Below are 144,179 nucleotides of genomic sequence, written 5' to 3'. Positions count from 1 at the left end.
TTCACAAAATCACAAGAGAACTGTGCGAACGAGGTTCCGTCTGTTTCACCTCAATTCAATATTTTTTCACCAGTACAATTCAATCTTACTTTTCAACAACATAACAGGGTTTTGACCTGTACATAGGCGAGTCTATATTAGTTAAGCATTGTGACTGTTTCCGAAGTTTGATACATTGAGTTACCAATGTTAAACATCTTCAAGCACCTCAATTAAGTAGAGTTAAGGTGAGCATTCAGTTAAAATCAATTCTCCCCTCCTTTTAAATGGATTTACACACAGGTGTAGTAACAGTCTATGAACTTACTTGGCATTGGCTATACACTGTAGCTTGACTAGAGTGTCTCCCCTTTTGATGGTTGTATGTGTTGGTGGTATGACTATGGTTGGTGCAATGACAGTTGGTGAAGAGCCTTCAAGAGAGTAAATAATCATTACACAATTTTTCAGTTGAATGATGAATTATTATAATTTGTAAAATGAGGATAGTAGACAGAATTGTTTTTCAGTATCACTGCTTCAGCTCCATCAGTTTGGATATCATTTCCCTTCAGGAAACACTTTGGTGTGCTCTGGGCAATGGTTAGGGTACCAGACTCTCTAGTAGAGGATGGTGAGTTCAAGACCCAGTATTAAAGTCCAGAGCAGTGGACTCACTGTCCAAGGACAGTGAGTCCAAGACTCTAACACGGTGTTGTGCCCTTGAGCAAGGCACTTTACTCTCCATTTCTCCATTTGGTAATGGGTAGTGGGTATCTCATCCTGCAATTGGGCTTTTGCCAGTTGGACAATGGATTGAATAAAAGAGGTCATAAATACAGCCTCAAAATACATCTACACTACATTTTTTCTTCCCTTCATCAAAAATAATGTCCCCATGGCCACACAGGCCACACTTGGCAATTTTACAAATTAACAAAATCTCAGGGTTCATCATTTTATAAACTGATGACAGAGGCCCCTCAGGAAAACCTGTTTTTTATCAAGAACAATTGGGCCCAGCATTCTACAGGTACACCAATTTGCTCCATCTCTGGCCTTAGAACTAGACTTTCTTACCTATACCAGTAACCCTCAGGGTAATAATGGAGCTGTCTTTGAAGACTCCACTGTTTGGATTGAAGGCTCGGCAGGAATACTGTCCACCGGCAATTCCTGTGGCTGCCAGGATGACCAGCCTATCATCGAATGTCTGGATCTTGTCCAATCCAAGGGATATAGGGTAGCCGTCTTTCTGCCAGGTGATGTCAGGCTTAGGAAAACTCTCTGAAACAGAAAGACAAAATTGGTGTCATTTAAACCTGTTCACCCCCTAATGCTCTAATACACAGGTCCATAATCACCATTGGTGATGCTGGGTTTGGGCCAAACCATTGTGGGGAAGGGGTAAACCACCAGGAATGAAAGGAATGGCATGGCTGAGAGAAAGGAACTAGAAGTATTACCAACTCCTAATATACCAAACTTTCATTGACATGAAAAAGTACATTAAAGCTTGTGTTTCTTTCTTCAATGAGCTTAAGTCCAACCTCATGCATTCTGCAATTGACACTGAAATCAGTTCAGACTTTGAAATATACATCATGTGTATCTTAGCATTCTAGTGGGAAGAATATGAGATTCAAAAATATCATGCATTATGCATTATTCACATGGACTGGAATGTCATAAACCTTGCCTAGAGTAAAGGTTAGAAGTAGATATGGCTGTGTTTTTGAAACAGACAATGTTTATTATTTTGAGGAAACCAGTTGGAATGGAGTTACAAACCACAGTCACATGAAGATTGAACTACAGTTAGGCTAACGTCTGCACAGTGGCAAAAAAAGTCACATAAAACATGGACATTTCCAGTTTCACTGGGAGACTCACGCCCACTCAATTTTTTTTTTAACATCCCAGAGTGATTACATCGTATGATCCCGGTGACTTGAAGGGGCTACTGGTCAGCGCTCTGGCTTGAGTTTAGAAACGGGATATTGGTCTACTGGAAAAGTGGAACTATCAGGAGTTAAAAAGGATGCAAAACCTCATAAAGGAAATGAGCTCACCAATGGGAGGGCAGGTCAGAACTACAGCATTGCCTTCTTCAACTGTGGCCTCCGATGCCTGTCCTTGAAAATCTTCTATGTCTGAAAGAGAAACAAAAAATTAGTAAGGTATTTTTTGAGGAGGCAAACATTATACTCAAGAAAAAAACTCCCAAGTTTATATTATTTACACTACTCTTGGGTTGACTTCATTCCAGAGCCTGGGAAATTCATTGAGGCATGGAAGGTCTGGTCTACAGGCTTTTTATTCTACCAATTTAATTTCTGACTGAGGAGTTGGCCCGAGGCAACCACGCTCAGAACAAGTATTGCACTCCCTTCTCTTCATGCCAATTTGACCTGCTTTCCCTCTTTGCATATGCAATTGAGCAAAAAACTACAACAAACAGAGAGCCCCTTGGGGGTATTAGTGTAGTAGACATGTACTTTGTGATGGCTTTTTTCTCATACAACCGGTGAACTACACCATCTCATCTACATCTGGTCTGGGGAAAAAAGTGTTATGAATATCTCTGATTGTATGTATGAATAACATACTTGTAAGTTTCAAAATAACCTTTGACCAGATGATATTTACACTTTTATCTCGTAACTTTCCTGGAGGAGAATTGTCTTTGTTGAGGTAACTACAATTCATGAATTCTTTTGCCTGAAAGCATTTCCATTACAAGGGGTATATCTTGATTCCACCAAAACTTAAAGGAAGAAATCAAACTGCCAGGTGCAATCAATAACAAATACAGGTGGCTTTTACTGATATTCTAATGGGGTAATTCAATCACTATAATACATATGTATGTTGGCTGTTAAATTCAAAGTACATGATTTCATTATTTGTGAGATTTGTCTAGGAGTTTTTCTGAATAATATATACATGTACAGACTCACTGCCAGATGTGCAAACAGGAATAAATTTACTTGATGAAACAAAGTTACAAAACAGTAAAGTCTGCCCTGACAATTTCGATGAACCTAGTAGTTTGGAAGGAGTTGAAGCAGCAATTACAAATCAAATATATTATACCATTTAACAAAACAGTCCTGGCTTTAATACATTCATTGAGATGGGCTCTGTTTCACAGATGTTGCCATCAAATTCACCATTTATCATCAGTTTCTGCCACAACAAACACTTTGTTGGAAGTAAACACATTCAGGGTGCTCCGGGCATTTCAGATCACTCAGATTCACCCCTGTCTCACTACTACTGATAGATGTTTATTTACACAGGACGTGCTAGGGCACGGCTACCTTGTAAAGTGGGACCCCAAGAGGTGAGCACTCATGAACAAAACAACTGACAAAAATAATATATACACACAGATGCCAATACAACAAAGCTTTCTGTGCTGGGACTGTCAGCTGGCCTCTATATTCAACACTCATTTCTGACATGCTGGGGTCTCAACACCAATGATCACAGACCACAGGATGTTGGCTTATGTCAGAATGACATATATCTTCGATGGCTAAAGGAAGAGAAAACAAGTTTGTTGGCCTATAAATAGCTTCCTGGATGCCTTAAACTGGCACTACCTGACTACATGAACAAGGCCGCAAACAGTTGTCCGGTGAAAGTATGGGCTTGTAGTGCGTGAAGGAATTCAGATTATAAAGCAACAGGTAACACACAATGACCGGAAACACTCGTGTTCCACTGGTGAAACAACACACAAGAAAATACAATGTGATGATGTCACTAAGGTGTGGGCGAAAAGAATGTAGATACTATATCATTTAAAATACTTGTTGCATATCTTTTAAGAAGGACAAAATTTTGCCAACATATATCATATTTTGTACATTTTCCTTTTCCCAATCAACAACTTGTGTTATTTTGAATGAACCCTTGAATAACATCCCATTATTTTGATGTAAAATTCATGACTGTTAACTTCTATGATAATTTGGGGGTTTCCGTTCACAAAAGTAATTATATCCAGTCACTTTTGTTCGTTTCATAAACATACATGCTTTAACTCTTACAGCCTGCGTCGTGTTGGTAGATATGTGATGGAAAGGAATTTCACCGCTGCGTAGACATGGTGAATTATGTTGCCTTAGGGAACATTTTGGTGCATTTTTATGACATTGAAAATGATCACAGAGTTCGCAAATAAAAATGTTATGAGCGAAGTTCCAATCACACTTGTGAGCAGTAAAAAGAGGAAATGATAATCAAACCATACAACAGATGGGGCAAACAGTTAAGGAAGAACTGTGGCCTGACATGGTTTAGAATATTAAGTCCAGTGGCATTTTGAAATAAATATTTGGGACTCCTGCCCTCTTTATTAACATGTCAACAGGTTAAAGGGATATTTTTTGAAACGATCTGTTCTAAATTTCAAATAATTTGTGACAAGCTGGTATAAAGTATACTTAACTTGTACATTCCCATAACCCCTACCTCTCCATATTTTAGAACATTCAGAGCTTTCTAATGCACATACAGTTCACAGTTAAACTATAAGCATTGGACACGAATGAAAAGTATGAACACTATCGGCAGATGCTTTGGATAAAAGTTCACTGGCAACAGTAAACCAATCACAACAGAATCCAAACTGTTGATATCGCACACAGGGTTTATAAGCATGTTATGACTGGTGAAAGCTAAATAATTAAAGCCATCTTTCACAAATTCTACACTTCATGAGACCAGTCTGTCATCTTTTCTTCTATACGTTCAAACAAAGGCGTGACAAAGGACATTTGTGAATCACACTTTCATGAATATTTTATCATGCAATTTTTCAGACCCAGAGTATGAATCACCGGGGAATATATTGCACCATCTTGCATTTATTACAAGCTTGGAAATGGGATCATTGTCAGATAGTAGCAATTTGAGTCACAACAGAGATCCTGCACTCGTAATCTCACTTATCGTCTCAATGAATAACTAACTATTCAATCAAAAGTCTACACCTGAAATACTTTTCCCACCATGGAAGCCAGAGAGTACATTTGTTTGATATTATTTATGACTTTCTATAGGTCATTACTTGCATCCCTGAGAATAACATTGTTCCTTTGTTCTGTCTGAACCCAGCTGATCAAAGACTATTGTGGAGTCATCCACTTCCAGACAGAGCAGCTATTTACACACAATAGCAAATTGTTACATCTTACGTAACCTTCCTTTTACTTACATGCTACACGTATCTCGGCCGCTTTGCTGAGAACGGATCCCGCCTCGTTCTGCACCACGCACTGATAGTCTCCCGCATCCGACCTCTGAATATCGTCAATCCGGTGGAAGCCCGTCGGCGCCAATTCCGTGATGAAGACATCGTCCTTCTTCCATCTGTACTCCAGGGGCAAGGAGCCGTAGGCGCTGCATGACAAAGTTTCCCTGTTGTCCTCCAAAAGGATGTTGTCCCTAGGATGGGTCACTATGTGCGGCGCTCTCGTAGCTGAACAGGGATAGGATGAAAAAAGATGAAACTCAAATTCATTTCAAAGTACATCTGAATATAGCTGTGTTTAATTTGAGACATTAAATTACAATTAGTACATAAATATGTGCAACATGCAATGGTTGAATGTTGAATGTCAAAGCCAATGTTTGCATTACACTGAATATCATTGCCAGTGGAAAATAAAACTCAAACCAATGCAACCCAGACTGATTACTGTTATTAATTCCAATGTTACACATGCATACAAGTGAGTTCCCATGGTACCACCTGCAGATGATATTTGGTGATTCTGAACCTGTCATAATTGACAGGATCCACTTCTTTGATATTAAATAGCTGCCAGTAATACTGAAGTTCTGAGATGACAAAGTTTCAATACTCTGATGCTGTATTTTGCTAATTTTTTTGTTTCATACAGAAAGTAATTTACATCACTCTGGTTAAAGAAACACGTGGCATATTCAAAGCAAAAGCACTCTCAAGTTCTGACTGAACAGTGATGGCAGATTTTCCCAAGAAAAAACAGCAAAATTTTGGCAATATTCACTTGTTGTTACCCTTGTAGTTATAAGCAAAATGAATGTTGCAAAGCCATTCTTTTTGTTTCAAAAAGCAGAATAATATTGGCGATTTCTCACGTGAAACAAAAACAATCAAATTAACAGATAAGGACTTTGTCCCCTCTGATAAATTATTGTTAGGAGGTCATACATGCACTTGGTTCTCTTTTGTAGCTTCTTTTGCACTGCGTAGTTAGGGCAGGAGCATTTGTTTTTGAAAACATAAACAGATATCTCAGTTGGAGATTTACTGTTATATTCATTCAGCCAGTCACTGAGACATCCACAGAATTGCTTTGAGTGATGTTAGAATTTTGAAAGAAAGCAATTACGGCAAAGTCAGTATTTTACACTTTTAAAAAGCATGTGTTGAGAGTAACTGAACTGAAACACTGATCAGACCGGTGACTATTCTTAAACCGCATTCTACAATGAAAGAATTGACCTTGACATTATATAGTTAATGCATTACTGTTTAAAAATTGGGACAGCTTTTTTAGAAAAACAACTTGCTTTTGAAAAACTTGTGTTCGTCAACACACTTGTTAGAAGCAAAATTTGCATTTCCCCGACCCACTGCACTCCAAAGAAAGGACAGAAAATTTGACCATTGTGAAATTGCGAAAAAAGACTGTTGTGAGTGATCGTACTTTACAAAACAAAAGATTTAAATTTCATGTAAGTTCAATAGCCATGCAGTGTTTGTCTCCCTCTTTATAGCTTAGTGAGCATTACTGTGTCAGCTTTTCAGGCGTTATTTTATCCATTAATTATTATTTGCAGCAAGGTAGCTGTAGTTGCAAATTACACATAATTTATGGTTTCACCAAAGATTCAACAGAAATTTTATGAAAAAAAAATATCATTATGCATATTACTATTAATAGCGATTAGCGGCAGATGAGTCAGGGGAATGAAATACGCAACGCCTTTCGATGAAACTTGATGAACGATGGCTTTTTTGTCTTTGTTTTATGGATGGGTCATTAGTCACGGTGAATTTACAAGATGACAAACAGATGACAACACAGGGAGTGGTTCCTCTAAAAATAGACAGAAAGATGAGATGGGATGGCAACAGTTTATATGGACAAGCACGGCATGAAATTCACACTGATTTTCTTTTCCGGTCATTTTTTTTATTTTCATCCTAGCATGATTTGAAGAATGGATTCAAATGAGGGGGATGATATTGGATGGGGAGGTAGAAAGACTCTGGCTGGTACAGTTTCATTTTGGGGGGAAGGGTTGGGGAGGGTGGGGAGAAAGGGATGTAACTTGTCATACCACATGACACCATGATGCAATCTGAGACGCGTTTATCATTTTTCAAGACTAGTCAATTTCTCTGTCTCATCTATTTTTGGACCAAACAAGGACATACAACAGTATCTCAAATGATTTAGTATGAAATTTGGAACTATAAGATTCAGAACAAAAAAAACTTTACAATCACTATCATTAAGTTTTCATTCAAACTTTGACACAAACAATAGTTTTACAATCAGCAATGACTATTCTATAATGTGCCAGAGGCCACGGTTTGAACAAAGAAAACGTTTGTATATAATGACTTTGCATTTTCAGAATTCCAAATTAAGTTATATGATATGACAGAGTGTAGTACATAGTCATCATCATAATATAATCCATGGTCAAATTCCAACATCCAAGCATTTTCTTTCCTTGGGGTATCACTTGCTTTTGCTCTGTTTATATTTGATAAATCATATTTTCATGAGATGGCAGTGAAATGTCCAAACAGTTATGTGGTAAAATTTATGACATAATGCCGGTAATCAGATGATAAAAATTTGATTGCTTCACAGTATATCATGATATGAGAGTGGATCACTGTCAAGGGTTAGGGAATGGTCAGTCTGGGGTTAGTCCGTCAATGTGGGGTGCTTTTGAAAGAAACTTGATATTTTTTTTATATCTTACCATCGTACCATCCTGCCAACAACACATCGACAACAACACACAATTTGGGTCACATTTTTAGGAGACAGACGAGGGATGGAGAGAGAGAGAAAAAAAAGCGAAAAGAAAAAATGCTAAATACATCAAACATTAAAATAACAGATTATATGCAGCTGCAAAGAAAACATGAAGATCATACGCTGGTAAATATCAGATTATGCATCACATTTTTGAAAACATCGTGAGAAAGATGGTTAAACTCTAATTCCGCTGCGCAATGTTGTTCAAAAATAATTAATTGCATTAGTTCAAAAGATGCAGTTGTGTTATTGATGGCACTGCCCGCACAAAGAAATTATAGGCTATAGCAAAATCTATGTTCATTCCGTTTGACCCTTTGAACGCTGTAATTTTTCCCACCAAAATTTAAACGCAACATTTTGCCAATATTTATGAACTTTTGTGAAATTTTTTTGATAATTTTGGACCAAATGAACATCAAATTCCATAGGCTACATTTTTTATCAAATTTTGGCAAAAACTTAAAAAATTTTGACCAGGGTGTATTTTATAAAGGTGACCAAAATTAACTTTAGCTCTCACAGGGTTAATAACTTTCTGAATTCCTGGTCCCATGTCACATTCCCCCATTGATAACAATAGGGTATCAGGGCAAAACACTACAGTGATTTGACGTAAAGTGCTCCCCTGCGCATAAACAGAGTAGCTTTTAATGTATGTTGGTAATCCCTGAAAAGCAAGAATGTTATTCCTCAATTGATGTTTTATTTGAATGTTTTGACCGCTATATGTTCTTGATTAGCCCAATCTAAGAGTCTCTTTACACTGAAAAGTTGAGCGAAACTGAACAGGACAAGAAACAAATCCATATATCAGTGGATGGTGTGGTTAACTTTAAACAAAGTACACACCATGCTTCAAACCCTAAGGACTGTCACAATCTTGAAAGGCTGAAACCCAAGAAGTATTTCAGAAATGTTTATCTCCGAAGGGGTAGAATCCGTATTCTGCAATCATGACCTCTTGATTTGAAACTGTGTCTCATGCAGTATGGATCGGTATGCTTGTAATTAAAAATCTGTCAAGTGTCTAGACTTGGATTGTCTTATCTCTGATCTTAGACTGACATAAATACAAGAATTGTAATATTTCGCTGTGTGAAGGATCAATATATACATGTTTTTTTCTCTTGTGAAAGATGTTGATGCTGAGCATGCCACTGAGATATATTATATATTCAGGTCTTGTGGTACCCTAGATCAGTATCAAAGGAAAGCTAAAGGTCTCCATGTCTAATCCATTGGTATTGTCCCTTTTATTTATTACATAAAAGCACTTACGATTCAATTGTGAATGGGACAATAAGAGTGGCGTATCAAATGGGCAGAGAGAAAAATTGGTGGGCTGAAACCTTGTCTGCTAGATATGCAAACAGAGGCACGTACAATGAACTAAATTCACATATCATATATTATTACAAACTTTCACAAAACCGCACTGATTTCAACGGTATACATTGGACATATCTACAAACAAATCAGGAAACACAGTTCTTTGGAACAGCACAGGATATGGTCAATAATATGGCAAATACTGAATTAGCAGATTCTCCAAACAAAGACTTGTTTACCACTCAAACCCATGCAGTTTTATATCGATTTGAATTAATCGTGATTTTAACAAAGTAAGGACCTTTAGATGTGACCAGAGGTTTATCATATGATGCCAAAAATCTATTCTGTCTTGACATTCTTTCATGACATTCAAAAATGGATATCTTGAGCAGAGTACAAAGTCTGATGGCAGCCTCCATAGCACTGTGTGCATCTTGGACAACAGGAACAGATGATCACAGCTATCAACACCCAGCAGTGTGTGCTGAAACAGTTTCTGATTTGTAAATATTTACAATCAAGATAAACAGCCATTAACCCACACAGTTATGTTCAATACCAAATCAAATATGGCTATCTCCAATCTCTGTTAATGATAACATGATGTGCTTGTTCATGCCACACAGTTATCACCCATAAAAAACTAAAGTTCACCTGAGGCCGGAATTCTGCTGTTTTCAGTTTACAGTTTTGGGATGTCAACAAAATGTCTACTGACATTTACAGTAACACACAGTCACTCGCTTTAAGTTCTCGGCGACACTTGATATCCATGTATACAGTATTCTGACATAGTTTTGCTTTTTCACACAGTGGGAGTAACAAGAAATTAAACAAGCAACTACCATGAAGTGTCATGTCACCTCTACCAATGTAAAAACTGCCCTTGAATTATAAATCGAGGCCCATCAGTCATCCCAGCAATGTCATGTTAAACAGCATGATATAACACTCAGCTCTCTAATAATCTTTGATATTCAATAATAAAACATCACAAATATTTCTCATCCTTCACTTTAATAAACCTGTTCTGATTGAAGGCCGCAGCTATGCATTGAACTATTAATATTGTATAAAACAGGAGGTTGATCAGTAGCTAGCTGACTTACAGAGCACCACTTCAGTCTTTGAAGTCAAGCGGTCCCTCAGAAGGTAGAAATCTGTGGAGAATAAAATGTTGCCACTGATGCAAAAACCAGGCACTGCACTGAGAGTTGTGCTTCTCAATCATCACATGTACATGAAATATCTGCAACCCAGACACAGACGCAGATGACATTTTATCTTCTACACATGCTACACTGCAGATACAATGGACCGTGCAATTCTACCCCAGTGCTGCCTGACTACAATGAACAAACACAGAAACCGAACTCAGCCATGAATGGGTTGAAGGACACTGTAGACATTGATGATGGATAGGGCCTGTGAAAAAAAAACCCTCTCTTTGCCCTCACAATGCCCCCAGTTTGGGGTTAGCAAAACATTTCATCACTGTGCCAGTCATAATGAAGTTGTCCAGATTGAAAGGGGCCTGGAATTCACTTGTAAACCACACATGCTATTGTTCGTTTGATCTGTCATGCATATTATATAAAACCAAAGTGGAGGGATATCAATGTATTCAATAAACTTTCTTCTACAAATATGTTACAATGATGTAACAAACCCAGATATATAGTAAAACGTCAAATTCATTGATGAGTACCGTTATGGGGTGACTGGGGTTGTCAATCTCTGCATAAGAAGAATTGAGAGACTGCAATTTTAATTAATTGGATGGCCTGATGAATTCAAACGAGACCCAGAATTGAGAACTGATTAAAACAATCTATGACTAGCATATTCAAACAGACGAAAGACATCAATTGAATACTGATTAATCATTAAAACTATTATGCACGTGTGCAAATGACAATCATGAATTATGGGTCACGCTAAGTGTTAGCCATGTAAATAAACAGCTATTAAATTTATTGACATGGTTCTCTGGTCAAGGCAGCCATGCATTTTGATTTGACTGTATTCTGTGTACACTGTTCTGTCTGTGGTGGGTGCATGTGTGTATCTGTGCTTGGACTGCAATTAGGCTGACATCAGTGTGTGATGCCATGGTGCCACACATACATTACGACTTTGTGACAGGAATCGCTGGCTGGGAAACCTGCCTGTGACAGACAAAGCTGTAGTTTTAACTTCAAAGCAAAGCTCCCTGTGATACGCACAGTGTGAAATACCAAGGGTATAAATACATGTAGCCTGCCATTCATAGTCTATCTCCCGGACAATTCTCAAAACAAAGACTTAGCCCCGCACAAAAAGTGGAAGATATTCCATCTAAAATCAAGTGATATCTGAATAACTGATCTCATTTGGAAAGTATGGAAGTCATCTTAATCTTTCACATTGAAGAGCATCATATCAAAGTAGCACATAATCAGAGTTGCGGGCTGGTCACTCTACTCTGATGATACCGGATCATCATTAGCCTTGAACAGAATTGATTTACGATTGAGAGAAATTTGTAAAATATTCATAACTGACACAGCGCTCATTAACAATGTACAAAGTCACATATTTTGTTAGCCTGGAACTGGAAATCAGGACTTTAAATCTTCAGAGAAATGATTGTCTACAGGTCGAAATAAAATAAACTCAGAACATTCCTTACTCCTACAGACATTCCAGGATTTGGTTTATGAAAGGAAACATAACATTCCCAGCTCACAAATTAAATTCTAAATGTCCGTAGAAAAACTATAAACAGCATCTTTTGAATACTTCAATCTCCTTATGAAACTTTCACTAAAAACATGGGAAACCTTCTTCAACCTTTTTGATACCAGTGATATTGTAGATGTATATTCAACACAAAGCCAGACACCCAAATCACTCTACTTTGAGTAAATGGAGATATATCTGTATATGTCTGAGATGAAAAGGAAAGCTTTCTCCGCTGTTAAAGCCATTTTGATTCACATTCTTTGAAGACGCAACAATTTGATATGACTGGAATTTTTTGAGTTGACACATGAAGTCAAACACACTTCATAATATCAGCATTTTTCAAGCCACTGTGACTTGACAGTTCCTCATTGAAATTGCGCTTCAAAGATTCGCTGAAATTCTATTTTTGAAACATGTTTGGCATTATTTTAATTACTGTAATAACATTTCAACAGGCATTGTGTTGGGGTATGTAGGCATGACACGAGTTTGAAACTGTTGTAAAATTTTATAACTTGAAGACGGACGCATCTGAAAGTGTGACCGATGCCATTTTGTATTGTAGAGACCTGAAATTACTGTCAATGTGACCCTATGAGGTCATGGAACAAGAAAGGGGAATCTGCCTACATCACACTAAAACCAGAAGCCAACCCAAACAGGAGGCAACCCAGATTTCTTAACCCTGTTCATCCCTGTTTTAAAGTAACTAGGTCCAGAAACAATATCAAAAATACACTGGAACATACTAAAGTCTGCTGGTGAGAGGCTAAATAAATACAACTAGCCAAGAATCTAGGACACAGACATGATAAACCACTTGTGTGATAAACACTGAGCAACCGCCACTACAGCTGTCATCATAAAGATGACAGAGAGGGCACTCACTTGTCTTATGAAGCTATAAAGAGATCTGTTTTTTCCTGGTGAAAATCAGGGCTTGAACACGCCTGACTTCATCATGGCTATTGTGTATACTGCTAGTACCTATCATGTTCTTTATAGTCTTTTCCAATCAGGGGCTCAGCATGGCCATGGGCCACACACTGGACCCTTGGTCACCTCCAGCTTCCCCACAGAAACCTGACCCTCGAAAGGTAGCCACTCCAAACATTGTCCGGCTTCCATGTTTGGGAACCCTAGAGTATCATTCGATGTCAGCCGAGTGTGATAATAGCTTTGTAAATGCTGTGGCAAATAACATATATGCAACATCATCAAATATTAATTCAGTTGTTTTATGATCTACTTCAACATGAATAACACTTGACAAACTGTATGAGTTTAACTGTAAAATCACCTCTTCCACATGATTTACTAGCCGCTATATAATCCATGAAATCTACTGGTAGAAAAATGTTGACAGGTACTGTGCATTCTCGGTTGACAATTAATGACACAGCAGGCACGGTAACACTCAAGGTGACTGTGACCTCTTCATTCAAGATTTCAGACAAATGAGTTATAATTGAATTTATTGTCACAGAACATTGAGCAAATTTACATGTCTTACGGAAGTCAGGCTGACATTTCTTTATATACTTTTCCTTTCTCATACTTTTGAATATGTTTACAACACTGAAGTTTGACTTTATTGCACATATGATAAACTGTTCTGTATAATCATTAACATTAAACAATTTTAATGCGAGCATATGCCATACTGATCAATATCTTGTGATATGGTTTCAGGTCCAGACATGAAACAAAACTTGTCAAGAATAACAATCATGGATTGTGGGTATATATTTGCATGTACAGTTAGTTGAAAAATCATGAATACTGGACAAAAGTGGCGTGCATTTGGTATTGGTTTGAAACTGACTGAAATGCAGACCAAAATAAATGATAGATGCATCGACAGATATGCTCCCTCTCATAGAGCTCAAAGAATTAGCATACAGGAAAATATCTCCATTCTACTGTTCTATTCAGGTTCCTTTCTCCCGCGACTTGTGTAGTATAAAATTTTCAGCAAATTTCTGACTGGTAAGGATGGGCGTAAATGGAAGGCTGTGCAGTTACTAAGTACATGTACATGTTGATATTGAATAATTTTTTATGTAAGCTGAAAATAAATGTTCTACTAAAATTGCTCTGGTTGCTTTTAACTGACCAGAGTTTTTCTGGGTATACTGAAGACAACTGTACAGCTTTCCTTGAAGTGTTGGCCAAACAGCAAATCTTTCATCCCCCTTGGGGCAGTCATAATCTTTCAGATTGTGGCTATACACAGCTATTGCATTCGTCCCAGCACATATTTATAATAGCCTAACTCACAGCTTGTAGTGTCTATCTATAAACCTGCTTTAACAAATACTGAGAAGACCTGGACAAAACTGGTTTTGAGCCAAGCACACCCATCACGACAAAGGGTCTTTCTGCAAGTTTATTGTGTACTTACGGTTTCAAAGTTTCTAATTCCTGCAAAGATGAAAAGACATGTGTTTGCCTGCTTCTGTTCTTTGCTGGGGTGACACAGATTTCAAACACTGAAGTAGACCGCATTATTTACAGAGTGAGTGCAGAATTAAGACCAGGTAGAACAACGGTCATGCCATGTTTTGTGATTAATTTTGATGAACACAACCAGCAAGATTTAGACTTTCGATACATGCCTTCTCTGTGCATTTTAGTGGACTTTCAGAACCATATTAGAAAATGGAGGGGTGAAAGGGTCAGCTGCCAGGTCACCATGTCAAATAAAGTATTACTCGAGAGAAGGTTCTCAAGACAATATATGCTGCTCCTGCTTTGACACACTCTGTGTCATCCAACCTTGGTAAAATCCTATTGTATATTCTGGCACAGTAAAACTTCTGTATGGGATAATAGGGGTGAAAGGTTATGCACAGGAGTGTTCAAAATTTCCTTTTCCTGTTCTTTATTCTGATCATCTTGAATGCATTGTTCCTATCTCATGATATCATCATTTCCTTGTTCATCATGCCGTACCAATGTCACTCACTGTGTGTAATGACCTTACCTGAGAAGGGATCTCTGTAAATAATCAATCGGTTTTATTTTCTTTCATAATATACTGTTAATTATAGGAAGTTCACTTTGCTGTTTCGCCTAGCTGCCATAATAAACGATATTTAATCTTTTTAACTCTTTCTTACTCAGTTTGTTTGAAGGACAAAAACTTGGGTAGGTAAGTTTTCATGCATCAATGTATTTTTTACCAGAGGAATATAGCAAACAGCTTGTCAAGATATCGAAGTACACAGAAGATTTACATCATGATCTCTTTGATGACAAGTTTGCACAGTAGAAATGATTAACTTTTCTCAAATTCTCCTCACAACACTACACAGTGAGAATTGCAGAATGTGTTTGCAGTGTGTCTCGTCCTGGACCAAACCCTGATTGAAAACAGCCACCAACACTCCACACCGAGACAATGCTATCTGCAGTGACCATGGTAAGAGATGGGGCTAGACATCCAATATGACTGCATGGGAAGTAAGCGGCTGATAAATTCTAGCCCTTATCACAGAAAGACTTGCTACAGTTGAGATAATGAAAAAATGTGGAACAATTTACAGGATGGATGACTTATCTAAGTGATTATACAGCTAGTTTTTCTATTTTGAGAGTCAAAAACCTATGAAAAAATTTCTGCATTTTTTTGCTCACTTCATGAATGACCTAATGTCAGACAATGACAAGAAACACAGCTGAGCATTGTGTTGCCATGGAAAAGTGATTAATAAGAGTTACGGAACCTTCTGTCCTACGCTATACACAAATGCACGTAACGGTCGAATCATTCCAAATAACTTCAATGCTATTCTTGAACAGGTGTCCGCTCTTCTGATGGGGACAAACAAGTTTCTGTCTGCCTCCTAAACCAGCAATGGTATGTCCTCAGATAGCATTATGGAGTTAGAGCACAGCATTTGTATGAGGGGTAATGCGATAGGGTTTTTATAAAGCCATTTTGCAGTCTGCTATATCAATCACATTCTTTGCATTCTTCTACAGGAACACACGAGAGGAATCTTGAGACGGCCGTTGTAATTATCAAATTTTTCCCCCTCTGCTACAAAGACCATCAATCATGGTATTCTGATGAGACTGGGTCGGATAACGTGATAGCTCTGTTGTTATGAATCACTGTGAAATTTTCCAGCCGTCGGAAAAGGCGAATGTGAGAACTGCAGGAGCAATATCTGGAAGACACATTACACACTCAACGGATAAGCTATTGTAAACAATGACGACAAAATCTTCTTTTTATATATCTGATACAGCTAAACCTGGTGATCCAAGATAAGACTGACACAAATACAAGAGCCTTTTCAGTCATTCTTTTCCTTCAATAAACTTGTCTACTGTGTACATTTTTCAATTGAAACTGTTGAATTTTCACAAAATCATGGAGACCCGACATAAGCATTCTATTGTTTGGCTGTGGACATGAGAATTTATTGATTTCTGTCGGTATGCACTGAGCATGCATTGATGGGATGGTGACCCCCTTTAAAGAATGGACTCCCTTGGAATGTCAAGACTCACGCCCGGGACATAAGTCAGCGACAGTTATTCAATACATGGTAATGAACTCATAGACTAAACAAGCGTTTACTTTCACTATCCTGGTCAATTTTTATCATTATTTTATGAAATATCATTAATTTGCAGTGTTTTTTGCTGGTTTGTCTCTGATACACTCCTGCGATGAACTGCACATGCTTAAATATCTTGTCCACTGTTTAAACATCTATAATTGATCAGTAATAAAATTTATGAGGAAACATTACATGATAAAGCAAGGAATTTGAAAAACTCGATAGAATACTAATTTAAACTCAATCAAATAGAGTACTAGTACTGGTATATCCAAACAAACAGGATGCATTATGAGAAATCACTTGGGCATTCACTTAGCTTTCAGGGTAATTTTGTTAAATTGTTTTCTTGTTTCAATGAGAACAGAAGACCGTTAATTTGTCACACAATTTAATAAAATAAATTGCATAATACTTGGTTGGCTTTCTTCACTTGTCCTCACTTCTGCAACATTTTGATTTTTCATCTAACTTCAATGTTGTCCGTACACATGTTATAAGGTTTGATGTGTAGAGAAGATAGAAAAGTCAATGGTTTTTGTTGAGGATGATTCATGTAAATTTTACAGCGGTTTCCTGGTCATGTCATCATGGGTCTGTCTCCTTCGTGTATCAATGTATAGACTTCAGCTATATTGTTTTGACCTTCCAATACGGTAAGCAGCAGGTATTCAGTTGTGAGCTGTATGCAGAGCATTCACAAATCTTCCGGTGTTTCACTTAGGTGACACATTTTTACAATGCGTTCATCATCTATGAAATGCTCACACAATTAGCATATGACCTATTCAACCGTGCAGCTGTGACCTATTCCATTGACAATGATTTTCTAATTCACTACCTCTCCCCCCTCCCCACCAAAAAAAAAATTAGCAGGAAAATTGAACACTTGAAACGAAACAAAGGTGGAACAGGAAGACCTCATTTGACAACCATGCATAGCTTTCTACTTCATCAAGCTCTCTTTTCAGAGAGGGGATTAAATCGTGGGAAAAGAGAAATGGTTAATTACAATACCTATTGTGCTGGTAGGCTGTAGTATGTATATATGCCAATCCTGGATGGGAAAATCCTGGCTAATCTGTGCATTGAAATATCACTAAGACTTGCCAACGCTACAGACTGGGGTAGGTATTTTAAAATTTACTGTAAACAACTATGGATGAAAAATCTGTCTTCCACAAAGCAACTTGTTTGTAACATTTCACCCAAACAAAATTAATCATCATGTAATTATGTGTTGGTATAAGGTCTGTCTGGGAGTAAAGAAACACTGCAGTCAGATTATAACTCAATTTTGGCAGACAGTGGGATGACCGTGGCTAACAAATTTCCACTTTCTCCATCTAAGTTATGGTTCGATGCAGACGCTGAGTCAAAGCGTTTCCTCTTATCGTCACAGTACCATGCTGGAACTGACCACAATGAGAACTGTTCTCAATTATACTTTACCAAGGTCCTTCTTTGTGTTGATAATACATCACCTTTTTCAACCGAGGTCATTTCCACTGACACATTCAGCCATGGCCTTGTTGTCTTTTCATCAAAAAACCACTATCTCACTCTCCCTATGTCTTCCATGTGACCTACAAAATACAAACTGTATCCAAAGACTGCAAAAGAAACCCACAAGGACTCCGTAGGGTCACCGTTTCTTCCTTGTTTATTTCAAAGTTTCTCAAAGACAAGCCTGCAGAAGAGCACCACTCATGAAAAGCACTGGGATTGTATATTTAAACTGAGCCGGCAAGTTGAGTACGTTTGAAGAGGCTACTGCTGCGATGCCATAAATTTGAAATACAAAACCTTCAAACTATCACTGCTATAGAATTTCATTTGCTATGATATTGGGGCACCGGACGTTCCTCTGCCACTGAACCAGCCTTGGCTATCACAGTTATTTTTTGTACTGTGGAGTGCCTCAGCTGGCTACTGTCAACTTGTAAAGGTCATTCCACCACAGACAATAAACAATTACACCCACTGTTATTTTTGTTTGAAAATTAATTTTTCCTGTACTTGTGAAGTTCAATTACTCAATCTTGGACCACTGACTGCATTCACAGACACATGATTTACCATTCCCATGGAAGTCGTCTACCCATTGTCATTATTAATCATCAAAATTGACCAGATGTTTAAACAAGTCTCATACCTATATTCTCATATTCTATTTTTTGTCTGTCAATGTCATTTTGTGTGATTTTAATCTGATAAAATATTTTTGTTTCGTTTTTCATGATTTATTTCCATGTATCATGCCGATGTCTGCTGCATTACCCCTTTTCCTGCCAGACAGTAATAACTGTATCACTTCCCCATCAGCCAAGTCAGTGAAAAGCGGTATTGAGCCAAAACATGACGTATTTTCACCCACTTGGCTTGGTATGTTATAGCATCTTTTGTCCAAAAAAAATCAACTTTACAGTATTATGTTTTCAACAGCCTTCAAATGTACAGTATTATGTTAAAATACATCTTATGGAATACGTTGTGTTTCATTAATTTTAACCATCTTGACCTGGTGGTGAAATGTGGACTTGGCAGGAAAAGGGTTAACTTGCTGATGGCCAAATAAATTTAAAAGTATGTCCATCTATCTATCTATCTATCTATCTATAATATATATACACACATTGTGTGTGTGTTTGTGTGTGTGTGTGTATGCATATGTATTTATATTTTAGATGTGGGCATACACCTTCTTTTGTTGTATGTTTTTGTTGTGCTCACATTTCTTAACGTTTTAGTTTCGATGAGACACAAAATGTGAATCATGATTCTGAGTGTTAATATAGTACAAAATGATTGGGGAAGCACTGTACGTTAATTACTAGGTGTCTGTGCATCATACTTTGTAACAGTGTAATGATATCAAACTGCAAATTACAATAACAATCATGTGCAAGAGTCACAACATAATCCTTATTTTATCGACCTGAATTTGTTGAACGTCTGCATTCTGTCAATGATATTACAAAAAGTACTACTTTTATTAACTAAGTCAGACAAAAAAATCCACATATATTTATATGTTAAAAATAAGGAATATTTAGGGCACTGATGTGCACTGAACAAATCAAACTGATTTTGAGAAAATCACACCTAGTCATTGTAACTGTATCCCTGAAGCTATGCTAGACACTTAAACAGAGTATCTCAATCCAAAGCCAATATCAAAGTTATTCTGTGATTGATAATTGACCACCAGCAAGCACAAAGTCAGGGGCAAGGTTTCAGAATGAGTCATTATTTTCACTTAGATCTGTAGATATGCGACGCTACAAAATTGATATGTATTTTCAGAGTGGAAGAGACTTTAGTAAATTTGATTTTGATTCATTTAAATTGGTCTGGTTTGATGGCGATGAGTACACAAAAGACTACGCTTTTCATAAATTTTGCTGAATAGAATATTTCAATTTTTTATAACTTTTATATCAATGTTCCTTTTTTAAGCTGGTTCCTGCAACTTGATTGAACCACCGATGATTGAACTATGCCATATCACGTCACACACACAGAGACCATGCTTCTTTAGAAGATCCTGAATACGCTCACATCAAATTACACCTTTTTTCATAAACTTCCCACCACCAGTCCTTGGTAATTGTCTATTCAATTATGTCAACTAACTGTCAACACTATGCAAACCATCAGTCTATTTTTCTTACCAAAAGACGTAACATACACCCCACTGGTAAAGTGTATGCATTTGCTGGCTGTAGAGAATCATAAACGCATTCATTAACTTGAGAAAATATGCTGTTTAGTGGTCTTGGTCAGAGGTTAGGTCTTCAAAACAGGACAACTGGGGAGCCATATGGTGAGTTTTAATATGTATAAAAATATTTTGCCAAAGCATTGGGAGCCATGAATAAACTGAGGGGAGCATTTGGTCAGTGATGGGCGTTGCCCTGACAACCACAGGAAACTAACATCTGGGGAATGACCACCGAGAGACCCTGGAGAGAATTCATATGACTTTGTTCAATCCCTGGTATCTTTGATCCGGTAGTGTAATACAGAGACTGTTTCTCTCGCATCAATGCACATGACATGAATTCTTGAACATGTGAAGTTCTGGTTCATGCTGAGCTGTCTACAAGGATTCATGGACTGGTCATCAAAGTCTTAACACTCAGATAAACACAGATACACACGCAGTCTTGTAAACGATTTGACCAGATATCTTGGCTTACCTTCCAAATCACATTGAAGGTAAAATGCAATTTGAAATTGAAAATGTCATTCCATTTTTTCTCCCCTGGGAATACAGTTCAGTTACCACAATGAATTTTGTTGAAGTATGATCACTATTCAATGAATGTGCAAATCAAACCTATCCTCAGCAAGTTCAATTTGATTGGATTACTTAACATATCAAAAGTGCAAATATGGCCGTATATTTTTGAAAAGCCAATTAAATTACATCTATTTTTGGTATTCTGGTTCAACTAAATTTGTTCATACCTTTGGAGATGTCATGAACACTGCAAAGACATTTAACAAAAGTCAGCCTCGACTTTAAAAAAGGATTTATCTTTTACCAATACTACATTCACGGTATACATGTAAAATGGCTGACAAAAACTGGGATTAAATATACACTTTTTCACTATAAAGTCAACTGACTAAGACTGATCTACAAAACACCTGTGGCATCCGGAATCCAACACAATGATGTCACGCCAAATGGAATGCAACATCTGTATATATTGCCCAAGTTGTGTTACCTTCTGATCCAAGATATCTGATATTATAGATTAGAGGAAGAGAATTTGTATCAAGATCTACAAAACCTACCACTAAGTTGACTGTGAAAACAAAAATACTGTACAGCAATATATTTCTAATACAACCTTCTGGTATAAAAAATCATGCATGAAAATTCAAACACATAATTTTTTACGAAAATACACAACACAACACTCTTTTGCAACAAACAATGCTATAGACATTTTCATTCGGCCTGATAATAAAACATGACTGGCTTTGAAAACCCCTAATCCAGCCTTTATACTATTACGCATGTATACGGGCTCATCAACGTGGTCGTTGACCCCATCCTCCTCAAGTCCAGGTCAATCATCGGAAATGGACTGGCGTTATCGTATGGGCTGGCCATCAGATCGAACAAACTGCCACTCTGGTCAAAATCATTTGTGAAAACATAAATACCTGATCGCTGATATCAGAGAGCAAACAGTATCAGGTAACTAAAACATGCTATGAGTGTAAAGCTCTTTCACAAATAGAAACGTTGCAACTCTTAAAATGCAATGCAATAATTTGTAATTCGGTGAGAACAATGGCATCTATTGAATGACTTCCTATACATTTTTTATCTGCAATTAATATCCGTCCACATCGAATTACCTATTAAATCGCTAATCTGGAGGCAGAATGGTGGTAATCTGTCAGAAATTTCAAGTCGGTTGTGTTGGTAGGGGTGTTGTCAAATTTTCCAAAAACAAACACATGTAAGAAGTTGTTTCAACACTCCTGCAAAGTCAACGATACTATGGTAATTGTAGTTGATTCGGACATTCGAACGCCTCCTTTGATGAACTAACTGATTACAGCTGTTTTACTATAATGTGACCAGGTGATTGATTTGTTGGTTTGTAACATTTATCAACCGAGAAAAACAAAACCCTTAGAGGGACGGGCCTGATTACTAGCTGATTGCGGGGTAGCCGACTATTTCTCCGTCAAATTTGATTTTGTCGAAGACGAACAAAAGAGTCGACGCAACAGTGATATACGGCAATCAAGAGGCTTCAGCTGACCTCTCTCTGCCCGAACATGTTTGCTCTCCGATAACTGCGCAAGCACAGGAAAACTCGGGCTTGACAGCTCCAGTATATTGACGGCGTTGACGTCCGTCTCTCAACGAAAACAATACAAATGTACGAAACAAGTAGAATTCATGGTCGGTAAACTTTCATTTGAAAATATGGAACCCATGAACCAAGAGGTATTGCAAAAGTGATTAAGTCATAGTTAACGGGATTTTATACAGCTCACATGCACAGGCGTACGGAATGTTTCCTAGATCGTCGTCGGATGGGAAGTGACGGACACTGCATGCACCGTGAGGCCGAAGGCCGAACCTCAATGAGGTTCGGCCTTCGGCCTCACGGTGCATGCAGTGTCCGTCACTTCCCATCCGACGACGATCTAGGAAACATTCCGTACGCCTGTGCTCACATGTCGTTATTTGTAACACTTTTACTCAACGGTTTGTGAGTCAGGCTTAGGAAGTGATAACGTATGTCTGTTGAGTGAGAGGATGCGATATTGAGGCGCATGTGTATAATTTTCGAGGGCGAATCAGTTCATCCCTTTCCGTTTCTTACCTGCAGCTGCACCATGCACTGTCATCCAGAACGTGCTGAATACAAGAACGATCACATACGAACATAATGTTGTCTCATGCACAATACCGCTGGTCGCCATTTTTATGGAAACAAAATAGCAAACACACGCTTTTCTGTGTTCTCCCTTTCTAAAATGCGGAGGGCTGGCGTGGAAAAAAAACGCAAAGAGTCTTGAAAAGTATGCAGTCGATATTTCAGAGCAGGCTCATATTTTTCTCCAAATCGCTTCCTGCAGTAAATTATCCCTGTCGTCCGCTCATCCACGATCAAAACATCTCACTGTCCAGGCCCTCACAGCTGACGATAACACTCCGACTCGCGTGCCGCTTCAGTAAACAAGGAGTTCGTTCTGACAAATTTTCAAACCAGGAGGTTAAATATTAACTCGCAGACGATAGTGTCACTTAACCACACGTTACAAGATCTCCACAGTTCTCGGCGTCCGGTAGCGATGGCAAAAATTTGAACAGAAACCGAGTTCCAGTGAGAGTTTCTCAGATCTCCAGTGGTACTGACTCACTATTACACTCGGAAACGGGGAGTGGGGCTGAACAGATCACATGACCGAAATTGGGAGTATATGATTGGTTAGCGTATTTAAAGCTTGCCACCGACGCTTTCAAATTACGATAGCTTTCACTATCGAGCGACATAATCAACACACGTACACGCCGCTCCCACAGGTTCCGGTGGAGGAGAACTAGCCGACGGTAACAAAATACGACTGGCACCGATCAAGGGTGGCTATACAAGTCAATTTTTTTTCAGAGAAAAGATGAAAGTAACCATTTATTATGTTACGATCCGTGCGGCCACTACTGCACTATCTTGTCGCCTCATGTCATTATGCAGTTCTCGAGCCAACAACTTTCCCATGTGATGTAGGGTAGTGGGAACAGGTGCTAGGTGCCCTCCACCCCTCCTCACACATTCATCAGAAAATCGTGGGCTACAGAACTGCAAATATCATCCCAGCAATTTGAACAGATAGTACAGAGACGCCATACTGTATTTATTTGCAATGTAAATGCATGTTACGTGTAAATGAATGAATAAATATAGCAGTATTTACAGTCAGGTATTAAAAGTTAACAATAAAATATAAAAGAAAACACTTTAGCAGCTGTAGTAGAGTCTAGGAGGAAATATAGAAAATGTTTGCAATAGTTTTGTTGTTGGGGGGGGGGGTGTCGACAGAATCTTCTGTCTTCGTCCCTAAAATTGTGAATGACAGCCCATAGCCTGTTTCGATTTGACCATATTGTATAGAGCACACGCAAAGTTATCTATTCAACCTGACCAAATATTATACGAACAATGTAAAATATAAATCAAAGTAAAAATACACGATGAAGTAGGCCTAGTTGCCGTTGATGAAAATAGAAAACATTCAATATGGCATTCTCACCCGCATTCTCAGCAGGGCATAGCTAAAACAACATGTTAGCCTTGATTAGCACATATGAACATTTCTATAAACGTATAAATGACTCATCCACAATACAATGATCTATAATACTTCTGCCTCGCACCGTTCTATGAGGCAGCTGGAAGTTTCAGTAAATCGGCTCCAAAACAGCAGACAGTAGGCCGCAGGAAATTTAACTTGATTGTCTCTTCACTGCATTTGTTGTTGCACAATCCACCAACAAAAACGAGGCTGTGGTCATTGCATTATCTAAACATTCATGACAGATACAGATAGAATTAAAATTAGCAAATAAATGGTATAAACATATAAAAAATCAATCACAATATACAAAATTACGTAAAGATTGTCATTAAAATAATCATTTCAAGTAGATGCAAGAACTTTCCTTACGGAACTTTTCATTACGGAAAGCTTTGAAGCTTTGGGGTAGAATAAGGATGACGGTTGATATTGCTTCATTAGGCCTACCCTCGGACAAGCCAGTGCATGTCGACTGCGCGCAAGTGCACATCTACAAATTTAAAAGTCATTTAGTAACCCTTTCACCACCATGGCTTTACCCAAACACATTGTTATCAATGGTGATCTTGGACCTGTTTACAGGGAACTGGGGGTGAACAGGTTAAGGGGGAGTCCACCCATACCTGTTATCAATGAACGCGCCTCGTATATTGAATTTGTTCGGGAGATTACAATCATTCTCGATCATTTGTTCGATCATAGACCCTCGAGAAAAACTTTCTCGAGGGTCTATGGTTCGATGTACCTGATTAACGGCAGTATTTGAAATTGAAAACTAGAGTTAGAATAAGACTTGCCGAATTCATGAGTGTGTAGTTTTCTCTTATAATAAATGAACACAGCGAAGTGAAAGTGTATTGTAATTCCGTCCAATGTATTTAGGGGATAAGTACCATTTTTACGCTGCCCATACATAAAAGACTGTGTCTGTTTTTCCTTCTTACTCAAACTTTTCGTCTATCATATTTTCGAAAAAAAAATTGTGGAAGTGTACGTCGCACATTTTGGTGGAAGCATCACATCTTTCTGACGAAGAATGTTGAAAGAAATAGACGCATATTCAATATTTTACAGGGTATACTTGCTGTTAATGTTTTACAAGCTTACGAGTCGCTCAATGCAAAGGCAAAACAAAAATGCAATTATAAAACACATGTTTATATTTCAGGCCTACTCATTAAGGTGGCTTTCTATTTACCGTGTTCTCGGTTAATTCTTAGCGGCTAGTACGACCATGCAATGCTTTGTCAGCTACTGTATTGGAAGATACAACCGCAGTTTCTTAAGGCGCAACAAATTAGAAAACAAAGTATTTGACTCATTAAGTGCTAGGTGGCGCACATCTCTCCGTATACGCATATCGCATGGATGTAGATATTGGTTGAGGTAACGGATGCGCCACGAGCTCATTTTACGGTTATCACAATTGCACTATTTACATAAATGTTGATTTCACTGTTTTTCAGAACATTCCTTTATACATTTTCGTTTGCTTTATGTTGACATGACCCTTCTGTATTAGTTGTGAATAAATTTAACTTTCTTTTCAAAGAAAGATGCAGTAACGAGAAACATATGAAAATTGTTTAATAACATTTAGTAAAAGTACGTTAAGATATTTCATTGACAATTTCAAAATAGTAATTGAATCACCATTAAAATCGCATATTCTGAGACACTTTGGGTAAGCAAGTTATGACGAAGTGAAAGGGTTATTCTCTGAGATAAGTTAGCATGTAAATTTCTTTTGTTATTTCCATTTGGTCGGGGAAAAAAATCAATGGGCTTTTGTTTCATAAAAAAGGTGAAACTAGGTCTCTCCACTTTCATTACATTATTCTGTATGCTTAGGACACAATCTCTTGAAAAATTTACAAAAATGCTTTCTCCTTCCCCAATCAAGCATATTTTCCGCACCATTTAAAATGGGAATTGAGAAGAATGGTATCCTACTTTTCAGAATTTCAAAAACTTGTCTATGAATTTGTCTTCACATGGGAGACACTTTTGACATCACTGAGAAATCTCCAATGGTACAAATCATAGTGAATCATGGGATATCTCCAGTACTGCAGGCATGTGATGTGACGAACTTTACGCAATTTATAGCGGATCTCTATTACATGTATCACTTTTGAAATGCGAGTTGGCCCTGAAGCCCTGACAGTGGATGTTATATGTAAACTTGAAGACGGGTTTCTGTTAGGATGTTTACGAGTTGTGTTATTGCACAACCTCCTAATTCAACTATATAAATAAATTTCAAACAAAACAAGGCGAACATTGTTTGATTCGCAAGGGCAAATAAACTTACCTTCATTTGGTACGACTTTGAACAAGCGCACTTTTCACCGTTGCAGTACAACATACCTACCTATCTACTTGTTACAGAAACTTGGGAATTTCCGGGGCATACAATGGCTCGCTTGGGCTATCTATGTTATAAAACCAAGACCAACAATACACCATTGCAATGTAATTTTGGTATACATTTCCCAAAAAACAAAACCAAAAAAATATATCGAAGTCATAAGCGCAAAGCTAGACTTATCCAAAAATTGAAGTATTCTGAATCGGGGAAAGCGGGTAGTACTGTTTGTTAGAGAGAAAATAAAGACACAAATAAAAACTGATACCTGTACTGATGGAATAAAGGGTTAACATAAGTTTGCAATAATTAAAGCAGGTAAAAGGTTAAGAGCAGGGAAACCATATATCAAAACTGAATAAGAATAAAGGATAAACCTTTCCGTACCCAGAATCATCGAATCAGTGTGTATTCTGCGAAACGCCCTCTAGCGATAGATCTTAAATAATTATTGGAGAATCAGAGTGGCGCCTTGGGTGATGGAATTAATAGACAGTAGCACTGTAGATGCCGGAACTTCTCTCTACATATATATATATATATATATATATATATATATATATATATATATATATATATATATATATAAAACAAAAGCATCAAGTTACTCTAGCATAGGCTTTATCTTTGTATATCAAAAAAGCTGCACATTATCAATGCTGACAAATCTACGCTCTGAGTTGATTTCAAAATGTCGCCACCAAAATGAATATTATCTATCAAATTTTAGCACCACCTACAAATAGAGTGGCACGTCACGATCATATATATGAGACTGTTGAGCTAAGAATATTTTCACTTCTTCTGTCTGAAGATTGCAGGATGCATGAAACTTAAGTAACAGATATCATTACTTTGTACTTGAAGTAATTTGTGTTGTGAGAGAGAGAGAGAGAGAGAGAGAGAGAGAGAGCTGCATATTTTTTTTCTTCTAATTTTACTCCTCTTACTAATGGAGGGAAGTGGTGTTTATTATAAAGGACATTTCCGTACTGCATATCTGGTACTATAACATTTTCAAATAAGCTTATTTGAATTTTTTGTCAATGCCTTTTTAAGTTTTTCTTTCCCCTTGAAAACAGTTTTTGCTGAGTTCAGAAAAAGGGACACGGACGTATTTTCCGGGAGCTGAGTAGATGTAGGCTAGGGGGTCTGTAAGGTCACACACTTTACACGTCACCTAGAACCAAACCCGGAAGAGCGCAGTACATACGGTGCAGTGCAGTGTAGTGTTCGTGCTGTGACCGTGTTAGCGCACTGGCTTGTGAATGCTGAAGAAAGCTCAGGCAAAGTACAGTACCGTCAGGTCGATTTGTTAATTTTCAACGCCTTCCATGGTTCGGTACTTTTACTACTTGCTTGAAACTGGTAGGAAATGTTCTCATAGTTGTGTCATGTGATTCACTGAGGACAAGCCATTAACGAAACTCTGAAACTTTCGTGCAGCGGGAGTCGTGAATAGACTTGACGGAAATATCGGGCAGGCCTGAAATCCGGGTTAAAGTTCGGACGTCTGTCGGGATTTGACCCGAATTGACGCTGCTGTGTGGACTACCTTCGTCAACTTTGGCTGAATTTGTAAAGTTCCAAAGATGTTTTCGTGGTTCAGCTCATCAGGTAAGACGAGCTCGATTGTTTGTTATTGCATGTCCTGATATCTTATAAAGTAACCAGCTGCTTGTTATGTGTCGGTATTCCACCGCAGCTTCAAGGGTAGTGTTGTGTACTTCGGAACACCGTACCTGCACCGGACCTCGAACGACCTTTGGGAAATTCTTGTTCGTCCGCCTATCGTCTTCACAGATCAATACCAGTTGTATTGTTACCCTTTCTCTAATAATCAGATAACACTATCTTGTTTCTCGGACCACGGTCCCTCCACAAAATTCTTCCAGAAAACGGACCGTTTTGTGGAGGGACCGTGTTTTGTGGAGGGGCCGTGCTCGTCCGTTCAGAAATGTGCATAGTGTCGGTGCCCTCCTGGTGGTTCAAAGAATTCAGCTCGCGTAAGTTCCAGGCTTCATATAAAACCAAAAATATCGAGAGGTCGCAAATGTGCCTGTAGAGATTTCTACCTTCAAGTGGCAATTGGTCTTCACACACATTCTACGAGTCCTTTCCAATTTGCGAATGAAACTAAAAATATTGAAAAGAAACAGAACTTTGAGACTGCATTTAATACAACTGAATGTACGAATTTGAATTTTCAAAGCAGTGTTGGAAAGTCAATTTCTCGTTTTTTCCGAAAATGTCCCACATATAATAGTCACCACTGGTACCAGAGTCAAAACTATCTCATAGCATTGCCATTGGATTTCTATAAAGCAATAGAATGTATATAGGACCATGGAGGTAGCTCCATGATAGGACTACTTTCAAAATAACCACTTGTACTTACTCAGCGACTGAAATCTATAAATATGAAAGTTCCGTTGGACTTTGCCCCATAAAATTCCTGTAGCATATTTTTCACTGTTTGTTCAAATATAGTCCACAGGAGTGATAGAGCTTGAAGTTTAATTTGCGCTGTTGCAATCGTCAGTGTATAAAATGCTTTCAAAACACTATAAAACACACAACCATAAAACTCTAATATGAAGCCATTCTTGGAGATTTGTGGAGTGGCTGTGATTTTACCGAGTACAAACTCCACTGGTAATAAAATAACACCTTTAACTCATTGCAAATTATATTATAGCTTTGTCAATACCAGTGAAATTTGTGATGTCATCCCCCCATTACTACTGAAAACGTATCAGATTATCCAGTATTGTGGCCCCAGATGTTTTCTACACCTACTAATTCATTGGCTTTGCCAACAATATAAAATAATATAATGTACCCCCTCCTGGCCCATTATGGACAAAAGAAAACTATGCACCACATAATGTACAAAGCGATTAAATAATGGAGTGCAAAGTTTAGTTGAGTCTATTATGGGTCAGGAGGGGGGTATACTTGTATTTATGTTTATTACAATAACCCTTCTCCTGTAGAAGGATCAACTCTATGAGCAAAACAAAATCCTAACAAATTTAAAAACAATTGTAATTTAAAATTGTATTTATTCAGAAAATGCATGTATTGTACATATCAAAAACAATGTTAAAGCTGCAGCATGGACTGTAAAAGACGTCCTGCTATCTATAGCCTTAGTCATGAACACTGCATAAATAGAATACCAATGAACTAGGAACCGTTCTGATCTGAAGGAAGAATTTTATTCTTTCTGGTTTTAAAGATCGACGGTAAAAACAGTTAAAGTGCTCATTCTTACAGTTATAGTGTACCAATGAATGCAGTGTAAGTTAAGCTGTATCTGACAGTATGGTGTTTCTAATCCCAGCTTTATTTTCAGCTGTTTCCTTTATGTCTTCCACCTATCTTTTGTACCACATCGTACAATGGTCTTGCACAAAAAGTGACTTGTACAGCTCTTGAGACCAGTGAGTTTGCCAACATTCCCACTTTGAATTGTAAATATCTACATTAACATTTACAAACATTATTATAAATTTATACACATCGTCAATTTGAAAATTTTAAAAACCTGCTTGTAAACATATGTTATATAATTCAGCAGCAGATAAGTACACTTTTTTTTTCAAATTTGATAGGTGGAGCTTAAAAGAATTTACATGTAAAAGCTTTCTACCACAGTACATGTGACCGACACATGGACTATGACATATACAAGTTTTCACCACATAATTCCCACTCAATGCACACTGTAAAATGTCGTATGCCAAAGTACTTATCACAGAAATTCCAAAATTAAATTAACCAAATTACAGCTACCTTTCTGAACCTGTAAAAGGAAAAATAAAATTCAAATATGGATGGCCATGTTGTAAAGTAGAAGAAGAAAACCTTTATTAATTTAGGGACCGTCGCAGAAGTTCAAAAAGCGAAAATTTATTCGTTTAGGGGGGGAGGGGGTTTGACTTCCATTCAATTAGTGAACTTCACTTTCGCACTTTTATTTTGTGATCACAAGTTTTCGTGTGTTTATTTTAAATTAAAGAAAAACTGCACACTCGTGCCAACAAATTTGTAACTGTTTCCATCTCGTTTGTGCCCCAAACACAATTTACCGATAGGAACATTGTATCCTAAACATTTCATTCATCAAATTATACAAAGACAAAAAGTATCATTTTTTTTAAATGTGCTATTTATAAGCGTCTGCTCTAACCACTAGATGTCTTTATTCCACTTGTTATGCACTGGTCTAGTCGTTTTAATATGATTGAACATGCCTGGGCCCCCTTGTCAATTTTTTTCGCTTATTTACCGCCCCTACCAAGTACAAATTGCGTGTTCACAAAGACAAAAAACAGCACAAGAGATGCAAAAAGGGAAAGTAAAATAAAATGAAACTTTTATGCGGTAAATGCCCTGTTAGTACTCAAATCTGATCGTTACTTTAATTGTAATGTGGCAAGGGGAATACGTCTTTAGTAGCTATAGCAAAATGCAACATTGTACTCTCAGGCAGACATGAACATTTCGCACTTTTGAAGTTTCGTTTAGGGGAGGGGGAGGGGGTTTTGATCTAAACGAAGAAATTTCGTTTCTTGAACTTCTGCGACAATCTGAGACGGTCCCTTATTATTTCACCATCAAAATTTGATTGATACAGCTTTTTTTCAATGATGAAGTTTGATCATTTAAGATTGGAAATTGTGATCAAACGATGAAATCAGTTGGTATATCACAGCACTTCCAAGAGTGCTGCCGTTTGAACTTATTTGTTTCATTGTTGCTTTAAAAGAGCTATTGGGCTACTTTGTCTTACTTAAAACATCGTATTCCACTCTGAAAGGTGTTGATGCTACCAGAAAGGTAAAACCATGGCAACTTATGCAGCAAGATGGCGCTATCCATAAAGTTTGCAAAACAAACCATCAGGTGGTAAGATTTAAAGCCAACTTCAGAAATAAAAAAATAATCATTATGTACTTTGTTTCTAGTTCGTATTGCAGTTGCTGCGGATCCGTAGCCCTACCACTCCCTTTGCTGGTTGTGTTGGGGGAGTGGTAGGGCTACGGATCTGCAGCAAGTATTGCAGTTGCTTGTGTACTAGGTTATGGCAGAATGCACCCTGGGAACAGTGGCATTCTTGTTGCCCTGATGCAGTAATTACCCTAATGTTCTACAAAATGACAACTCTTTGAGCCATATATTTACAGGACAAGCGGATACATGTATTTTTCTACTTTTTCAATTTACAGAATTGGGTCAACTTGATTATGTCATATGGCATCATGTTGTATTCATGCACCGGATGATGACCTTACTCCACATCAATCTCAATTTTTTACATTGATCTGTGATATGCATGTTCAGATATGTGGTCGTGAATGTGATATGCATGTTCAGACATGTGGTCGTAAATATATCTATGTTAGGGCAATACGCACATTGAAAGTGAAAGACTGAATTTTTTGGCTTAAACTTTCAACCATTCTCTTTCAATGTCAAGAATAAAAATCAGGGGGTCAATGTGGAAATTTGGTACTAGAGAAACAAAGTACATGTACCTGATACGACACAATGAAATTCAAAATGGCTGCCATCGTTGTGTTTGCCTTTGGGGAAAAATAAAATTTTCGATTTTCAAAAAACTAACATGGTAATGAGCTTCAAAATGAACCCCTACAAGTGGTGGACCAGAAAAGTATTATAAAAAATTCTGAGTCCAAATATCTGTCCCCAAGGTGCAGTCTACCTTAAACCTTTTGTTCTTTTCTTTTACTGTGGATTTGTGAAACTTATAACCACCGATTTTGTATAATTGAATAAAGACAAGTTGCTGTTTTGGAACTAAATTACTATAGTATAAACTTGAAAGTTTCTGCGCATATCACATTCATATGTATTCAGCTGTAAACAGTCCCTGAAAACCATGCTCTTTCAAAGTACAGGAAAAAAAGGCTCTTTTTATATGGTAAAATCGTCCTTGTGTAATTGTTATATGAAACACTTTGGAAAATAACAATAACAAAAAATTCTACATCTTTACATATGCGAAAATCTACTCAGCTGTTCATTTCAGAGGAATGCAAAATGGAAGGAATATAGTTAGCTAACCACTGATTTCATTCTTGTTGTTGACAGTGACATTTGACACATGGAAATAGTACAAGCCAATCTACATGGTTAGACTGTTGCATATAACAAACCGTGCAGTTTGAAATTGGCATTTCCCTTTGTTTGTAAAAGAAAGTAGCAATTTGGTGTTTCTTAAACCTACGAGAAAGGTGTTAAGGCGTGGGTCGTCATGATAATGTGACCTGTCCAACACATGAAGTATATGCAATATATACATTCAAACAAAATTGCAGTTTGTTGATCTGTCACACTGGTAAACAGAAAGTTAGGGTCAAGAGAGCACACCTCAGGGTCCCAGTTTTTACTTCCTTGTTGACATGAAGGTTGTTTCACAAACAGTCTCCGTGACATACACAACCCCTCTCATCACCGCAATAGTGGTTCCACCCTATTGTAGTTAACAGTCGGGCTGAATCCATAAACCCAGTTTGGGTTAGACCCATGTACCAGGAAACAGGATCAAAAAAATTATAGCCATGAGAATCCCTCCCACATGAAAGACATTGAAAATTTTGACATCATTGGGTGAAACACTGTACACTGACACTGTGAAAGTATACACTATGAAATGTCATGCTTCCATAATGTGATTATCCGAATATGTCACAGATTTCACTTTCCCTTTCCATAAATTTCAATACCAGCATGTTTCAAGATGGCAAGCTCTCTAACATACAGTATTGCTGATCTTCATATACAGTTGGCAATGACCACATCGAATTTAGTTTGAAATTATGCCCAATGTCAGTGACTGCAGTCCATTTGCTCTGTCCTCCCATCACAGTCTCTCAATGGATGTTCGTTTTTCAAAAAAGATTTAAAAAATTCCATCTCATTGTTTTTAATTTAAATTTGTAAGCTTTTGTGAGCATAATTAAAAAAAATTAATGTCTTTACGAATCTTATAATAGCATATAACTACTGTATAAAAGCATTCGCCATACTTTGTTTCATAAACAGTTTTGTAAAGTGTATGCAAAATGACTTCTGTTTGTATTAACAGCTGTATTTTTGTTTATGGACATTTTTTGTCATGCAGGCAAAAATGCAAAAACTGCATCGGTTGAAGATGACCAAATACCTCTGACGAGCCAAGTGGGTGGTGACAGCGAAGATGAAGAAATTTTCAACGGCTCAACACCATCTATCACCCTACGGTTGCACCACGACGATGACCAAGAAAATGGCGTAACACGAGACGGAAGAGTCCGGACCAAAGTTGTTACTCACAGGATGTCCTGGAAACAAAAATTCTGTTTCTGCGGCGTCATTGGAATTGCCATCGGAGTTGTTTTCCTCATATACTTGGGGCTTCCGTGCCCTGACTGCAGACGGTCATGGAGCACTGAATTTCCAAGATTTAGTAAGTCTCAGGTTTCACGTTTTCTCACCATACAATATGGACGTCAGTTAACTCATTTTAGCAAACCATGGCGACAGAAACTTAAAACTGTAAACAAATAGAATTGTTATGAAGATAAATAACAATGTTTTGTAGTAAGGGTTGAGAAAATAAATAAATGGTTCTGCTGATGTGCAGCATGCTCGGAAGGTTATATCTGATTGGTTGATTGTCACTATTCACAGCAACTTAGGGAGTCTTTTTTATTTTTTTATTATAATGGTAAGATTCAGCCACCCAATTGGATATCAGCTTCCGAGACGCTGCACATCAGCCCAAATGGTTTGGGAACTCTGGTACCATTTCTGTTGTCCTCAAATATAATTGTTTTGATATTCTAGGGCTTGGGAGAACTCCGGGCAAAATGACTAAGTAACTCCGGTAAAATTTACCATGGTTTTGGCCTTAACAAACAACACTGAATAATATGTTGTAAGAAATGAGAGACGGTTTTGAAGACTTGATACCTGCTAGTACCAAATAGAACTACACACTTTTCAGAACTGCATGCATAGATCAATTTTGACCTTCAGTCAAATCATTTAAAAGACTCGCAACCTTCTTTGTGTTTCTTGTTTCATTACTGTTTCATAAGAGACAGAAAGGAAATCCTCACGACACAGAACACACTAGGCATGTTTCGATTTGAGGTTTGATTTAGATACAATGCCGGATTTACTGCTGAATTCAACTGTCCATTGTAAATGAATTCATGTAAAAAATTGAATAAAGAAATGTGTCCTTGTGTAAATCACTCAGCTGCTAGGGCATTGTATCAGGCATTTAAATACTGGTTGCACCAAATATATAAATGTGTGGATTAAAAGCCGGGGGTTTTTTCAAACAATTGTCGCAGCTATCTAAGTTTCAGTTCAAACACACGGTGGAAAAATTCACTTTCACATCCTTTCATACACAGTCAGAGAATGAGACCCCAATTGTTTGTGTGTTCTCAAACTTTGAATCTTTTTTTCCTGTAATCTTGCATGATATTCCAGGTAAAATTTCTGTTATTCTTGAAAAAATTAGCTGCTTGCTGTAAGAAAGCCTGTGTTGTACTGTGTTTGAGTAGGAAAGTTTTTTTCAGGTCGGATGACATGTGTGAAATGTTAATTGTCTCCGTCCATGTAGACGGTGCAAGAATTCATGATGTAGCGTGAGAGTGGTTTTTACATATTTTTTCTGTCGGGAGTGTTGTTACAGCCATGCAGATTGTTCCATTGAGTTGATCCCCTTTTGACATCAGCTCGACAACAATGCTATGCATCGGCAGTTGAAGGTCGCATCAGAGCCTGCAGTGCACTACAGGAAAGTCTCCAACTGAAATAGTCAAATATCCAGGATGTATAGAACATTCGCTGGCTCAGGCAATTAGCATATAAACCCTCATAGAAACACCGCCCTCGGTATACAGCAACAATAACCCAAGGTGGTATTTAATAAGTAAATGTGATGAAAAAAGCCTGCATACTTGAAGTCTGTCAATATTTTTTCACAGACATATACCAGTACATGTCCGGTTTTGCTTTTCAAAGCTAGGAAGCCGGTGGATGTTGCCATGGTTACCAACTCAATTTTTTTGTAATTTGCCCTTTCACGTCAATTAATTACAATATATAAGAAACAGAAGTGAAAAAAAATTTGCATGGTTCCTTGCCATAAAATAGCAAAGACGTTGCATATCCTTTTATAATCAATTTTCAAGAAGAGCCACCAAATTGCAGCACTACCAACAGACTTTAAACTTAAAAAATTAGTCGCTCAAAATATATCTTTCTTATATTTATAGTTGGGTACATTTAAGGAAATGTCAGTGTTCTGATATATGATAATTATTATCGTGATAAGGCTATTAGCATAATTTGGATTGTTTGCTGATTTAGGACTTTACTACCACCTTGGGTTATTGTTGCTGTATACCGAGGGTAGTGTTTCTGTGAGGGTTTATATGCTAATTGCCTGAGCCAGCGACTTTAAGCTTTAAACTACAGCACTTTTTTCAACTATAGTGTAGGGAGGTACCAGTCAATTTACCTGTACATGGCACCACAATATGGCAAGTTGCCACTTTTGTTACACCCCGAGGTCACCATTTATGATTACCATATAACCACTGTTTCCTTTTTATATACAATTATGAATTTCAAAAAACCGTAATAAGTTATGTTGGCCAGAATCTTGTGAACCTCAGAAGAGGCAATATTAGGAATACACAATTGAATTCTGAATAATAATCTGAATTTGAGTATTAATTGTGACCCACAGAATGAAAAGAATATTGCTCCATGAATAAATCTTACATATGTGAAATCCTAAGCCTTAGCCATACACCAATGGTTAAGATGTTTATAGGCTAGTATGAGTTGAAGTACTTTTCACATTGAAAACGATGGAAGAGGTGTGATATTAGATTGATGTGACCAGGCTGGCAAAACCAATAGATGGAGGTGCATTTCGAGATTTGAACATTGGATTTTAAGGAAACAAATATCTTGAATAACAGACCCATGTTCTGTTGGCAATAAATTCATATCATTTTGTAAAAATCTGTCAAAACTTTTATTTCAAAGTGTGCCACTGATCCCTTAGTACCAACGTAATACGGCTTAACACAAGGTATATGAAAATTACCCATGCAAGTATAAAATGTAGACATTAAAGATAGAGCGTAAAATATGAAAAAAAATTCTATGTTTACATTAGTTGTTAAGGTAAGTAAATGGTTTCTTTGAAACAAATAGTTGCTATGTAAAGGGAAGAATTTGACATTGACCATGCACTGATCAAGGTGAATAGTAGATTATAGAATATTTGGTCAGGTCAAGGTCTGTGCTGTGGAATGCCATGGGTATATTTGGTCGTTCTTTGGTGAAAGCATAGGGTCTATGGTGAAAGAAGGAATGAATTGGTCTTCGTGCACCTTGTGAGGCATTGTAGATTTTACTCTGAAATCCTGTACTTTCAACCTTCGGGAAAGGATTATAGTCATGGGTAGTGATGCTGGCAAGACCAAAATGTAGTGGACTTAAAGTGAGCCGCTTTGCAACGTAACATTGTCCTAGGGGGCATATTTTGATCTGCTTCATGTGAAAGGCACATTCAGAAAGGGGAATATTTCTGATGAGATACTCATATTGATTCCTGTATTTGTATGTGAGGTTAGGTTACATTACAGATCTTTGTATTTTATTGAATTTTAAATCTGTGTGTATAAGTTTCTCTTGATGTATAAATCTCAGTAAAAATATGCCCCTCCCTCCCCCACATTCCCCCACTTCTTTATGGAAGAATTCACCTCCCATATTGTTTTATAGCAAGACAAAAGTGCTCCAAAAAAGAACGTTTAACAACACACAAATACAACCCAAAACCATACACTTACATTCAAATTTTAAGTATTTTACAAATATTTCCACTGTATGCTATGAATGTTACAAAATCAGTCGTATGATTGTCTGATAATTGTCTGTGCTTGCATTTGGCATTCAGTGCAGTCTGAATCCATGCTTACATGAAAACGCTAATTTTAAAGTATATAACAAATTATCAACATACATTTGCTTAAACCTTACAGATCCATAAAATTATTTCTATAGAATAATTTACACATCCGTTTTCAATTATGACACAGGGTGTTGGGTTGCCTGCTAAAGTCTACTGTAACAGTTGAACAATATATTTAAGATTCCAGGACAAGTAAAGTGACCAGTTCTTGGTCAGTTTTCAAAATTCTCTGAAAAAGTTCCTTGAATAGGGTTGCCTTGATACACCAAATCAAAAATTCACAGTTTTTCATAGTTTTTCCAATCTCTTAGTTTTTCTGCATGCTCAGTGATCAAACAAATCTAGGTTTCTTGTCACCATAGGGCTCCCAAAAGAGCGATACACAGAAAAAATGTTTTCCAGTTCACAATATTTAAATGCAGACATGAAAAAACACAATAGGAATGTTTGAATAAAGGAGTTATTGTGACATACAGTAAGATGACAACAATCAGAACTATTGAACTGTGCGATATATGTATGTGATTGACATTTGGTCAGTGACATTAGTTTCTGCCACGCGTAGTGCACTTTTAAATTTTTTTTCATTCATTATTTTTTTACCAAGTGAAAACAAAAAATGGCAGACCATTACGCAGCTAGTCTTAAATCAATGCATGCAAAGATGAGGAACAAACTGTTTTCTGCTTTAGCCTTAGGGTTGCTACACTACCGACTAGCCTGCAAAATACCCTGTTATGCATTTCAGTAACAATTTGAGAACCATATGTTTATAGGTTACCAATATTCCATTTTTTCAGATATCCTTAATACTGTTGATTAAAATATAACACAAGGCTATATCGTTTTCATAAAAACTGCTAAAAATTACTTGACTTTGTAAAAGAATTAGATATTTATGTGTCAATATTTGTTCTTACATCTGTAAAAGTAACACCTCAGAATGCTTTGTACAATGAATTTTCTGCGTTTATGTGGTTAAATTTGTTCATCAAACCATAATACAAGTACTGTTTTCATAAAATGTGCTAAAGTTAATGCCACTACATTTCAAAAAATTAATAAGACTTGTGAATGATAATATTTGTCCATAAATTTTAAGTCAAATATCCTGACTAAGAATGCCTTTGCAGACGACATATTTTTCGATATCAAATACATTGTAGAACTGACCCATGTTGCATTTAATTTCATTGATATTTTTCCTGCCAAAAAATACATACAACTGTATACTTACATACTACACAGATGTATGCAATGTGCTGGTTTTGCCAACTGATCAATACAGCTTATATGTTGCAATGTTGAAAAAAAAAAACACAGTTCTTTGCAGCTAACCTAAATAAAGGAAACTTATTTTAGTCAAATACCACTGACAGGTGAAATCCAGTCAAGTATTGTAATTTAGAACTGCCCTTCTACTGAAGGACAGATATAAATACTGAGGTTGACTTGCGCCAGCATATCCCTTATATTATTCAACGATTTTTACAATGTTATTTTTTTTTTCATTTCAGTCACAGAGAGTGCAGTCAGGTTGTACGATGTGAACGAAGACGGTATTATTGATATGATTTTTGGAGCCGATGTAGAAGGCACACAGTTGTCACCAGAACGAATGGCAGCACTATGCAAGGAGTTCAGTAAGTCTCTAGCAGTCTATAATGTCTTGTACTTGCGTGGCGTAGCAAAGCATGTCACAAACATGGAAAAGCGTGTCACAAACATACAGCTATAATGGAGAGTTGATCAGACAGTGACCTGTTGATTTTTTTCAGATCTGGATCCTCCGTGCGGAGGAAGAGTGATGATTTTGGATGGTAGGAATGGAGAGCTAATGAAAACCATTGTCACCCCGCATGAGATTTTCGAGCTGAACTGCGGAAATGTGGATTTGAATGGCGATGGTTTAAAAGAATGCCTGGCAACTGGAAGAATAGGCGGAATGTCTGCCATCGATCTTAAGGAAGGTACGTCTGGAAATTTGAAATTTTCCATTGTGGAAGTTGAATTAAGAAGAACTCACATGAAAGAGAAACTACAGGAAACTTTCAAGTAACCATATTAGAAGTAGTAGCATGCAAACTACAGACAAGAGGAGCTTTGGTTCCAGATATAGCAACATTTTGTTTCTGCTAACAGAAATTTTTGACAAGTTTTGTCATTGTAGATCAATCCTTTGACGTATAATTTTTATAGTTCATTCAGAACACCAATTGTATCAAAGAACCGTTTTCACAAACGTAAGTTCTGAAAGTCTCGTCAAAATTTTCGAACAAATATTTTGTTTGCACATTTAATGATAAAACTCTGACAACGCAAGTCAGCCCCATTGTCCACAATCCGGAATGACCAGTGACTTTTATTGGTCAGATCAGTAAAGGTCATATTCCACTGATTCAACAGACTGGCAAAGTGTTTATTCAGGACAATCAAGTATTAAAACCTATGGTAACACTGAATTTACCACAATAGTACCCCCTTGGACCACCAAATATGAAACAAATTAACCACCCCCCCCCCCCCCCCCCCCCCCCGACAGATTATACCAAATATTTGTATAAAGTATATTTAAAATGATTACAATGCAATACTTACTCAAATACGAGCTACACTGATAATGGTAATTATTCAGGTATATTTATAGGACAGGTCTGGCTCAAAATTGTTGTGAATTTTCAATTGAACGAAAAGTAGGAGACGTGATGAAAAATAGTACAGTGTAGCTGCAGTGCTGCCTGCTATTATTAAAATGAGGACAGATGAAACAGGTGTTGATGAAATCAGGGTAGATTTAATGAAATGTGTCATACAGTACTAAGTAAGCCAATGGCAAGAGCCCTCTATGAGGCCAGTGATTTTCATAATTTTATTATGCAACATCAGTCATACGGTTATGACTGCTTTTCACGTATGACCTCTGGCAGCCCTCCCCCCTCGAACAAATTAACTAAACTACAATAATATAGAAAAGTGAATGCTTTAAGTGTCCCTATGGTTTTAACTCCATATCTGGAGGTACAGTAGGTAGCAAAATATGAATATCATACTGGTAATGTTTTCTGTCCTGCCAGGCAACTGCATCCAAGTCAAAAATTTGAAATGACCAAGCAGTCAATTTCCACATGTATCATGAACTCTGCCTGATTCTTTCTTATCAACCCCCAACGATTTGTTTCATTTATTGACAGGTCGTGTACTGTGGCAGATAGAGGAGAGTAACATTGATAAACATTGTGTTTCATTTATTGACAGGTGGTGTACTATGGCAGATAGAGGAGAGTAACATTGATAAACATTTTGTTTCATTTATTGACAGGTCGTGTACTATGGCAGATAGAGGAGAGTAACATTGATAAACATTTTGTTTCATTTATTGACAGGTCATGTACTATGGCAGATAGAGGAGAGTAACATTGATGAACAATTTGTTTCATTTATTGACAGGTCGTGTACTGTGGCAGATAGAGGAGAGTAACATTGATAAACATTTTGTTTCATTTATTGGCAGGTCTTGTACTGAGGTAGATAGAGGAGAGTAACATTGATGAACATTTTGTTTCATTTGTTGACAGGTCATGTACTGAGGTAGATAGAGGAGAGTAACATTGATGAACATTTTGTTTCATTTATTGACAGGTCATGTACTGTGGCAGATTGAGGAGAGTAACATTGATAAACATTTTGTTTCATTTGTTGACAGGTCATGTACTGAGGTAGATAGAGGAGAGTAACATTGATGAACATTTTGTTTCATTTATTGACAGGTCTTGTACTATGGCAGATAGAGGAGAGTAACATTGATAAACATTTTGTTTCATTTATTGGCAGGTCTTGTACTATGGCAGATAGAGGAGAGTAACATTGATAAACATTTTGTTTCATTTATTGGCAGGTCTTGTACTATGGCAGATAGAGGAGAGTAACATTGATAAACATTTTGTTTCATTTATTGGCAGGTCTTGTACTATGGCAGATAGAGGAGAGTAACATTGATAAACATTTTGTTTCATTTATTGGCAGGTCTTGTACTATGGCAGATAGAGGAGAGTAACATTGATAAACATTTTGTTTCATTTATTGACTGGTTGCATACTATGGCAGATAGATGAGAGTACCATTGATAAACATTTTGTTTCATTTATTGACAGGTCGTGTACTATGGCAGATAGAGAAGAGTAACATTGATGAACATTTCAATATTTATCAGCCACAAGACGTCCCAGATTTGAATTTTGATGGAGTGCCTGATTTTGTAATCACTCACGGCGGTGATGTCAGATTCGATTCCAAGGTAACCTTTTACAAGATTTCCATGAAGAATAAGAAAAGCTCTGGGAAGCTGTCTTGTTTTGATTAACATATGTTAATTTGTGTATCTGTTTATGAAATGGCATTCAAACAACCATGAGAATATATTGTTTTTAACGTTTAAAATATTTCAATACCAATAATATTGTAATAAGAGAAGTCAGAACACTGTCTTGTACGTGCTGATAAGTACACCTGGTAATTCAAGTTTATTGGCTGCTGTATGTATCTGTTGATAATACACATTCAAGAAAAACTATATAGCAAAAATTTGTCAGGTAAAAACACAATCATTCCTTAAGTAAGAACAACAAATTTCTACCTTTTATACTTCAAAAATGATGTAAATGTATTTCTATTCCTTTGATATGTTAAACACACATTTCATGTTCTACTCAAAATTATATTGTTCCTGGTCACATAAATTTACCAAACCCGAATACGATCAATGAAAAAACTTTCATATCAATTAATTCTGCATAGGAACGCAATCGGCCTGCGGGACGCATAATGTTGATATCAGGTCATGATGGCAAGTCTTTGGGCACACACTTAGAAATGCCAGATGGACGTGAGACATACAGCTCACCTGTGTTGTACAAGCGACCGGATGGCGCCATCTATATTTTCTTTGGAAGTGGCGGGGAAACCATCAAAGGTAATGTGTGCGCTCATAAACCCGAGTAAGCTATAATTTCTTGTTTTCACCAATTCTAATCATATCCTAAATTTGCATTGTTTAAATTATCTGCTGTAATATTGGCCATTTTGTCTTTAGGGTGTTGAGAAGTCAATAGCACATTAAATGTTACCAGCCTGTTTAACCCTTTTAGCGCTGTAATTTTCTCCCGCCAAAATTTTAGTGCAAAATTTTACCAATCTTTATGAATTTTTCTGTAACTTTTTGATAATTTTGGACCGAATGGACATCACATTACATTTGCTACAGTTCTTTCTCAAAATTTTGGCAAAACTCTAAGCAAAATTGACTTGGGTTTATTTTATAAAGGGGACAAAAATAGACTTTGGCGCTCAAAGGGTTATTAGTGCGCGCTTACAGATTGAAGGACTTAAAACTTTCACTCAAACTTTCCATAAGGAAACTTTAAATCATTCCCATTCAAAATCAAGAATAACAATCAGGGGTCATCATAGAAAATTTGGTTCCAGAGAAACAAATTACCCCATATTCATCAACTCTTGTGATTTAAATGGCTGCCATCTCTGTGCTAAAGCTATGAGGGGAAATTAGATTTTCAATTTTCAAAACAATAAGCCGGTGAAAACTTACTCCATGAGCTTCATGAGCCCCATCAAGTGGTGGACCAACAAAGTACTGTAAAAGTTTGAGGGATCAGATATCTGTCCCTGAGGTGTATTCTACCAATACCTTGAAGGTCAGACTCTCACTAGGGAGTGGTCAAAATTGAGTTACATTGTTGATCAGAAGCTTTTTTTTAAAAAGAAAATCAAATACAAGGAAGAAACAATTATACAATATACATACGGATACAAAAGGGAGGTGAAAGTCGTAACATTTAGATTTTCAACTGTGATATACCAGTAAGTATCGACAGTTGCAAACATGTAATAGGAAAATATTCTGTTTCTCTGGAGGCTCTCAGTTCACTGTATATGAAGTAAACAGAAGTGATATGATCAAACACCTGTAGAGTTCAATCACAGTCCCTCCAACTGGAGGGACTGTGCTAGCAGATTGTAAAAAAAGGTACACTTTGATTGTACTAATGAGCTCAGTTCTTGAACCACTGGTCAGTCCTTGTGGTTTTCAAATTATGTAACTGGACCTGTACACCAGGAATAGGTGTGAAGGGGTACAGTTCAGTATGTGTATACGTTCCTACATGTTGGTCACAATTAAGGACTGGTCAGTTTCTTCGGCCTGGGGGGGGCGGTGGATTCATGGGGGGGGGGGGTCACCCTGTTTTTGACTTTGGTGATAGGGGGGGTCACCATGTTTTTGAAATGCCCAATAGGGGGGGTCAGTGTGTTTTTGAATTTCGACACAGGCTCATCATTGCCTAAAATGCATCGTGTCAGCCACAAATTTCATCCAGTTGCATTTTTCGGCGCGCCCTTCGGGCACGTAACTTTAATAATCAGACATATTTTTCAGCACGCCCAACTTTAACATATCAGGCATACATATATCAGAGATATATGTATGTTCAATATTTTTCAGCGTGCTCTTCAAGCGCATTACTTTAATATATCAGACATTTTTCAGCACACCCTTCCTGTGCATTACTTTAATATACAAGACATATATATCAGAGATATCAGGATGTTTCATATTTTTCTCCGCGCCCTTCGGGCGCCATACTTTAATAAATCAGAGATATATGCCAGAGATATCTTGATGTTTGCTAAGTGAAAGTGTACTATTATGAAATTTGCATTTCATATGAAAAGCATGACAAATTCCTGATACTTTTCTGTTCTCTCTATGAGAATTCAGTATGAGAAAGCAACATGCACAAATATCAATGTTACAAGAAAAGGTCATCTCAGACTCTGCACACATCAGATTTGGCTAAAATGCCTCTCTATTGTTCCTCAGGAGATTTAATTGGATGGCTGGCAAGTCTTAACACCCATCAAAATTTTTGATTTACTGCTTTTTCCTGTTTGATATTAATGATTGACATCATTTCTGTACTACAGTTCAGGACATCTGGTTAAGCATAGAAAGTGTGAAATACATTCACAGCTCATTCAAAATGTACTGTATTCAAACTTTAAGATTGACACTTTGTAATTCCCATCTTACAACTGACATGCTAACAATTTCATTAAAAGACAGAATGACTTAAAATATAAATGTATGTAAAATATAACACACACATATATATATATATATATATATATATATATATATATATATAATATATATATATATATATATATATATATATATATATATATATATTACAGTATTATATTATAACATTTACAGTTGTCGCGTGGCGGGGGGGGGGGGGGGTCACCCTGTTTTCGAAATTTGGAATAGGGGGGGTCACCCTGTTTCAAAATTTGGAATAGGGGGGGTCAGCCACTTTTTGACGTCGGCAAAAAAATAATCCACCGCCCCCCCCCAGGCCGAAGAAACTGACCAGTCCCAATTAACGGCTTCTGTACCTTTTCACTTGTAGGATCTTTGTGGGCCATCTCTCTCCTAGACTTGTACATCCACACTGTCAAGCAGAAGGAAGGCGCCAGAGCCCCCTCACTGCCTGGAATATACACTAACCCATGGGGAAAGCATAAGAAGGATAAAAATGGATTCATTGAGATTTTCAGGTATTTGGCATGTTGAGTTGGATTTCATAAATATGTTTTGTTGGGGTACAGAAAGGGGAATTGAATGGTGTGTCTTCCACGGGTACTGATTTGACAGTGGTCTTGTGAAAGATAAGTTCATTTCATGAACACAACGCTTCTAAAAACATCTTGTATGTAGCAGATGGCAACCATCTGTAATAAACAATAAAAGCAACATGAAGTCCATTGTAAGGATATTTCACCAGACTTTCTTTGCTCCTGCCAGTCTGGTGCACCCGTCAAACAGTGTTTGCCCAAAAGGTTTTGTTGGTAACACTGTCATCAAACTCAATTCACAGAAAATCAAGTAATACACACCAAGTCCAATAACCTATTAGTGTGTCTATATAGCTATGTCTTTGGTCATTTGTTAAATGCTCATCAGTAAGCATACTAAAAAAAAACCAGTTACTGATTGCACATTTTGCTGACTTTCAAAACTCAAGAAGTGTGAAGAAATCAGGCTCTTGAAAACATCACTGAGATATATGACCTCAGTGGTTGTATGCACCAGTATTGCCCTTGGTGGCATTTGTATGACCATACAACTGCTGTTTAAGGTAGTGACTAAGGTTCGTTGACACATATTTTCAATCAAAAGTTTCACATAAAAAACGGGGTCTCACACCCAACATGTGGTACATTTTCTGTTAGGTCTATATTTGAAGAACGTAAAAATTATGTTTAGTTGTCAAAACATGCATTCGTATGTTTGTTTAAGTCAAAAACGTGTGATTTTGAGTTTTTTCACTTAAAAAAGTATGAGTAAGAATTGGTAGCACCTGTGAGTGATCTGTTAACGGCACTAGACAGCTGGATATACTGGGGGAAAAAACGTGTTTTGGATTTTTGAAATTCGCTTTTGTATCCGCACAGTGAGCCTTCGAAGTGTGAACTGTCGGATTTTCGCATAAATTATCGTCTGTTGTTCACGTTTGTCAAGTTATCGTCACTTCAGGGGGCTTTATCAAAAATCTAAAACAGGGTTTTTCAGGTCTAATCATGAAGTGTTAGCTTGCGAAGAATTGGGGAAATCCGCCCACGCGTCGCCGACTTACACTCATTTGAAGGTGAGCATACATAGCAACAATCGGCATTGAGAAAATCGACGATTTATGTAAATGTCCCATTTTTCACACAAACTCGCTGAAAAAGTCAGATTTTTGGGCGTTTAAAAAAAATTCATTCGACCTGGGTCTAGGTTAAATATTGGGCATCAGATTGGAGAATTTCTGACAAGTCCTGAACACTAGTTCGCCTAAAAATGATGAAAATTGTGCGTAGAAATATGAGGCTGGTCAGCGTAAGCGGTGGGTACTATTTACACGATAAACACTAGAAAGATCATTCAGGGCATAATCTGTTTGTCAAATACGTATCTAGCTTATTATTACATTAACTGTACACTGTTTGGTAACAGTTAGAGTCTGGTTACAAGACTAGAAAAGTTTAAAAAAATACAGCCGGAATGGTTTACAGGTCTATTCTGCCGACGACGCAAGCGCTCGACTTCCGGTCTCTTAGCCCGTAATTTATGCACGTACCAATTATGAAATGGTTGTCAAGTTCATTTTAGCGCCGATTTTTGTGCCTATAGTACAGGACGTCACTTGCTTGCTTGCTTTCGAAGATGAGACGACCAACTCTCGATGCTCTAAAAAATTCTGTAGTTGAGAAGTTCAAGGAATGCGAGTAAGTCGCACTTGTTTATAGTTTTCACATGTGATCTGCTGCAGTCTTTTTGCTCACCATCAGGAATGATACCGAGTTTTTCGTGCGCTATTTCGCTTTCGACTGTGACATGTACTATTATGGTCCCGGGTATGAAACCAAAATCAACTTCAGTTACACGTAAAAGCGATTCTTCATGACTTAAAATAAACGACTGAGGCGATACTCGACAGATTCACTGATTGTAAAACTGAAACGGCGACGTGTCGCAACATCCAGCGACACTCTCTTGACCACGGATAGAAATAGACCGGCACCGATCGTGAAGCGACATTTTGCGTACGTTGCTGTGCTCTAGACCGACATAACAGTGTCGGATTTACAATTTAAAAATTAAGTCCAAAATATGGGCTGCTGTTTTAGAACCATATTTTCCAGTGAAGATTAAATAGAGTCTCTTTGGGCCCCGTTTACGTTTTCTACACCACTTATACTGCCAACTGTTGTCAGCCATGTTGGAATTGCGTCTCTTATGAAGACGTGCGCACATGCGCAACATAGTGCGTAAAAATTTACATAATATCCTTCAAGGTATAACGATAATGCTGACAGTAATCCGGACCGTTAAAACAAAAAGATAATAATAACTCGTGCAGTGGTTAGAAGGCCGTGTTTTCACTAAAATTTCAGACATTTCCCAGTACAATGTTACCTCACAGTTTTCTCTAATAGAGATTTCATATTTCAGGGGTTCAGAATATGAAATAATCACAAAATCGCTAAAATTGACCAACGAACCTGAGTCACTACCTTAATGCAGCGTATATTACAGTATGATGTCTTCTCTACGTTTTTCAAAATAACTCCAGGAAAACTGCTGATTTCATTTGAATTCTTTACATGATTGTTTCTGTCCATGAAAGTGCTAAAACTGAGATGGGCGTGATGGTGCCGGTTGTGGTTGCCGATATGGACGGTGATGAAGTGGATGACATCATAGTCTCTGTCTTTGACGGAACCATAGAGGTGTTGAATGGTGCCACACTGCAGCCAATATGGACAACTGGCACCCGGTTTCAAGGTTATCAATTTTACAGGTAAGTGAAAGTTTTGTACTTGAAATGTATACAATGACACATTGACACTGAATGACCGGCCGTACATAGCAATTGTACGGCTCACAGTTGTACCTGTTAGGTTCTTATTCCGTACACGTGAAGCATTCCTTCAACTGTTTGCCACTGCAGCTGTATTTTTGATCAAAAATATAAGTTTCAAACCAACACTCCTGAGAAGGAAAAGTTCATAGTACTTGAAATAAGGACAGTCTCCTTCCTCCATACATTGTCCTATTAAAATCTTTGCATGGAGCTTGTTTGTTGTATATTAATGATTCTACTCCAGAATAAAAAGGATGCAAGGCGTTCTACTCAACTTGCCCAAGAAATCACATGATAGCAGTACAAACAAATCCATATGCACAAGTGTGTATGGAAATAAACATATTTCTGTATTTTGTGCACGTGGTTTTGTTTGCATTATAGTCATTTCAAATTACAGGAGAAGCAATTACTTTGTCGTAACCTTTCACCCCATGTCAGGGTGTTGGTTCAACTTTACCACAGAAAACTATAATAGCATTGTACCAAAATTTAGGAGGGGAAGGTAAACCCTCTAGCACCATGGTTTGGCCCAAACCCATTGTTGTCCATGGTGATTGTGGACCTGTTTATAGGGAATCAGGGGTGAACAGGTTAAAACATGAGTCAGTCAGAACATGGTAACAACAGTGACTGAATGAAGTAAGGTACTGACTGCACAGAAAGGAAAATTATCAATAATTTTATTAACCGATTTCCAGTATTCCAGCTCTTGGTTATTTCAACGATGACGACACATTAGACTTGATGGTCCATCTCAATTTAGGAGTGTGGGAGAAGTACAATCTGACCATTGTAAGTTGAAACCAGCATTTTGAATTGTTTTGTTTTTTTTAACAATATTTCCTGCAGTAGTGCAGTGTTACAACTACTGACTGGTTTAATACCAGTAGACTCTGTTTCATTCTGTCCATCACACCGAATAAATTCAGAAATTTCTGATAAATGGTCTATGTGAAAAGCAGACAGTTGTAAAGTTAGAAATTTGTCTATTTATTACCGGTAGTATATAGTACAAAAATAGGTTAAAATAAGTGACAATAGTGTATATTTTTAGATTGTAAGTGACATATGTTCATATTTCAATAGGAGTGTGTAGGAAATAGTTATTAATTCATCTGATGTCTGTACGGTTTATTATACATTCTGTATCCATCTGGCCATTGCAATGTCCGGGTCTAGATATGTAAATAAACCGATATTACAAGAAAAGTTGCGAAAATATTGTTGAAATCACTGGTGGTACCCAACTCATAGCCTTGGCATTGCTGTAGACTTTCTTTTTCATTTTGATGTGAGCTACCGTAATTACCAATTTTGTTCAAAGGGAGTATAATAGTATTGGTGAAAATGTTCTAAGAAACCACTCACTCTGTTGCTGTGTAATATACATTATTAAGTCACTTTTGAAATCTTTGTGCAGACTGCTTCAAATCATGGCAAAGTTGGAAACACTGTTTTTTTATGACAGATTGTCGTTTTTTATAAAATAATCCAACCATAAAGTGCTTGCCAAAATTTTTTTTGATAATCAGGTTAGTCAGTTTGTTTAGTTTTATTATCATAAAACTAACAAAATTGTGCTCTTGTGAATATTTTTGTCGTTTTTGATCAAAAAATCTTAGTTTGATTATCTGGCCCCGAGAAATTTTCTTGATGACCTGTGTCTGTTAGGATACTTTAACCGCAAATTGAAACATTTGTCCAGTACTGGTATGTATATGTTGACCTGTAAACGATGTTGTACATCTCCCATAAGTCCCTTCTCTCATTTGTGTTTTTCAAAGCATACCATCTTAGATGGTAAAACTGGTGAAATTCTATGGAACCTCAAGTCATCCAAGTACACCATGTCATCACCACTGGTGTTACAAACCGGATACCACAAAGATGTCTTCGTTTTCTGGGTCCAAGGCAGAGAGGGACACATCATTGATAGAGAGTAAGTATGCCATTGAAATCATCTGATTGGTCAAATCTGTTGATGAACTTCAGTCATATGCAAATCTATGCCTCGTCAGGAAATTTTAAGAAGCTGGTAGGTTGTCATTGGAGAATCAGAACCCCTTCTCTAGTGAGGATCTTGAGTATTCCCCCAGCGTCTTGAGGAATTTTACATTCGCGGTATCCTCAACAGTGCCATCAAATGGTATTCCCGATCCCTAACGCCCTTGTCTCTAATCTCAAACCAATGTATTACCAACCCTTTCACATCAATAACAGATAACGAAGAGGACAAGTCGTCATGGTGATGATGACTCTGATCAGGCGAAGGAACATGATGATGATGATGATGATGATGATGATGATGATGATGATGATGATGGGGATGAACATCTGAAAAGCTGTGAGAAACAAAATGATTTCACCGGAGAAGTGTTTCTGCTTGATAGAGATTACAGTAAAACACCCATCAAACTCCTGGAAGCAGAGTCTACAAAGATCAAATACAGTAAGTACAACATCAGTCGCCCTCTACAGTTGAGAAAAAATTGAAGAGTATGAATTCTGGGAATGATTGGTATCGCAGTGCCAAGGTCAGAGGAGCTTGTGGTAATGAAAACACTGTGTGGTTGGTTAGAGGCCGACAGATAATAGGTCATAATAGGTCAGATAATAGGCCAATAACACACTTTTGTGATTGAGTCAAGAAGTGTCAGATTCAATAGATACATCACCCAATCTCTATTCAGAGGCAGAGGGTGTGTGTTAGGAATTTCTTTTATGAGTTTCAATCCTGAATTTACATATTAGGCTCTTGATGGTATCCTACAAAATACTTTTTTTATAGTCTGTGCTTTCATTCAGGTGAAATCAATTTGCTGAGGACTTTTACTGGTTTACTATGTACTGCTTTCAGTGAGACTGGTGGATTGAATATTATGTATTATATGATTAGCATTTATACTGTCACCTGCTCCTATTTTGCCACAGTTACCATGGAAAGAGAAAATCTAACCAATCACAGATTTTGTTAATTATTTATAAGCAGGTGGCCGCTTTTTAAAAATAGTGCCCTCACATGGACATTTTGAATATCAAGGAACACCCCTTTGACCATATATGGGCATATTTAGATTACAGGTGACTGTATACCTTTAAAGGAGGTGATGTTCTAATGGTGTACGGAGTATCATAGCTGATGTTCAGAGTCAAAAGAGTTCTCTTCTATTTTGGACTGAATTGGGAATAAGTCTTGATTTCAAATTTCTGAATTTTCCTGACTGTTATTTTCCATTCAGATATACTCTACAGCAACATCATGCCAGGCATCAACAAATACGACAACGTTGAGGAACTATCAACAGAGGAGATGACGTCAGTCAAAGACGAACGACTGCAGAGAGTTAAAATTTTGCCAGCACCCAAGAAAAAGATCATCCAAGACACAATGAAAGGCATTCCAGATAAGGAAATTAATCAACTGCAGCAATATGTACAAGATTTGTATAAGGACCTGAAAATGTCCAAGGATGATGTCCACTATATGATGATGTATTACATAATGGATCATGTTTTGATGATGATGTCTGATAGTTACGATGATGGACCACCGGAACAACCTTTTGAGTCTGTGTCAGTGGAGCCTGACCATGATGCGGTCATGAGACCACAAACAGAAAAGCCACAGAAGTTACCGAAAGAGAAGTCTCACAAAGCACACAAGCCGAAACAAACAATCAAAAAGCCAGTGACCAAACATCCAACAACCATGAAACCAACAACCATAAAGCCAACAACCATGAAACCATCAACCAAAAAGCCATCAACCATGAAGCCAACAACCATGAAACCATCAACCATAAAACCAACAACCAAAAAGCCAACAACAATAAAGCCAACAACAGTGAAAGCATCAACCAAAAAACCATCAACCATGAAGCCATCAACCACGAAGCCAATAACAATGAAGCCATCAACCCAAAAGCAGGCCACCGTAATGCCAACAGTACCACCACAAGAAATACAATCCAGATCCAAAGAGGAAGAAAAACCAGAACTGATTGTGAAATTGACAACAAGATCAAAGAAAGAAGCACAAACTACTTCACATGAAAACAGTGAAGCACTAAAGGTGACTACAAAGCCAGATTTGAAGAAAATTTACAAAAGACCAAACATGCCAACTCATAGAATGAATGTAAAAAACAAACCAAATGCGCCTGCAGGAGACAAGCATGAAACCAACACAGTTGTCACGGAAGCCACGCAAAGACACATCATGACAACTCCAAAACCAAAGACAGTGCCAGCAAGACCACCACCAGGTCATAGGAATCAAGGTCACAAAAACCAGTACCATCAGCAATCAAGGAAACGTCGTCATGGCGACATGGATGAAGGGAACACAACTGATGCCGATGAGGTCAAAAAGACTGTGGTGCTGACCAGCGACGGAGAACTGTGCGTCACAGAATCAGTTGTTGTAAGACCAACAGGTAGGAAGATGTTCAGTATTTGACATTGAAATGCATTTCATTCAGCTCTCTGGCATGATTCATTAATAATTCATGGTAATGTGGTGATGGTGTTTTGCCACAGATACATGCAAAGAGCTATGTACCGGCTAATAGTTCCCAAAATAGTTAACCAACGGATACTGTTAATATCAAGCCCTGCTATGAATTAAAGCTTCATCCCTGAGGACATATAAAAACTTGTACGGAAAACCTGTCCATCATGACGGATTACTCCTTGGGGGATAAAATAGCGATGCTTTTGATTGCGATCATAGCGTTGATATCAAGATCATAGTTTGATTTATTTGAAATGCCCTGTTATCACGAACATTTGAATTCTAGTCTGAGCTAAAACTCAAATGTCAAAAATACAAGTGCAGTCAGAGTTGATAAGCAAATTACAGTGTATCTAAACATGTTTTAGGAAGTTGCAAAGTGTGCTTCATATGTAAAATGAAAACAAAAAAGGACATCGAAAGATACCGTCAGTGTCCCTTCAATATCTGTTATCTGTATTTGTTACGCAGTATATATGTACATGTATCTGATTGTTTAATAGTCTGTAGTCATGTAAGTTTCTTTGTAACTATTGAATACAGGTGCCATCGGTGAAATCAGGGGACAACTCTACTACTTTGGATTGGTCGGATTTGCGACCATGTACTATGACATCACAGGCGGCTACGTTGGCGCCGTCAACGGCTACAAAACAGTGGCTCACAAAGTCAGTCTTTCAGACATGATCAAGAGCGGTGAGAGAATAGAGTTGAAGGAAGAATATTTCAGCATTTCAAAGGATGTGAAAGTTGGCGAAACCAACACGACAGAGCCGGAAGAGCATTTCACATTCCTGCCAACTGAGTCGCAGACGTGGCTTGGCTACATGGGGACGCGAGGGGACGGCCATTACAAAATCCCACATAAATAGTTATGAGAAAAAGTCAGAGTGCATCACTCTGAACAAGACTTTATGGATTCAGATTTACTGAATGGCCAAAAAATAATCTGAATATCTAACAATGCAGACAGCAATAATATAAAAGAGAAATTATACTTTTTGTAAGATTTATATAAAAACTTGCTAACACCGTCTTGCCATGAGATCTGTAAATACAGAATATTAAAAAGTTGGGTTGTACATCGGTTTCCTTTTCAATTACCAATGATTAGCAAACTCTGGATTGTTCCTGATTTTATGCAAATGACTATGAGTCACAATCAGTTTTGCTATGCTTACCAGGTGCACAGTTCAATAGATAGGGTGCACTTTGCGGACTTTTTAAGTGAATTTCTCGTACCAACAGCGGATAGTTGGTTGTTTGTGAATGGGAGGTCAAGGGATATAGCCGGGGAGTTTTCAACATTTTGCTATTAAATTTGCTGTCATATTGCTTGAACCTTAGAGACCATGATTTGAATTCAGCAGAAATGACTTCATTGTCATACTGTGTCAAAAATTAGGATAGTTCATGTGTCAGGTAGTAATCTACATGTTAGCTTGCTCCATACTAATAAAGACATTCTGAAGCTTATAGCAGGTTGATTTAAAATAATACTTAACTGTTGAGGGCGCTGTGACATTTATTTTGAAATTTAAATCCATGTAGAGATTCTACTACTGAGAGATAATTGTATTTTTTTATGCATCTTTTTTTGTATATAATTTGATAAAATGTGATATGAAAGTTGACAGATATTGAAGAAGTCGTAGTCATGGGTATGTGTATGTATATTTTTGTTAAAACTGATGTTTGAAAGCAGACTTAGTTTAACCCTTTGATCACCATAGTAACTCCTTCCACAAAATAGTCTGCTTATTATCTGCTGTAATTAGATAAAGTATGTATGATAATTTGTTATAATTTTGACCAAAATCTAAACCAGTGCCACGCTATACATTTTGTGTTGAAAGTGGAACACAGTATCAGTTAAAAATGAAAGAAGATATGAAAAATTTTGCTTCAAAATTTAGGCGGGAAAATGTGGCGGTCAAAGGGTTAATATTATTGGAAGAGATATAACAAGACAATTCAACATCCAACTTGTATCACATTTACAAATGTTGCCTGTGCAATAGTTAATTCCTTTTTATAAAGCATGTTATCAATACGCATAAGCTTTGTTAATCTTTGCCTACTTTGATTCAACCAAAGTATAAATTTACATAGAAAAACACATTTAGAATGTGTCAGTGGCTTTTCAGCCTGAGGCAAACTTTAACATGAGTTTACTTCAGGTTTTGCATGTTAAATGATTCATCATTTCATAGTCCGGATTTGATTGATGAACTGTGATACCATCGAATTGACAACTTCATGTATGGTAGCTGTAAAGCATGCATCATATATGTTTCCTTCGGTCCACCCCACAATCCCTCCACCCACCAAATATGCACAGCAGGATGTATACCTCTGTCAACGCACTGTATCTACAGTCATTGAGCACTGCTCTGTACAAACTACCTATCACACCATTTTATAAACCAGAGACTGAATAAAAAATTATGACAGTACCATCGCTTCTACCATTTCCCACCTAAATGTAGTTTTGAAGTGATGCTGTGAGATAAAAGAGCGATCAGTTGATTTCGTCGGTGCTGACATCGAGTTACCATAGCCGACAAACACATCACATGCATTCCTGTGCCTCAAGGCTGGTACAAAGACCTATCAACGCCAAAAGGGATGTCAAATATCTGTAACTTTTTTATGAATCTTCCCAATCTTTTTTCCCCCATGTGTGTAAAATGCAGTGTTTTGTTTTCCTTAGTGTTAAGCTTTTCAATACAGTTTGTAGGTGTATAATATTCAATGTTATTATTGACAGTTGAATTCTAATTCGGCCTAAAATTAATTTGTCAACAATGATATCATATATTGTACACATTGTGGTGTTTGTATGGCTAATTCTTTGTATCTCAACACACTCTAGGGAAAACAATTTAGGAGTGTACTTGTTTACTGAACAAAATTAATGAAAATGTTTGCAGCTCTTGTTCCTTTCAGAGATCAATTTGCAAGTTTGTTGTGAATTATTTACTTTTCCACCAAACTCTAAACTTGCAAATGTGGTAATGGTGTTTTTATTATTTTTATACGCACTTTTCAAAGCAGATGTTTTTATCTCAAGGAACAATGAATTTCTTTTTAAAATATCAGCAGTGTTTGTATCTGCCTTTTTTAAATGGTCCTAGAGTCACCAGCCTTTGAAATGAACCAATTGGTTGTAGTGTTTCATGTGGCAAGTTTATGTGTCATTCACCTTGTCTCACAAGCTTTAATCAAAAAGACATATTTTCAAAAATGCTTTAAGAAGATAATCACAAACTGTTTTTAACAGGTATGATTGCTGGCTCTACAGAAAGTAGAATTATCTTGACTCGGCTGGGAATTTCTAACATAACAATCTGCATCCTACATCCCAGTTACAACTACAGATGAAGACTATTAAAATAGAAAAGTTTCAATCACATATCTGGTACTGCATGACGAGCACCTTAACTTATCAGTTCATGTACAAGATTATATAGTTATATTTTTCAATGGTTATGACAAGTGGAAAATTTCCAAAGCTTAGGGTCACAAGCAAGCTTCACTGAAAAAATAAATTTTCTGTAGAATGGACAATGACAGTGTAATCTAATAAAGTAATATCAATCCAAGTAAAGGGGGTTTCAATTCTTAACCAGAATATACGTTTTCCTTTTCCGTATTCTGAAAAGTCAAATGGGGGTGGGGGGTGTTGCAATTTTCAGATAACATCTTTTATTTTCCACAAGTCTGAGGTAGTTATGCAAATTATTCCTTGTGCAAACATGGTTCTGCTTTCCTGAAGTCCAAACACTATGACCCATGTAAATGCCTATTTTTTATATTTGAAGAATGACCATATTTTTTATCCAAGAATAGCTGATTTTCCTAGGGCACAGCGCACCAAAATCACCACAAATAATCGCCTCCATCAGACAGCTCAAATACGCCATCAATAAACCCAGTATATTGTCAGCTTTTTAGTCATAAAGTTGTACCCAGGCCCAGAATGTACTTTTCTCAGGGTACGCATCTATGATTTTGAAAGTTGTGTTATTTGAGTGTACGAATTTTTTACAACAAAAACTTAAAATTTTGTGATTTGGGGGGACAGTGTGTGGAAATCTAGGTGTGTGATTATGTCTAACAAAAAATTCAATGGATGGACTATTTGGAAAACTATTCAAACAGCAGATAGTATTCCGTTTCTGGTACTTTGTGTGATAAGTGAACAGGTTTTCATACGAGTTTTGGCATTTTGGCATGTTCAGATGTAAGTATATGCACAAATTTATGTGACTTCATGATTTTCAGATTATGTACGGTAATCAAGATACCAGTATAAAGGTGTAAATTTGACTATTTTTGAATAAAAACTGTTACAAGCATTATCTAGGTCTCTTTAATTATCAGAGCATAAATTTTGTAAGATACAAAAGTGGATCAGTCGCTTTTGACCTCATCTGAAAATGGGCCACACAAAATTAGGTCAATATACACAAAATCACCCGTAAACAGGCAATATAAATCAACATGATATGGTATACTCTGACCTAGCATCAACCCACTGAATCCCTCTTGTGGGCAGTGGGGTGACACAGGCAAAAATTTATACCCATTGTCCTTTTGTAACCTTTGTGATTTATAATAATATTGTATAGAATTTCAACAGCAGTTGGTTTGCAGTCCTATGATTTACATCCACAATTGCTTAACTTTTATTTCTTTATAGCTTTGTAAATAAACCACTCACATGTAAATGAACAAACAATCCTTTGTGAAAACAGGGTCTTTCTGAAGCTACTTCATAAATTCCACCACTTTTTGACAAATTATGGCTGTTTGTTTTTTCTCACTACCTGGCCTGGGACACTGTTGGTACATGAAGTATTTTGGTAAAACTGAAGACTGGGTGAACAATGGACATTTTCTCAAATGAATATATATTTTGGCATATTTTCACTGATGTAGTATGGGAGAGTCCTTTAAAAATCTCCACTTTGGCGTGATTTCGCCTGGCGTTTTCCAGCCACCAAATATTCCAAACACTTCACAAAGTAGTCTTACTGCTAGTAGCTTTCCATTTTAGGTGACAACTTAACTGTAAGCAAATAACACACTAATTTTGGAATTTCCCAGATCATCCCATTCACAACTGCTTTTGAGATGAAATTGCATCAGGGCTGCCTACTGCTGTTATGCTTGATGTACACACGTCATGAGAGCCATAATGTGAGAGACCATTTGAAGAGTTACTCTGGACAATTGTTCCAGGCAGCAATCAACAGAATTTCATATGTACTAGTGATCATATGAAAGTCACCTCAGTGAAATTTGGTGCAACCATACACGACACAGATGATAGTTGCAATTAGACAGCCATACTGGGCAATATACATACCACTGTCCTGAGATCAGCTAGATTTGACAGAATTATACACATGCAGGGACTGTTTGGATATTGATCCATTCATTCCTGCATAGAATTTAGAATTGACTAAAGTAGATAGATGATGTGAAACAATGTGACACGCAGCCCTCCATATTGCTTACATTTATGAATTGATCTGGCATTTTGCTTCCTCATATGGATGAAAACAACAGAACAGGAAGCCATATTGGATTCGATCTCAAAACGCTGTAGCATACACCTGACAAATGTGCCAGATCCTGCAGTTCTGAGAGTTGAAAAGCATCCATACTTTGACCTGGATGGTGGGAGGTGGGGGTGAATAAATCACTTGGCAGCCTTAATGGAACTTTGCAAGCGTAGAAGACCAATAAAACCACGTAGGCTTTCACTGATCACATGATTATTTCTGGTCCAATGAGAATTATGACCTCAAATGTCAGGGAAAACAAAGAAACAATCACAAGGATGTCTATTCTAATACAATGTGTTTCTTTATTTCCAAAATAATTAAAATTGGCAGTTTTTTTCCGACATTGTCAATCACACGACAACATTTGGCAAGTATGGCAATTAAGAAGCTACTTGTGAACATTTGACAGAGTCACTAGAAAATTACAATATTTAAATATCCTTTGTCATGTTGATACTAAAAGTGTGATAATAATAAGCTAAAATGGGTTGCATAACTTGCACATTTGGCAGCAATCTTACACATTGGTGTTTGTTTTCAGAAAGAACTTCAACTAAAGGTCAGAGTCTCCCATGTCAAGACTCGTCATATCAGAATTTGAACACAATGTATTGCCAGAAATTTCTGATCCACAAGTAATCTCTGATATAAATCTAAAGACCTCAACTGACTGACCTTAGCTGATATCTTAATCTGGAATTTTCATGTTGTTTTTATGGCCATAATTTGAATGAAATAGATGTTAAATTTTTGAGCTTGCAGAAATTGCAGTATTTTCATGATCTAGTGAGAAGTCTGTTTTGCAAATGGCGACGCCAGTGGTGAAAAGCAAGATTCCTTCCCTCTCAGAGTTGGAGAGTGTTGACGGGCTTGCAAATTAGATTCTGCCACCAAGATCTTGAGTCCACGACACTTGCATAATCTGTAACAACAGTGAAAGTCAACAAAAAGAAAGAAGTATGAAACCAAAAGCTACAGGATGACTGATGTTGTATAATTGTATGGTTTTCATGAACGAGATGTGTCCTGGCACCAACAAAACATGAATGGGATTGAACTGATAAGTGACAAATGGTCACACATTTTTCCTTGATAAATTGTAACAAACTTGTGAGGGATGTGGTAACAAATTTGCAAGCAATGGACCATGACAAATTTGTGAGTGACAAAATTGTAACAAAAAGTTGACAATATGTAACATTGTGAAATATCTTCAAATTTTTGATTGATGTATTGAGACAAATTTGTCGGCAATAAATTGTTAAATATTTGTAAAATGATAAACTATAATCACTGGTAAATGACAAATGTAATCCCTGAATGATAAACCCAAATGTATTCAAAATTGGGATGGAAATGAAACCAAACAGGAGGAGTGTTATGGTGAAATTTGGTAGGTTTTCATTGAGGGCGCCACCTTGCACTTTTGTGTGCTTGTCGGAGCTGTGTGTGTACGTGCACGTACAAACACCTGTATTCAGATTCGGGATCAATAATCAGTTTACAATGCTGGGGATACATGAAATACTCATGTACTGTCCCAAGTCATTGAGAACAATTCTGTCATCATTGACAGGCTTCAAACACAGCAGCTGTCACAAATCTTTTTCAACTTTCGATATTTTGGACACATTGTCTCTCTCTGGCAGGCATACTTGCACAAAATGGCGTCTCCAATGTCTTAACCACTCTAATCTGCTCACCTCCAATATTTAACTGCTCTGCACGGTGCTTTGAATTGTGCTGTTCGTAAAACAAAAATACATTTTGCACATCTTCAATTGTCGTCTGATACTATTGTATGGTAATATGTGCAACTATTTCTCCCCTTCATCTCAATCCTGAGCAGGTGCGAAACACCATCTCTTCACCCTAAAGCAAGTAATATACAAGAAAGAACACTTCAGCAATAGGTAACCTAACACCTTGCCTGAAAGGGTAGTGAAAAGTGTTGCTACTCTAAGCATATCAGGAACCAACATCACAGCTGTAGTTCTTGTTGTGTCAGATTGTATAAGACTACGTACATAGAGTCCATGAAGACACTCACATTAGGTGTCAGAAATACAAAACAATCATCATCCACAACACTGACCAGCAATGGCTCCTGACAGACATGAAATGTCCTGTAAGTGTCAACATTCTCTTCATCATTCAACAGGAAAGTGCTATTATCGTATTTAATTTCAAATTAACTCAGCTGTTTCACATTACCCTTAAGACGCCATAGACTTTCATGCAATGTAGCCTCCCATGCCAAGAACTTTTTGAACCAATAAACTTGACATGTTCACTTCTTTTAGACAGGTACAGTGTGTTTCCTGTGATTGGAAGCCCAGCCAAACCACTATGAATTTCAAAGATCAGGAAATGGAGAAGCTTAGAGAAGTTTTTCCATGTTTGGTTTAGCAAAAGGGGGGTGGGAAAATGGGCTTAAAATGCACATTTTTGGTTCAAAATGTATTGAAAATGAATAAAAGACTCTAAAAATAGATCTTATAGTCCAAAAACCTGCAAACTTTTACACATTTTAAATGTCATGAAAAGACACAAATTTTGTGTGAAAATTTTCAGCAGCGAAACTTATCAAATGTAAATAATAAACAAACAAACAATTGTTGATATTTGTCAATAATACAAATACCACATACCCTTCAACACACCTTCACACAGCTACACAAAAGCATATAACACAAGTGAAATATAGCTCAAGACACAATTTTAATCAGCAACATGATTGAATTTCGTAAAACATCTTATATTCATTTGTCGTTTATTTATTTATTTGTTGTTTGTTTGTTTGTTTGTGTATTCTTTCTGCATCGAACGGTGAAACCATGTAACCGGAAAAATCTTTGTTTTTATTTTTTTATTTGGATTCTGATTGCTATCAGATATAATTCAATTGTTGTTGTTTTGGAATGAATGTTGCCATTAAAGTTAGAAAGGATATGTTTGAAAGATTTTGGCATTGCAAGTAAACACAAACAACTAATTTGATTGATATCATGAACAAGCTGCCATCTTACAAGGCAGTTCAAATCAGAGCCTGTATTCAGCTACTTTATTAGCTACCCGTGATTGGCAAACGACGAAAAATTTCACCAAAAAAACGCGCTACCTGAACTTCTGAGAAAATAAATTTGATTCAAGAACTAAATAAAATAAGTTTGAGGTACAATAAGAACGACATTCGCCTCTGAACGCTTTCGATAACCGTACTGGCCCTGACGTTTGATCGCGACGTCTCCGTAAATCATGACAGTCAATGTGAACACATATGAAAGTTTGATCACGTATTTTGACAAGCACGCAACATAATTCGCCAGTAAATGAACAGAAACCAATAGATATGATATAAATAATTACATATCGGGTATATTTCGACAAAAGAATATGTTATAGACGTAGGAATATGACGCGAGATCAACAGTTCGGAACGTGCCGTGTTGTACGTTTGTACACACAAACCCGTGATCGGCGGCCATCTTGGCCGTCTCGATACACGGTGAAGAATGCCGCGATACCAAAGTTTACTTGACATAAACAGACCTGATCGCTCCAAAGTCACATATTAAATTAAGATTTCGTGAAAATCCTTTCAAATTTCTTCATCATTAGTGTTTTCGGCCTAGAAAACTGAACTGACATACTCAAACTTGAGCTTTCAGAGAGGCTGGTCAATGCGATAATCCGTGTGACGCCATTCAAGCCGCTGTTCAACTTCAAAATCACGTTCGGCCGATCAAAAAAAGTCTTCATTTTCTCAGAGATTATCCCCCAAAAATACGAAAATATGTCATTTCTATAAAGAAATGGCCAATAACTTGTCACAAAACGATCGTCTTTAGGATGTACAGCAGGAAAAAGCGTTCAGAATGTCTCTCACTTCGGCGAAGTCAGCGACCAGATCTGATTAGATATTCACGGTAAAAATAGTCGACCCGATTTCCTCGAAAGGTCGCTCAAATTACTGGAAATTGCCGTAGCTACAACTGATGATGTCATTATTTTAGTCCTTATATGGACCTGAAGTGGGTTCAAAGGGTAAGGAATGTGATTTATTTGTCAGGTGACCTGTTAAACGCGGGAAATCAAGTTCCAAACTTTGCCTGAGCGAACCTCAGGCCGTGTACGGATATATCCGTGCATGGCGCTGAGCGTGAGTTTGGCGTGTAAGGATATATACGGGCATGGCGTTTTAAGGGTTAAAAACGGGCTGCTTTGAATGACATATGTATAACGGTTTTCTGCACAAGTATTGTAAAAGCACTGGTGGTTCATTTACTTCTTTAATTCCAATACAAGGAATTTACAGAGGTGGGCCACCACGGTTTAGACAAATCTATTCATATATTAATAATTAACACATACACAAATAATTTGCATAAAAAAGAATATGCAAAATATACATCATTATGCAAATGCCTGCTTTTCTTAATATGGAGGACACTGAGGATAGAGGTCTTTTGTTTAAAGGTATACACTCACCTGTAATCTAACAATGCCCATATATGGTCAAAGGGGCGTTCCTTGATATTCAAAATGCCCATGTGAGGGCACTGTTTTTAAAATGGCAGATACCCGCTTAAAATTTATGATTGGTTAGATTTTCTCTTTCAATGGTAACTGTTGCAAAATTGGAACAGGTGACAGTATACCTTTAACGTCAATGAAATCAGCTGTAATTTTACATGGAGTTAATATCAGTATAACACGTTCCAGTTGTACTTTTTTTCTTTGTGTATTTTCTTTCCTTCCCCTGGGATAAAAGTTAATCATTGTAGTATAAACTTTGTCACCAATTTTGTTTGGAAGACACTTTTCTGAACACAATGGCCAACATGGCAATTCACAAGTTGTTTCTGGAAACGTGACATCGACAAAACAGAGCAGAAAGATCTTATATTAACTCACCTTTTCGTTTCTATTTCTGTATGTTTTAACTCCTGGCCCTAAAGAGTAACAAACAAAATACAGGTGTTTGTGGTTATAATTTTAATTGCTAGCAAGAAAATGAGGATGGATTTAAATATTGACAAGTCTCAGGTGAGTAAGGATGTCTTCACGTCAATTTCAGTTCTGGATAACTTGTTAAAATTGCCTTTTCATCATCGACTTCTTTCAGAGTGTGTCGTTATGCTCAGTTGACTGTGAAACACAGATAGTGATAAGTTTTGACTGTAAAACAAGTCTGCCGATGAAAACTTACTCGTTTAAGAGAGTGGCCGTGGAACAAGCCATAGATTCTTTTTTCTTTTCGGTCATGCAGTAACGCCTGAAAGAAAAACAACATGGACAATATTTTTGTTAACATCTGTCAATTAAAAGCCTTCCAGGTCTTCACAAACATGCAAGCTAACTAGCTGATGGCATCAAGCCCTGTGATCTGACAGAAGCATTTCATTACATGGAATGTCTTCAGATCAGGAGAAGTGTTTAGAAATATGTGAAGTTGCTCACAAAGCCATGAAAATCTTGTCAAGCAAAGGTTAACTGCATTCATACCTCTATGTGCCAATGTTTGTTTGCTAAAGAAACTGAAGAGACCCCCCTAAACAAACAAGAAATAAATTTACCAACACAAGACGTACCTCATCCTGACATGCTTTAATCCTTTCGCCACTTTTTGAGCACATAGGATAATTACAGGAAATGGGCATAGCAAACACAGGCTAATGGTTCTACTCCGGAATAAAAAGGACGCGATGCGTTCTACAGACTCAGTACGCCCAAATAATCACGTGATGCCGGTACAAACCAACCCACATGTGTACTAGCGCGTATGGAAATACACGTACGTCTATGCGCGTTTGTGCACATGGCTTTGTTTGTACCGTGGTCGATTCGAATTCCGGGTTTGGCCTATTACAGAAAATGGACAGGTAGCAAAGAACTCTTAAGGTAGAATGTGCCTCGGGGACAGACATTCACTCTCAAACTTTTGCAATACCTTTTTGATCTACCTCTTGAGAAAGCTTAGTTTGAAGCTCGTGGAGTAAATAAAATTTTCAGTCTTATTTTTGCGAAAATCGAAAAATTAAAATTTTTCTCACAGAGCTAACACAGTGATGGCGGCCATTTTGAATTTCAAATATCGGTACATTGAAGGTGCTGTTTCTCTGGTACCAAAATTTGCACTGCAACTCCAGGTTATCATTCATAATTTTTGAAAGAGAATGGCTGAAAGTTGCCTTGAGGAGTGTTTGAGCAAATATTTGTCTTCAAAGGCAAACTACCTTGAATAAAATTTCTCCATTTGGTTAGAGCTGTATCTACCAACCCCTGATCTCTTTCATCAATTTAGACTATAAATAATTATTGTAATGCAAGATTTGCGTCATCACTATGACTAATATATTTATCATCTGTATCATTAACCGATTAACTTCACATGAGCCTTCCATACTGGGGCTTTGTAATTAGCTTAATTTTGTTGTATGCTGTTAACATTTAATAACGTGATCATATTGTCATTCTCTTGGGAAGAAATTTGCATGATGGGTCCCCAGTATGATTAAAAAATTCTCATTCTTTCTCTGAAGCTTGACAGTTTGTCACACTAGTGCCTAGATTGATTGAATCTTAAGGTAGATTTTCAAATTAAATTCTTTTGTGGTCTTGTGAGCTCCAGCTGACTTGTTTTGAAACAAAGACAGAAAGAAAGTTTTCATCGATGAAGCCTTGTGCCTAAAAAATTGGCTTTCCCAAGAGAACTGACAGCGGGAATTCATGCTATTTTGAATTTGAAACTTTTGGTACATTTAAGGCAATCTGTTAGTATGGACCTATATTATTCAATGTCACAATGTTTATTCCTAGATTTGTAAAAAGAGCCTATGGGGTTCTTGAGCAAGAGTGACTGAGGATTTTAAACTTGTGTTTTACATTGGAGATTTCCGTTACCTTGGGTAAATGCTACGCATAGACCACAATAGCTTTACAATCCTTTAAGAGTATATAACATTTACAAGTATACTCGCCATTGATAATCACATGTTCTATAACATCTGTCACCAATGTATGATGCCTGGTTTGTTAGTTTTCGATTGGCATTTCTCTTCAATACCACGAGTTGTCATTTTCTGTGAGTGTTTCACCACATCAGACAGCACCCGCAGTGCAAACCATTCTCCGATACACGTCTGCAAAAACAAAAGACGCCTGAACCACGTCAGCCGATAGCAACGCCATTTTCATGGTTTCCAATGCAGCCACACGTGCAAAGTTTCAGATGAGTACACTGTAACATCAATATTGTTTCAGGCCTATCAACTTTTTTATTTTTTCAGAGCATCATCAACTTTGCAGCACTTGTCCCTTGCACTTCAACGTAACCTTGCCTGTCACATAAACATTGAAATAACTGTCGTCAAAAGACCTTTATACACTGTTTCAGTTAAGCTGGGATTCCATGCTTTGGTACATTATCATCGATGTTCTCTCATAAATTTCTAATAAATGCTAGAAATAATACTGTCCTTCATGCTTGGGCGGTGATAGGACTGATTAGCTGCAACATTCTGTTAGCAAAAACAAGACACTTAACTAATTGCCTCATGAAGGGATACAACATTAATATGGTTCCGCGCAGCTTTGCCAATTTACTGTAAAAAAACTTGCCTCCATTTGCTATGATCATCCTTGATGACAGACACCATTCTGCACAGGATAAAAAATACTGTGAAGAGAGTAAATTTGAAAGTTAAGGCTAACTTTTCCTGCTGGCATCGCTGAGAACCAGGTGTGGTGAATGGTCTGCGACATTGATTTGGTAAGTCTTCGGTGAGAAAGGTTTTATTTTCATTGATTCCTAGGTTAGATATTATGATAGACGTCATATGGTCTTTTCATTATCCACTTGTAGAATTGAAATATTACCACGTACCAGATGAGATGGGGCATCTTTGATCAATTTTCCTTCTGGGTATCCTGACAAATGCTTATTTCATAATTTGCCTGCTCATATTTCAGGTGCGACATGCACGCACACTCAAACACTAGTAACATGGCTTTAGTGCATGGCCATAAAACTTACATAGAGTAACAATTTTCTTTTCCACAATGTGCAATGTGACGTGACAGCAATGTCACCGAGTGAATTTCAAGTTTTGCAAATGGAAAAAACCCTCAAAGGAAATACACACCTTTATTCACATTCTATCTGTCGAGTTAAGCTGATCTGACGCCTTGCAAAGTCGTCTCCACGTTACGAACAACTTGCAACCTTCAATAAGCATCCCCAAGGAATTCTAAGTAAATGCTACCTGGCGGCTGGGAAGCCCTGAAACATGACATCAGAAAAGATGCTTTGTTTGAATTTGCAAAATATTTGAACTGATCATCATATTCCTGTGCAGCATACCAGGCTAAACTGAATACGATCAAAGACTTGGACTGTTGCCACAATTATCAGTCACATGTTCATTATTTTCTCCACAACACCCGATTGCAAAAATCTCCCTATCTAATCAAAATCTCCCTTCAAATAATCACAAGCACTGCAACACGTCTTCCCCCTACAATGAGGTTTGAGATTATGATTACTGATTTGCATAGAGTATTTATTATATATGGTAGCATTCCACTTCATCACTATCTATAAATTATATAATGTAACACCATATTGTTGATGTCATCCATTATCTGTAGCCAGAGTAAAGTGATACCACGAACAAATCTTAATTTGCATAACTAAATTTGGATAATTTCATATAATTCCCCTCAATCAGAACAAAATCCCCCCCTCCCCATTTTCAAGCAGGGGTGACATTCTCCACTAGTGAGAGACATGTGGAGAAAACACTGCATGTTGTCTCAGTCTGACGTGCTGTATCCACAGAAGCAGGATATCTTTGGGATATCGATCTTCAGACAGGGATAACTATGTCATCATCATGGACATTTGCAAATGCTTATAGGGAAAGAATACAATGTCAGTTTGACCTTGGGGCTCTTCAGCCGGTCTAGGCAGTTAGGCAGTTTTGAAAGTTTGAGATCTGTGATAAATAAACTTGCAAACAGCATAAATTAAGTTCTCATTGGTTTGGCTAATGAATTCTTGGTTTGGTTGATGCAGCTTGAGGTGTTTTCACCAAATTTTGAAGCCCTTGGGAAACCCTGAATAATGGAAAGACTTCCTTTAATTAAAGCCATCAACCTCTCAAATCTTTTTAAAGTTGAATATCTTCAGTTTCTAGTCAACCCTGACTTATCCCTCAGCTTTGATTCGACTCCCGCACCAGATGATGCAAAATTAATTGGATTCAAGGATATGATGGTGTTGCTGGCATACGGCTATATAATTCTTGGCATTTCAACACATTCTTAGGGATGAGGATCAAAAATGCATTTCTATTGTATATTTGTGAATGAATTATCAAAGTTATGTTTATTAGCCAAATAACAGATAAACTGCTTTTGTATCGGTTTCACAGAGGCATGCTTCCAATAAATGAACTCGTATCAGTGTGCCCGTGTAAAATACGAAAGGAAACCCCTGACAATGCGATCCTTCCATCATGCCATGTCATTCTGTGGTCATTTCCATGCACACAGTAAAACACGTATATACTTTTACAGAACTCGCAAGTACAGTAAGATCACGGCTAATAATCAGAAAAGTTGATCAGGAACACGTGTGATACTTGTATGACTACATAGATCGATGTACCCCGGAAACGTCTGCAAATTTAGATATAGTCTACATGGCTACAGGCTAGACTCGCACGCCAGTGCACTATGGCGCTAGCAAACATTCTTCAGTTACTGTGCTTGACCCTGAGCTACATACTGGATAAGCATTACGTACTATCGCTAGACATCAATTAGGCTACAGACAGTGTTAAGCTATCCACCAGAGCAAACTTACAGAGGGCCCACGGTAACTTAGCAAGAGCAATTGCAGTTGTACCGCCACGGCCTCGAGTGTAAGATAGAAAGTTACCGAACTTTGAATGAGAAATTTCAAGGAACTTACGCTGGTATACATCATCACTTGATTTCAAATGAGTTCCAAGATATAAAGAAAAAGATCGTTGGGTGGATTTCTGGCCCAGATTCCGAGCGTGAATAATGCTACGGCGAGTGTCGGTCTGCATCTTCCTGTACTCTCTTCTACCATGTGGTCGGAACGTCACGTGTTGCAAGGTCAAAATCATTTAGTGGGGGAGCATTCTGGGTAATAGTATTGTCAGTTTGAAGTAACATATTTCGAATATATCGTTATTATATCAGAACATCGTCCCCTTCCTCTATAACGACGATTTTATCAGCCATTTTGAGTGACTATTCTTCCTCAATAAAAAAAATGAAAGCTGGAGAGGGAATAGGATAGGTCAAAGGTTAACACTTAGCGCAGCCTGATAAGGGGAGAACCATTTGATTTTGCGGGGGGGGGGAAGTTGAAAAAAATTTCGGCAGGTGAAGAAACAAAAATTGATCCAGTAATGTCTTGAGGGAAAAAAATGGTCATAGCAGACCAAAGAAAAAAAAATTGTCTCAAAATTTGAGAAATTGACTCCCTCATTCTCTTATTCTCTGGAGGTGCGCTGCCTTTGGTGGCACTAAACATTTTCAAAATATATGAGAAGTCCAATGTCTTCAACCTTGGATTGTTGACTATTGTTACTCAAACATCTATCATGTAAAAAATGTAATAAAAATATCAGTGTCTAAATGTCATTTTCAAACAGTGCGTAACAAATCGAAACAGCTCAGATTGCACTATTGTACACTAAAATTTCTCAAAATTTTCAATTGGGGACACCCTCCTCCTCCTCTTTCTCCCTGGGATGTCCTATGTCATTTTCAAATCGTTTTATATGATGCAAACAAATTGAAGACACCTCTCAGAATGCACCATTGCACTTGTCAATTTCTCAAAATTCTTTGATGCCAGAAAGGAGGGGGGGGGGGGGCAGCGCCACTTGCGCTCTCCCCTTAGGTGTCCTATGTCATTTTCAAATAGTTTTATCAGGTACAAACAAATTGAAACACCTCCCAGATTGTACCAGATACATCATTGAACACATTGAGGTTTTAACATTTTTGCCGCGACGGGGTGGGGAGACATCTCACGCTCTTCCCCTCGGCCTCTTGCACCTTCACACAATGCTCTGGTAGTTTTTCTCCAGTTGTTTTACTATTTAATTTCAATAAAGAATTCATAAGAGACAATCCTTTGTTTTACACAATCTCTGTACTCTAATTTAGTGTCATCTGTCCTGTGCTCACATAGAATACTACTCATTATTTTTAGATGTGCATTTGTTAATCAGTGATATGTAATTAACTCAAAACACCATATTAAAAAATGGTACTCACAGAAAATAATTGCATTGCTTCAACATGTGAAAAAAAATTGATGCAGGACAGAATAGAAAAATATGGCATCCCACAGCGGCAGCAAAAATTGCTGCCATAACCATTTCCTCCAGCCACCCCCCAATCAAATGGTTCTCCCCTAATGTTCGTCATCTTCACAATTGAGGGTATTAAAATAGTTGAAAACTAGTGTTAGGTCAAATGTGCAAAGTAAAACTAGTTACAGAAAAATTTGTTGTAATTGAAATCTAATAAAACCATTGGATAAGTCATAAAATATAATTATCTTAATTGTCATCGAAATTTAATCCTCGCCAATCTATGCAATAGAAAGATGAGATCGCAAAAGCAAATAACTAAATTAGTTTTAGTGATTGGTATTGTTTTTCAAGAAATATTAGTCATGCTGCAGCAGAGTTAATTGGTTAAGTTAATATTTACTGACATTTTATTTGAATGCAAACACGAGCAGCTTACATAACATTCCAAATATTTCTAGCCTTGAGAATAATTTCATTAAAAACTTTAGAGCTTTGGAGATCACATCTTTGAAATTGTAAAAGAGAAAGCTGATAGACAGTTTCTTCACAGAAATCACCAATATTTGGCAGGATTTCCTTTAATATGAGTGCATCATTTATAATTGGGAAAAGCCCAGAGAACGGAATTAAATACTCACTTGATGATCTGAAGATCAGGTGAGCCGCTGCGGAGCAATTCTTTGGGGTATATAGATCTCTAAAAGGAGCTTTTCATTAAGAGGGTATGCCTGTATAAACCCCAAGCACATTGATTACTTCATGTGAATTGGCAACTCAAAATCCATTTGACTTGGTTGGCAGATCAGAGTGCCTTTGTCATGTTAATTTTCTTCTAATCCATCTTTGTTTTCTCTGCTTACCTTACTATCACTTGTCATCAAAAATTTATAACTGAGGTGATGAGGTGGTGGAATTCTGAGGGGTGTTCAATTCTAAACAGGACTAGAGAATGATTGTTTGCAGTTTCTTAAGATTTTTCAGAGATTCAAATTTACTATACCAATTTTCCTTTCCCGATGACAATGGGAAGAGCAGGCAACTTCACGTTTATGGGATAGATGTAGTGAATGAATAACAACTGACAAGAGGCATTGCTCTCTCACATCTAATCCTGGACCCCATCCTACCTGTCCACTCGTCCCAATGGTATGTCCCAATCAAGCATCAACAGTTTTGAATTATCCAGCGTTTATCAAGTTTGTCAGCACTGTGACATCTGAGGACAATTTACTTCTTCGGTTTTCCTGGTTAATTGTTCCTGTTCTCAGCCTACCTTTGATTCCCTCCTGGAGAACACATGGTGAGTGTTGTTGGTGTGCTGTTGATTTGTCATTTGTAAGCCATGGAAAACCCTCTCCACACTATGTAGACAAACTCTGATGTTGGATGTTTTGACGTTTGATGGTGTTTTTAAAAAGGACATTTACCCAGCCACTTATACTGTCAATAGGTATAATCACACCATTACCAGAGTTCAATTATTTTACCGTGGGTATTATGAGCTCATTTAATGATGGCTAGTGATATTTAGATAGGTTTTCAATCACAAAAACACACAAAATACTCAAAATAAAAAAAAATATGTCTCGTTAAATGCAGGTGCATTACAACTGTTATTGATCTCTTTTCAAATTTAAACTACCACTTATTGATTGCGAAACAACATCAGTTCTCAGTTTTTGGCGTTTTATGACATTTTTCCTGAGTTTTGCCAGTAAAACTTCCTTTCTCCTTGGTTCACAGTTATCAAAATACCAGGCCTACACGAGAAAAGAGAGTATCCATGAAGAAATTGCTGAAAGTGTTGGTTTTTCCAGTGGCTAGCAGAGTTGACGGGGATATTGATCGGGTGGTCTTGAGTAACGGCCATAACGGCCTGTACTGAAGCCATGACAGAGGGCCTGGATTCAAGCTTCATGAGTGATACAGGCTGCAACCACTGTGACTTGAAAGAACTTGTGACGACCCAGTCGACCAGTACACCCACCAAGAGTACCCCTAACCACTTTCAAAATAATAATATGAACAGTATCAGAGGACCAGAGGTCAAGAAAAAGAAAAGAATTATGAGTAAAAGTGGCAAATGTAGGCTGAACTTTCACACAAAAATCCCTCGCCACAAAAGACTCTTTGCAGCTGATTTGTTTACCACCTCCGTGGATATGCCATGGAGGTACAATTTTCTCATGGTATCAGCATGCTACCTGCTCAGTTGGCTATTTTTCTCCGTCTTGTACTGGCTCATTGCAACTTGGAGGGGGGACTTTCATCATCTGGATGATGAGGACTGGAAGCCATGCTTCAGGAACTTTGAGGGTTTCAGTTCAGCATTCTTGTATTCCATGGAAACACAGTCCACGATAGGTTACGGTTTTCGCTCGCCAAATGAAAAATGCCAAGAAGCTATGATCGCGGTCCTGGTGCAGGTCATATGGGGGAACTTTGTGGAGGCCTTTGTCATCAGCAGTTTCCTTGCCAAAATATCTCGGCCAAAACTCAGGGCCGGAACTTTAATTTTTAGCGAAAAGGCCGTAATCTGCGAAAGAGAGGGTCACATGTGTTTTATGCTTCGAATAGCAGACCTGCGGAGCAGTCCAATCGTGGAAGGCCATGTCCGGCTGATCTTGGTGAAGCATCATGTTACTGAGGAAGGCGAGGTTATGCCACTCAAGATGTACGACCTGGATATAGGCCACAGCATGGGACTGGACAGAATGTTTCTAGTTTGGCCATACACTATAGTGCACAATATAGATGGCAGAAGCCCACTCTATGAGGTTTCCAAACATATTATGGAGACCGTCCACTTTGAAATTATCGTAATTTTTGAAGGCATCGTAGAAGCAACAGGCACAACTACGCAGGCCCGCACTTCCTTCCTGAATGATGAAATTATGTGGGGGCATCGCTTTGAAGAGGTGATGCGTTTTGACAAGGACAAGATGGGCATTGACATGGCTCGCTTCCAAAAAACATACTCAGTACCAACGCCCACGTGCAGCGCAAGGGAAATACGGGACATTCGCGGATACAAAGTTTTTAACCCTCAAAATGCTGATGATGATGATGATGACGTGGAGGCATCTGATCAGCACCACCTCATCGAAAGACGTACGTCTGTAGGGGAGCCCATCTCATGGCACACATCAAGAGTGCACATGGAATCTAGAATTTGAAAATTAGAACACTAGGGTAAGTCATAACACCTTATATCGCTTGATACACTGCACAACAGACCTTGTCTGTCTACATATAGTTATTTTTGATATCATGATGATACCAAACACAATGATAATATTGCTATAATGTCAACACCATACACGGTGCTTAATGAAACCAAGCTTTTCCAATGTACTGATTCGTATCTGCACTTGCATATGGAGAAGTTTATATATCAAAATCTCTCTGCAAATGGCATTCCAAAACTAAACCAGTGAAATCAGCAGATAAAAGGGTGTCCCATCCAATGTTCTGAGAAAAAAATTCAAAGGAAAAATTCTTTATATTTTGACTCCATGCCCTTTTACTCTTTTGTTCAACAAGCTCAGTTTCATACTCTGGTATAACTTTGGCAAGAAATGACTATTACTGGCAAAGGCAGTCTTGTTCAACCTTTCTCTGCAAATTGTTTTTTATCAGAAGACAGTGTAATGAGGTGTTGAGGGGAGGGGACCTTGTCAAAAAGGTCGTCATCTGTCTGGAATAGTCGGGTTGTGAAAATGTAATGACCACATCCCCAAAAATTTCATTAAAAATAATAAATCATATAAGTAGAATCAATAGAAATTCAATATTATAACACCTGGTAATAATACAGTCAAAACACATTCAACAACTGCAACTTTTCAAAAGAAATTAAATTAAAAGAAGACATACAGTGAAACCTGTCTATACTAAACCCTGTTTAAACTTAACCCTTTTCCATGTCCCATTCCAATAGAACTCGATATTTAAAGGACCTCTATAAACCAAACACCTCTCTAAACCGAACAATTTTCTTAGTCCCTATAGGTTTCGATTTAGACAGGTTTTACTGTATATGAATTTTTGTTTGATGTAAAGCTTTGGATATAATTAGGATTTCTGCTCTTGCAGTTCATGACAAATAGTCCAAGGCCATCTATTTAACTTTGCAACCTTCTTAAACATCCTTCACCTGAACACCCCATTGCTGCATAGATAATGCCATTCAACAAACAAAGAAACAAGTAAACACGTGTATGAGTACTAACATTGAGCAGTGGGAAACAATCCAGTTTGGCATCTGTCAAGTTGACCAGCTGAAGTTAATCAAGAAAACTTGAATATTGCTAATGTTTGTAACGCTTCATTGCTACTTGACTGGTTGAGCTGAGGCCGCTCATAAATAATTGACTGAAAATGAATAAATATTCCTAAAAAAATATTACAATGCCACTGTGAACCATGACTCATTAGCATCAACCAATTTTCATTGATTACAAAGCCCTTCAAGGCTGTGCAAATAATGAAATTTGATAATTTCTCTCTGCTCACTGATAGGCATATTGCCGTCCTTGCCAATTTCAGGAAAACTGACAAATTCAGAGACTTTCAGTGCACACTGTTCTTCAGATGAACCAAAACCATTTGAGTTCTGCCATTGAATAAAATACAAATATAAATAAGTTATTCAAATTACAGAAACGCGCTGTGCGTGTTATGATGGGCACTAAGTATAATTATCCGACCAATGGACTTTTTAGATCATTACATATTATGCCTTTACCTGATAGAATTTTATACAAAAATATGTGTTTAGTTTTTAAACCTTGAAAGGTATATAGCCCCATTGTATATGACGGAAATGTTTCAATATGTCAATCAGTGTCATAGCCGTGTGACCAGAGCTAGCTCCCAAAATAAGCTTGATATCCCTAGAGCCAAACTGAATGTTTTTAAAAACACATGGTCAGTACAGGGAGCTATGGAATGGAATAAGTTGAAAACAGAAGTCAAACCTTCTGAGACATTTGTCTCTTTTAAAAGCAATTATTTAAAACAATATTGGGCAGAATTTTAATTTTTTCTTGCTTTTCCTGTTAAATGTGGCAGTTGTTATATATGGTTATTTGTATTTTCACTTTTGGAAATTGTTTTTGTGGTTTTGTATATATTTGTTGTACTGTCGAGGGCCCTGGGGGAGATAAACTCTCTAGAGTTTACCAGGCTACCCTCATTAAATAAAGCCAAATAAAAAAAAATAAATAAATAAATATTGAGACTGATAGTACGCCAAGGATCATTATGATTATTTTTTGGTTGATTTTAATATACATGTATTCACAATTCATATATATGTTGATGCCATACCCATGTACTTGATGAATGTAAACTAAATACAAAAGTCAATTTTGTCACATTTATAAAATATTTCACATTTGTCACATTTATAAAATATTTCACATATCACAGACAATTGCTTTCAGAGCCAGGCAATTTTTTTTATTTTCCCCAAAATTTTGATCAAAAACTGTAGCTAATGAAAAGTTATGTCCATCTGATCCAAAGTGATCAACAAAATTACAGAAAATTCTTAAAAATTGGTAAAATGAGCGTTGCACTAAAATTTTGGACAAAATTACAGCTGTCAAAGGGTAAAAAGAAAATACTGCTGTCATACTGATCATAAATAAGTTTATTTTAAAAATATATGATTACCGTACTGCTGCAGGTGCACTTTCTTGTAATGTTTTAACTCGTATGAATTAATTCCCAATTAGAATGCAATAAATGCAACACTGAGAGTACGGGGTGTCATACGTACAACAAAAACATCTAGAACTCAGGTCTGCGCATAGGAAAGGAAAAACATTGCATTTGATGACTACTTTAATTAATACACGCTTATAACCGATCGACCCACATATTTCTGTGACGCGTGTCCTACATTTCGGCTATGAGGCAAAAACAAAGGTTTATATCAGAGTACAGTGCTCAGATGTTCAAAGTCTAAACAAAATTCCAAAAAGTCCAATGTCTCATCACTGAAAACAATGGGCGCTTGGATAATAATTACCTTGCATTGGTGAAACAATACGAACTTCAAACAGAGATGTTCAAAGTCAAGGTTTGCATTGTCAGATACTGGAGTTCAGACTAAGGTACTACTCCCATCAGGGAACTCACTGAGAAAATAAACAAGCCCCCTTCTCTCCCTGACAGCTGAAATTTAGTGATGTTTATGGCCAAAAAATAAAATGTTCTTGCAAATTGTAGCTGATGATCAAGTCGACAGGTAACAATGACACCTTGCAGATGTCAAATACGGAGATAAAAATTTAACTTTTGTTAGTTAAAAGTCATGCACGTTTAAGAGTTCCTAAGAGCTCCAAAGAACAGTTTGGTGACGGTGTTGTCTCTTGTCAGTCATCCATCATGTTGTTACATCACTGTGGCCTGCAAACCAAAGTGAAGGACAGTAAACTTGTGCAATCTAAATAGTGGAATACTGCACCTGGTACATATGATGTTAATAAACACTTTCATAATCCTGCAGCATATACTTTAACCTTTAAAACCTTTTTTTTTGTAAGGAGTACGAGAGTTAAAACTGATGAAGCAGGTAAAGGATAAGTGTAAACCAACAACTGCCAGGAAGTTAAACATTTGCAAATTAAGAAGTGTATACAAACCTTGCAATACACTGGTAGACATACAGGAGCCACTCTAGAGACCCTAGGCTAACCCTTTAGTCATAAGTTCCCTCTTCAGGGTCCAACATTTTATATCTGGGAACAGGAGCAGAGTGGTATCTGTGATTGCACTGATTGTAAAAATGATATCATTATTTTTTTCCGCCGGTGAACACATGCACCTGACAAAACCAAAACATTTTAATAAATTCAGTAAATCGGACCTGCCAAAGTTTCTTTTGCCATAACTGTCATCGAAGAAAATTAAACAGTGCACAGTTTGTAAAGCGCCAACGACCACTTATAATTGTCAGTGATGCATTGATATTGATGAAATTTGTCAAAAAATTTTCCGCTACGGCTGACGTGTGTCACTAATTATAGTATCAAAATGATCAATGGCATCACGAGACGTTATCGTGGTACTGATTTTCTTGTTCACTATACGCTGACATGTACTTGCCATTAAATAACCATCAAATTCTTACTCTTCCATGTCTGGCAAGCGGTATATGTCTTTTCCTTTGTAATAAAAATCACCAGAATAAACCGAACCTTGGCGAAATGAAAGAATACTTTCGGCACCTCTGCAATTTATCAACACAGATCTCTCTTTTTTCAGCACCAGCAAAACAGGGTTGGGTAGTCTTATCAACTTCCTTATCTGAGGTCATGATTTGAGGTCAACTGGGACAAACATTGTAGATATACAATATCTTATGTTAAATAGCTCTGAAGAGAGAAAAGGGACGGGGTGTAGGCTGATGCAAAAGACCTTCTGTTTATTTGTTTGTTACCCATCCTTATGATTTCACAAAGAAAAGGTGGTGATCGGTGGTTTTGAAAATCTTTGAATTTTTTGACAGTCTGTTGATTATGCAGGAAACAATATAAAATATGAGAACATATACACATAATACGGGCCAGGCAAATCTTGGTAAAGACACCCAGTGGATGGACAATTAGGACAGTTTTAGTTGATATTAATGATTTAATTGATGAAGAACTGGGATACAGTACGAAACTCTTTATGTAATCGTTGTACTGCCATCAAGAAAACATGTTTGGAATACAGTACATTTTGGAGTTGGGAGTGAATTATCCAGTGTCAAATTATAATCATTTCCCTTGTAACTTTGTTTATGGCCTATGTAGGTAAGCATGTGCAGATGGGAGATAGGCAGAAGAACAGTATCAAATCCTTTCTCTTGAACTACTTCACATGGAAATATCCATAAAACATTATTTTTTGTCTGGCTACTGTAACATTTATGACAAGATTCTGCCCAAGAGTTGTACAGCAAAGACAATATTGTGGAGTTGTCGTTTACTTTCACTAAAGTTTTCTGAAAAAATTTCCTCAATAAATCATTATGAAGCCACTTGTGTGTCGAAAAAACTGAAAAAATTTTTCAAGACTATATTTTCATCAGAAAGTGTTGATAAAAATGTTGCTGAGTAAGCAAATTTTGCCTGATGGTTTTTCAAGAAACAAATTCACCATTTGCCAACTGTTTTTTGTTGTATATATTTTAATAGTTAACTTTACCAGGTCTGTTGTAAATATTAAAAGAAAACAAAACACTAAAGCAGGCTCTCCTTTGACAGTGTGGGGGGGGATAGTTTATAACCTTCAGTGGCAACACACAAGGATGTGACATCGGAAGCATGTATGCAAAAAGATGTAGTAATATGGTAAATGTATTTAATTCTGATGAGAATTCAACAAAACAGTAGTACTTGCTAGTTCTGTTCTGTGACAAGGTATATGGCATAAGAAGCACTATGATATCAGAGTGGATTTAATAAGTGCATGTAATGCCTTCTGATTTCCAGCAAGTTACTCTGATCAAATTTAAATAGACCATGCACATAGTTTTTGCTGCACAAGTTGATTTTGAGTTGTTTACTATTGTAAGAAAATCGTAAATGTGGCTGGCTGAACACAGGATAAAACACAAACCATAAACTTGGGACTTTTGGTAAACTCCGGATATTTTCACTTTGTTGCTGAAAAAGTGTATATTCAGTCAGCAAAAGATCATTTGTCAGAGGTTCATAATTTCATACAGAATCAAAGTAAATTTTTTGTATGGAGTCATTTTGAAAAATGATCTTCTTCAGGCTACAAGTCATGAAGCATGATTTATTTTCAAAGCTTTGACTTTGTGTGCAAGTATAAGACCCTTAACATAAACTGAACATATACTTTTGTTTTGTTCTATTCAAATGCCATGTCTGCCATAAAGTGTGACCAGTGACAGATATTTACAAAAGATTTCAGCGTGATGTTTAGTCCTACGTGTCTTACTGTAGGCAGCAATAACTAAAACGTAAACACTCAATAATAAATCATTTAAAAATAAAACAATTTGAAGCAACATATTTATGCTATGATTTGCGGTTGACATGGCATGAACAGTGAGAATACAACAAAAGCTTCTAGAAATTTGACTCTTCAAAACATTTGTTTGGAATCTGCCTTTCAAAAGAAACTTTCACAGTCATGTACAAAATTGGGTTAACAACTTTGACCCAAAATTTCCAAAATTGTTGTGGACAACCACCTATCCGTGTCAAAAACAATGCTTGAGGAGGAAATGGTATTGTTTTTTAACTTATTGGATCACAGCCAGGGGCAATTTACTGTTGGCATCATTTTTTTCTTTTTTTCAATTGATCCTATTTTGGTGCATTACGCATAATGGAGACTGTCTGGTGTTGTGAATTATTTAGTGAGCTTTTCTATCGGTTCATTAATGTATGAATACTGGATTAGTCATCTCACAATAGAAAAGAAGCACCACCCTAGGAATGCCGTCACCTAGCAACTGATGATGTCAATGCTTACCTCCCTCCCTAAGCCAATTAAATTCTGTCTAGCTTGGCCTGTTGTGAGGGAACGTGGTGTTCTTCTGCACCGGTCCCTGAGAATTTCAAACTGGTCAGGACTGGTTTTTTCCTATGCACTCTCTACCTTGTAAAAATAAGAGTAGAGTTTGTGATGCATGATTTCACATTTCTATTTTATTAGGAGAAATGTACTACATTTTCTTTGCTACCTAAGGATAAAAGTAGCCCTATGGGATTGACTTGTCTGATATGCTTGAAACAGATCAATATTCTGAAGACGCGTGGGGGAGGGGGGAGGTTACGGACAGAAACAAACAAATCAACAAGCAAAGGAAAACAATAACCTTCGGTTACTCTATAATACCAAAATAAATACTAAAATAATTGTGAAAACATGAGAGAAAACGTTCAGTTTATGGTTAAATAATTCTAATGCTGTTTCTATGTTAAAGTTAAATTCCTTGCCAGTTACTTGTGTTAAGAAAACTTCATTGACACACTCCTCTCCTTTTCTCTTCTGTGTTTACATAGTATTTTGTATATCTTATCACTATGAGGTCAAAATCATTCTGCATGTAGAACTTGACAAGTTCATTGCTCTCACGCCCATTACTATAATAATTTAAGTAGATTGCACAGTCATAAATATCCTTTGAGCAAATTTATTGTGTATGACACCAAGCGTAGCAAATTAATTAGGTTACTGCTTTTCAACTGTAAGGCAAGGGAACAGGTAGAAAGACTGCCAAAAAATTTCACAAAATTCTGCCCAAAGAGAATCAATTTCTTAGCAGACTGAAGTGTAAACAAACACACTGAGCACATTAAAAGGGCTAATGCTGGTTTTGTTGTTTGGTGATAATAAACAGTTATACAATGATCAGCGCTATTGACATGAATGGATTGATTCTCAGAATGCAATTAGGTTATAATGGCATCAAATATTTGTTTACATTTTCCCCGTTGTTCTTATTAAACACTGAGCAACAATAAAATTGATACGTTTTAAATATACGACAGAAAGGACAACTAAAAATATTGGTTTGTACCTTTGAGTTGAACACAATTGCAAATAGCCATGTTTGTAGGGTCTGATCACCATCAGAAACTAAGTATACTTCCTAGATTCTTCCATGCAAATAAAGAAACACATTCAAAAAGCTATACAATGATGTACTGATGCATTACAATTTTTCTCTCACCACAGGTTGGACATGTTGAAGATGTTAAACAAGAATATTGAAGAACTTGTAAATACAAACTATTAAAATTGTGAACTTCATTTAGTTTTAATTTGTACAGTGTGTGAAGCTAGATAGTTTGAGTTTGCCACAAACAAGCCTTTTTGAAGATGCATATTATGTTCAAGGAATTGTTAATACATTTTTACAAAACTACACATAAAACGTTAGATGTGACCAAAAAAATTCTAAAAGCTCCGAAGCACAAAAAAACATAATAAACACAGGTATCATTGATCACTTGTGGCAACATAGACAACTGGACATCCTGCACCTGAATTCGTGTCGAGTTTGATCAACTGGGAGATGCAAGCAACAAAGCGACGTATTTACTGGGAGTTAACACTTCAAAAGCTTCATTTTTTTATCAAATGTGTGCACGGAGAGCGGACTGTACTGATTAGCAGACATGAGAGGCAAACTGACCTGTAAGTTACCAAAGCTAACCCCGGAGGATGCTGTCCTGCTTATCGCTCTTATCCACATTTCAAACGCTGCCCCCTCTCAGGATGCGTGATGTACCGTGAAGTTACTGCTGTGCTTCGAATCAACTTCAGGATTCTATCTGAAGGATGCTGGTCCAGGGTTCTTTGATCGAGCCATTCCGTCTTTTCTCATCCATTTTGTGCTGATGCGGTTGCTGACAGAGTAGCAAGATACAGAAAGGTGGAGATGTAATTTCGATGGGTGGATAAAAAATGTCGGAAAAAACAGAAGTGAATGACTGCTATCCCAGAAGGTCTTATCTACCTCTGTCAAGTAAGTAAGAGATTTATTATATTTACTGGCATGAAGATACTATGTAATGGAAAGAAATGGGGCGGGTGACTCCAGCTTGGTCTTTTGAGGTTTTAGTCAAATGTCATAACATTTACATTGTTCCCTTGTTTTGCTGAAGGTTGTTTTGATTTGAGCAGCATGAAATAAGGTATGTTAACAAACTCAAAGGTGTGAAGTTGTTGCTGAAAGATGGCAAAATACATCTCTTGCATCATGACCTAAAATACTGGACAATCCTGTTACTGTTCTAATTAATACTGACTACACCATGTATCGAACTGTGGAACAAAGACCAGTTGTTTTAAAAATTTGTCTGCAAACAGGAAATTAGTTCTAGATTATCTGAGCCATGATCCACTTTTGAGGATACATTTTCAATAGTGCTGATCACAAATGACGTCATTTTACTCTCATTAATATGCAAAAATAAATGTTTGTCCGCATTTTCCTTAAGAACAACGAAAATAAAACAGGCTAGTGTTACAATGGATACTAAAAGTCACACTCATTCATATGAACTAACCGTTCAGACTGCAAACCTGCAACAACAGCCACACATGCAACAACAAAATTTGTCCAAATTTCAGGCAGCAGTGTCCGATGTCGCGGAGTGTGCAGCTATATTTAGTAACAAACTTGAAATCGTGATCAGCACTATTGTATGAGTTGAAACAATACTGTATCTCTCAGTTGCCCGCCTCTTCGCATTTATCCAACCAATTAAAGGACGAACTAGCCCTCTTGCACATCAGTGAATTTCAACACCACCTGTCACTTTGTATGCTAGCAACTCAAAATAATCCTTGGCTGAGAAAACTGACAAAAACTGTTTTCATTTGAGAAACTGTCCAACATTCATTTCTGCTGAAAAAAAACCCATATCACATGAGTCACACGGGGAACAGGATTCACTGCCCGTGACTGAAGTCTGAGGTTTCTGACAATTCTAACTGTTATGTGAAATTGCTAGTCAAAATATTCCTCCCCCTGATATGGTGTTGACACTGACTGGTTTAAAGGCGAAAGTAAACAGTCTGATAACATATGAGAAGAGAAACATGGTCACATATACAGTGATTGCAATGAAACTAGCGACCACCTGTTGCATTTCCAGTAAAACTAAGAGTAGTACAGTGATGTAGCATGGAGGTAAATGGATGTAGTAAACACGATGTAAGCTCGAACAGTGTTGAAATTTCAGCAAATTCACTCTGGTTTCCTTTGATGCACCATGAGACAAGGACAATCATGGTGATACTTGTTCTCATTTCAGTCGCTTGTTACATCAATTATGGATTATCACTTTGCTAAACATCAGACAGCGAGGTTTGGGGGAGTGGGGAGGCTGGTTTATGAGTTTTGATATCATTAAGCAGATTTCAGTTTGGTGGGCAGTGGCTTTATCACTGATAGAATGTTTTGTTGGCTGGTTTTCAAGATTAGATAGCAAGTTTAAGTCAAGAGGTGTATTCTGGACTTTGATAAAGTTATAATCAGTCCTTGATAACTTAGTCCAATCAAACCTTGCTGAATAAACTAAAATCGGTCACCACACACCTTCTTGAAAGAATAGATAAATTATACATCTTCTGCATAGCAAAGAAAATATCTTTGCTCAAATGCTAAAGATGTGCTAAGCATAAGCTGTTAAAAAATTTCAACTTTATTAAAACCACGTATATGAAGTCTTAAAAATTATGAGCAATTTTTAAAAATTGAACACATTTTTAAGAGGTGTTTGATGTAACCAAACTGATAGTTGCTTCTGAAGAGACACACAAATAGACATTTTTTGTCGCAAAGTCTTAAAAGTTTCAGCAAATACAATAGTCCATCTATTCATTTGTGGGACTTCATTATCCACTCTTGTTTACGTTTTGCTTGACGAGCAACAAGTACTCTAAAAGATACAAAATTCAATAGCAGCGTAATTTATTTGCAGAGCACACGGGCAAACAAGTGGGGGACGATAGTGGTGAACTGGATCGGTTCATGTGTCGGGTAATGAAAAATTTCAGGTCAAAGGTCAGGGAGGTAGATAAGGTGGATTCTCAAAATTGCTGAAATAGACGTGCGTGCCTACTTCAGGAAGTATCATTGCAATGGGCTATCAATCGTCACTTATGGGATTGAACAGCGGATTACGTCTCTGGAAACCGTTTTTGCTTTGATTACTTTTAAATGGGCGCAAGATAAATTCTTTAACAATCACAAATGACAAACTCTGATAAAATTGTGTTGAGATTTGATTTTGATGGCATGAATGAATTTTTTTAAACTTTGAAAGTAAAAGTATAAGAGGACGTACCGAATTGAAGGTTATACTTTGTCAGTGCTTCTACTGCAGCATTGGTAATCGGATGTTACTGTGAAAGAAATCTTGTTTGAAACTTTTGATAAAAACTTTATAATGATCACGTCAAGAATGAAAATCAGGTATCACCAGCCAAAGTTGGGATTTTGGATTTAAGAAACAAATTTCCTTAAATTTAATGAAACTGACACTCAATAGAGGTCACTCTACCATGTGTTGATTCTGTACAGAGATTCCAACTTCTTATTTTTTACAAAAATAATAAGACAGAATTTACTCTAACAACTTCAGAATGAGCCTGTACAAGCATCATACTAGATAAGTATTGTATGTGAAATATTGCATGTTTGGAAAACTGAGGCACATTCCTACTTTTAATCAGTGACAATCACTACCGCTGTCTATGAATAACTGTGTGTGGGATTAGTGAAACCTTCCGCACAACAGACACCTGCATTCTAAATGACTTTTCTAATCAAGTTATTCAGAGGGAAGGCTAATCTTATTTGTTGCAAATCTCTAAAAAAAGACCCTGTATAAGTTGATTGTATCATCTAAATCTAAATTCTTTGTATCAGTTTCCAGATTTGGGAGTCTTTTTTCTCTGAAGGTACAGCCCCTAATCAGTCAGCTCTATCACCAACGATGTATAAGTAGTTGATCTCTGTTTGGTCTGAGGATCAATTAAATATTGGCATTCAATGTTCTGACATGGATTCTGTGGGAAATTATCTTCATGCAACTCTTTTCAAAGATCTGACATGGATTCTGTGGGAAATTATCTTCATGCAACTCTTTTCAAAGAGTTGTATATGCCAGGTGTGTAACTCTACACAAATTAAGATTTTCAACCAAGGAACAAATCCTGTAATATAAAGAATTCTAAACAATAAAACCATGCGAGACCCAAGTATGTTGATGTTTGTGGACAGCCAGTTCTTTGATTGTACCGGTAGATGACAATACAGATAGTTTCTTTGTTAGTGTTCACAAATTGGATCTTGTCAATGACATTTCAAAAAGAGACAGATTTTGTGATCTGCTTGAAATACTACAGATGTTTAATCTGGAGCTGATTACAGGGGTGATTATGATAGGTGAGAATAGTGCACTTTTACATGTAGAAACCCCTATTTTGAACTTCTACAGAATATATTAGTTCAATGAGGATGATAATAAAAAGGAGTTCCAAACCTTTAGCGAATAATGATGGAAACTGATGGGAATTATCAAAATCACTGTTTTCAAAAATGTTACAAGTTCTCTCCTGATTGCAAATATCAACCACACGTTTTTTAATGTTCTTGCAGATCAAAATTCCTTTCTCCTAAAGCTCAGAACAGCATTAATACCTATTGATAAACTTACGATTCTTGCACAGAGTTAATTAGAAAAAGCTCTCTTTCTGGTTTTTATTGTATATCTTGATTAAGGATCTACAGTTCTGCACTTTAGACTCGGCAAGCACAAAAACAATCATAGTACTCTTGGCTGTTATCATGTTCTTACCTTCATTATGATGATAATAAGTCTTAAAAGAATGTTTAACCAATCACAATTATTCTTTTCCACTGCTTTTTTTCCCACTGTCCATGCCAGATACTTTTCTGCACAGTTTTTCACATTGCAATAACTCTTCTGACTTTAAATTTTACAACCGAGTGGAAATCTGGTAATCTTGGCGTCACTGAGAAAGGTTGGACTGTTCTTAAATACCTCCTTTTTATTGCACAAATCATGTCATAATTATTTCAAAGCAAGAACAAGTTGACATCCCGGAGAGACGGGACCGACTTGTACAGATATGTGAAGTCCAAAGGGTGCAAAAAACCATTCAACAAAGTTACGTCTTTTAGCTGATAGGGACAGGAAAGACGTTTTCTCATCGGTGATACCAAGGTTTCAAACCACTTGTCACTTTGACAGCAGTCAACATTAAATCAAAACCTATTGCTTACACACGTTTTCAAAGCAATATTTTAAAGTTTATTTTAATATTTACTCAGCAACAAGATGAAAATTTATCTTCACTCGGCAAACACGGTACGTGTCGTATCGTTTGTTTCATAAATGTCCTAGGAGCACTCTCTGGTAGACATCAGCTTTCTGTACACTGGGACATAGACCCTCAAGGGTCTATGATTGGAACTACACGTAATTTATGAAATAGGTGGAAAGACACTGCGAGAACACTGGGCACTTTGAGTCATGTACAAGCAGGTATTGTAGCTGCAAACAATCAGATTTCAGAGCTCTCTTCAAATCAGTGTAATCAGATTGAAAGAAGTTATCTGGTACCATCACTGAGGGGGACCGTGGTACCATGAAGTTTTAAGGCAACTATCTTGTATGATATACTGTACACTCAATATGTTTTGTGCCTAGCCTCTGTACTGGTTTTGCCGGGCAAGCACACTCTCAGTCCAGTGTCAACTTCAAATGAATGTTCAAGCAGAATTTTTAGAACAAACTACTAGAAAGTATAAATGCTGATACTGGTTTAAATAGTCATGTGAGGTAATAAAGCAATAGTTGGCAGTGTGATCAGACCTGCAAATACGCACGTCATCACTCCATTGATTGCCGTCCCACATGTGATATCATTATAAATCTCTGTAATCAGATTGCAAGGTACTGAGTATGATGCTGGAGGCCATAAAGTTCAGAAACTGATACGATCTGTTTAATCTGGTAAACCAATATTATTTGACTGTCTTACGATTTATAATTGATGAGTGACACTTCAAGTCTCTAGCTGTAAAATTGCTGGTAATAATACGATGAGGATCAATGTACTAAAGTACTTCACAAAGAATTGCATCAATGTCTTTGTAATCCAATATATCAACGTCCTTTAATATTGCGTAGTTGGCTTTGTTCATCCTGCGGTTAGATATGATTATCGAACTGAGATGAATGGCAGGTAAGTGCAAATGTTACAAGATTTCGGTAATATCAATTCACGTATCATTTACCATATCACCTGCTGACAGATTTATGGGAATTGTACCCTAATACCACAAAAACCAAACACTCACTGGCCTTACAGCGCCATTTCACACAAACCTAAAAACTTGAAGAAACCATGGATTATATCAAACAAAAACTGGACAGATTGTGAGGTGTCATAATGTTTTGGAAAACCAGTCAATAATGTAAAATTGCCTGATACGTTACTTGTTGTAAGATTGCCTGTGTAGAGTGGTAGGTATGGTTTTAGATTGAGCTTTCTTATAACACTTGAAACAACAGTTCAAAAAATCTACATCTTTTCCTGCTGTCATTTGTGAAAGAAACGAAAATTTGTCGCCACTGCTCTATGATTCACAGACACGTGTGAAATGAAGACAGTCTCCAATGCTGGCGTGTCAGTTTGTCATTGGTCGTTTAGCAGAAAAGTAGTTTTACATGACAAGAGCTTGTACCTCTGAAGTAGCTACAAAGTTTGGCATCTAAAGACATTCAAAATATTGAAGATTACTGTCGTTGTAAAAATGACAAATTTGACACGTTTTTAGTTTTGAATATCTACTTCCAAGTTGTATCACCAGCTGGGCTAAAATCCACCAGAACAGAATGTTTGGAAATACAGAAAATATTTCCAAAAGTAATCTTTTTTGAAAGGCTTTGAAGGACAGAAAGACAGGCCTTTTTACAGTTCAATCACTGTCACTGGAGAGTCAAGTTACTAATCCCTGGGACTTAATCCCAACTTACCTTCAAGGCAAGAGGAAATTACATTTTATTAAATTAACTGTCTTCTCACTTTGAGTCACAAAAACCATGGACACCGGAGGAGGTACATCAATCCTACAGACGAAAGAAAAAAGTTCAATATTCGGAAAATGCAAGCTAAAATAACACTTGAAAATGCTCAAGTGAATTTTCAGTGTGCATAAAGGTCAACATACAGCTACTTTTGTTGGCATTACAATCTCCAGTTGTTTGTCAGAATGTATGTATGGAGTACTTGCCAAATGTACTTTGTTCTGATCAATCATTTGGAAAGTTATCAGTATTTATGGTTCTCTTTGTGAGCGTAATCCCTTTCACACAAACTCAGCCTGTCTGCAAGTTCAGACCCTGCCCTGAAACTGACAGGCTTCCATCACATTGGGAAGGTGAAAGTATCAGGATATTATGAAATAAACATAAAAAGTGGCAAAACAGACGTTGATGACAAAAAAATCAGTACAAAGGATTGCGATAACATAAGATTGTTAATACAATACTCATATTAACCGGATACAATGCATGCTGGGATATCAGAAAGATGCTTATCAACCGCTCTGTAAGTCAGATTGCAAAATAGCTATACACATATGAACAGTACATGTCTACTGTAAACACATTCTACATAAATCTTTGCCAAACTTTTTGTTCCTAACGTCCCCCCCGTGCATAGGCCAAACATTGTCATAGAATTTCCAGTTCACACGTGTCAGCAGGAAAGGGTTAAATTCCAGTTGTGGGGAAAATCCTAAGATGTACATCCGTTTAGAAAAGGTGAAGGTGATTATGGAATTAAGTTCATTTATCACAATTTTCACAAACAGGAAACGAGTTTGTTTAGAGTTCCTTTACTCTGATTTTACACTTTCATGACGAGATACCAGGGGATAAACATGTTCTAATATAAAGAATAGAGAGTGAGCAAACAGTCTCATGGGTAGAATGGCAGTCCCTATCAGTATACTATTAATTTTGCGTCTATCCTACTAAGTATGAAGAGTTGGTCTATTCAAGCTATGTTCACTGCTGTCTGCAGTTCTTTACTGAAGACAGAAGTAGGGGAGGGGTTAAAATTTGAAATTACTAAAGATATTATCATGAACAACCTGTAAATTTCAATGCAAAATGGTACTGTACAAGCACATTATAACATAATTGTCTCTACTAACCATTGTATGACATAATTTTATATGCATCCAGGACAGCTCACTTCAAAACTTCCCTCCTCCATGCCCTGCCAAAACTCACACCATTTCTTGTGACCATCGACTGCAAAGATTCCATCACACTAAAAGTTGAAAAGTTTGCCAGGCATTTAGTACATGAGGGGAAAAAATGCCTAGAGAATGGAACTATTCATCCAGACAGAGAAAGGCGGGCTACTTTTTGTTGAATTACCAACTTCAACCGACCAGAGCAAACAACTCACTTCAATGGAACTGTCTAAGACAGTATCAAAGTGACAACATGTTCAGGTTTTTTTTTCTGGAGGTTTGACAAACATGCTTGCCAAGATAAACATGAAAAGATTCTATAAACTATTTTCATTGGCTGTTACTGTACGCTGATGTCAGACAAGGATTCAAGAACACTGAACTGACCTTTGCTTCATCAAGACCCCACCCCCACTGTCATACTTTCAAACTCACATCAGACGAATAATAAAAAAGACTGCTATGGCTTCCCTCCACACGTAAAACTTCCAATTCTCATGGGATTACAACTTATGTACTTAGAGCAGTCCAGAAATCACAAGAAAGTGAGTACTTCTACTCTGATTTCCTCATAACTCGTTTTTTTTTTCCTTTTCTGTATAGTACCTGCACAGCCATCATAACAGTTTGGATAATTGCTACGCAAGTGTTTCTGTGAACTGGCCATGTCAAATCATTTAGGTGAAATCTTAGAACAACAAGAAATCACAACTACCTGAAGGCTGTAAGGGGCTGTAAGAAACCTGATGACTTGTAATTTCACCTCATTCCACATCATCCTACTTGCGTGCTTCTAGAAATTTTGTGAAAACCACGTAAGGCGGTGCAAAAGTCTTCATTTTTCAACAATTGGGAAGTTGACTCTTTGGCTTCGGGCAACTTTGAGGAGCATATTTCTCTTCAATTTGGAAGGTTTAGAAGCAATAGGTCAAACGGATGTAACTTAAACTTGCTTGTCTGTAAATTACTCAGACATTGCCTGAAAGGAAAGAAATATGAGCCATGTAATCAAGGTTGACCCGCTTACCTGTACCTGAAACAAAAGATACCCATGCCAATCACTTTTGACAAATCACTGCTTGTCCACAAACTAGATAAGATTTCAAAAGACGCACCTCGGCTCCCGCAAGGTAGGACACTGCTGACAAAGAAGTATGTTTTGTTTTCATTCAATTGTTTCAATTATCATAAAGATCATCTGTATCTATGCCTAAAACAAGAAGCATATGTGCTATCATTTCATAAGAACACAATTTTTTTCTCTAGAAATGATAACAAATCTTTGAGAGAGACAAACAGTCACGGTCCATTGCGCATTGTGATTTTAGCAGCCATTTTGCTTTCTTTAATCAAAGGTTTTGTGTAAAGCATGATATGATATGATATGATATGATAAACATCGCACTTTGACATCAGGTGAACAAACTCTCACAAACATATCAGTTTGTGAGTTTTCATAAGAATATTTCCAGCATACAAGCAGAAAACTTCTTATGCAGTTTAATGTCGTAAGGTACAGTTTGATTTTGACAATTTCCGGAATCGGACTGACTTAAAGTTCTGATACATTGGTTCTGATAAGGTGGAGGAAGTTCAAGACAGTGTGGCAGATTACGCTCTCGATAGAGAGATTTGATTTCACCTCCGACTTGATTGAGAGATATGTCTTTGGGATGAACAATTTCAGCACAGACCCTTCAAGAAAGTGGTGGTGTCGGATTGAACATTGGTTTGAGTTTAACCCTTTGAGTGCTGTAATTTTCCCACCAAAATTTTAGCACGACATTTTACCAATTTTGATGAAGTTTTCTATATTTTTTTTACAATTTTGGACCAAATGGACATCACTTTTCATTTGCTACAGTTTTTTATCAAAATTTTGGCAAAAATCTGAAAAAAAATTGACAAGGGTATATTTTATAAAGGCAACAAAAACTGACTTTGGTGCAAGTATGGAGATCATTGATGTGGTTACTTTGTTTGTTCAGGTTATAATTCATCGTTAGGAAAGTCCATTGATAGATTTCTCTTTTAGTAGACACTATGCTGGATTTGATTCTGAACTAAGTTCTTGATGACGATGAATGAAAGAACACCGACCTTCTGCAGTTTTTATGTGTACAAAGCATTGATGTGCTGTTTCTAAAATCAAAAGCAGATAAAACAAATACTTCACTTTTATCTCAAGTTGACTTTCTTTCAATGAAGTCTTCCGTATCATGAAGAAAACTATAAAAAGATAGTCAAATATACTCAGACTTTAGGGAATGTACGAACTTATCTATCATATCTTACAATCACTAAAACTGACCTTGGGCAACTGACCTTGGGCACAGACTTTGAAGTCTGTGGACACCATTCATGAATTGTTTCTTAATTTAGTTACAAAGTGAGAGCAACAACAATGAATAGCTTTTTATGATATGTAAGGGCCATGACAATAATCCAATGGGAGGTACTTCCTATGTTATTTTGACTGAACAGTTCAAACAGTAAGCCAAAGTCGATGCATAAAATGAACAAAAAGAAGGACATGCAGATCAAATATTTTGTTCTCTATCAATATCATTTGTTTTCTACATCTTAGCGTTTTCATATTTATCCTTGAAAAGTTATAGATATATTGGTCAATGCATACATAAAACTGTTGAAATCATAAACAGCAACAGCTAACGCTCTGTAGAATATATTGGTTACACTTTGGAGTTCTTTTCCTGCAATGCTACTGCTTTTTGTCATTTCAGATATGTTTTGAAATTGTTGGGAAACTTTTGTGGAAACAAGACATCAACTAAATTAACGTTGATGTATAAGTGTCGAATTTAATCTCTTGATACTGTTCATGACACAAGCAGTTTGCCAAAGTAGACTTCACATCATTGGCATGTTTCTCATATCAGGCAAGATTGAACAACACAGGACCCACACCAGACTGTAGTACAATTTGACATTATGTGGTGAAAGTATTTCTTATTTATTTTCTATTAAGGTAGAATGCATCTCAGGGACATGAACACAGACTTTTAAATTTATACAAATCTTTTCTGATCAGCCACTTGTTGGGGCTCATGTTAAAGCTCTTACAGCAAGAAAAATTTTAGTGTTTCAAAATAAAATATGTGATATTTCCCCATAGAGTAATCACGGGGATGGCGGCCATTTTGACTTTCAAATATCGGTAAATGTATGGTAATTTGTTTCACTAATACCAAACTTTATACGGGGACCCCTGATTTTTATTCTTGATTTGGTGAAATAATGACTGTGAAAGTTTCACTGAGGAAGTTTGAGCAAAACTTCCTTCACTTCCAAGGTGTGTACTACCCTAAAGGCATCTTCAGATACACACAGACTTCAAGTATAGGGAGGATATTGTAGGACAGTCTTCATGCATGCCCAAGTTGATATCTGAAACTCTGCGAACGCTTTCTTTGTTGATTTTGTCACTGTAAAACTGCTGTATGTTTTGTTACATACACTCTATAAGCATGTTTCAACACACCAATCCAAACACCTGACAGCTTAAAATGGATAATATGGTATGATTGATATCCAAAATCAACGACTAATAAAAAATTTCATGAACAGCTGTACTCATTCATTTATTAACAGTACCAAAACAAACCACTCTGCCAAATGAAATAGTAATCTTTTATTTATGTCATTTCAAGAATGTCACTTTTGCATGTTTACCTCACCTAGGAGGCTTGTGTATCTACACCAGCGTGTCAAATTGGCCAGGCTAAATAAGGACAAAATGAAAATCACAATATAAATGTGTCACAGGGTCAGCATATAAGTGTGCCCCAAGTCAAATTAACATGCCACTAATTCAAGAAATTTCTATTTGATGCAAATAAACTTTACATGTCACATGTAGTGGTGTAGGGCTGATGCTCAAAAACTTTTAAAACAACCAAATTGACTAAAAGAATTTGTGAGAAGTAGGGGCTGGGCCGCCATTTGTCAGTATCCCCCCTGCATGCAACAGGTGGTTATAGGTCAGATGTTCATCAAACTTGAATCTGCCAGTGAGTGGAACCGTCAAACACTTGTGAAAGTGCCTGGTTGACACGTCATCTAGATAGCTACCAGGCTGACATGTCTGATAGCTTACTGATAGCTTAAAGAGGTCAGAGATTGAGAAAATAGAGTCAGCAATCAATTGTTCATGGCAAAAACTTAGTCATCAATGACTTTTTAACATCAAACTTTTTGAGGAAAAAATGTTACAGGTATTAGAAGTATTCCCCCAAAATAACAAAAGTGAAAATAAAAATTTACATGCTATTAAAATTTAAAAAATTTACATTTAATCATTTTTTGACTTACCTCAGTATTTGAGATTTCAACACTTTTCTCAATGAAGCAAGACTGCTGTAACAATTTATCTTTCACATTGTAATAGTAAGTCTAAAACGTAAGTAGAATTTGGTGTACACATGACAACGCCCTCTACAGATCAGAATGCCTTGATCATTTGAAATGTCACTGGTACTTGAAATATTTCCCTGACCTGTAAATCAGTAACAAGCTATGAGAGAAAATATCTCAAAATAAATCAAAATATAATACCATACTTTTTGATACATATTTATTACTGGTGCAAGCTTTGAGGGATTATACCTTTCAGGCAGCCCACCTTTTGCATCTGTTTAGCATAGTGAGCCTGTTATTCATGGTACCATAGAACCTACAATCTTCCACCAATACCGATATACCATGGATTTTGGTAGAAATGGATAATCTGACCTAGCAAAATGTATGACATCGCCCTCTATAGTCTGCTAAGAAAAAAGTGTAGGAGTTGATGGATAAAATTTTGAAAAATAGACAAAAATATGTTCACCAGGTTCTATATGATACCTTTACAGCTATCACTATGTAACAGGCCACCATAATATGTACATCCATCAGATAGCATCTCTCTGACTTATCTGCAAACACACAACCCTTTCACCACCATGGATTGTTATCAATCGGGGAAGCAGACCTGTTACAGGAATAGGAAGGAGAGGCAGGATGACCAGGTTACTGTAAACACAATACCTACTGTATTATAAGCCTTAAATTTGCTTGGGGCTTCCACTGCAGGACATTTCTTTCACAATGAGAGAGGGCATCGAGACAACATGATACACTGCTGCCTGATGCCATCAGAAGACTCTGAGCAAATTTATAGAAACCTGTAAGCACCTACTTGTGGTTGGGGATCAAGGCAGAGTGGTTTTGCTGTGTTTTTGTTTTTTTGGCCTGGAGAAAGGTAGTCATCTGCATTCTTGCTACCATAACCTATGAATGCAGCTGTAACCCAAATGTGGAATGGCTTTGATACAGCATGTAGGTGGATATATTAAAGGGTAACTCCTTGAATAACAGTAACCCCTTTTCAAACATAAATACTTATTGATGGGGCAGCTAACAATTTCTGAGATTTACAAATTTGTTTTCTTTACAATTCTTTTAGGACAGGAGTTATTTCAACACCTCCATTTTGAAAAGTAGAACTATTGTCATCTTAACACAAAACTTTTATATTCATGAGTGAAATTTTTACTCATAACTATTTACCCAAACAGAATCTGTATTGATAGAGAACTGGGGAATCTTTGCCACCTTTGGACAATGAAAGTATGCTTGCAGCTTTACGATAGTTTAACTTTATTGAAAGAATTGGTTTCCTCAGGCAATCCTGCCAACGTAAACAAAGCAGTGTTGCTGCTGTTTTGAATGCTGTGTACAAACAAACCCTTTTGAGCCTAGGGCTTCACATGCACCCATGCGAAACCACAGACACACACAGTGTTCCTTCACGGCATTCCTTCAGCTTGTTTACTGCAGGCGGATATCTACAATGAAAAAATCAAAGTTCTTGGCACGTTATCATCATGGGTAATGCAACAATGGTGACACCATTCAAATGGGTGGACCACAATACTAACAAAACCATGAACATACAATATAATTATGTTTATACCTATACCTGTGCACATATTCAGCCGTATGTATTTGTTTGTATTGCTATACCATAATTTCTTCATCATCAGTAGAATGGTGCAATATTTCATTCTGGAATAGGTCTATCCAGGATATAGGCATTGATACAACAATTCCAGGGAATAGGGATTGATACAATTCCTGGGAATAGGTGTTTTCTACCACAAAAGTTTCCATTCTGATATGTAACACATGAGACGATGTCAGAGTTGGAAAAGATTGCAGCAAGGTGACCTTCAAGTTCATAGTTTTTGAAAACACTGTACTATCCAGGGTTTGAACACACTTAAGTATTCAAATGGCCTCCCAAATGATGAGCTGCCATTCAGAACAGTGCAATTGATTCTATCTTCTCTGCCCGCTTACATGCATGATTCATTCATGAGTCTCTGAACATTGGGCAAGCAGTTTCACAGATTTTTTCAGTGCACTCAACTTCAGCAACTTTAATCAAGCTTTTCCAGAAAAAAACTCTGCAACATTCTTTTCCAGTATGCTGTTAATTATAAACATAAAACTCTTAATGATTGTCAAAGTTTCTAAGTGTATGCTAAGCAAGTTTCCTGTTGTATTGAAGCCATACAACACACAGGTGGTTAATTGCCATCCATACAGGTGAACTGAATTCCCGCCATCTGTTATTCAATCCAGATGATGGGAGTCTTGCCATTACTGAAATTCCAGACAGAGAGAATACCTGGGACATACTTCTGTTGAAATAATTGTTACATAGCCTGACCAAAAATTTATACTCAGGCAACTGTATCTGTGGTATCAAACTTTCTAAGAGTTTCAAATTGAAAAAAAAAGAGAATCCCACTTGCTGATAGGTCTAACTGTCAAGAGAACAATCACTGTTATGACTACACTACAGCTTTAATACATTGGTGCTAAGCTTCTAGTTTAATGAGTTCTTTTGGTAGCCGATGTTTACCAAGATCTTGTGTAACTTCAGCTAGTTGTGCTATTTACTGATTAGGAGAATGGCAAATATTGATCAAGGACACACAGGGGTGAGAAACTGTCCTAGGTCAACACTAACATTACTCATGCAAATTTCTACAAGAATTTACAAGACAAAAAGGTGTTATGAGAAAGTTTTCCATTCTTCCAGTTGCACGTTACACTGTGTACAGTACTGGTAGGTGAGTGCCTTTTTGATGAGATCCAGTTATAGGCCTCAGGAGCTGTCATATATACTTGAAGGTATTTTCTATTAGCCTTGTGGTGAGTGAATGGTGAATTAGCTAAGATTCTCTTGGCAGTGATCATGTTGTATGCCTGGGATCAAAGAAATGGCCTGGAGTACTTTAACTGTACCGGTAAAATACACATGTACTAAAGAGCTTTGCTACACTGGAATATTATATGCCATACTCTTTTGTGATCATTTTATCAAGAAAAGCGACAAAGGCCAATACCTGCAAAAGAAGTCGGTAACGACTTAAGGTTTACTAGTAAATGCTCCAAATGGAAAGGTCACCCCAGGTTTTGTGAAGCCAGTCTGTGGCACCATCTCTGCTGACAAAGAACTGAGCTATAGTTAGAGAGTTGTAAAGAGGCCAGTCTCACATTATAAAGTGACTAATAGAATTCACTGAAAGACGTTTGGCCCATGGCCATCATGGTTAAATGGACCTTTAAAAGAAGTACGACAAGGTAACCTCCCTTCGTTTCACCATACTGTGGAAAAAAATTATTTCATTTAGTATTATTGAATTGTTTACTGCTATTGTCATTGCTTGGTCTGATCAGTTTTACCATAGAAATGTGACATACAGAAGTGTCAGGAGAGTTAGGATTCTACAGTACAAGGAATGGACAGGCTAAAGTTTGATGAAAGAGTGATTGAAAACAGCAATGCAGATTGCTTTCTGCTCTCAGGCCTACTTTAATTTGCATTCTGAATTCCTCAAGGGAATGCAACTAGCAAAAAATCAGTCCATAGTAGACTACCTCTGTAAAGCAATTTTAGAAGAAAAAAGCCACAGCAGTAACGTGGTTTATATTTACAACAGAAGCCGTGATTGTTACAGATGATATTGTTCCTGGTCACAGTTGACCAACCCTACTGTGTAATGAGGTCTGACCACAATACCTGTGCCAACCTTCTGACGTTAGCTACTCACTTATCACTGTCTGAGAACACTGAGTGACTTTGAAGTTCACAGAACATTAATGATACTGTAACTTGCAACGACAGCTCTGTCAGATATTGATAGTATAATTTTCTCAAGCAATACATGTACATTATAGCCTGGTTAGTAGGTTTTTTGTTGCCTTTCTCATACTTGTTTATAAAAATCCTTGAAGGTGCGTACTGTGCACTGACTGTGGCTGGCAGAGTCACTTTCAAATGCCCATGAGAAAACGTAACCAGACACCACTCTTTGTACTTATATGGTACACCCTCCACTATTCATATGTATATGATTTTTATAGAATCAAACTCGATCACCACATAGGTTGAAACAATACTGTTCTTGTGTTCGGTAAGTACACAGACATGTTTTGAAATAAGTATGACTGTAGAAAACACACAATACCATTCATTACACATTACGAGCATTCTTTCAGAGCTGTTCAACTTTTACCACCACTTTTTTTTAATATGCTAATCTCGTGAACTCTTCCACTTTTTTTTGTTGACAGGACAGTGCATTTGTTACGCAGTGTACTGCATCTGGCAAGATCAGGACAACAGACACATACTTGAGGAACTTAGCCCACCAAACTTAGTAGAACTGGTCTGATTCGAGGTTGAGCACTGCCCAGAATCATGTTGCGTTCAAGCAATCAGATCGGTAAGAGTACCGAGTACCTGATACACTCAATGGACCAGACAACAGGAAAGAAGAAAATGCGAAAACGTCTTGTTGAAAAGGGTGGACGCTGTACTATTATACACAACTACCAACGTACGCACAATTTCCGGTTTCTCAGCGATATTTTCACAACTTTGGTGGACATCAAATGGAGATACAATTTGACTGTCTTCACCTTGGCGTATTTGATTTCTTGGGTGATCTTCAGTATCCTTTGGTGGCTGATAGCACTTGAGCACGGTGACCTTGACACTGAAAATTTGAATGACATAAACTGGGAGCCATGTGTCACAAATGTCCATTCCTTCGCTACAGCATTCCTGTTTTCGCTGGAAACTCAAACCACCATTGGCTACGGTTTTCGATCTATCACGGACGAGTGCTGGGTGGGCATCTTGATAGTGGTGATCCAGTCTGTGGTAAGCTGCATGATCGATGCTGTCATGATCGGCTGCGTCTTTGCGAAAATTGCCAAACCCAAGAGACGCGCAGAGACGCTGGTCTTCAGCAAGAACGCTGTGATTGCAAAGCGGGACGGAAAACTCTGCTTGATGATTCAACTGGCGGATATGAGACACAGTCATCTGTTTGAAGCACACATCAGAGCGAAATTGATAAAGCACCGTGAAACAGAAGAAGGGGAAATAATACCGCTGTACCAATACGACCTCAATATGGGTTACGACCAGGGACTGGACCGTATCTTCCTTGTCTGGCCATTGGTTTTAGAACATGTCATTGACAAAAACAGCCCACTGTACGAGATGTCAGCGACAGATTTAAAAAAAGCCGACTTTGAAATCATTGTTATATTGGAAGGAATAGTTGCATCAACTGGGATGACAACGCAGAAACTAACATCGTATCTTCCGGATGAAATCAAGTGGGGTTTTCGCTTCAACAGCCAGATCATCGGCACTCACGGAGACTGCTTCGCTGCTTTCTACAGCCTCCTGAATGATACTATACCCACGCCAACGCCGTCTTTGAGCATGAAAGAGCTGGATGAGAAGAGAGAGACCGAGGCAAACAGAACTGAAGCGGACACCACGACCAGCACTCTCAATGAAGACAGGAGGAATAACAGTAACACGCACGGAAATGGCAGACTAGCACATCAAACATCACACACAGAGACAGCTCCGCAGGAGAATCACACACCCAAACGCAATGGCAGCAGTACTATAATACGAGATGTGATTGACATTGAGGGAGTTGAGCTGAAAGACCTAACAACAGAAACAGAGACACAAAAGGAAAATGAAGAGAAGAAGAAAGCTTGACAGGGTACACTCTTTCAGGTAAGTTTGAGATTGTTTGTCCATCAGTCCTTTAGCTCTTGTGGAAGTGAATAGGAAGTAACCATAGTGTTTAATGATAATGACCACAAGACCACCTGTAACTTTGATGATAATGATCAAAAGGCCAGTTTGAGTGGTATGAGGATATGTAAAAAATACATTTTTTTGCACAATTTTTACTTTACTTATTACCATATGAATAATAATTTTTAATTGGGTACTGATTTGGGATCATATTATCATAAAAGTATTAAGACGCAGGTCATATATCAATCTTCATTTGTTAGTTTTTGATGTTTTACTTTCAAAGCAATTATGATAATGTGTTATTCAGCAAAGATTATTGGCAGTCATTTCGCAAAGTGAACTGGCTGATGGATCAACTCTTAAATGACTCAGCTGTAAACAACCAGTTTAGTTCAGCAGAAAAATATATATTTTGGAAAACACATTCTTGCAGCCTGTGTGGCCTTGGTAACGCGTATAACTAGAACACTGCATCATCCCATCTTGGACATACCCTATCTAACACCATTTACTGCTTTGTGTTCCCAAGACAAACTGTGATTTACAGAATGAGACATCAAAAGATTCACATTACATCCAAGTGCTGGGTAACATGTGTACTTTTCAGAGGTTGTGAGACCAGTAGATGAATGAGAATTCTTGAATCGAAGGAATCAATCTCCTAGGTCACTTCCTTTGACTTTGCCTACTTTCAATGCAGCCTAGCTAGTCAGATGAGATCTGTAGATCCAGCTCACCTGCCAGTTTATTGTTATCAGTATTGGGATTGAAATGTCGGATGAATCCCTTTCCCTGTATATTGCCAATTCAAAATTATTTTAAAATGCAAGCAAACTGTCACTGATAGAGGGACTGGAAGCTCTGATTTCATGACACTCATCAAAACTTCACTTCAAAAGAGACAAACAGAAGTCATAAAAACAAAATAATCTCCTAAAACGGACTCATCAAGTCATGTGGTGTGATCATTGTCTGCCACACATTAGCAAAGTACGTGTCTCATTCAAAAGGTTACATAAGGTCATCTGTACTGTCTTTGTCTGTGACAGGCACCCATTAACAGGCTATGCTTGTAATTGCAACTTTGTAAATCCTGCACCACCATAGTACAGGAAAATGGGGTGAAAAGGTTAATGCTGTCCCCCTCCACCCAATGTCTAGATATTACAGAGTCCTCAGTGTTATAGCAACCCTCAAACTTAGTAAATACATACATACAAAGTTAGCTACTACCTGTAACCACGGTCACTCCATGGTTTCTGCCTAGCGCCCTCTCTACAGCTAAAACATTTACTTTACAAAATGTCTGTACGTCTTGATAACATGTTGCAAAGTTCCAGGTTTTCAAAATTTTAAGCAGGATTAAAAAAAAGGTTGGTTGTAAAATGTAAGACAGTGATAGTTGTGTTTGATTGCAATAATCCATTATTTTTTTTATTTTGCAAAAAAAAATGAAATGAAAAGTCATTGCTAATTTCAAAATTTGGGTTTACCCGTGAGAAAACTGTCTTGAAATTATTGTTTACAAATGTAATATACTATTTATAACAATTCACAATAATCACAAAAACCAATCTGGTTCGTTTGTGCTGGTATACTTTTCCTTATGGTATCAGATTTTCTGTTCACAGTAAGAGTATGTGGAAGTTTTAACAATCGATTGGGTAATACAAATCAAGAAGGACTGGTGCTAAAGCCACTGAGAGTGGTCAGCAAAACAGGAAGATGTTGGCACTTTCATAGCCATTTGGCCTTTTTTATTGCCATAAAACATGAAAGTGCTTTCGATGAACAAAAGAGTGGGACAGAAAATTGAAAAGTATGTTGGCTCACCAAGATAAGACAGCTAGAAAAACAACAATCTATCAAAACAGGATGATGATGGCATTTTCAAAGCCCCGGGCCCTTATATTGCCATAAAATATGAAAGTAGTTTCGATGAACAATGAGACAAAAATTGGAAAGTATGTTGGCTCACCAAGATAAGGCAGCTAGTAAAACATCTGATCACCATTCGTGTACCAATAATAGATGCAGTCAGGGTATCATTAATAGGGAATACTGGCAAATATCCAGGCAAAGAACATCCGGCAATTTCTGTCAGTCAGTGGTGGGGAATACTGGGATTGACACCACATATTTTATAGCAGATACAATGTATAAAATTGTGAACAAAGCGAACAATACAGGAAGGTATAGCAATTTTGTTTCTTGTGTTTTATGTGAAGTCACTCTTGAAAGCTTTCAGGAAAACAAGGATAGAAAATCAAGTACGATTGGTTGAGGCACTCTAGATGCAATGTCAACTTGTAATAATGAATGTAATGATCAAAATTATTGAAATATATACAACTTTTAACCTACGCCTCATCATGTCATTTCTATAATGTTTTCGTTCCATTAGTGACAGATTTTGTCTCCGTTTAAACTAACCTATTAACCTATGAGATCTTAGCAAACCTACAAAACCAATCTTAAAGGCAACTACATGAGCACAGTTTCAGAAAAGATTGGAAAAATAATAACAGGGATGTTGTTAAAAGCACAAAGTATTGTTTACTTTGTGATTGACAACTCCATAAAATCTGAAGCAAAAACACAAAAGAACAAAACTTCTACAGCCTTTTCTGAAATAATTTAGCTAAAATCAATTGAAGGCTAAATAAGAGTGGTTTTTGAGATTTTTGACAAAACTTAATGATAAATAGAATATTATGACAGCATAAGGTAAAATAACTCTGATTGGCAGTGATAAAGGATTTGATTTAGGACCATTCTTAGCTAATCTCCCAAATGTATGACACCAGACACTAGCGTGGAACATACAGTAGTATCTCAAATTGTTGAAGCTGAGGGGTGCATGGAAGTGAGATCTTAGTCATACGATTCCACACTGGACACATACTAAGTCATCCATGCTATATATACAGATCAGAGCTGACAATATCATTTTACATATGAAAGCAAAAGGAACATTGAATGAAATCATCAATAAAACACCACTTACAAAAACAACAGTGGAATATAATTAAACTGTTGTTGAAAGGTCCTGTCTATTGTTAGTGCCTGACCCAGAAACAAATGACATAAAGTTATATCATGTAAGTTTTTATTGTAATCATTCTGTTTTGGATCCTACCACTCAAAATCTGGCGATGTGACATTACCTTTCTACTTGAGTACTAAATGCTGCTGCCATAAGGATGATGATTTCCAGATTTTCATTCATAAAGGGGTAGGTCATAAGCTTCAAATGATTTCTTTTATGTCTCATTCTGTAAACTCTCACATCTGAGAGTTCAACTTTGTACAGAAAGTACTTGATATCTATTGATTCTTGGCGTTTTTATGAAGGACTTCAACCAGCCACTTTGCAATTCCAGTTTTCAAAACCAGTTGACCAATTTTCGTTTGTTTCATGCTTTATTTTATGGATTGTGAAGAAACAAGGGAACTCTAATGAACAAAGAATCATCTGTTTTACAGAATGTATGGTTTGAAAATTTTGAATTACTTTTTCGTAACAAAATACTGACATAAACATTTGAAAATTCACTCATTCAAAACGCTGTATGTTCTAGAAATTGTTTTAAACAGGAAATGCTACGCCAAACATGACGCATTCAAGGGCTCTTCACAAATTTGTGCCAACACAAAATTACATTGGCCAGGGACACTTTCTTTTGGAATTACTCGATAGATAACTACATAAATGTTGGATCAGATAGGCTCAATCACATTTGGAATCACGAATACAACACATAAAGTTTTTTTTCTAAAAATTGCAGGGAATGATATAATGTCTCAGCAATTGCATTTATCAAAAAATTGGCCGGAGACTGGCTGTAACATGGCCAGCTATAACACGTAAAATGTAGGCAGAACACTTTAACCTTTTCATTACTATGGTTCAGCCCAATCTTATTGTTGTCAGTGGTGATTACAGACCTGATTACAGGGCACTGGGGTGAACAGCTAGGTTACAGCCCATCATAAGTTATCCACACTGGATAAATTCTTCCCGGAAGAAAAGTGAAGAAATGAGAAACTTGGACTCAGAAATAATACAGTCAGTAGTGCAGGCACACAGAAATGAAAAGTGGACACCAGCTGTCAAGAAATTCTCTGGAATCAGTTATTTTTCTGTTTTGGGATACAAAATACACTTTCTGATGTAAAAAGGAAAATCCTTGCTACTTTTTATTCGTGTTTTATCATGGGAAGTCTGATTTCAGCAAAGTTGGGATGCAGTGCGTTACTGTCGTAGGGGTCTTTCACCTTAAAAGGGATGTATATGACGTGATTCACGGCACTGCATTGTTGTCATGCAAAATACCAGGTTAGTAACAGGATAAGCAAGTATGAGGAAAAAACACTCATTTGCAAGTCAAATCTTAAGGACGCTAAGTTACAGTTTGGTAAACCAGACACCTGGAGAGACAAACGTATCAACACTGCCAGATTTACAGACACACTTTATAGGGACATCGTTTCAAGTTTTGAATACATAATGTAGCGGGCTGTTTCCTGCTGATAAGTATTGGAAATCAAGTCCCCTTTGGTCTTGTTTTATAACTCTGAAACTGACGTGTGGGAGACTAGAAAAACTTCTTCCGTGACTTGTCACTTGGAATTTTGTCATCCCTCATTTGGAGGCTCACTGTTCTGAGCAAAGCATCCTGACAAGGCACCACAGAAATGCAGATGTAAACTTTCCCGTAAAATTGAACTTAAAGATGATCACCATGGAGAGAGAAAGTTTCCCAGCGACAGTTTCCAAGGTTCTACCCAGACTAAGGCAAGTCAACATCTTTAAAAGGGTTACATTTGGGTCAAGGACACTTTGTTTCTATAGAAAAAAGCCACCCATCATTGTGTCACAGCACGTCACTGTCAGCTAAACGCAGACTGACAGAACTTTTAACTTTAGAAGCTGTAACGCATCTATTAAAGACAGAAGTATTTTGAGAGGAATGTTAGTCTACTTGGAAAGAATTCAAAGATTATTGGTGACAGCAGTATTTCTTCCTCCCAGGTGATCTCAGTTGTTCATGGTCATGCATCAGTCCATTGGGCGTTTAATAGCTTATGTTAGGTCTGTTTCTCTTTGACCATGTAAAGTGCATGAGGCGTTAACATTTGAGACTGATCTGTGAAATGTGTTTAACAGGTAAAATTCCATACTTTGACTTTTGACAAGTACTGTAAAGACTTGCCCTTAATCTGTGGGCTTGTAAATATCAAAACAGAGTGAATGGAATAAACATTTGCAGATTGTCACATAGATGGTTGGGTGGACGTGAAACAACGCCAGTTACCATGTACTTCCGAGAAAAGCCAAATGACTAGTGCGCAGTCTGGTAAAGTTATACTGTCATTCACAGTAATTGGCCAAAGTGGTCATTGAAATACACAGCTCTGGGAAAAATTTCCGTGCTATCAAAAACAGAATGAAAGACAACTCCCACAAAATTGTTTATTTGTGATTCAAAAAGTCAGACAGTTTGAGTTGTTTTTTTGAATAACAATGCTGTAAAATTGGATAAACATATTAATTTCATGCTTTGATACATCACAGTTATGCTGAACCACATAACCCATGAATGCCTGCTAGGAAGGATACTGAGATATGAATTAGTAAGAAAAATATGACATCATTTTGAATATGCCAAAATGGAACATTCTACACTTTGTCCAAACACTCCTAATTTGTGTTCTATGAATCAGGGAAATGTGGCTACACGTTTGTGTCTATCCAATTTTTTTCTTGTTACAAATTTATCCAGCAGATTGTTCTTTCAGCAAAATGTTTCAAGGAAGAGACAGCTTTAGACAAAAGTGAAATAAAAAGCTATATAGTTGCAAGCAGGATGCTGTACTGCAATGATATAGAAGGCTTGTTTCTGATCTTCTGTGGTAAACTATCATAGTAAGGCCTGATACTGTTGTGTTAGGTTCTCTGTAGACTATAATCAAAACTTGACTGCAAACCAACCACCTGATGTTCAGCATTGCCTGTCATCATTGCTGGTGTATGTCAAAGAAAAACCCGACAGACAGTGGTGTACAATGTGACATGTCACCATTTCAATCAACAGCTACTTTCATGTTACAATGAAATTCATCTAGTTAGTCATACTTTATTTGAATATCTTAAAAAACAAACGCTTGAAATTTGTTTTAACAGATTTCAATACTGTAACAATAATGTGTAATAATAAATACGTGATGAAAGATGAAATTTCATGATATACTTGTAATATCAAGTACGTTAACTCATAGACGATGGTCCACTCTTCAATCTTCAGTCTACTATGACATCTTGTATGTATATAGTGTGTGGCTGATTATGAGAAGAGAAAACAATGTCCTCAATGCCCTTACAAGTTATAGGTTTCATTTCATGCACCCATTGTGACAGGAAGGAAATAGTTTTCAGTGCGTCCAACAACAAATGAGCCGTATACAAATAAGAAACATGAAATTCAAAAATCAGCAACAAACTTTAATTAATACAGTTCCATCATAATTTCTAGTCCCACTAGCTCTAATTAGTTGAATATAGTGCATAAAATGTCCTCAGTAGTTGGAAAACACATTTGTTTTATGTCAAATTTTCAAATTAGGGCAGTTTGCGTCTCAGAATTGAAAAACTTTCTATCAACTTTCCTTAAGAAACCTTGAACAATTCCATTTTGAACCATTCCATTTTGAAATCTATAAGAAAAATCAGGAGTCACCGTGCATATTTGGTACTAGAGAAACAAATTACCCAATATTCAGTTACCGACATTTGAAATTCAAAATGGCTACCATTCCTGTCTCAACACTCTCGGAAAAAGTAAAATTTTCACGATTTTCACAAAAAGCAAAACGATGAAAACTTTAGTTACTCCATTAGCTTCAAAATGAGCTTCCACAAGCAGTAGACTAAAAGAAGTTGGAATATCTTTCCCTGAGGCAAATTCTACCTCAAATGCACTTTGCTTAGTTCTTTTGACACTGTATATTTTAAGTGAATTGTTTCGGGTACAGACAGGTGTTCAATTGGATAGCGCAGTCAGAAGAACTCTCCATTGACACTATGTAGTGTTTTCAGGTTGATCAAAGTACATTGACACTACACAAACAGTATTAGTGTTCTTCCATTGGTATAATTATTCCTTCTGGCCAAGTGTTCAAGGAAATCAAGAGAATGCAATGACTTAAACATTGATGAAGTAATAAAAGCACAAAGCTTGAACTTTCGCTCTCAAGGGCCAAATAATTAAATCTTTCATAAAGTGTAGAATTATCATGTATCTGCAAAAAAAAATTCTTTCAAAAAAAAGCAATTACACAATGTAATTGTATTTACCTGTACTATGCTGCATGCATTCCAAAGTGAAATTGACTCATTTTATTATCAATATAGAAGTTCACAATAGCATGCCGCTGTTTCCAATGCACTGAAATTTCTCAAAGAAGTTTGATAAGCACTGTGTATGCACTGTAACCTCATAAACATTGACCTCCGTGTACAACAAGTCTGTACACACCACTTAGCTTGTAAAACATTTTTCGTCGGTTGAGCAACGCAAGAAACACTGAAAAATTCACCTCAAAAATTCAAAACATATATACACATGGTAAACTTTCAAATTAGTTTCCCATCAATGAATTCTTCCTATTAGATACAAAAACATGCAAACAGCCTATCTGAATTCCAGTTTCTATATTTTTATCCAGTAAGAATTAATAGTATCTGAATGTTTGAGTTGGTTTTAAATGAAACAATAATTCTGATAAGATTTAATTATAGATCAATTCACTTATATGACCAGACTGTATCAAAGCTCTGATAACAAATCAATTTTCTTTACACAGTTTAATTGTCTAGCAAATGAATGGCTAATCTAAACTAACACTGGAACATTAAGTGAAAAAAGTACATTTTTTAAAGTGTAGATTTTTATTGGTCAACCAAGCACCTAAAATACTTAAAACAAGACAATATTTTTTTCAGTCTCCCTATCTCTTTGCAGTTTTAAGCATCATACAGCCATATCACACTCACTTGAAATTTTTTTCTTCAAATATCAAGATTCTATTAATACTTCCAACTTTGGCAAAAATAAACCTGGAAGACTCCAATCTGGGTCAAAGTGGACGTTGCTTGGTTTTGTACAACAACATTGGCATGTATCAGGGAGTTTAGCTTCTCACATTTTAACCCAGGACTTACAACAATCAAAACAGAACAATTTACAGTCAAAGGAGAACAGAGATACGATGACAATGACGTGCACTGTGATTGGGCAATCTAGCAATTTTTCAAAGGCACAATACAGGTATCTAAAAATAGTCCATAATCAGTCACTTCCCATTATTGTGGATACAGGGCACTAAAATACCTGTTATCCGGCATTTTGTTTGTGTTAAGTTTGATCAGGGCCTACTGGGACTTCTGCTCATAAATTATTTTTAGTGCACTTGTTCTATGTATCCACTGCCATTCTTTGTCTATTCCCTACACCATGTAGAAATACCTATTATTTGGCTTTACACACACAGCCTACCGGTAATTGGTATATATCCATTAGGACTCAAATTATTGTTATTTTGACAATTGAATTTCTGTCCAGACTTGAATTCAATTGATGAAAATAACAATGCACTTCACATCTACAGACAAGATGGTGTGTTTGCAAGCTAGATACTAGATTTCAACATGCTCTTGGACTTACACCAAGAAAGTGTAGTTAATTCATGGAAAATGAATTAATTACACTTAAAATGCTAAGTTACTGAGGCTTGATAATAACACAGTACATATTGTCTTTTGAGGTTAACTAACAATTGGCCAATGGCCTCTTGCACTAGGCAGCCCTTATTTTATCAGCGCTTTTTCAAATTTTGATTTTGATTTTGAATTTTATTTGATTAAATTTTTTTATTTGAAATTTCATCTCACTCAATAGTATAACACTGGGTATGAGATATTTTGAAATTATCTCAAAACATGAAGCATACAAGAGGTATGATCAAAAAAACGTCCAAATACTGGTACTATCACAAAAAAGGGACCCTAACATATTCTATAACAATAAAATAAATTATGAATTCATTGCTAAATTAATTATTCTGTGTGCATGGACATGGGCTAAAATTACATTTATTATTACGGTATTTCTCATCTTGAAAACGAAAGACTTGAATTTTTGCTCAAACTACATCACGGAAACTTTAAACCACTCTCTTTCAAAATCAAGAGTAAAAATCGGGGGTCAACATGCAAATTTTGGTACTGGAGAAACAAATTACCCAATATTTGCCCATATTTGAAATTCAAAGTGGTTACCATCCCTACTATGACAGAAAATAAATTTCCTGATTTTCACCAAAAAAGCCAGTGAAATTTTTTTTACTTCATAAATATGAAAGAGAGCTCCGACTTAGTGGTAGGCAAAAAGAATATTACAAAAATTTGAGTCTGAATATCTGTCCCAAAGGCACATTTTACTGTAATATAAGGCAATATGGAGTAACTTTCAATCAGAGCAACTCTGCAAAGAAAACTTATCATATGGATGCTTTCACTTGTGTCAAAGAAGCAACAATAAAACTCAGATTTTATACGCAGGTACAAGTCATGAACTCTGGGGTCTACTTTTTATTGGTTGGTTTATTGGTAGTATTTCGGATTATAATCTTAGCTTTTACAAGTTGCTTGTTTATCACAAACTGACCTGGAAAACTGGACACATATCAAATAAAACGTAGAGAATGTACACGTGGTGAGCTGTACACAACTTGCATGTGTAAAGTACAGAATGTGGTAGTTTCATACACTGGTATAGACGGAGTCCTGGCATAAGATTTTGCCCTTGTTCACAGAATTCATTATCTATACAGTAAGCAGTTTTTGCATGCTCTGTATATGATTGCAGGAGGTGGGGAGTGTACTTGCTTTCCTTTAGGATAATTGTTTGATCTGTTATAGTATAGTACATATGGTAATTACAAAAGCTTTATGGGAAGTTTCGAAAAAATGATGCATGCTTCACTCTCACGAGATCATGACAAACAATACCTATTTCTCCTATTTTTAGAAGTCGGTCATATTGAAACTTACTGAGTTGTTTCACACATATCTTGAAAAGAAATAATGAACTCTTGAAAAAAAAATTTGACTTTGAAAATCATCTGAACACCTGTTGCTTCTCTGAAATTACAAAGCATACCACTGAGCAAACTATTAGTGATCGTCCTACCATGTATTGACATTAATACTCATCCAAAACAATATGTGCTACAAAGAAAAAGAAATTATAGTGTATGATTAGATATAAAGAAAAACAATTATAGTGTACGATTAAAATTTTTCAAAGTTTAGGTGATTAACAAAATAGGCAAAACTAAAACAGAGTTTGAAGATATGACTGAAAATGTTTATTTCCAGTAGGTTACCCCATTTGGATTGCAGAGTTTCAAAGACTGTAATTTAAAATAAAGTCCTCGTTTGGATAAAGTGAAGTCCTCATTTGGATAAAGTTCAAGGCATCATAATTTTAAAAAGGTTTCAAAATATGACTTCGTAAACATGCAAAGGTAAAACTCTACTGTATACTGATTGGTCAGCCTGTATGTAAATTTAAAATCGGAAGATGCTCCAAAATTTGTTGACAATGAGCCAAACAGACAGACAATAGGAAAATGTCATGTACAAACAGTATCAGATATATCAACATCAAAGACATACTTGTCTTTTAACAATATCATCTCCACGTGTTTGATCTTTCCTATAACAATCATCACTCATTTCATATGTGACATTTATTATTATATCACAAGTGTCCACATCTCCTTTTTTTGAGTGTCTGTCAACAAATAAATTCCTATGTCATGTATTTTCAGTGTATCTGAGCTACAGCACCATGAGTCACCTTCAACTGCCAGTTATGCATTTCCGATATGAAATTATTTTAAATTCTGTGAGACTGTCAATTAATCCATAATTTTATGATCAGGTTCAAATGAAGCTGGCTTTTGGTCTTGTCTTTCAATCCCTGGAGACAGTTACAGTGTGCATGTGACACTCTACTTCCCCTGTACAGGAATGTCTGTGCCCTCGGACAAGACACCTGTCCTTTAGCAGATGCATCACCAGCACCCTATATTGATTTATTTGAGGGCGTTCTCACCACCGCCATGATGAAATGACCCTTTGTACAGAGTTACCTTTGACCAGACTTAAGTGGTCAGTGAAACGTGAAAATAATACAAACACACATGGCATGCATAGGGGCAGACTCACTACTTCCCTCCTTGTTGGTCAGTCATTTGTATGTGTAGAAGAATGTACAATGGTAAAAAGTGCATTTACTTTAACATAAACGCCCAAATTTTGTTTGGTGAAGACATCATATGACTCAAAGCTGGAAGATTGTCAACTACAGTTACATGTACTTACGCTAAATGCTTGCATGCATGACTGCGTCTTTTCAAAAGTTCAGCTTTTCGGCTTTGTCTGATGCAACCTTAATCACAACATGCAACACATGACCACAAATGTCGTATCTAGCTAGCTCAGTCTCACTAGCTCAGTTTCCTCAGTTTCTGTCAGTATCACAGGATAAATCAAACTGTAACTACCTTGAATCTAACCATTCAAATGTACCTGGGATTTCAACCATTACAATCAAATGGAGACCTGACTGCTCTATTAAATGGGCAGTTACAGTGATTCACCTTTTTATTAGTTCATAGGGAAAGCCAAAGTGGATAGGAACTTCCTGATGTCTTTGTTGTGGGATTAACAGCTCTAAGAATAAGATCCCAGAAATTTCACTGATGTGAACTTGAGGGCAACCAGTCAGCAGGGTGTCTAGAAAACAATTACACCTGCATTAGCAATCCGCATCGACCAGTAGTTTTTGTGTTAGCTATGTGAATTACACTTATTAATATCAAAATAAATTTATTTAGTGGTAGTATTGTATTGAATCTGTAAATTATCCTGGTATCGATGAATCATAACTTTTCATGAATATACAATCCGGACAGTGTTCTGATAAATTGTACAGTGAGTATTTTTTGTGAAGATGTTCACTAGCTACCTGTATTGAAAGCATTGGTCAGATTGTTCAGGAAAGATGTTGCAGAAATATTCTCCAGAAAATCAAACCAACTATTGAGGATTGAAAACAGGGACCGAGGCAATGACCACTAGGATAATGACCAGTTAGTATTCAGATGTCTGTTATGTAGTTTATTGTTGATGCATAGTTGGTACTGATATTGTAGGTGACAAGTTGCAATACAGCTTAAAAGTGCCAAAATTTCCTGAGTACATAACAAAATCCAGTGAGCCCCAGCTATATTTGAGGACAAGCCCACTTTAAAACTTTTCATAATTGAAATGTGTCTCTACCATAATGGCTCTACAGCCAGGACACACAGTAATTGTCAAAAAATCTACAGCAGTATTTTCCTCAAACCTTTCCATATCAAATTTTTTTGTGCTCCTTGGTAAGGATGATATATACTTTTTTGTGAAATCCTTCAAGACTAGTATAATTTCACAGGAATAGTATGGCAGTGAGATAATTAAGGTAGTATGAGCCTCAAAAGTAAAAGAATTAAACTTTTGCTCAAACTTTCAGCTAAACTTTCAGCCCATTCTAGCTTACCAAATCAATAATGACAATCAGGGGTCACCGTGCAAATTTTAATATTAGAGAAAAAAATACATAACATTTACTGATATTTGCGATTCAAATTTCCGCCATCCCTGTGTCAACTCTAAAAGGGAAAATTAAATTTTCGAATTTCGAATTTCGGATTGAAAAAAACTAAGATGGTGACAATTTTTCTTCCTCCAAAAGTTTTTTAATGAGCCTCAACAAGTGGTACATCAGAAAAGAATTGTAAAAAAAAATTTAGAGTCTGAATATCTGTCACCAAGGAACACTCTACCAAGTTAATGTGAATCAATGAAAGAAAAAAACATGATTACAGCTAAACCTGTATTTCATGCTCTTTTACCAAAATTTTTCTTGCACCCTTCCCTATGATTGTTCTGTCACCTGTTCTCTGGTCAGAATAACTTGCACTTCCTGGTGAAATCTCACCACACCGCCACCAGCATGAGGGCTCAGCCTGGACACACTATTACAGAAGCAATAGAACAATGAGTTCATAGACACATGTTCTGGAAACTTCAGTGACACTGTTATCACTGAAATTTCTCCAGCTTTATTGCTTTGTATTGATTTTACAGAACCTGTAATTTCAAAGTTCTTGAAAAGTTGCCAGTTTTTTAATTTATAAACACCGTCCACTAAAGTCACTGTTTTAAACAATTACACCAAAACATAATGGTAAAGGCTGGACATCATGATAATGCCCTGATCATTGCAAAATTTTGATGTTATCAGACATCAAGTGATATTCAATATTAATACTTTGCTATATTCCCAATTAAATATACAATACACAATACAAGTCTGCAGCAGCAGGACTAAAGCTTCTTTTCTATAAATTTGACCATACCGTATTTAGATAAACAGATTCCTAACGCAGTACATATACCTGAATATTCTTAAATTTGGACCAAAATTTGCATAAACCACTCGAGTATATAATACAGTCCGACCTTTGCACTAACTGTATGTCATTCTTACTATCAGAATATAAACAAACTGATTACATTAACTTCTACACATGCCAATTGAAACACGTGGAATTCCCTGACAGAAACGCTACAATAAAAAAGGCTAAGTCAAACAAACAAATCACCTGTGCAACCTTTACCCAAAGAGGCAATATACCTGTGATAGAATTCTGCGGAGTCCTTGCACCGCATAGTGGATGGGTATGATTTCCAACGGATACCACAAACACAAGGCTAAATGATAATCTGCAACAAACAGAACACCGCCTATAAAGGTAAATTATTAACAGTTAAACCAATTAGGACAACAAGGTAAATGGTAGAAAACTTGGATCAACAACAGTGTCGCAGAACTAAAACTGAGAAAGATTTGTTTCTGGTGTCGCGATACTCACAAACTTCAACAAAAGACAGAACTATAATATACCATCAGTATCAAGATAATACTGGATACGAAGGTCTTAATACCTGTCTACATTCCAGTCACTTTGAACCGTGGAAGAGATAGTTGGGTACACTCCTGAAAATTTTAGACAAACACCCGGATGGTATCAGGACCTTCAGTTAATCTTCTTAGCAGATGTGATCACTATCTATTACATCTTCCTCACACTTGGAAGATCTTCACTCCCTTCAAGACCACCTGTTGGCCGTTGACAAAATTTTAAGCAGGTTTGTACACCAGGCTGCTGGTTCTACATTTCTCTCTTTCAGCCTTGACTTCAGATATACGACTTCAGATATACACACAGACATTTCTAAAAACTTTATACGTCACAAAAATGTTTTAAAATCATTGCAGAGTCATTTCAAAAGTTGGATGTGTGCTTTCAAAAGACCTCACACTTTAGAATGCCATCACAAATGTGACAAGACTGAGAAGCACTACTTAGCTGTCAAGTCGTTACGACAGATGACATACTGACATAAAAATGACAAGTTGTTGATTAATAGAGCTTAATTTCTACTACTTTGGAACTTATTCCCAGGACAAACATGGCAGTGGAAGACTTCCCATTTACATTTGGGCCTATATCAATGTATTCAGAACCAACTGACAAAAAACAACTACGTCAGTGACTGTAGCACTAAATACTGCATGAAATAACTAACAAAATTGTCTTCAACCATCTACTTTTACACACTATAAGTGGCTGCTTTTATTTATTTTCAAGAAAAACAGGAAATCTAAATCCAACAGCTCTCTGATGAAATTAGCTGACAGTTCAGTTTAATACTCAACAGTGGAAATTCACAACTAGTAACTGATTAACTGTCACTGAAGTTTTTAATGGAGTAACACACTCCACGCCACTTGGCAAGTAACTCTTGTCTATCTTGTGTAAGAGACAACTTTCCTTCACGGGGAAGATCACTAGAATCGACCAAACTAGCAGCATAGGTGAGATTACCACAGAAGGAATCACATTCAAGTCACAGCAATTTAATGCTAGTTTTAAATCTCCTATGGCAGTTAAATTCCGTGTTTACTCACATATTCTCTACCAGTGTCCCAACAGATAGGACAGGTCTATCCCTGAAAGCAACCAAAACCCTACCCATTTCCTTTTTTCTTATCACTGAAACTATACTTCAGCGATCATACCTAAACAGAACTTGACAAATTGTTTAACAATAACAAAGTACTCCTGAGGACAAGTGCAAACTTTCAAGGAAAGATTTTCAGTCCCTCTGTCAGAATGTCAATTTGTAACTTTATCTCATAACAGGTTTACTTGTAATAAGTATGCTGGTAGAATAGCTCTGGAACAGATATCAATAAAAATCCACGCGCTTCCCCTGGAAGTATTGCCACAACCACTTCCAGGTAACAGTGATCTAGGAACAGAGTCATGGAATTTACTGTACACAAAATATAAACAGTTGCTGTGTTTTGGCGCGTTCCCCTACTTTAATATATGGTTCAGGGATCTCATTAACTGGCAGTATATCAGTTGATATTTACAGTGCACAGAATATTAACAGTTGCTGTGTTTTGGAGCATTCCCCTACTTATATGTTTCAGGTATCTCATTAACAGACAGTGTTATCAGTTGATAATTTGAAATCAACTCGCAATTTTCACTTAGAAAACTAAGAGTTTACTTTATATTCAGGGACATTATCATGGGATTTCTTGGCAATGAAGTGATAGCTCAGCGTATAACGCTGACGTTCTATACATTCTGAAAACAGGGCATAAGAACCCATTCTATTTTGCCCTACTTTACAGTTTTCCCGCCTAAACCTAAAAATTCAAATTAAAAGGTGTGGCAAATGACTCAATCTCCATGCTCCCTCCAAATAGTGTCAGGAATTGCAATGATGACCAACTCCACTTCAGGGGTATACGCCAATCAGGAACAAGCACTGATCATAAATGTCAAACTAGAGAATACTTGTATTAAACTATAAAACATGAAAGGCTACAGTGGAAAATCATTTGTCTCAGAACATTCAGGTTGTGATTTCAACCTCCACGTGTTACGTTGTTCTAATAGATTTCAAGACCTAAATTTTGGACAGTATCAAATTTCATGATGGCTTGGTAAGGTTGTTAAGAATTTCAATGCTTTATTATTTTTTTATGTTCATATCATAATTTACAAATCTGTGACAAGGTCAGGTAGTACTTCTAGACCTACATGCTACCCTTTAAGTTTGAATTCAGTTAACTTTTCTCTCAACTTGTGTGACCAATTTTAAACAGGAGCATTGTCTGCATGCATATGAACTGGGGAATAAGAAAAAAGTTCCTTGTGACTAAACTGCAGGCAACCACAGCACGTGTGTGTTGTTGGTAGATGATGTATTGACTACAATTTTGGAATAGGCTTGTGTATTCTATCACGGTCCCTCCAACAAAATTTTGTGGAGGGACCGTGATTCTATGTATCTGAGTGGGCTTCTACTTGCAGGCTCTGAAACTGTTGCCAATTGTTGCATGGATGCCAAAAGACATTGCTACTGTATCAGTTTTGCAGAAATTGATTGGTTAAATTTTAAAAAGTCACAAGTTCTTGAATTTGAAAGAAAATTTCAAGTAAGGGTACTTAACTTGATCAGTAAATTATTGCACAAGTTGTATGTTACTGTATACTTTGAACTTTCCAATGATAAAACACTCCCCCATTGTAATTTGTCAACACAGAATGGGGGTTGAAGAGGAGGGAAAAAAGATGTGAATGCTTTGTTCAGTTGTCCTGTACATCTAGTTTTACAAATCTGTCAGTCAGTTTCAGAGTTTCGCAGATTTGAGAGCAAAACTAATTTGCCAGTATCAACGAAATGAAGGTCATGACATTAATCTGTCTGGTCATTCTGACTGGCAATTTGACAACATCATGAAATTGTTTTGCTCGAAGTTCACCAGTAATGATTATAAACTCTAATTAACTCAACTGGAAAAATTGTACGGAAGTTGTAAGGAAGTATGGAAAATGAACCAAATATCCCAGGCTCTATGAAAACAATTTACGCTGTGTCTTCGGTTGGGGAATTTTACCAACTGTTCAACACTTATCAAATCCTTCAGCTAATTTGAATATGTATTCATAACAAAATAAGATAAGAGAAAAATATGACAACGCCACAGTATTACCAATCTCTCAGACAGAGTTGACATTTCTTGAAGAAAACATGGAGTACATTTTGGTCAAGATTACATCCCAGGATATTCAGTTCAGTATATAGAAGACAGGATCTTAATTTCTTCCTCATGGAAGTTCAGTTTTATTGTGTTTTAATTAACAAAATGACAATTTATCAAACTGTAAATGTAACATATGTCATGTTCTTGTTTTTCAGGTTAACCTCTCGGGGCAATTGTAGTTTAGAAGTTCTTTACATTTACAGCAAATATGAATCGCAGTCCGCTATTAGCAAGAAATGAAAACTCAAGGCACTCCTACCCTGACAAAGATCGCTACCTCGAAATGAATCAATTAACAGTATCTTCAAGGGGGTCCTTCTCAACCGGTCGGCCACTTCTGAAAGGAGATATATTCCGCAAACACAGACTTGTCAAGAAAGATGGTAAATTCAACATAGAGCACAAATACTCCCGTAGACCACAGAGGTATATGGCAGATATCTTTACCACTTTAGTTGATCTCAAATGGCGTTGGAATCTGACTATTTTCAGTTTAGCATATGTACTTTCTTGGTTCGGTTTTGGGCTTGTTTGGTGGTTTATTGCCTTGGGTCATGGGGATCTCGTCGAAACAAACTTCAAAGATCCAGACTACGTGCCATGTGTGTACAATGTTCATTCCTGGTGGACAGCTTTCCTCTTTTCCCTGGAGACTCAAACAACAATTGGCTATGGTTATCGCGGAATGACTGATCAGTGCTGGGTTGCCTTTGCGGTGGTAACAATTCAGTCAGTCATAGCGTGCATGATAGATGCAGCTATGATTGGCTGCATGTTCGCGAAATTTGCCCGCCCGAAAAAAAGAGCCGAAACTCTCATGTTCTCCAAGTGTGCAGTGATAACAATGCGTGACGGGAAGCTGCGACTGATCATACGCGTTGCCGACATCCGGAAGAGTCACATTCTAAGCGCTCAGGTCCAGGCCAAGCTGATTCAACGCAAGACAACAGAAGAAGGAGAAATCATTCCATTGCACTACGAAAATGTTGACGTAGGTGTCCAACAAGAAGTATCACATATTTTCCTGGTATGGCCACTTGAAATAGAACACACCATAGATGAAAATAGTCCATTTTATGAAATGTCAAAAGATGACTTACAGACTTCTGACTTTGAACTCATTCTAATATTGGAAGGTATAGTGGAACAAACAGGGATGACAACACAAAAACGAACCTCGTACTTACCCAATGAAATCATCTGGGGACATCACTTTGACCAAACACTTATTCGCCTGAATGGAAGCCAATATGAAATAGACTACAGCAAGTTCAACAAAACGCAAGTAGCTGTGAACACTCCATCGTGCAGTGCCAGAGAGTTGGATGAAAACGACTCAGATGAAAAGCTGACTGTAGACTTACCAGTGGATCACATCAAACGTAATGGCCATGTCTTTTCCAGATTCACAATGATTCCAATCCCAGAGGATGAACTGTTGACAAATATTGAATCAACATTATAAAGAAGGTGAGCTGCTAACCTACATAATTTATGTTACAGGCAATTCCATTCTTATCCTATCTCCCTAGAATGAATGTGTTCTTCCTCTCTATCCTCCCTCTCTGTTAAATTCCTATCCAATTCAGAGTTTTCAGGAGTTGAACTTGAGCATATTCTTCAGCTATCGATTACAACACATCCCTGCCATCATGGATGTACAGACTTAGCCTTCATGCCAGAAGTTTTCCAGATGCCACAGATTCACTCCAGCAAACTTGTTTTAAAGTGTTTTCACAAATTAAAGTTTCCCATGCTGTGATAAAACGTTGATATTAATTCCTCTAACTTTTAACCTATGGCAATATCCATATCAATTGCCAAGTTCACATATCACTATGTGTGTATGTAAAGTTTACAGGTACGCAAACTTCTATGGTGGCAAATGACCATTTGTGCAGGTCTTCATTCAGTATATGGCTTTCAAAGGTTCTAGTCAAATGAAACCTGCAGTCTTGACAAATATCTATCACCAGAAACCGAAGGGAGTTAACTGTTATTACTTGTGTACTGAATCTAGTTGTCAGTTTGTTTATCCTTTTTAATTGTGATGTTGTGCTGGAGTTTGAGATTATAAATGAAATGGCATCTTAGTTGCTTCAAAATTATAGTGGTCATTTGTTTTGAGCCATTAAGTTGTCACTGGACAGAATTCTTGAAAGCATGAGAAATTTATTTACTTTATTAATACTTTGAAGTGGCCTATTTCATAAAGGTACACAGAGATTTGTAAATAATACATTGTAAAGTGGAGTACCCAACATTACATAGAACATCAAGTCATCATAACTTTATATGACATTTTATGATATTCAAATCTTTAATTCATGCACAGGGTGCAAAACCCATTCAATATCAAACCTACAGGTTAATCAGTTACTTGTACACGTAAAACATGTGTCTGCAATGATGACATATTACAGTGTTCAGTACAATTGCAAAGGCATGGTACTGATGGTACAGACAGTACACAGATGGTGTACATATTTAACTTAGAACCAGAAGTGGCAGAAATTTGGTACGGTCATGATTGCATTATCAATTATTTATATTTTGAATTTCAGCAATGTGAGGTCTGAAAATTTATAATTTGTCCTTTGATTTTGTGGCAGAAAATTCCAGAAGTTTGATTCAGTATACTTTTTGTATATGTGACAAAGTGCCATCAAGTATGGTAATTGTTAAATGTGCCTTTCAATCAAATACAGAGAAATAAGTCTGTATCTTGAGTAAATATTAAAATCAACTCCTTGGTAAACACCTGTACCTGTGTAAATTTGACAGTTAATAGAAACAGAAAACACCATCAAGTAGGTACTAGGCATGGCACAGAATCTGTAGGTACCTCTACTAAGTTAAACAGGACAAAGTTTACTTGCTGTGCAAATAATTGCTCCTTTTATAAAAGGTAAATGGTCTGAGATGTTGATTCACCATTTTCATGATAAATTTCTCTGGCAAGTGTGTAGATAAATTGTCAACAACTTCAAGATTGTTTTAGAAATGCAAGGAATATATGACTATATTGACAGATGATTGGATTATGGCACATTACTTTATATCATCACACTCCCCCATAAACTGTTCTACTATAAACTGTCTGAACAAGGTCCATATTACTTCAATCATATTTGGAGCTGTACACCCACAATGTCTGGAAGAGTAAACTTTGCTGTCATACAGAAATACTTCCTTATGAAAACTTGCCACTTTATATAATATGAAGGAGCAGCATGATTTCCATGTAAAAACTTATGTGCTCAAAGACACTGAATTATATTTCATTATACTGAATTTGAAGTAGAGGGGTGCTTGTTTTTTTACAGAGCAACTGGCTGTGACATGTGTAAATCTTTCATTGACAGGTGAATGGATTCAAATGAAGGTACCTAACACTTGATTTACACCGACATACAAGTTACAACACACATTTAGGACTGATCTGACCTAAAAGTTTTGTCTTGCGGGTCAAATAATATGTGTTGAAGTTTGAGATGTAGTATGCTCCTGTATAGCTACGGTGTTGATTCAAATATTGAAAATAGCATATTCATCATTCTCTTTGGGTTTAATCATAGACCCTCTAGAAAAACTCATAAGTCTATGGTTTAATTTTGTTCTGGAAGTTATGACTTATTCTGCGACCACTTCGCATGTGCCTATTGAAAAGGATGGTGTACAGTTTGGCTGTTTCTGGAATGCATACTTTATAAGAACAGTTTTAGTATGAAATTACTTCAGCTTAACATATAGGAACAAGGTAGATTTATCAATGTCTCCGTTTGCAAAACTACACGCACAGTCTGGGCATAACAGTGCACTACTTCTCAGTAAAATCACCTTTGTGGTCCCTACTGACACGGTCACCAATCACTATTGATAAATTTTTTGTTCACCAGGTACATGCACAACAATAAGTACATCGGAAAGAAATTCATTGATCAGGGCTTAGAAATCATGTTTGCATTCATCACATATGTGAACTGGCTTTATTACATAAATAAAATGACTGCTGAGGATTGTTTAACCAGACTTACAGCAACAAAAATTTCATATCTTGTATGATGTGGATTTGCTAACATATAACAATAATTTCTAAGCACACAATTTTTCCATTATGTAAATCTACTCAGTAATCTTTAATAATAACAAGTTTTCAGGGTAACTGAACTCAGTCTTACAATCCTTGGCAGTTTCAAATGCAGATTCTGAAACAGTTCCGATATCTTTACTTATACAAGGCAATGTACATCATTTATACTTCTATAGCTTTGAATCTCAGAAGAAATTACAAATGCAACTGGAACAGTAGCAGCATTAAAATTACTAAAGTCTTAGGTAAAAAAATTTGACATGTGTACAGAAAATTAATGTAAACTTCAAGCATATTACATTAGGCAATCTAACTATAACTTTGCAAAATATACTGCACTGTACTACATTTTAACATTTTGATACAACTTATTCTCAATTAATTTCATGTGTCCACTTACCAGCAAGGGAATCCCCTTGCAGAGAAAATCTATCTATATCATCATTATATCCATGTTTTTCTCCTTTGGACTTTGAATAGCTGTATTTTTATCAGTGTGAGGTCTAACTGTGGGTGCAACAGGTGTCAAAATACCAGAATCGAAATATTGACATAGATAAACATGTTGAGATGTGATGACGTCATTAATTGCTGATATTGATGCGACAAATGACTGGCTTAACATATACAACAGAATAGAACTGTTGTATGTTTAGAGCTATGTGTATAGCACACAGCTTAGTTGTCTTGGGTACATTAAACTTTACCCCAGAACACGTCATCATCCCTGGTGTGTATCTGATAAACTTTACCCAAAGCTTCACACATCAGTGGGCAAACTTTGACCTATGCATGTAATGTAAGCCAGGCCAAAATAAACACTGCACAAGAAAGGAATTACTGTTAAAAATGTTTGATTACTTTCAATAATTTCTTTTCTTACTGATTCCTTCATTGATAATTCTTAACTCTGGAAGGAATGGGGTACTGGTCATATATTGTCCAATGTCTAAAAAAAAGTGCAATATGTTTTGTTATAATATTACGCAACTTTACTATCAAGCAAACTCATTGGTTATCAGGGTCTGATATTACTTATTGGTATGTGCAATTGTTGGTATAGGCTCCATAGTCTTGTACATCAGTGTAACAGCTAATGTTCAGAAGTGATACAAAGGTTCTGTTTTCTGTGTGATAGTTATACTTGGTTCAAAAGAAAGTAGTTCTAATTTTGCTTGAAATTACTGTCTTTGGTGTTATTTCAAATACATCATTGGAAGTCCAGGATGCATTGTGTACACCAAATGGAATGTATGAAAGATTGAGTATATTCATTTGTTTCTTATTTTTCGTGTTTTAGTCAACTTGAAATTAAGTTATACCTATCTGTTTCATGCCACTTTCTGAAAGGGAGATACCATGCAGTATGATGTAAGCTCATGACTTAATCACACATACCAATGTCCTATGGAGGTCTCCGGGTTGTCCCGTACCATCTGTTCATCACACAGTAAACACTTGTGTACTACAAACAAAATATGTAAATACAGGAGTCATGCCAACAGCAAACAATAGGATATGATAGTATTTCTGTAATTAGTACAAGTACCCTTGTTTGTGGGTGGTTTTGATATTGTTTGGTAAACCAAAATAGTACATCTATTATTGCTCCATATTTGTTGATAACAGACATCACTTTCGTAATAAAAGCTTAGCCCTTGATCTGTTTAAGGAAAGTAGAATAGGCACATTAATAGACTACCAAGAAAAATAAATTTCAACCAACTAATTAGATAAAACATCTTCGACAGTCCATATTTATAGATACTACAGCTTTGGTCATTAGTATTTTCAATTTTTTTTAATACAAGGAATACTGATAGTTTGACCATAATCCTTCCACAAAGGGAGGGACGGTGTTTTGATGACCCCTACATAAAAGTGTCTTACATTGGAGACAGGGCTGATTCATGATGATGTTGAGTCCATCAAAAATGCTGAAAAATATATATTCATCTGAAAATTTTAACAAAACTTCTGAATAGTCAGTTTGGAACAGGAAATAAAAATAATAAAATAGAAGTGTTATATCGTCAATGAGTTGAATAACACTAAAACATTGATATGTCGACGGATATTGCCACAGCCTGAGGTTATATGACAGTTGAACAACTTCAGCCTAGAACTGAGCATACATCATCTCGACATTATTAATTACCAAAAAAATCAATACTTAAACTGGAGGAAAAGAATGTTCATGATAAAAAAAAAATTGCAATTAATACCTTCTCATCTTCCTCCTGTAAAATAGTGAATGGGGGCTAATAACTGGATGGACCATTTTCTTGACCAATTGATTTGAAACAATTGTAGTCATTATCTATCTTACATGTATTTAGTAAGTTGATTGAACAAGGTCCTCCACAGTTTGACAACTTCACAAAATGATACTCATGTTCACAGAATTGCAGAACTGCCAAAGTTGGCACATGCATGCTCTTGCACATAGACTTGAAAATTTGTATTAATATTTTCATGTTCTTTTTGGTCCATCTTTTGTCACACACTTTGAAAAACTTTGCAGGTCAACCATAATTAGTAGTTACCGTTTTTTACAGTAACGTATCTAACACTCTGTAGGTTGACCAATGATGTTTATATACTGCAATTTTAGAAACGGCTTTAGTAAACATGTGGCTCAGATTTTTTTATTCTTCAGTGTACAGACATGAAACTTCAGAATTATTTTGTAAATGTTGTTCAAATAGCATTTTTGCTTTGCCACACATTGGCAAGACAGTACAAACGACAGTGCGATGTTGTGAGAAGATATCTTGAGTGAGGAACCTGATAGAATATTATTTGCATTTCTATGACGTCATGCCGTCAACTTCTTGCAGAAACAAATATTTTTCTGTAAAAAATTGAAATGTTTCTCTTCTTTTGTCCTGCTGGTTTCATTCGCTGCCAATTTGATTCCAAATGATTTGGTCTCATAAGAATTTTTTGCAAGCTACTCCCGACTGTCAGTGTCAGGGCCACATCCCTTGTCGCTTCAGCTCTTCGCATCCATTATCACATCAGTATCAGTATCATCAACTTCATAAGTGTCGCGCACAGACCAGACGTGCAGACGATGGAAGTTTGTAGAAGTGATGGGAGCTGGCACACCTATTTTCCAGAAAAGAAGAAACTCTGTAGACATCAATGCTCTTCTGAAACTATCAGCAGGCGTTCTATTACTTTTCATGGACTTGTGTTTCTGTGAAATGCGTGACTTTTCTGCCGATAATGTCGACGTGCAGCTGGTTGGCCATCCTTCACTTTCCCCCGTAGAGGGAGCTTTACATGTAAGATCAGATTTGACTCACTGGACTGGGAATATCTCATGAGGAGATGCAACTATTTGAACGTTCGCATTCGAAGCAGACGACATTTGTTTGAGACTTGTATGTAGTGTAACTTACGCTATTACTCTCCCTGGTAATATGTCTATAGGTTTCCTTCACGTCTTTCACTGACAGTACATGTAAATTCCAAGCTTGACGCCATTACATTGTTCATCCAAGCACAAGGAAAACTATGTGAAAGGTCTTATGAATATGCAAATTTCAATTTGGCGGGGCCGCCAACAATTCAAATACGGTGACATCGATCAGCGTTACCACTTTTAAAATAGATGAGGGTACTGAAGATAGCGAGTGCGTTAGATTGCAGTCAAATCTGAATCGTTTTCACAAATAAACACGTCTTCCAGTCAAATCGTAGCTACTACTTTCCTTACCATTACAAAATTGTACACTTCTTCAAGCCAATCCTAGAGAAGTGTTTACCCTACAAAATTTTACTTGCCCCTGCGAAAAATGGTATCATCATGCAAATTTTCATGCTGCTGTTTCTTTACTTACTTGGTCCAGTCATAATACTATGACTATATAGTAAGCTCGTGTCATTTCTAGAAATTACTGGAAGGCGGAAAAGGACGAAACTCTCGAAAGGAAGTACTTGTTTACACTCAAAGAAAATCTTTTTATGAAAGTGGATTACAGAATCGCAAGTAAGTGTGCATTGAACGTCTTGTTTGTAAGTTTTAGTGGACAGTTTGTCTGACGAGTCTTTCGGAAAATTAGCATCAGAACAATACGAACGAGAGAGCCGTGCATTGCATTGTTTGGATTCCCAAATCCGATATAAATCCGAAATGCATGTGTATATGCGTGTGCACGAGGTAAATACTTCTCCGATATAAATTTTTATTTTGTGATTCTTAGCCGCGAAGTTTCTGAGCCGAACGTGCGAGCTAGATAATTGCCAGAACATAAGAGTTGGTCTTGCTGAAAGTGCACGTGTATGGCGGCAATCTCACAATAGACATCGAGTGCGAGACCAAAGTTGTTCTATAATAAACTTTAGTTCCAGTCATATCTACAGAATATCGTCTTTTATTACTACCACTTTTAATCGCGATAATTTTTCACCCTGGAGAGTTTATATCGTGTCTGAAATATGACGTAACTTTAATTTCCTCTCAGGATTTGTGATGCTTACACGAACAGCTCTTGGCTTTGAAGGTTCCGTGAATCCCACATCCTCGTGAAGTTCACACTATCGGCGGAAACATAAGTTCTCCAATAGTTCCTGCCGTGCATGGTGGGAATCGTGTGTGCGAAAAGATAATGGTACGTTTTCGTGAATATAGTGCTCTCATGTCTTGTATTGAAGCGTAGAAAATAAGTGTCTGCAGTGTTTACATCGGGTACAAATGCGTGCCACCACCAACACCATGACCAACATGGAGGGTTATCTGACCGTTCCCACAAGTGGAAACCATAGCCAGCACACTGAACTTGTCCTCTACGAGGGCAGTAACGGGGGAGTTCTGAAGAATGATGTCTGTCGCACTGTGTCATCGTCATCCAGTACCAATGGGAAAAAACAGAAGATGAAGTATTACCGACTGGTTGGTCGGGCGGGACATTGCAATATATCGCACAATGCAGCTCCAAAACAAGGCTACCGATTTTTGGCTGATATATTTACAACATTGGTGGATATGAAATGGCGGTATAATTTGACTGTCTTCACACTGGCGTACGTCTTGAGCTGGTTATTCTTTGGAGTTATCTGGTGGCTGCTGGCGCTGGAACATGGGGATCTGGTTCCGGAGAACAACTCTGAAACTGCTACGAACTGGAAGCCCTGCGTCTCCAACGTACACTCATTCTCCACTGCTTTCTTGTTTTCTCTTGAGACGCAGACCACGATTGGATACGGTTACCGTTCTGTTACAGACGAGTGTTGGATGGCAATGCTGCTGGTTGTGATCCAGTCAGTTGTCAGTTGTATTGTAGACGCTGTCATGATTGGCTGTGTCTTCGCAAAGATCTCGCGGCCAAAGAAGAGGGCAGAGACCTTGGTTTTCAGCAACAAGGCAGTCATTGCTGTCAGGGATGATAAGTTGTGTTTGATGTTCAGAGTGGGAGACATACGGAAAAGTCACATTCTAGAAGCTCATGTCCGAGCTGTCATTATAAGAAAGCGAATAACAAAAGAAGGGGAGGTTATACCCCTTCATCAATGTGATGTCAATGTTGGATTTGATCAGGGCTGGGACCGAATCTTTCTGGTGTGGCCCATTGTTATAGAACACATTATTGATGAAAATAGCCCTCTTTATGAGCTTTCAGCAGATGAGCTTGAACATGCTGACTTTGAGTTGGTCGTCCTCTTGGAAGGAATCGTAGAATCAACAGGAATGACCACACAAAAACGAAAGTCATATCTGCCCCACGAGATACTATGGGGTTACCGCTTTGATCATCAGTTGGTCGCGTTGCATCACGGTGACGATGAGTACCACGTGGACTACACCAGATTTGACTTAGTACACGAAGTGCCAACTCCAAGGTGCAGTGCGAAACAACTCTATGAACTACAAAGGCAAGCTGGAGGAGATAGCCGAAATGGCAGATTGCCCCGAGTGCCTGCATCTTACAACCTGGAATCAGAGCTCTGAAAGTAAGATTGGCATGTAATCTGCCCCTAGGGCCCTCCCTGTCACAGATCACCCTCAACCCTCTTACCTCTAGTAAAAATCCCCAACCCATTCAATTTGTTCCAACACTTTTCACAAGTTAATTAAAGTATTGACATCCTCAGTAAACACCCCTTGTACTTGTAAACAGACGCTTGTTAGGAAGTGACAGATGAGTTTCAGCATCAAAGCAAATACTGAAACATCAATAAAATCAATACAGGCAACATTTCTTGAAAGGTTTCAATTGTTTCTGTATCAAGGCACCAGGTTTTAAACTATCTTAAAACACACGTGTAATTGAGAGAAAAATCACAGAATTCTGATGAATTATTTTTTGTCAGTAATTTATGCGTGTTGTGGATGTGAATAACCCAAAGCCAGACGGAATTTTGCCACAAGATAATGGTTCAAAATTCATAGCAAGCATGGTAGTATTGACAGCAATATTGATGGCATTAGTATGGTTTATTTTTGTCAAGTAGTGTTAGCCTATGCTAAACAGGAATGACAATTGTACAAATACAATTGTCGTAGTTTCAAAGCAAAAGTTGACTTTAATGTTATTAATTATTTGTGTCCCTGAGAGGATAGGATTTTCATGAATGGAATTAAGCAGGTTAAGCGGTCCGTGAGTGATGGTCTTGCCAAAAGCTCTGCTTCGAAGCAGATGACCTTTTCTTCCTTTACAAAACACCAGAAGTGAACATAAATCCCTTGCTCAGAGAAAGTTTTGATTTCAAAGGATAGAAGCTGTAACTTTTTGATAATACATTGGTTTTACTCTGCAAAACACATTTTTTTCTCTTCCTTAGTGTGTTGATGTACAAAATATTTGCCTTGTCAACATCACTCTTGGAATATGCAGTGTGATTGTTGACAAATGAAATTCTGATCCAGACCAAAATTCATTTGTCAACAATAACAGTTACCAGCATACAGACTCCTTTAGCAAGGTTAACACCAAGTATTTCAACCTAATTTAAGAAGTTGGAACAAGAAATTTTACAAACAGAACAAAAACCGGGAAATATATGAAAATTTATAACAAATCTAGCTGAATAGAGTAGACAGTCAGGAAAAGTGAGATTTGTTCAGCAGGTGAAGTTGATTTTCTGAATCAATGATAAAAACCTTCAAACAGTAATTCGAACAGTGAAAAATGTTATTTATACCAGACATATGAATCATGTCAAGTGATGTAACAATGTTTTCAGTTCAGTAAAATGATCATTGAAGTAATTTAAATTACTTCAGTCAGACTAATGAAACCATTCTAGTGTTTATAATAAGAAGGCAGTTTATAATTTGAAAAGTGACCTGTACTAGTCCACCTCACCGCCAGGGAACCTTGATTATACAATGGAACTGTTTGAGATCTGTTTTCTCTGTGATAATCCAGATTTAATTCTATTGATTTCATAGAGCACCTGTGGTTATTCTTTCCGATGAAAGTATTTTATCAACGGTTTGAAAGTTTGTCCAGTAATTGCACATTTTCCAGACTCCTTTGAATGTATTGCTGTGTGGTTTTGCTCAACTCTTTTCAGAATCTTAATGTGTTTCCCTGAAAGTGCTGTCACACACACTAAAGAAGAGTATACACATGTATGTCGTGAGATCTTTTGGCTAACAAACGAGCAGTTGTTGTAATTGTTATCACTTGCTAACATGATTGCATCAAATGAGCCAATTTTCCAATGCATAAGTGAAATATTCACGACACTTGTCTTTTGTTACTGTTTACTGTCACGTTGCTTTCCAAATTTTGTAGGGTTTCATTAGGCCTGAAATTACCAACTTCAGACACAACGTTTCCCTCAAGTACATCAATAATGACTGAGAGAGTTTAAACTTGGGTCAGAGGCCATGCCCATCCCTGCCCCTAAAATGATACCTACTTGACAAAACTTTGTAAGACTTGATGTGATAAGATTAGTTCGCTATCTGATTATGATGGCAAAGCTCGTTTGACTGACAGTCCACTGTGAGAGAGGGAGAGTCCCCAGGGACAGAAAATTGATAATTTCCGCAAACTATTTGCCTTTCACAGTATGGACATGTATTACATTTCCAATGATATTATTTCAGCATGAAATATTGTGTGCTGTCAAAATGGCACAGTGTTTCTCATACTCTCTCAAAGTAAAAGAAAACCAACCAATTTCATTCCCAACAAACTAAACAGACAGGAGTATGTTGTCACCCTTTGTTCATCTGAATATGATGGGGTTGACCCTTTCCCATTTCATAGAAACAGTCAAGTGTAATAATCGTGTGCTGTCAGAAATTGAAAATGCTGCAGATGATCACACAAATTACCGCGTCTGTCATTCACTGATGTCAGCGGCCAGTTTCCATGCCAACAGGGTTTGAAGCAGCTGTACGCGCTCTGCAAAGAAGGGGGATGTAAACGCTGACAATGCCCTGTCGCAAGATGAGTGTTAGTTTAACGTCTAATCATCTTTGCTAACATTAGGCGCATTTATAAACAGACTACGATTCCCAGCAAATTTAAACTTCTCACAGCGTGTGTCCAGTACATTCCAAAGACATTTTTATTGAGTAGGTGTTTGTATTAACAAACTGCAGAATATTTTTAACTGTAATTGAACAATCCAAATGTACTTCATCGCCATAAACCAGACTTCTATATATGGCAGCAGCTACACATTTCCTATGGAAGTGAAAATAAAGCTCTGACTGATGAAAATGATGTACTTCCAACGGAAACTAAAACGTAACCGGGATGTCGCCCTGTATTACTGAACATATTACCTGACAATCACTGGCACTGAAATCTGATGGGCGTGCGCACTCTGTGATTCCTGTAATTGATTAAATATCATTACGTGCACTGTAAATTGACATCTGTGAAATTCCTTTGTCATTAGGCAGGCTTTTAAAATTGTCAAACACATGTCTGTCAGATGATATTGGTTTTGGAAGCCATTCCCAAGTGTTTGGCTTATGCAACATTTGGTAGCTGTGCAAGAGATGTCACGGTAAAGGGAATGCCATGTGTACACAACTGTTTCATAATTGAGATTTCTAGCCACTGAAAAACCTTCGCGAACTCACTTGTGATGTGATTTTTTCGATTTTGCACTTCCAGCATCCTAAATGCAGAAGTCATTTGTGTATGATTTGTTTCCATATTTCCGGTGTACATGTGACTCATCAGCCAAACTTTACTTGTCCCAGTTTTTCCAGCCACCAAAGCTCGTGTTTTTCTCAAAGCTGTTTTTCCTTGTTCAACACAAGATGATTTCCTCCCTGAGTAAAAGTATAAAGATCCTATCATTCATTCCAATCAGAGAGGGCTGTCCCTCTAACATCATTCTGAACTAGTCATACATAAAGATGCTTCCCCCCCCAAAAAAAAAAACTGCCGGCAAAGGAATGATTTATTACGTTATGTTGCAGTGCTTCAGCGGTGACATTGAAGAAATTTGTTTTTGTCGGAGTTTGGAAAGTGAGGTTGGGTTGCTGACCAACTCAGTTTTCTGCATGAGAAAGTCACTCAGAACTGCTGCCTCTTTTTGCAGGGAAACATCCCAGCTTCAAAATACCCATAGACTGTTAAAAATGTATCTGTGATAAATATGCATGAATTGAAGCAAATCCGTAAAAATGTAATTAAATATGTATTTCGCTATAGCTGTTCATGTTTCATGACAAAGGTATTCCCCCAGTGAGATTGTCTCGGCTCCTCTGTATAGGTTGTTTACACATCATCGTCTTTATTTAAATTTTAATTTAATAATTTCAACTCCTAACAGAAGGTTTATTGTGTGGGCTTGATACTCTCAGTGCTATCGCCTGTAAATTTTATCTTCCGCAAAGCAAAGTTTAAACGCTTTTGAACAAGTACATATGCCATGAGGTCACCGAGACCCAGTGTAGATTACAATAATGTAACTCTAGTTGCTGGTGTTGAAGTGGCCAGTGTGAAATCCCTAGCTGGAATTTATATGGCATATAATATGTACATAACTTACACTCCGTGTCTAATACGTCTTTAATCTGATCACGAGACTAACAAGCAATAGCTGACATGTTGTGTTTGTGTTTTTGGCCCGCTTCAAAAAACTTGCAAAGTTGCAAACCATTATCAGGCTGTTTACAAACACGTTTAGCATTGTAAATTCTTGTTTCTGTTCTTAGCTTTTATGGAATTGTCTTTGCGTTATCACTTTAACTTTCTAACAATATTTCCCCCAATGTAAACAAAGAAGAACATCATTCTGAATATGTTGTGGTTTCACAGTGTTATTGAATTTCAGTCTTGACACCGTTGACTGTTCAGGAAATGTTGAAGTTACATGTACAATGTAGTGTGTTGTTCAAACCCACTAGCCCCAGTGGTAGAGAAGAACTGTGTTCAATCCGTGTCTTTACATAATTTATACGATGGTAAGCGTGCACCACTGACTGCACTAAAACTAGGTTTTTGCTTTTGATTACTGTTGTCAGCTGGTTCCTCAAAACTGAACGCAAATCAATTATGTATAGAGAAAGCTGTATAAATGGATATAACAAAGCTCATGAATGTAGGTATGAAGCTAAAACCAGTTAGCCGTTTAGAAATTTTCAATTTCAATCCAAACTTGGAAGAGTATACACAGAGTGGCATGTGCAATATGTTGATAGTCCCATTCGGAATCTCCTCTGATGCCAGTCGTATTGAGTTTCAAGAGTCCAGATAACATCTGACATGTGAAGATGGCTAATAGAAACACTGACGCATCAGATGATTTGTAAACACCCATTGGTGTGCACACTGTGGGGTGAATCTTAGAAAAGCTACTCTTGTATGTCCATCAGTGGGTTGACTGGAGAACTTTTCAAAATTTTAAACATCTGTGTCATATATGTATAGCTAGGACAATTTTATTACACTCTTCACTCAAAGTCATAACCCTTGTAATTTAGGAATGTTTTGAGTCCATCTGTAAGTATAGGCTATCAATCACATCAACCAAAGCTGTTACATGTATCTATTTATTGTCCAGTTTTGTCCATTATTATGTTTATTTATACTTTTCTTTGTTCTTTTCTTCTGACTTCACAAAATGATGAATATTAGAGCACCACATTGTACCAGCTGTTAGTCAGTTGTGACGTACATAAGTGATTGTTATTGAAAATTAAGGACAGATTGTTGTTGAAAAGACTTTATTCACGCATTGTTTGCTGGAAAATTTACAAGTTCAATTCAAAGAGATTTATCACGGGCCTTTTTTTTTTTTGCGGATCATATGTGAGTGCTGAGTTTGGAATTGATTAGGTGATAAACATCCCAGTATTCATAATCCCTGTAGAACAATGCAACTTTTGTTTGCTGTGATAATTCTGTTCGTTGATACATCAATGATTTCACACCAGAAAAGTTGCAGGACATCTGTCATATAGCAAGGCATAGGAAAGGAGTGAGAGTGTTATATATGGAACTGATGACGCATGAAGTATTGACCACATGTGAAACTACCAGCCTGCACATTCATGGTTACGTCAAGTCGTCTGAAGTGTGCAAAGCTGTTTGTAAATGCCATCAAACACATGACAACAGTGTGTCAGGGACTCTTAGACCAATACCTGGATCAGTGTTCTAGAATTGAATCATTGAAAAGAATTCTGAAAGTTTTTGTTTTCCAAATGATTATAAGTACAACTACCAGTTGTAACATCATCTGCCGGACCAGAATTTCAAAGTTCTACTGTCCCTTTGGCTCTTCACCAGCTGTTTATCCCTATTGCATGGTGGGACATTTACTTCGGCATTGTAGCAAGTTCTTTCAGCGCAGAGTGTAATTTCAAACCCATGTTAAGATTGCTGATTGCACCAAATTAGGGTCAAGGCACATTGTTGTGTAATGAGGGCAGCCCTCCTTAATGGGTTTCATTTGAGTTGTTGCCGTGACAACACCACACACCATGAAAGCAATGTCTGTGTCCTGCTCGGCCAATCATACCAAGTCATGCGTGACACACCACAATCAACAGCGGATCTACAGATACCTCCTCCGTTCAAAATTGTGGGGTTTCTTCTAGAACAAGTGACAAATCAAAAGATGTTGAAATTCTCTACAATTTTTCAAGACAAACGTTCAATATTTTTGACAAATTTATTTCAGTAAATGCTAATTCATACAGACATTGCCACTGTACAAGTCTGGGAATAAGCATTTCAACCACAGGAAGATTTCCAGTGACAAAGTTTTCCACACTCTTACAATTCACAAAGCACTCTGCAAAATTCTTTTACATTAGGTACATACAGTTGTAATGTCTGCAGTACCATGCGTGTTCCAGAATGATCAGAACATAACAAAGTACAGTAGCAGATGTTTGTTCTGTGTTGTGTTTGGATGTGAATATCCCTCTTCGGATATTACCAATGCTGTTGACATATTTACTCACAGTTTGAAGAGGTTTTGGCGGCAGAGGGTCAGACCATGTTGAGATTAGGAATGACGTCTTCATAGCAAAGGATAATTATTTTGCCTTCTATGTGATCTGTCATGAAATTTACTCAAAACTTGAGCACTTGGCCAAATTTTACAAAGTGTAATGATGACCAGTGAGTATTAACTAACACATTCTGTCCAGACTGACTATAAAAAGGCTTTGCACATTTCCATTGAAGGCAGCAGGAAATGCCACCCTCTCTCTACCCGCTTCATTCTGTTTGACCTTTCACCCTCACTGACCACCACTGGGTGGAGCAAGAGCATTTCACACCAGGGGAATCGAGTTGAAACTGGTCATCAAAAGCAATGCATTTTACAATTGCTGTTTCATTGAAATCTAAAAGGGCATAAAAGAGATCAGGATATCATATTCTTTTTTGTGACTTACAGTGGCTGTTTACATTGTTTTCTTCAAAGTGAAATACAGCTAAGTCCCGCCAGATTTATTGGTATGTAAATACTCGGATATGATTTAATATGTGTGGCATAAATCATGCCACCAAAGCAAATCTGTGATGTGATGATGCTAACAAGACAGGCAGTGAGTGAAGTTATTGCGGCCAGTGACAATTCATGGTCGGTCAGTACAAAAATGACCTTTCACGTAAAACAATATTGTCCAGAGAGAATGATTCTAACCAATGGCAAGATAAGGACCTCGTCCACTGACTCTGCCGTTTTGAAATGTTCATGCTACTGTAATATTAATTGATGACTCGTCAGAAATTCTGCGTGACATTTAATCCTAATACATCAATGAAGATTAAAAGAGCTATCAAAAGAGACACTTAAATGCAACCAGAAGCTTACCGTATTCAATTTAAAAGTTAAGAACAGTTGCATAAATCCCTCTGGAATGCTCATCATGTACAGCTAAAAATAGCCTCAATTGTCTTTGGGAAGGGTATTGATTTTATATGTAAATAATTGCCAGGCAGTGCCGTTGTATTCAGGCGATTTATCATAAGTTGAATGTCAATGAGTTTAGAATTCTGGTTAGGGTTGATATTTGAGATTTTAGTAGCTAACATTGATTCAAGCTTTACAAATCTGTGTTACATGTACGTGTGAATGATACAGTCTATAGACCACAGCTGTTGTGTACTGATAGGTTTTACCCTTGTGAGTGTAGCTTGGTACAATTTGAAAATAGTTTGTATTACTCATTAATATTTTCAATTAGGATGTTGGCGTATTTGCTGGTTTGCTGGGTTTGTGTTAATAGTTGCATGATTTTATTCGTAACAGGTATTTAAACCAACATGCCTTTCTAATTTAAACAGTGTTGAACTGTCAAAATTTGCACAGAAGTGTAGTTTGTCAGGCCACAATACCCAATGAAGAATAGATTACGTGATAGAGATCCTTTGAATCGGACAGATGTTTATCAAACTTTAAATCACCGAAAGAGTAAAAAACTAGTTGTGTCCAGTGTTCAGAAAATAGCACATCGTATAAATTGTTAATATTTCATAATTCTATTCTTAGACCCAGAGTGTTACAGCTGTCAGGTATTCGTGTCTGGTTTTAGAGTCCCTGTTGGGCAGTATACTTTTAATAGGGTGTCTGGAGTTCACGCATTAGAAATTGATACACACTGTGCAATTCTCCCGCTGGAAGTGTTTGCGTCATTCCATGAAAGAACCTGTTGCCCAAAACTTTGCAAGCTTGAAATCCTGGCAGCTGGCTTGCATGAAGTGGATGTGAAACATTAGATGGATTTTGCAAATAAACTGATCTGACATGGCAGGATCATATCTCTCTGTAAGAAGTTGACTGGTTCATATGATCCCCTGGCGCGCTGTATCACAAACAAACACATGCCATGATGTGTTGTTTTGGCTTTCTGATACAATGGTCTGATATCCAGTGGTCGTGTTTGGTACCAGGTGACATAGAAAAATCATGTGTAACGTTAAACCCATTGTCCAACTGTCCCTTACTGCGTTCACTTTTACAGTATATTCTGTTCTCAAATAAAAGACATTCAGTTTGCTGGATCAGTTCAGTGCTGAACAAAAAACAGATATCTAACTTCTGTATTTTTTAGTGCAAAACCACAGCCCTGAAAAATATTTCTGGAGCCATCTCATGCTAGGTGAATATAACATCTTTGCATATGAGTTTGCCGTGGACAGTAATGTTCAGCAGGGTAAGGCAGGCTAAGTGATGGCCAAATGACAATTTCATCACCAAACATCATAAAAAAGAGGTTCACTTTATTATGTGTGTCTAGATTAGAACAGATGAGATGTGTAGACTTTCTGGTGAACTCTGAAAGAATTAGTATAAACCTCGTGTTTCACTTGTCCCCATACCCTCAGCCCCTGTCATTAAGTCTCGTATATATATTATTATGCTTCATAATTAGTGAAAAACATTTTTTATGATTGAAAGAGGAGAATTTGAAAACCAAATGAACGTTGTTCTGCTCTGAAATATTTTTCTTGTATGTAGGATATTGAGATGACTGGTGTAGTATTGTTCCCAAGGGACACCAAGTGCTGATCCTGAGAGAAACTCTGACTTTAAAAAGCGAAAAGTCGTGTGTAGACGTGTCCATGACCGGACGTCATTTGTAACGTATTGTTGGCCAGGCACACAGATGAATGCAAAGGTCGGGAGAGAAACAAGTCAATAAAACTGGACCTACCCAGAAAAGTGCTGGAACTTTCAGTGGCACATTTCTCACATGTTGTGGTCTTGGCCACCTGTTCAACAAGATCCAAGACTGAATTAATCAGATGTTTACGATCTAATATGCTTGTACTGAGTTGATACAAATAGCAGCTATACACAGGCACGTGATCCCCCTTCCTGTAACAAGACAATTTCTGGTGCCCCAAGTCACTAACTAGCCAATGCATCTTCATAATTTATGTGTTAATAATCATAATTTTATAGATCGCAACAGTGCATTGTCAGACTTCTCAGCAACACCACTATGTCTGCTGACCATTCCTTCAAAGATGGAACCTCAGTACCCACATAAAGTAGAATAGTTTCTTCAAAGGTGGACTGTCACCCAGCACCCATCTGCTGATAGGGTCAGTTCAGGTCAAGGGTTAGTCTCAAAGAAACAAAAGAAGTAATAGGTTGACTTGTTTAGTATTGGCACATTAAAAAGCTATTGTTAACATCATGGGTCATATAAAATCTATGGTCATTGTAAGTGTCCCTTTAACTATGTTGAAATATTTTGTGAGATTATATTGCCAATATACATGTACACCCGACTATAGAGAGTGTCTGATCACAGTATCAGGACAGTAGGTCACTTCAGGTGCACTGCGTTGCTCAACTGAATAAGCAGAATTTATCATGTATCATGCCCCAACTCTCTTCTCTGTGAAGTGTCACATTTTATTTTCAATTATTATCACTGAGGTGCTTCTCTCAAACTTTTTGTCCTTTGCCACATCAGTTCACATACACTAAGTCAAATAAATGGTAAAATGATTTACATTGGCTGCGGTACTGCTCCCATAGACACAAGGCAGACAAGAAATCACTCGGTGGTGGTGGTATAAGCAAAAACAAAGAACGTACATGCAGACGCTTAGGGGAGCATGTATTTCCATCAAGTGTGTGGGTGTGGGTTTGTTTTGTCTTTATCACACCACGTTCATATTCCGGTTTCACTCATTGTCTTCCATTTGCACATTCATAAATCATGGGTTTCCATGACCTTTTCCACCCTTGCGTACCCGGACATCCTGGATCACAAGAAATGTCTGTCTTGGGTGGAAAGTTAGATGTGCAGTGCAAACCTGTGCAATAACTCCAAGGAACTCATCATGATGGGAGTGGTTCTATCAATAATTAATTATATCAGGGTTTACAGAATCTTTCTGAGAAAAGTTTATGCTATTGTTACTAGTGGCAGGCCACTACTTATCATTATTTGAGCATAGAGGAGCAGACATGATCTCAGACCGATAGCAAACTTTCGTGCTTGTTGATGTTTACACTGTGTCTGCATAAACTCCTTTCGCCACTAAATATTGGTATAGCCCTATTTATTTTCCATGGCAAAGTTGGATCTGTATATTTGGAAGTAGGGATAGAGGTTTAATTCTCTTCCCATCTGCCTAATGTGCATTTCCCCCTGACTGTTTCCTCAGTCGCTTACTTCTCCATCCAAGGTCCAGTTTACAAAGGTGTCACTCAATTTGATATCTCCACAACGATTGAACATGTGCCAGTACCAGCAGGTAATTTATTTTCTAAGCCAAACTCGAAACTTTCCTGAACAATGCAGGAGAAATGGGCAGAGGTCATACGATACTACACCAGCCAACGAATGTATTGTCAAGTTTTTAGACGAGGTAGGCTAACAATGTGCAGTTCTGAATGCTGTTCTCAACAACAAAAGGAAACCCTAGTTTAGTTTACTGGGTTGCGACATTTCATTACCCACCATATTTGACGTCTGTAAAGGCCGTTCTGCATTTCACATGCAACAAAAGCTGCAGGTATGCTAAGGCCACACTTGTGTGTAATCACAGACTAAACATGATATACGGTGTTTGTTGATGCGCTGGTAGGTGTTCTCATATGGCTACCATGGTTTGGCCCAGACACATTGTTATCGATGGTAATTGAGGACCTGTTTTTTGCATGGAATTAGAGTGAAAAGGGTAATCAGCTCATGACCCATAGTCACAAACTTTTGACTTGTCCCGTGCGGCTGTAGACCTGTATATTCTAAGGACATTTTCAGAAGCATTACAAAAATTGCAAGGACAAGTTTTGGTCACAAAGTTTTGACTTGTCCCGTGCGGCTGTAGACCTGTATATTCTAAGGACATTTTCAGAAGCATTACAAAAATTAAAGCGTAATCAAGCTCCATTGCAACAGATAGAATTTTTATAATTTCAACATCGACTGCAGGTAGTTCAACTCACCAAAGCTATAATTTAAACAAGGGAATATGCATATATATGAAAATCTGACCCATAGATTGATTATTTGGCTAAACTCATCGCTACAGTAACAGTGCTTAACCTGATAGATGATCTCTGCAACTCTAAGGACAAATGGAAGTTCATATTCAAGCAGATGCTTGACCTGATGGTGAAATATGGACTTGGCAGGAAAAGGATTAAATTTGGTGCTTGCCATGTTGTATAAGTTGCCATCAAGCATTCATAACATTCCACTACAGATGTTTGTTTTAGTCTGTCTATGTTATGATAGGATACCATACTTAATCTCCTAGCTTACACTGCTAAACACGTCTCCGTCTCTTTCTTTCTCTTTCTCCCAAGAAGGACAAATTATTGATTCTGTCTTATTTTGAAGTCTGGAATTCTATTGTTAGAAGTCTGCAAAATGTGACAATTGGTGGACGCAACACTGTTTATGATGAGTAAATTATTCTAGAAGAGATCAGTGTTGTTTGAAAGAAGTAAGAAAACTGAAACAAAGGTTTTGGAAACAAGTCCTACACCATCCATTGTAATCTGCTATAAAAAGACACTTATATTAGTGAAGCTCATTGCCCTACACAGTCATATCTCCCTGTGAATACACCTTTTCTAACTTTAAAAGTACACTGAAATTACTTAACTTCTCTCATGTGTCCTTTTAAACACTATCTATCCCTTCTAATGTATTTCCAAACACTTTTATAGTGTTCAGGAATTCCTCTTATATCAGCATTATACCAAAGTAAACATGTAATTTATTACATGTAATGTGAGAAATTCTGTATGACAGAGAGGACATTTGTCTCTCTCAGATGGCATCTCGTAGATGTTACCCTATGTCACTTCAGATTGCATAGAATACAGCATCAGGTCAGTTTTGACAGCCTTGTAGATTTTCTGTTACCCAGTTTCTGTTACCCGGTTTTTCACTTGTTTGTATGGATGTTCCATGTCAACTGTAGGAGAGTAGGATTTTATTGGTACAAAGTTATAAAAAAACATGTTTTAGGTTTTAAATACCAAAAAGGAACACAGTGAATGTTCCACAATTGTCAAGAAATAAGAAATTCTGTTAAAAGTTTTGTAAAACACTTCGTGAAAAGGAGTGTAAACAGTGCACAAGTATAGATATGAAATAAAACAATGAAATGGATTTTCAGGATAAAAACACTAATGTAGAAGCCGAGTGATTAAAACTAAACATTCAAACATTGCAGGTAGTGTGGAAGGGTTGCACCCACATCATCTGGTTTTCATCGCTGTGCTTCCGGTGTTTTTATCCTGAACATCAGCTTTGTATTCTAGAAAAGTCAGATTTTATATTTTAGGAAATTCTGCCATTGGCGTGAAATTTGTAAAGCAAGGGAAATACTAATAAGGAAGTAAGAAAACACCAGCACATAATGTACTGTAAATTCAGTATATTAGTATCTAAGTTTATTGAGTAGTTTTACCAACAGCTGAGGAATAAATATTCATCCTCCATGGTACTAGAATAGCTGTCCTAGCCAATAGTTCTATTTTTCTGTTCCCAAGGTCACTCTCAATAACCGCTAACGAGGTCAATAATAAAGACCTCATCAAATCATTTATCTTGACGTTCTTTCAAGTGAAGAAATTAATTGTACTGCTCATCGTAAATTTCAGCTCCACCGACTCCGATTGAGACGAGTTCGGTGGCCAGTCTGTCAATGCTGTCAAAAGTATGAGACAGATTGAGATCACGAGGCAAGGGCAAGTCGATCAAGCCAAATTGGTGAATTGAAAATTTGGAAAATTGAATTAATTTGTACGGCCGGTTTTCAATAACAGCCAATGCTTTTTATTGTGCGATGAATGATATGATGTGGGCTAATACATCATCAGGTACCACTTCAAATAATTGCGCCTCTTGCGGCGCATTGCATTTTATGAAACACTACTCTCTAATGCATGTAATTTGCTCAGTCCAGATTTGTTTTCCTAAGCATCACCAGAAGGCATTTTTTGCGAGTCTTTTCATTTCTCGTTAACAAAATCAATACCATTTCTGACGTCGATTCTCGCATATTCCCATCAACTGGTTTGCCTTTTACATCTGAGTATTTCTGAACCACTTTATGAGTTTGCGCATAGAGTTAGTCGTGAATCGCTCTCCGGGCAAGCTCGAGGCATTCCATTGTACCCGTCTTTCATCCAGCATCATTCACACTCAATTGTAAGAAAGGAGAAAATGACAGCATACCAACATTGCACTCGTCATTGTACGTTGGCAAAGCCAGGCAAATGGCACTATTCCCACGAGAGTTACAGTTCACCGTAAGATTTATTTTCTTTGTCTGGTCTTTTACAGGCAAAGCTTTGGAGCCCCCCTCATCAACAGGATTGGATGCAACGAGGTCTTGGAAACCGACATCAGTACTAACAGTAAACAACCATGGACAGTATTCTTGGACTTCGTGGACCTTCAGTGCCGGTGCTCTGGACTTCTAAGTCTTTCATCTTTCAACGGAATTTACAAAGACAGAATGTTGGGTTTTTTTCTTTTTTTATCATGGTTGTCACAGACATGGCACAATGCACAGTCAGTTAAAGTGTAATTGAGACCATAGACAAAGCTGCTCTGCAGTTTTGGAGCTGTGTTGTAGCAATTCTTAAACTGTAATGCAGTGTTCAGTTGAATGAGCAAGAACTTGCACTCAGCTCAGCAAAGAACGGTTTTTTAAGTGTTTAGCCAATACCTGAGAACACAAACAGAAGCATTTTGGACAGTTTTCAAAGAATTTTTGACTTTTCATCCATTTAAAGGGACACTTCTTTAATAAATTTTTTGTCAGTGCAGGAATTGCGGTTGCCAGATAGAAAACAAATTTCATCCTTCATCCGTCAACTTTGAAGAGTGTAACGGGTCAATGTGAATAAAATGCAATTTTTAGTCCCCAAGCATTTTTCAGGTTATGCAGAGTTTGAGAATATCCAGGTAAAATATTATGCGAATGTTGGGTCTTTGACCTTCATCTCAAAGCCAAGGACACCACACAAGTCTGCAGGCAACTTAGACTAATATGGCCATGTCAAGGTCAAGCTACAAGTTCGAAGGTCACGTCAGATATTTTGGAAAGTGTCAGAATCCCTCGCAGAACCCTACATATATACCTGATCATCAAGAATGAATACACACACATCAAAAAAATTTACTGATTGATCAAAATGTGTTAGATTTCTCCTTTCAGAAGCTGGTCGAATGATTTTTGCCAGAAATTACCACTCTAATAGGTATCATATCAGCTCAAAAATATGCATTACTTTTTGTCTGTTGCCGAGGCATTTTCCCCCAATATCCAAGACTTATTTGAAGTCAGTCCACAAATTATACAGTGAGTTGTTGTGTTTTAGATACTCTACCGACAGACCAGGACGGGGTGGGTTGTTTCTTCACTTCAGTTGTCACAAAAAATAATAAATCTGTATATAAACAACTTTTAATATATATATATTAGAAAAAAAGATATTTTTAAAAATCTATGCAAGGTCAGTGGCCTAGCAAAATACAAGAATTGCTATGCAACCGGTGTAGATGCCATATTTCACATTTCTGATCTACTGTTTTTGTACATAAAAGTAACAGTAGTTTTCTTGTGACTGTACTTCAACGGTACAAATTCAGGACCTTCTTGTGTTGACAAAAAAATTTCACTCTATTTTGAATTTTTCTCAAAGTTGCATGCGTATGACCATCCGTGTTCTGATCACAAATAAAACTAACTTGCCATATCGACAGAGTGATCCATCACAAAAGGTAATATTTTTGAAATACAATTCTTAAACTGCCAGAATTTTCTTTTTCAATAATTACTCCAGGTTTTCATGCACGGTTTACAAAATTTGCCCTGCTGTTGGCAAAAGGCAACAGCGGTATTTAATCGTACTAGAGAAATTTATGAAAGATGAAAATTTTTCATTTAAAGGAGTTTAATCTTTCTGTTGAAAGTGTAATATGTAGCTGAAAGAATTTTGATCGTAGCTTGTTAAGATATTAGATTTTTTATTCAGATAAATCATGATTTCTTACAATCATTATAATTCATCTGATCTTTTTATCTTCAATCAATCAGATGATTATGTCATATTTTTGAAACCATCAACTTTTTACAACCCTTGGTTGACTATTGTGTAAATTTTGAAAGTGATTTCCTTCCCAGTTTCTTATATGAATGTGGGTGTTTCTTTGGATATTTGCAATTATTTTTCTATCAAGGATGTTCAAATTATGTCTCTTTTGTAAAATTTTCAGAGTTCTTTTCGAGGGTAGGAAAGTTTATCGCAAGAATTTTTAGCAATATATATCTATGAATATGTGTAATTCTATGTTGTTGGATGTGAAAAGAGGAGCTCAAATGTTATGTGACAAAATAGTGCATGCATTACTGTGCTTTCACACCCCTATAACCCAATGGATTGGTCAATCTTTGACACCCCTGTGTTATACACATGGATTCACCCAAAATACAATCAAAGCTGAAATGGGTTTTAGCCTCATTCTTTTGCTTTTAATCACATGGAATACTATATGGGTAGTTGGGTCCCAAGTATTTGATCACATAGATGCTATTGCAGAAATACTGTAATTTTGACCCCTTCATCCCCATGGTTTGACCCAAACCCATCGTTATCAATGGTGAGAGCGGACTTTTGTATTTGGAATTGGGGGTGAACAGGTTAAAAACTCTTGAGCAACCATAGTCAATCAAGTACCAAGTGGATGCATGCTATGGATGCTTTCTTTGTAAGTTTTCCCCACAAGTCAGCTTTTGATCTACAAAATTAGAATCTTATTGTTACTTCCAACCGATGGCAAACTTGTTTTGTTCTTTGCTTAACGATTCCTCGTTTATTTTTGAATGTAAAATTTAATCAGTCTTTATCCACTGTCATTCACAACTGCCTTACAAGTAGTGAGTGTTAAGAAATGTGTTACATGTTCTGTGTGTAGATTGAAGAAATAAATATTTAATTCTTGAAAATAAGGTTTTTTTGTGATTTTTGTGCAAGATAAAAAGTGTTGTGTATTGGGGGAGTCAAGCCCACTGTATAAACTTGTACTTCACATTTAACCCTTTGAGTGCTGTATTTTTTCCCACCAAAGTTTTAGTGCAACATTTTACCAATTTTTATGAACTTTTCTGTAATTTTTCTGATAATTTTCGACCAAATGAACACATTTCATTGGCCACAGTTTTTTATCAAAAATTTTGCAAAAATCTGATAAAAATTGACTGAGGTATATTTTATAAAGGACGCAGAAATTGACTTTGGCGCTCAAAGGGTTAAATCCACGCTTATCTGTCCTACGCACTTTTCTTATATAAACACATTCAAGTGCTTATGTCATATGAGTGTGCTATGTGTATGTATCAGTGTGCATGATTTGAGTTGCATGAAAGTTCAAAAGCATGTGGCTGTTTGGTACAGATTCCCTCACAAAATTCATTTTATTGTACAAATTTTAATCTATGATCATTGTAAACGATCACTGGATAGTAATTGAGACATTGATGATTTTGTTGATGAATTCTACAAAAACTGCTATCTCATTTCCTTCAGCATGTGAATGTACTGAAAAATGTGAAAAGATAAAATTCATGGAATCTTTGGTGAACATTTGCAAAGGAATTACTTGACATACTGCATACGCTTTCGTGTCAAATTTTACCTGTCAATCATTCTTAAATTGTCATCAGGTGAGGTGAGCCTTCCACAGACAATTGAAATATACGGCAAGAAATTTGGCTACTTGTAAGTTTTAGAATTGTTCAATATAGTGAATTATTGTAGATTCACTCAAAGTTTATGCAACAAGCTGTAAGATTATGTGCAATACAAATTTTCTAGTTTACAGTCAGGATGACATTTGGATCATAGTTTGAGAAAAAAAAACGGACCTTGGAAGAAAGCTTGAGACACTGTTTGAGAAGTGTGAACTTATGACTTTCACAGTTTGAATACTCAAGTCTATGAATGACAACCTGGTTCTGTGTAAGTCACTGGTCCCCATGGGTGTTTATTGTCACCAAGACCTTTACTTGAAATTTGAAAATGTCAAGGTTGAATTCCTTTGTCGGCATATCAAAAGTGCTTTCGTCCATGTTGATTTCAGTTCAGAGGTTGACAGGGCTTTCTGTTAGGGAACAGTGCAGACCATATACCATGACCACAGACAATAGAGGCTTTGTGCTTTAAACAAGTTGTACAGAATTAATGAACTGTGGAAGGCTTTGGTGGATGTTAGAGTCAGGTTATTTTGTCAGAATTCAAGTGAATTAAACATGAAATGCAAGAACTGCAATGAGAGTTTGGGCAATTTATATCATAACTTTTTGTATTATAAATATGCATTATTTATGACTTCTCATTGAAGAAATTGAAAGATCAGCATTATCCAAGAGAAAAATTACTGTTCCGATATACAGCCCCTCATTTTGCTTGTTGTCACTGACAAAGTTTGTCACTAAGACTGTCAATCTGATGGCGACCTCTCATGACCTTCCAGTGACATCATTAAGTCAGCTTACCCATTACCAAGATGCTAGAAATAGCTCTTGATTGTCAGAGAGAGAACTGCTTGCTGACAGTAACGTGTGTAC

The 144,179-nt window shown here is 37.1% G+C and overlaps 4 protein-coding genes, 1 long non-coding RNA gene and 1 pseudogene across 20 annotated transcripts in view; 4 read left to right on the top strand and 2 right to left on the bottom strand.

Annotated features, from left to right (window-relative positions):
* Positions 1 to 23,601, bottom strand: part of LOC139151297 (protein sidekick-2-like) — a 52,632-nt gene extending 29,031 nt beyond the window's left edge. The window contains exons 1-6 of one of the 2 annotated variants that reach the window (XM_070723979.1): positions 23,038 to 23,325; positions 7,981 to 7,992; positions 5,207 to 5,470; positions 2,052 to 2,132; positions 1,060 to 1,266; positions 308 to 413 (exon numbers count right to left, since the gene is read on the bottom strand). In XM_070723979.1, coding sequence (XP_070580080.1) covers positions 308 to 413; positions 1,060 to 1,266; positions 2,052 to 2,132; positions 5,207 to 5,470; positions 7,981 to 7,992; positions 23,038 to 23,137 — 770 coding nt within the window. In that variant the 5' untranslated portion in view covers positions 23,138 to 23,325. Of the gene's footprint in view, positions 1 to 307; positions 414 to 1,059; positions 1,267 to 2,051; positions 2,133 to 5,206; positions 5,471 to 7,980; positions 7,993 to 23,037 lie in introns of both variants that reach the window. The other variant, XM_070723980.1, reaches the window with a different exon arrangement.
* Positions 23,602 to 28,067: 4,466 nt separating this feature from the next.
* LOC139151291 (uncharacterized) lies at positions 28,068 to 57,263 on the top strand. Its single transcript, XM_070723975.1, has 13 exons — positions 28,068 to 28,496; positions 34,033 to 34,356; positions 39,417 to 39,542; positions 39,678 to 39,869; positions 42,051 to 42,193; positions 42,694 to 42,868; positions 45,384 to 45,531; positions 48,147 to 48,320; positions 49,085 to 49,178; positions 50,171 to 50,326; positions 50,607 to 50,835; positions 51,626 to 52,822; positions 53,443 to 57,263. Exons 1-13 carry the CDS (start codon positions 28,472 to 28,474, stop codon positions 53,769 to 53,771), a joined length of 3,312 nt encoding a protein of 1,103 aa, XP_070580076.1. The 5' UTR covers positions 28,068 to 28,471; the 3' UTR covers positions 53,772 to 57,263.
* A 1,490-nt stretch (positions 57,264 to 58,753) lies between these two features.
* LOC139151296 (uncharacterized) lies at positions 58,754 to 123,770 on the bottom strand. 14 transcript variants are annotated; one of them, XR_011556388.1, is made up of 17 exons: positions 123,585 to 123,770; positions 121,576 to 123,288; positions 117,449 to 117,519; positions 89,344 to 89,607; positions 88,584 to 88,702; positions 87,400 to 87,492; positions 81,015 to 81,228; positions 80,397 to 80,475; positions 79,346 to 79,471; positions 76,495 to 76,590; positions 66,623 to 66,759; positions 66,099 to 66,156; positions 65,459 to 65,620; positions 63,688 to 63,753; positions 63,393 to 63,430; positions 60,179 to 60,347; positions 58,754 to 59,397 (listed from the first exon to the last, which is right to left on the bottom strand). It is a non-coding gene; the product is annotated as an uncharacterized lncRNA (long non-coding RNA). The 14 variants fall into 14 exon arrangements; XR_011556387.1 differs by lacking the exon at positions 80,397 to 80,475 and having other exon boundaries at positions 79,346 to 79,467; positions 121,576 to 121,642; positions 122,403 to 123,288; positions 123,585 to 123,724; XR_011556385.1 differs by lacking the exon at positions 80,397 to 80,475 and having other exon boundaries at positions 79,346 to 79,467; positions 121,500 to 123,288; positions 123,585 to 123,768.
* LOC139151293 (G protein-activated inward rectifier potassium channel 3 pseudogene) lies at positions 70,412 to 81,021 on the top strand (annotated as a pseudogene).
* Positions 89,757 to 116,412, top strand: LOC139151292 (G protein-activated inward rectifier potassium channel 3-like). 2 transcript variants are annotated; one of them, XM_070723977.1, is made up of 3 exons: positions 89,757 to 89,780; positions 97,278 to 98,751; positions 116,240 to 116,412. In XM_070723977.1, the coding sequence occupies exon 2, from the start codon at positions 97,405 to 97,407 to the stop codon at positions 98,731 to 98,733; it is 1,329 nt and encodes a 442-aa protein (XP_070580078.1). In that variant the 5' UTR covers positions 89,757 to 89,780; positions 97,278 to 97,404; the 3' UTR covers positions 98,734 to 98,751; positions 116,240 to 116,412. The 2 variants fall into 2 exon arrangements, with proteins under 2 accessions (XP_070580078.1, XP_070580077.1); XM_070723976.1 differs by lacking the exon at positions 89,757 to 89,780 and adding an exon at positions 95,633 to 95,770.
* A 245-nt stretch (positions 123,771 to 124,015) lies between the features above and the next one.
* On the top strand, positions 124,016 to 142,562 carry LOC139151294 (inward rectifier potassium channel 2-like). Its single transcript, XM_070723978.1, has 3 exons — positions 124,016 to 124,174; positions 124,650 to 126,135; positions 139,889 to 142,562. Exon 2 carries the CDS (start codon positions 124,880 to 124,882, stop codon positions 126,131 to 126,133), a length of 1,254 nt encoding a protein of 417 aa, XP_070580079.1. The 5' UTR covers positions 124,016 to 124,174; positions 124,650 to 124,879; the 3' UTR covers positions 126,134 to 126,135; positions 139,889 to 142,562.
* Positions 142,563 to 144,179: the final 1,617 nt, after the last annotated feature.

The sequence above is a fragment of the Ptychodera flava genome, chromosome 15, assembly GCF_041260155.1.
Source record: "Ptychodera flava strain L36383 chromosome 15, AS_Pfla_20210202, whole genome shotgun sequence".
NCBI classification, from domain to species: Eukaryota; Metazoa; Hemichordata; class Enteropneusta; family Ptychoderidae; genus Ptychodera; species Ptychodera flava.
The sequence above is the reverse complement of the archived record's forward strand: the minus strand, read 5'-3'. Positions and strand labels throughout refer to the sequence as shown.

Excerpts from the sequence above, each read along its gene's own strand:
- LOC139151291 (XM_070723975.1), top strand. The coding sequence starts at position 28,472 with ATGTTTTCGTGGTTCAGCTCATCAG. Across the intron at positions 42,194-42,693 it reads ATGTCAGATTCGATTCCAAG|GAACGCAATCGGCCTGCGGG; the intron begins GTAACCTTTTAC and ends AATTCTGCATAG. Across the intron at positions 42,869-45,383 it reads TGGCGGGGAAACCATCAAAG|GATCTTTGTGGGCCATCTCT; the intron begins GTAATGTGTGCG and ends TTTCACTTGTAG.
- LOC139151292 (XM_070723977.1), top strand. The coding sequence starts at position 97,405 with ATGTTGCGTTCAAGCAATCAGATCGGTAAGAGTACCGAGTACCTGATA.
- LOC139151294 (XM_070723978.1), top strand. The coding sequence starts at position 124,880 with ATGCGTGCCACCACCAACACCATGACCAACATGGAGGGTTATCTGACC.